At 37.7% G+C, this 143,271-nt stretch overlaps 2 protein-coding genes across 4 annotated transcripts; one reads left to right on the forward strand and one right to left on the reverse strand.

The window, feature by feature from the left end:
• The first annotated feature begins 13,057 nt into the window (after window positions 1-13,057).
• On the forward strand, window positions 13,058-66,538 carry NBN (nibrin). 2 transcript variants are annotated; one of them, XM_082719418.1, is made up of 16 exons: window positions 13,058-13,268; window positions 16,244-16,374; window positions 17,497-17,645; window positions 18,084-18,243; window positions 20,785-20,888; window positions 33,062-33,179; window positions 34,167-34,360; window positions 38,370-38,467; window positions 41,775-41,898; window positions 43,470-43,745; window positions 45,528-45,969; window positions 52,000-52,071; window positions 53,226-53,381; window positions 56,407-56,520; window positions 65,032-65,081; window positions 66,351-66,538. In XM_082719418.1, exons 1-16 carry the CDS (start codon window positions 13,232-13,234, stop codon window positions 66,379-66,381), a joined length of 2,256 nt encoding a protein of 751 aa, XP_082575544.1. In that variant the 5' UTR covers window positions 13,058-13,231; the 3' UTR covers window positions 66,382-66,538. The 2 variants fall into 2 exon arrangements, with proteins under 2 accessions (XP_082575544.1, XP_082575545.1); XM_082719419.1 differs by lacking the exon at window positions 16,244-16,374 and having other exon boundaries at window positions 13,130-13,268.
• Window positions 66,539-82,795: 16,257 nt separating this feature from the next.
• OSGIN2 (oxidative stress induced growth inhibitor family member 2) lies at window positions 82,796-108,547 on the reverse strand. Of its 2 annotated transcripts, none has more exons than XM_082719422.1 (6): window positions 108,421-108,547; window positions 101,126-101,280; window positions 94,954-95,090; window positions 94,231-94,422; window positions 87,651-87,742; window positions 82,796-85,094 (listed from the first exon to the last, which is right to left on the reverse strand). In XM_082719422.1, exons 2-6 carry the CDS (start codon window positions 101,190-101,192, stop codon window positions 84,062-84,064), a joined length of 1,521 nt encoding a protein of 506 aa, XP_082575548.1. In that variant the 5' UTR covers window positions 101,193-101,280; window positions 108,421-108,547; the 3' UTR covers window positions 82,796-84,061. The 2 variants fall into 2 exon arrangements, with proteins under 2 accessions (XP_082575548.1, XP_082575547.1); XM_082719421.1 differs by lacking the exon at window positions 108,421-108,547 and adding an exon at window positions 107,628-108,223.
• Window positions 108,548-143,271: the final 34,724 nt, after the last annotated feature.

Here is a 143,271-nt window from a genome sequence, read left to right on the forward strand (position 1 = left end):
CTGCGTCTTAGTGTCATGTATGTTCACACGCTGCATAAACTCAGATCACATTTTCTTCCTCACTTCTAAAATGTGACTTTCATACCTGACTCAGCATTATTGTGACAACTGAAAGATGGATGTAAAGCTCCAAGCTCAGCCTGATGGTAGGTGACGGAGTTAACAAAGTGATGAGAAAGAAGAACAGCAGACATTCAGAACCATTCACAGGTAGTCCATGCTAATCTCCTTTCAAATATAAACCATCTCACAGAACACCAACCTCTCACAACTTGACTCTGAGATCAGAAGGTGAGACAAAACAAGCCAACTTTATAATTTTGTCTAAGCACAAGAGAAGACCACCGTTGTTATACCTAACAACCTGTCTGGCTAAAACGAGTTACTATTTCTTTACCAGTTACAGCTTTTACCTCATTCTGGTATCCCTTCCCTCTAGATAAGATTTACTGAGAGCTTCCACAGATTTGCCCCTGCTTTCTGACAGCATCTAACCTAGAGTGAACCGCCTACTTCCTTAGACCATCTCTCTAATCATCCAACCAAAGTCCAAATCCTATAACAGGTTCTTTCTAACACCCTTTCTTTTGTTTAGACACCCCATGGTTTACCATGGTGTGTGTCCTTCCTTGCTACATAAAAGCCCCAATTGGTTCAATCGGTAGATGTGTCACTGGCCGACTCTGGTTGTAGGGCATTGACAGTGCCCTTACAGTGTCAACTCACTTTCTCAACTTAGGCCAAGGCAGATCAGGGAGCAAGGATCCAGTGCAAGTGACTCTTTTGGGAACTTTGGGAATCACCAGTAAGGAAGAGAGGCAGGCAATACAGGGTAAGTTATTCAGCTAGCTGACATTGTAGACAAGTAGAGGTAATGCCAGAGAAGACACTCTGGAGAAAATGGAGAAAACATGCTGCTAAGGACTGAATACTCATTAAGGTGATGGTATTAAGAGGTGGGGCCTTTGGGAAGAGATTAGATGAGCATCCTCATAAAAGCAGCCCCAGAGAGCTAGCTCCGTCACTTCTGACATGGGAGGATGCAAGGAGAAGTCAGCAGTCTGCAACCTGGAAGAGAGCTCTCATCAGAAGTTGACCATGCAAGCATCAGACTTCCCGCTTCTGCAACTAAGAGCAATAAATTTCTGCTATGAGTCGCCCAGTCTATGGTGTTTTGTTATAGCAGTCTGAATGGACTAACAGACTTGCCTCAGAGAACTCTCACCTGAGAAATGAGGGAGCTGGAGTATTTCACACATTACTTCTTTTTCAATGGCTGAGCACTGCTAGGCACAGATACTGATTCTCCAGCCCTTCTTTTCTATGGGCTTGGCATCAGGGCTTCAGTGAAAGACCTCAAGAAAAGAAATGCTGGCACTGTAGTTGGTGTATGCGCTGCCTTTAAGTGGTAAGGCCCACGGGATCTAAGAGTGGGATGCACCATTACCAACCAATCAACCAATCTCATTTAATTCTTACAACCCTATAAGGCTTTTATTATTCTTTTCCCTTATTCCTAGAAACATATACCAAAGTAGGTGAGGAATTTGCCACAAGATCCACAGGCTTTAAGTGGTAGGGCTGGGATGTGATTCTAGCAGTCTAGTCCTAGAGCCTGTGCTCTTTACCACTGTATTTTTTTTTTCCTGTTAGAGTGTAACAAATTACCACCAAGTAACAAAATACTGTCTTCATTTGTTGATGTTTAACTGCTGGTAGCTTTTAAGCCTCATCCCTTCCTTTCTCCTGTGTCTTGGGTCAGCTAGGCAAGTAGACAGGAAAGCCCAGATACTCTCTCCTTTGGCACTGCAGCCAAACCCCTTCTCACACATGGATACCCTCACTCTAACCCCTAAACAACACCCAACAGCAATAAAAAATCCCAAGCCACTCTTTTTTCCTTACTGTATTAATTTTCAAGGCCTGCCTTAGTAAAGCAGCATAGACTAAGTGACTTAAACAACAGAAATTTATTTTTTTCACAACCTGGAAGCTAGAAATCTGGTATCAAGATGTTGGTGGGATTGGTTTCTTCTGAGGCCTCTCTCCTTGACTCATAGATGGTGTCTTCTTCCACTGTCTCCACGTGGTCTTCTTTCTTTACATTTCTGTGTTTAAAGCTCCCCTTCTTATAAGGACACCAGTCCTATCAGATTTGAGGACACCATAATGAGCTCATTTTAACTTTATTATCTCTTTAAAGCCTTATCTCTAAAACAGATGATTTGATCTATTACTCAGATTCTAAGGTATTGGGGGTTAGGACTTCAACATAAGAATTTGAAGGGGACACAATTTAGCCCATAATACATTCTCCCTCAAATCATTTAAATCATCTCAGGAGGCCTGCTCTGTCCTTCCAAACAGTCTCGCTGCATAAATAATAAACATTTTTATATTCATGTGTGCGTGTGTGTGTGTGTGTGTGTGTGGCATCATCAGTCTTGACATCCAAACTGAACGTGGGGTGGGAATCCAACTGGTTTTCATAGAGATGTTATAATACTAGTGTCTTAAAATGATGCATATTCATTATGTCACATTTTTCTACGGGTCAGAAATCTAGATATGGTCCTAGACAGTCCTAGGCGGAGTCTAGGACTATCCAAGTAAGCTAGGCTCTCAAAATACTGCAATCAAGTTGTCCACTAGGCCATGTTTTCCTCTGGAGACTCAACTGGAGAAGAATCTGCTTCCAAGCTCATTCAGGTTGTTGGCAGAATTCATTTCCTTGTACCCATATGACTGAGGTCCCCAGCGCTTGCTGACTGTTGGCTGGAGGCCACCCTCAGCTTCTAGACATCAATTATAATTCTTTTCTATATGAACTGCCTCAGTATAACTGCTTATTTCATCAAGCTTGCGAGGAGAATTTTTCATCTCAGAGAGGATCCAGTCCCTCTTTTCAGGATAACCACCTGATTAAGTGAGGCTCACCCAGGATAATCGTAATCTCCTTTGATTAACTAAAAATCAGCTGATTTAGGACCTTATTTATATCTGCAAAATCCCTTCACCTTTGCCATATTCTGTAGGCTAGAATCAAGTCACAGGTCCCATCCATATTCAAGGGGAGGGGATTGTATCTGGTATGAATACCAGGTGGCGGGGGCTATGGGAACCTCTTAAAATTCTTCCCACCACAACCACTACACTAGACATGGGAAGAAAAGGTAATTGGTCCCATTTTAGGTAGACCCACACTTTACAACCAGTCAGAGGAGACGAGCCATAAAACACACTCAGGCAGGCTAGACACTGAGCACTCAGCTTAACTGTTTATGCACTAAGCTTGGTACCTTGGCAGAGGGTTGAACTTCAAGAGAACAAGCCAACAAGGGAAAGGAATAACCCGAGAGGTCTTCCCAAAGGCCTGGTAAAACCTGGGGCCCTTCTCATGATTCTGAGAGGGAAGGAGAGTGCAGGGCACAAAGATGAATGAGAGTGGGTAGGAATGAAAATAGTATTTTTACCCCTAATGGTAGGATATCTTGCTTTTGCAAATTTTACTGAAAAATAAATTGCTGTTGCCATTTTCTAGAGATGGTACCATAAATATAATTTAGAGAACTTGTAGCATTCTTAGGCACAACTAAAGAACAGACTGGGGGCATGAAAAAAAAGAGATCACTCCAAATGTGAGGAGTTATTTCAACTAGGCAGGAGCCATGGGGCTCGAATTCAATGCCTGAGGATATATTACTCCTGAAAGCTAATATTTTTCACCTTCTTCTGTGTGTCAGGCAGTGCTCCTCACCCTACATGTGTCCTAGTCCTCACAGGCATTTGTGGTTTGTACTATGATTATCCCCATTTAGAAACTGAGGCACAGAACAATTAGGCAAACTGCAAAGCTAATAGCTAACAGTGCTGGAGTTGGAGGCAGCCCAGGCTGGGTCTGGGGCTGGAGCTCTCAGCCATTGCATTGTTCTCTGTGTCAGGGGGACATAGACAGGGGAGTCAGACTGCCGGGCCTCAGGCTATAAGGCTCACAGATGTGTCACAGATAATCAATTAAGAACTTTTTCTTTCATTTCCTTATCTGTGAAGTGAAGGTATGAAGAGTGCTAACATCAAAAGGTTTTTCTCAGGTTTAAACGAAATAATATATTTAAAACACTTGCGGGGTGCCTGGGTGGCTCAGTGAGTTAAAGCCTCTGCCTTCAGCTCAGGTCATGATCTCAGGGTCCTGGGATCAAGCCTTCATCAGGCTCTCTGCTCAGCCAGAGGCCTGCTTCCCTTCCAATCTCTCTGCCTACTTGTGATCTCTGTCAAATAAATAAATAAATAAAATCTTAAAAAAAAAAATAATAAAGCACTTGCAACAGGGTCTGGCACATACAAACTAGCAGAAAATGCTTGCTATGGTCCTGCACTTACAGACCGAGCAGTAGGTAACCCAGAGTTAAGGGGAATCCCTGATATCACTATATAATGTATAATGTTTGTTTGTTTGTTTGTTTTCCAATGGAACCACAGGCCGAAACTATTAAGCAAATTCAACAGGAATTTTTTTTTTTTTAAGATTTTATTTATTTATTTGAGAGAGAGAGAGAGCATGAGCAGGGGAAGAAGCAGAGGGAGAGGGAGAAGCAGACTCCCTGCTGAGCAGGGAGGGAGATGGGGGGCTTAATCCCAGGACCCTGGGATCCCAGGACCCTGAGCTGAAATCAGACGCTTAACCAACTGAGCCACCCAGAGTGCCCCAAGTTCAACAAGGTTATTACCCAGAAGATAAACGACCCATGGAAGAAAAAAAAAAAAGGAAAGACAAAGTGCCTTGCTCAAGCATTGTCTAGAAATTACACTCAGTGCTATTTCATATTTTTCTTAGAGAGTTCTACAGACTCCTAATAGGAAGTGTCTAAAATAAGTTCATAAAGTTGTGTTTCAATGAAATTAAGCCCCATCACTTCTGCCCGCAGGGGAGGAGGCTGAGGAGGGGGGTGGTGAGTTGCAGCCAGCCTGGTAATCTAAGCGGTGTAGCTGCCCAACTTCAGTGGTGGATCAGAAACCAGCCCCCTGTCACAGAGGCAGGGTGAGACTGAAGAGGGCACTCCACGTTGGTAGGTAGCCAATTTTAACAATAGCAAGGGAAACTTACATAAGGGGTTTGTCTTAGACGAATGGACAGCAACACAGATGGATCCCTGCACCAGTCCTCCGAATCTTAAAAGTTTATAAAGAGACCCTAATTTGGCTCAGTCGTGTATACCTTGTAGACCTTTTCAACATCACCTCGCATCTCAAGGCTATGTCCTCAGAGCAACCTCTGAGAGCAGGAAAGGCAAGTCAAACCCACATTCCAAGGGCAGGGGAGGGGGTAAAAATTCTTCAAAGTGCCCTGGTCCAGCTCATGCGTCAATTGGTAGTCACATTGTTTTTGGTCACCTTCCCTAACGAGTGGGAATACTAAAGTAAGATACAATTCTCGCTATTGAAAATAAGGGAAAAGACCCCCTTTTTTTAGAACATTACTTTTGAAAACTTGTCATTATAAAGTCTTTCTTGAAATGTGTGTAAATCCTTTTTAAAAGCTCTGCCACCTTTACAACCCAGCAATGTCTTTCTCAAGGACCTAGGGGCATCTCCTTGAAATGTAACCATCAAGGAAGATCATTTCCTAGTTCAAACTGCAAAACTACCTCCTGTCATAAAGATTTGAGAAGTTTATTTGTCCTTTGGTTAAAGGCAGTTGGCTAACACAACGGTCATTCCAATTGCCAAGTGAATTTAGCATGAACTACTCAAGGACTAGCTGTTGCTTACCTTGAGAACATGTAGGGAATGAGTTTTTTCTCCTTGCCAGTTTAAAAGGGCGATATTTCTCTTACCAATCTCTTTAGCAGATTGCGTGGGATTCTGCTTTATTCTTATTCAATAATAAAACAGTTTCCTTTCTCTTCTATATTGGGATAGCAGAAGATTTTGTTTTAATTAAGTTTTCCCAATAGCAATGACCTTCAATCTGCAGCAAACTCCTTAATGCCCAGGTCTAAAGTCACCTAATATACATCAGCTCAGGCCTAACTGCCAGGGAAATAAATAACCACCTCTTCCAGGAAAGGCCAACGGGTTGTTTAGCATTGTCTTGGAGAGGGCATGAGAAGTCCTTTGACTGGTTTCTGTTTCACTCCTGAAGAACAGGAAGAAGGCTCACCTGAAAGGAGACCTCATGACCTCATTAGGAGGACCGTACCCGCTATGGGACCAGTAACATTCTTAAAGTTACAAGTCTGAGTCTGAGAAAAGGGAACAACAGTTGATAATGTTCCCACCTCTAGTCTTCGATCCAGCATTCATTCCTGGCTGCATAACTTGAGGGGGATTGTTAAACGGTGGTATCAGCTGGGAAGAAAAGCCAACCTCAAAGTAGGTTAGTAAATGCTCTGTTCATCCTCTTACTGGGGGTATAACCCAGCAGAAAGAACTACTCCAAAGCTTGTCAGTTTATAGAGGATTATATATTTAAAAAAGTATGGGGTAGATATGCTTGCAAGCAGTTCTCCAAGGTCTGCAGATCATAAGGTATAATTTGTTCAGTTGTAAAAATTAAGGTTTATTGATTTCCATATCAACACATGGGAGACCCATAGATCATCTTAATACATTTATTATGTTTCTATAATATCTGATAAAAATATAGCCCACGTGCCTCCACTTGACTGAGTTTCTGATTCTTCTTGTTTTTGATTTCTCCGGGAGCTCACTTGAAATGGTCACAGGAGGTTGACATCATTCACCTAGTGTAGTTTGAGTGCACAGTTAGTGCTCAGAGGACTTGGTCCAGGCTGCTGTTGAAGGAATCCACAGAGATTCAGTGCTGACAAGCAGAAGACGTGCTTGTCATGACTCCACGACAGACTGGCTTTCTGCTACTGGGCAAGTATACTTCTATCACCTTTATTTTCCTCATCATAAAATGAGGTGTTGGTGTAAATTATCTCTAAAATCACTTGTTCTAAAAGTCTGTGATTACAAATACATTAGATTTGGCAGAGTAATTATAGGCCACCTGGTGTGGTCCTAAGAAGGTCATTGTAAAATGCTCTTAAGATTAAAAAAAAAAAAAAAACAACTGATGGATAATATTCTTTATTTAGAATATTAGCTCTTGAGTATTTCTGGTGTTTGAGTACCTCATCTAATTTTACACATTTTAGGTGAATATTAGGCTTCATATTTTCAAAGTGCTTTACAATCATTAATAAGCTTCTTGAATGACCTCTGGAAGGGAGGCTTACCCATGATCCCAAAAAAAGACTTTTCTTTTCTCGTTCTGTAAAGGCAAGTCTCAAACTTGGCAATTTGGGATCTTACATACATTTATTTTTTCAATTAAAAAAATAAATTATACTTAAGCAGCCAATTTGATTCCAGTAACCCACTGATGTTTCGGGTAACTCTACTAATAATTTACAGATTAACTTGATATATATGGTTTTACTTCTATATCAAGATAAAATAAGACACATAGAAGTTAATTTTTTTATTCTAGTAAAATATAAAATAGAATTACTACAGTAAAAATAATTCTAGTAAAATAGACTTAGGGTTGAGCTACAAAAATAGAACTCATTTGTTCTATACTACCTGATAATCTTTAGACTAAAAAAGATGCACACTGAGTCATCACTGGTTCTCCACATGCTTCTCATTTCTCCAAACCACACCAACCTTTCACAGTTCAGCATAAGTACTAACACAGGTGCAAAACTGTTTCAATAAGTAGTTAAATTAATAAACGGTTGCATCAGGTATTCATCATTATGGTTAATATTAGAGCTATAAACGTGATTTAGACAGTGGGCACCCAAAAATGATTTAGACACAGCCCGTATCCCTAAGGACCTAGAAGGAAAGGAAAGGAAACCAATATTTGTTTAAATCCATGATGTATGGTGTATTGTCTCAATTAATGGTAACAATAATACTGCAAAGCAGATATAATTTAAGCCCACTTATAAAAGGAGACTGAGCTTCCTTTGTTGTTACCTGTGTGTGACCCTGAAACAACAAATCCTAACTCTTTTAAGACTATATTTTAGCATAACATTAGTTAGAAATTAATGGTCAAATTAATGAAATTGGAGGGAAAACAAGATAATCTTTTATTTATCTTTTTTTCCAAGTTTTTACTTAAATTCCACTTAGTTAATACACAGTGTAATATTAGTTCAGGTGTAGAATTTAGTGATTCAACACTTACATAAAATCTCCAGTGCTCATCACAAGTGTACTCCTTAATCCCCATCATCCGTTTAACCCATTCCCATGCTCACCCCTTCTCTGGTAACCATTAATTTGTGCTCTAAAGTTAAGAGTCTGTTTCTTGGTTTTCCTTTTTACCACCCCCACCACACCCCCACTGCCCAATACTCATTTGTTTTGTCTCTTAAATTCTACATATGAATGAAACAACCATTTGTCTTTCTTTGATTTTGCTTAGCATAATAGTCTCTAGCTCTTTCCCTGTTGTTGCAAATAGCAAGATTTCATTCTTTTTATGACTGAGTAATATTCCTTGATATTCCATACACACACACAGACACACACACACACACACGTATGTGCAGGTATATATATATATACCACATATAATATTCCATTACAGTCTATGATATTCCATACATATATATCATTTCCTTATTTAGTCATCTATTGATGGACACTTGTGTTGCTTCCATAATTTGGCTGTTGTAAATAAGGCTGTTTTAAATAAACATAGGGCTGGGTATCTCCTGCTGAATTAGTGTTCTTATATTTTCTGGGTAAACATCACAGGTTATTCCTATTTTTGACTTCTTGAGGAAACTCCATACTATTTTCCAGAGTGGTTGTGCCAGTTTGCATTCCCACCAACAGTGTAGGAGAGTCCTCCTTACTCCAAACCCTTGCCAACACCTATTATTTCCTATGTTCATTTTAGCCATTCTGATAGGTGTGAAATGATATCTCATTGTAGTTCCAATTTGTATGTCCCTGATGACAAGTGATGTTGAACAGTTTTTCATGTATCTATTGCCATCTGGATGTCTTCTTTGGGAATATGTCTATTCATGTCTTCTATCCATTTTTTTAACTGGATTATTTGTTTTTTGGGTGTTGAGTTTGATAAGTTCTTTATGTATTTTTGGATACTAACCCTATATCAGATATGCCATTAGCAAATATCTTCTCCCATCCTATAGGTTGCCTTTTAGTTTAATTGATTTCTTCTTCACTGTGCAGAAGCTTTTTATTCTGATGAAATTCCAATAGTTTATTTTTGCTTTTGTTTGCCTTCCTTTAGCAGACCTATATAATAAGAAGTTGCTATGGCCAATGTCAAAGAGGTTACTGCCTGTGTTCTCTGGTAGGATTTTAATGGTTTCCTGTCTTACATTTAGATCTTTCATCCATTTTGAACTTATTTTTGTGTATGGTATAAGAAAGTGGTTCAGTTTTGGGGTGCCTGGGTGGCTCGGTCAGGTCATGACGTCAGGGTCCTGGGATTGAGCCCCGCATCGGGCTCTCTGCTCAGCGGGGAGCCTGCTTCCCCCTCTCTCTCTGCCTGCCTCTCTGCCTACTTGTGATCTCTGTCAAATAAATAAATAAAATCTTAAAAAAGAAAGTGGTCCAGTTTCATTCTTTTGCATGTTGCTGTTCGGTTCTTCAAACACCATTTTTTGGAGAGACTGTCTGTTGTATGTTTTTTCCTACTTTGTCAAAGATTAGTTGACTGCATCATTGTGTGTTCATTTCCGGGTTTTCTATCTATTCTGTTCCATTGTTTTATCTGCAACTTGACCTTTCAGTGGTTTTAAGATAAGGTGAAGGAATCAAAGAGAAAAATGGAAATTATGTAAGAGAAGGAGGTAACTGATAAAACAAGGCCTTGGGACAGATGAGGAGAAGGAATGGATTTAAACTGAGCACAAGTGGAGGAGTTGGTCCCAAATTGAAGGGTCAAATTATACCCTGAAACCAGAGAGAAAAAGGTAAGGATGAGGTGTAGGTGTAGATTTTAAAAGAAAAGAAGTTCCTTTTATGACGGGGGAAGGACAAAGTAGGATAGAAATTATGAAGAAGTCCTTACCGAATTTCCTCAGTAACATACAACACCATATTCTTTGAAGGAGGCCAGGAGATGACCAGATTTGAGTAGATATTAGCAAAGGTATGGGATAGCTCTTCAGGACTTCAGAGAATGAGTTTTGTTTTGGTAAGATTTTATCTATTTACTTGACAGAGAGAGAGAGAGAGAGCGCGTGCTGCACGAGCAACGGGAGCAGCAGGCAGAGGCAGAGGAAGAGGGAGAAGCAGATTCTACACTGGGCCAGGAACCCAATGCAGGGCTGGATTCCAGGATCCTGGGATCATGACCTGAGCCGAAGGCAGCTGCATAACCAACTGAGCCATCCAGGTGCCCCAGAAAAAAAACAAAAAAAAAAAAAACTTTTTTTTTTTTAAAGCAGGAAGTGGGGCTGATGAGTCATGTTCTATAGTTCAACTAATATTAGAGGTTATGAATTTTCATTGATTCCACATTTTCAAAGATAGACAGTTTAATGCAGAAGCTTTAGTACAGAAGGTGGTTGTATAATTAATTGGCTCATAGTTGGGGTTTCTTAGGGCTCATAGACAAGTTAGCTATAGAGGTGAGAGCTCTGAGACTAAAAGTAGTTCTGAGAGCTGCTCCACATACTGAAAGCAGAGCTGTAATCGTAGTTCAAGCTCCAATCCTGGTATGCAGCCTGAATATCTTGAAGGAGAGGAGACTGATCACCTGTGTAAAGTAAAGGGATCAAGTGGTAAGAGACCTGGATGAAGCTAAAAAGCAGGTATTATGGAATAAGTATATAAGAAACGTAGAGGGCTAGGCAGCTCCAGTCAGAAAGTAGGACATTAAAGATGGGGAAGTTTCTGGAGATGGAAAGTTCTAAAGGGTGGCCATCAAAGAGGATGTGTGTGTGTAGTAGAGGTGAAAATCACAGGATTTGAGAAAATTAAAAAAAAAAGTGAGCCTAATGGGTAAAACGAGTTTTCCATTTCTGTCTTACAGTTGCTTGAGAATAATGGCAGGAGTTGGGATGGAGAAGAAAGCTCTCACACAGGTGGCAATGTTCTCAATGAATATGGACAAGTAACATAGATTTATCTGCAATAGGCAGCAGGAACAGGATTCATAAAGGGTAGCTACTCACACATAATGGTTCTATCTAGGAGAGATTTTGCAAGTCTGGGAAGAGTAAGACACTGAAATGGAAAGTGAAGGTATAGATTTAGGGAGAAAGAGTAATCCTCCTGGCCAAAAAATATGGTGGATATCCTATTGGTCAGTAACTGTGGCAGAGGCATTGGGGCAACTATCCTAGAACCAGTAGACAAAAACTGTTCTAGAGTGAGAGCTATGTTTAATTTAAAGCAAAACATAGAGGGAAGTTTTCATGAAGACTTAAACAATCTATCAGGGTTTGTTTACAACAAAACAGCAGGTGAGAGAAGAAGCCAGTAAGTTACAGAAAGCAGGGGGCATGGAATAGTAAGCAACTTGCAACCGATCTAAAACTCTATCTGCATTGTGCTCTCTCTTTCAAAAATGTTCTAACCTCTAATTATCAGAGGTAATGCTCTGATTAGCTGATTATCAGAGGTATGCTATTAGTAAGCAACAAATAAATATTCCTTTGTTACTCTGACGTTGCCCCATCTCTTCTTCTTGCAACCAAAAAATAAAGGGCTAAGATAGGGTAACCCAGCTGGGGAAGGACTGATGAGGGAAGATGTGACTTTATAGTAAAGGAGCTGCAGGCTCATCAACATGTGTCAGCACGAGCAAGGAGAATACTTTTGGGATTGTATTCTGAGGATGCTGAACAAGAGGACATGGAAAATGAATTTGGATAAGGGAGAGTTTATTGATTTGGGAGCACTCATCTGGAAGAGAAGAATGAATGCCCTAGTAAGGATCCCAGAAAATATGACTATCATACTTCCATGATGGCTCATAGAAACTTGAAGAAAGTGGTGGCCCACATTGAGAGAAGTAGAAATAGAATTGTCATGGCAGATAGTGGAAGCAGAGGAGCAAAAGGCTCAGGGAAGGAGACATGCTAGAGTGGCTATCCTATGGAAAGCTGGGGATTCCACTAAATGACAATGTTCTGATTCAGATGCTCCATTTATCAAAGTGACTAGGAATTTTCTGGTGAGAGGGGGGGTACAACTGTCCTACTGAGAGGCAAGATTGTAGTGGCCATCAACGGTCTTGACCTAGAGAGAGCTGTAGAGCTGTGGAGATGATTAATAGAAAATGGCACACCTAGGGGAAAAGATAAAAGCTAGCCAAAAAGAGCATGCTCTATTGAAAAAAAAAAAAGAAGGATGGATGAACACAAGGCTGAGAGCAGCACCCTCAGTAAAAAGTTTCAGTCTCTTCCCCAGTTTCCTGACGTGCCAGTTCATTAGTCCATAACCCAGTGGCTAAAGGAGAGGCGGGAATGCCGGGAGGGAGGACCCTGAAACACAGTAATGAGAATATATGGTAATGACTTCTCCTACACCAACCCCACCTCCAAATCTTTTCCAAAGGGATTTATGGCAATCCCCTTGGAAAACCATACACTTTAGAAAAGAGAATGCCTAAACATTTTTAATATTGTTGGACACAGTCATTACTGATACCTAGGAACTCTGAGTATTATTTTGGTCCCCAAGTAGGGTAGAGGTATAAGGGAACCAAATGATGAATGAAGATTGACTTGGGGTAAAATCTTTATCTTCATCCTAACTGTCACCACCAGTGGGGTGCATACAAAGGAGTAACTGCAATTTTTTTAGAAATCACAAATGCATGGAATTACAAACTTGGCTCGTACGTTAATGTCTTTAATTAGAAAATCTCCTTACGTTGCTTTGTAGCTGATTTTTTAAAAATTATTTCTAGTCACGATCAGAACACGTAATTCAAAGTATGTATATTCATTGAACACCTTTCAATGGGATCCACACTTCATAACCCAATACAATACATTTCAATACAGATCGCACTGTTCCTCTCCTTAACCACCAGGAGGCGACGAGGAGCCCACGTCTCACTCCTGCTTATCCCTCCTCTTCCTAGGCGGCCCAGCTCCCGGGAGCGCGCACGTTCCGCAGCCCACGCCGCTTGAAGGAGCTGCGGCCGCGCACGTCGGTCAGCCGCGGTTAGGCCTCCGCGAGTTGGCCGAGACTCGGGCGACCCAGGCCCATGTGGAAGCTGCTCCCCGTCGCGGGCCCGGCCCGAGGTAAGGGCGGAGGGGAGAGGCCCCGGCCCCGTGTTCCCGGGAGCCGCTGCGTTGGGCAGAGGGTCCGAGGAGGGATGCTTCCGGTCCGTTCCCGTCCCTCGCTCCGCCTTCCGGCGCCGCCTTCGTCCCCGCCCCGGGGGGCTGCGGGAAGGGGATGCGCGCATCGTTCGACTGCGGCGGGGACCCCGGCCGGGCCTTGGCGGCTGCATCCCTCACCCAGCCTACCGCCGGGTTCTCGGTGGTTGGGACCCGCTCCTCCGACCGCATTGACCCGGCTTCTCCGGCGAGACCCGCACTGACCCGGCTTACGGGCCGCGCGGAATTGCGTCTTGGCCGGCCACCTGCTCTCTCCTTCAGCGTTTTAAGCTTTTGGCCAAACACCTAGAATAAGTTATCCCAGGCGAGGCGCACGATGGCAGCAGACGACTTTGTTTTGAGCACACGGTTTAATTTTGTGAAAAGCCACAGAGATGAGTTGGGTAAATGGCAGCCCCAGGAGAGGCATGATTTCAGTTTTGTTTTAGAGCCTTTTTTGGTCATCCGAACACCCGAAAAAGTAGGGTTTTGTTGTTGTTTCTGTTCTGCCCTTTTCAGCAGTGGCAGATGGTTATCTCCCGTTAATTGCTCGCCTGGTCAAAGTCCTTTTTAATTGATAAGCAGATGGTAGCCTACGAGGAGGTCCTGCCCCCCAGGAAGTTTATTCTGATAGGCCAAAGAGCTAAATTTACAAACGGCGTTCGAAGTTAGGAATAAGTAGTAAAAAGACTAAAGATCAAGGCCTCCCTGTGGACTTGGAGCAGTGCCGAGGTAGAACAGAAGCTGTTGCTGGGAAGCAGGACTTAATTCCTTTCCAGGAACAGTTGTCTGTGGCTGGCTCTGGGTTCCTACACAGAGAGAGGTAGGTAACAGTAGAAAAATGCATCCATCATCAGTGGCCAGCATTCTCTTTTTCTTTTTTTTTTTTTAATTTATTTGTTTGACAGACAGAGATCACAAGTAGGCAGAGAGGCAGGCAGAGAGAGAGAGGGGGAAGCAGGCTCCCTGCGGAGCAGAGAGCCCCATGTGGGGCTGGATCCCAAGACTCTGGGATCATGACCTGAGCCTAAGGCAGAGGCTTTAACCCACTGAGCCACCCAGGCACCCCCCCAGCATTCTTAACTTCTAGGAGATTGTGACCACTTTTCAGAATCTAACAGATATTATGGGCCCACTCCTGTAGGAAAAAATGTAAGTAAACCAAGGCACAATGTTTTTTCCTCGAAACAACCCACTCTAGGGTAAGAGTTTCTGAATAACAAAATATCCAAACGTGGCTTGCCTTTCTACTTCGTGAGTTTATCTGCCCTAATTACCTTACCACTCCGAAGATGGAATCCCAGGCTCCCATACTAAACTGCTAGTCTCTGAGAAATAGGCTATTACCTAACAATTTGTGATTGTCAACATTTTTTTTTAGAAACTAAACATGTACTTGAAATGGTTCCTTTAACAATAACAACAACAAAACAAAATTCCCCAAAATGCACACTTAAATCAGGTCTGAACATTTCTTGCATTGACCTATGTTGTTTATCTGGATTCAGTACCATATATTTTAGTTACTGTAGCATCAGGGCATAGTTTACCATCTGGTAGGGAAAGTTCTTGTAAATTTTAAATTTTTCTTTACAGTTTTTTAAAAATTATATTTTTCCCAGTGGATTCTTGAATCAGATTCCAAACATAATATTGTGATTTGTTTGGTAATGTATATTTATGTATGTTGATCTGGGCAAGACTTTTTTTTTAAAGTTTTATTTATTTGAAAGAGGGTGACAGTGATGAGGGAGTAGGAGGCTGGCTGAGAACGGAGCAGGGGCTGGCGCCTTGCACCCCCTCTCCACCCACTCCCCTTGGTAATATCTGTGACATTTCACAGGCACCCCTGACTGCCCTAAAGAAGAGCAAATGGTTATCTTGCAGAGATCACAGTCCTGCAAGGCAGGAGTCTCTCTTGGTTTACAAATGTCTTTGAGATTTACAACAAAGAAGTTACCTTATCAATAGCCCAATTTCCAAAGACACATAACTCAGTTCCTCAAGCCCTAATGTCACCCTCCCCTCCATAAAAAACCGAAGGAGGCGGAGGTAGAAAGAAAAGTAAATAAAGTTAAATTTCTTCTAAACCTAAATCTCACTAACAAGGACGTTTGAGAGCAGGAATGTAACATTCCACCAGGAGACTCCCAATTGTCTTTATGTTAGTGCCTCATTAGAGGGAAAGTGGCCTTGGCTTGATAGTAACCAGGCCTTCAATATCCTGACAGTCTTCTTTGCCCCACTAGCCCTTCTGAACACCCCTTTGTCCTCACCTACCCAACTCCTGTGTGTATAACCAGCCACTCCTCACATGCCCATGCCCGGCGCAGCAGCATCTCCATCTGCCCACGGGTCCTGTCCCTGTGCTCTAATAAACCACCTTTTTGCACCAAAGCCGTCTAAAGAATTCTTTCTTAGCCGTCGGCTCCGAACCTCACCCTATTGAACCTCACCTAGGTTCAAGAACTTCATCAACAGCGTGTGTGAGAGCCAGCGGACACATGCGAAGGAGGTGGAGGCAGATGGGGGGAGAGAATTCTAACGACCCTGCACTGAGCACGGAGCCCAGTATGGGGTTCAGTCTCTTGACCCTGAGATCCTGATCTGAGCTGAAACCAAAGGTCAGACGCTTAACGAACGGATTGAGCCAGTCAGTCACTGCTGACACTTTTCAGTATTGTTTTCTCTTTAGAAAATGCTAGAGCTTTCCATCTAATCTTTTGCATCTTTCAGTGAGGCTTTATGGAAATTACAAGTTTTGATTTATTTGAAGTTGATTATTTAGTTTAAAAGCAAAATAAAAATATTTTACATAAATATTTGCTGTATCTATGTACGTAAGTACAGCAAATATGTGTCTATACATTTACTTTTTTTTTTTTTTTTTTAATTCTTAGAACCATTCAGACTTTTGACTGGTGTTGAATACGTTGTTGGAAGGAAAAACTGTGGCATTCTTATTGAAGGTGATCAGTCAATCAGTCGAAATCATGCTGTGTTAACTGCTAACTTTTCTGTAACCAACTTGGTATGTCACTAATTTATTTCACTAGTTTAAAGTGAGGGGGTTGAAATTACAAGATTACTTTGGTGTGTATGAGGGAGTTTGTAGAATTTTTAATTCCATAAAGGTGTTAGTTTTTTTATGTTAAAACTAAATACTATTTTGGTGGTTGTATCAGTGGTGTTTGTTTTGATAATTTAAGTTTCTGTTCCAGTGTCTTATTCTTTTGTAGTGATTTAGAAACTCAAAGGAATACTTACTGAATGAACATTAAGTGCTTACTCTGTATCCATCATTGTGCCAACCCTGGCAATAGAGCAGTGAACAGACCCAAGTCACATTCCTGCTTTAAAGAGTTCTTATAGCCATGTGAACACAGGCATTTCCCATGTAATGTAGGTTTTCACAGTGGGAATTGGTTCGTTTTAGTAGGAAAAACACCTGTTGCTATGTCTCATAGTTCTTTGAATGGCTTTGTTTTGGTTGGTTAGTTGTTTTAATAACAACAGTGGGTGGTAAAAATACTAGTGTATATAAATGGCTGTCCTCTTGATAATACTGGTGATAATAAAACCCATTATTTTGAGCAAAGACTGCGTACCAACAAATGCCGGATCTGTGCAGTAATATTTAGCTTTGGTGTCTGTATTCTTTTAGGTATAAGAGAAGATTATTATTGAAATTCCCAAAGGAAAAATAAAATTATTACTTTAAGTCAGACATTCTAGCCTTTTCTTATTGGACTTTTTTTTTTTTTTTAACTGTGTTATTTTGGTAATATAAAAAAAAAAACTTCGGGATGAAGCTGTCATGCATAAAACAGACCACACAAAAGCAAAGAAATTCTCAAATGTGTGAAATTAAGGGGTTAGAAAACTCTGCACTGACTTAACAAAAATAAAGAAGATGCATGTTCTGAGAAGAGTGATGCTGGAATTCAGGCATTTGCCATTAATTTCAAGGCCTTCTGTGCCTGCAACTGAAACAGTAACTGTTGCCTTCTATGTTAGGAGGTTGGCCATCTATTCAGTTACCTATTCAAAAATTTACTTCCTTTTTGTTTTGAAACCTTTTCCCCCTGGGAATTGCATTTACTGAGTGGTAAAAGACTTTAATTGTATTGATTTTTTTGTTCATTTGCTTCAGAGTCAAATTGGTGAGACTCCTATATTGACAATAAAAGATAATTCTAAGTATGGTACCTTTGTTAATGAGGAAAAAATGCAGAATGGCCTTTCCCAAGCTTTGAAGACAGGGGATAGAGTTACTTTTGGAGTGTTTGAAAGTAAATTCAGGTAAGATTTTTTTTAATTGGTATTAAAAATGGATGGCTTTGTTTTGCACTGATCAAATTTTAAAGGACATGATATTTATGGATAATGAATTTAAAACCATTTAATTTAGTTCCTGCTTATTACATTCGTGCACTTTGCATCACATGTGGTTAGTGCATTTTGTCAGTGCCAGGAGTAGTTAAGAGTTGGAATGGTCACAGAGATCCTTGATGGGAGCTCCATTTGTTTGATTCCACATAAGTTAAAGTATAATGTTAACTTAGATCATTGTTTTTTCTTAAGTGCAACACAAGACTTCGGAAGTGGTAATTTCATAAATTAGAAAGTGTAAAAATACATAAAAATTAAAATAGCATGTGATGTGAGCTTAAAGTACTATAAATTGCCATCTCTGGAGCTATGATAATATAACTTTATGTAACTTATTCTCATTTGCAGAGTAGAATATGAGCCTTTGGTTGCATGCTCTTCTTGTTTAGATGCTTCTGGGAAAACTGCTTTAAATCACGCTATATTGCAACTTGGAGGACATACTGTAAACAATTGGACAGAAGAATGTACTCATCTTGTCATGATATCAGTCAAAGTTACCATTAAAGTAGGTTGAATGCCATGATATTATATTAAAATAAGTTCTGTGAATTTAAGCTTACTCACCAACTATACACAAGATATTTTTAAAGCCATTTATTTTAAAACTATCAGAACTGTTAGTTGTGGGTTTATATAGTGTCAGTCTGTGCCTTCATGTACCATTTAGGCTATAATGTTTAAGATAACCTGTTTATTATTTGAGACAAGCAAAAGCCTATAAAATTATATTTAGCATTTAAAAAATTTAGCATTTTAAAAATGATTTATGTTATATTTTCACCAATAAGTTTATTATAATGTGTAGTTGGTATCTCCAGTCTAAACGTTAGCTTTTAGAGACTGGAAGTCCACTGCCAGTCTCCAAAGCTAGTATCTCTAGTCCTTTCTGTCAAGTTGTCTTCCTCCAGCTCAACTCATGTCTCATCCTCTCTTTACTAAGTTTTTATTTGGTATAATGCTCTTAAAAGACTTTTAAGTTTATAGTTTATTATTACTGTACTGTATCTTCACCATCTAGAGATCTGTAGATATGTACCATTAGAGGATGCCAACTCTCATTAAAACAGTGATATATTTTGGTATGTTTTCAGATTTTACGTCTTCATCAGATTTGGTTATATCCAAAGCTAATTGAAGAATGACATTGGGAGGTGATTCGTCTCCTTTTAAACAGGTTGACTATAGATATGTGAGATTGTTTTAGGTTAATATCTATAGTAAAAAGGAACAGATATTTAGATTCCCTTATTAGATGGTACAGAAATCTTTTAATACATAATTAGAATATGTATATTACAGTTAAACAAGTATCAGAGAGAAAGACTTACTGCTCAATTGAACCTCAAGTTAAACTTGTATGTTGGTGGGGTTATCGCTGATCAAGGGTCGTTTGCAAGCTTATGAAGGTTATAAATTCAGCAGAGTGATTGGCCTCCTGAGTACTAATTTATGCTAATAAATCAAAATTTTCATTTATTAGTTTATAGTAGGGATGCAGCCTCATAGTGACTGTATATTTATGTATAGACTTCAACACAATCCCCTTAAAGGTACTAAGGTACCTGAGAAGTGAAATTTAGATAATCATACACTTGCTTGGTGATTATGAAATAAGAGCAAAGGCAGTTAAACAGTCTTGAGAGATACTTTACTGAGTCCATGACAGATTTGGAACTAGCGTCCATTCACCAAAGTGTACACTATTCCAGCGACTGAGATACTAACAGCACTGGATATTTGAATGTCACTGTATATACACCAGCAACGACGTGCAGAGCAATCCTTTTTCAGTATTTTTGATCAGCCATGTACCAAAAAAAGAAAACCAACTTACTATATTATTTGTTTTGGTAAATTTTCCAAAAGTACAGATTACCTTATATTTTTAAAATCATTAAATGTTTGAACCAAAAGGAAGCTTACGGAACATTCAGTTAAATTTTTATTTTCTGAAGAGGAAACTGAGGCATGGAGGACTTAAATCCTTTGCCCAGGATCACATGTATTGGAGCCTGCCCTTTGCCAGAGGCCAGTTATTTCACTCTACATTCGCGGTTGTTGTATTGAGATTCCAGTTTTGAGAGACGCCCTACATTGCTTGCTCATATTTAAGTAATACCCTATGTTATTGGAAGCACACTTAGAAATTCTTCAGTTGGATTATTTCCTAAAATTATGCTGAATCCTTATTTTCATCTCCAGTGGTGGTGGTTTCTAATCTTTTTCAGATTTTGTGGTATCTTTTTATTTGATGTTTATAGCTTAGTTCACTTGCTAGTTGAAGTTTCTCCACCCTTATCTAACCCCAATCTCCATGTATTTATTTTGAGCTTTTATACGACCCCAAACAGTTATTCCTTTATTTACTTTCTTGAAAATACTTTATTCCATAGTTAAAATCTGTTCAAAGGGCATTTAGGCAGAAAAGATCTTATAGCTCATGTGTATCTCTTGATACTGTCTTCTCTAGGGTAGTTGTTACATTTTCTTAATTCTCAGGTCTACTTTTTTTTTTTTTTAAGATTTTATTTATTTATTTGACAGACAGAGATCACTAGTAGGCAGAGAGGCCGGCAGAGAGAGAGAGGGAAGCAGGCTCCCTGCCAAGCAGAGAGCCCGATGCGGGGCTTGATCCCAGGACCCTGGGATCATGACCTGAGCTGAAGGCAGTGGCTTTAACCCACTGAGCCACCCAGGCACCCCTCAGGTCTACTTTTTAACATTGTAAGAACTTTTAAATTGGAATACGTTTTAAAATTGACTTATTTTGTTACATTGTTCTGCCCTCCCCAAAGCAATTTTTAAATTAATATTGTAATATATGGCTCCTTAAAATTAAGTGATATTACAGAGATTTGTATACCAAAATTAAACAGTGGCCAAATACTTTAGTTTTGTAGATTGTGGCTCCTTTATAAATTTAGAGAAATGAAAAGAAAAACCTATTAAACAGAGCGGCCCCTTTGTAGTCTCTAACCTAAAACTTTCCTTTAAAGAAAAGCTAGCATGTGATTATTTGTCCTCACTTATGTTTTCTTCTTTCCAGACAATATGTGCACTCATTTGTGGTCGTCCGATTGTAAAGCCAGAATATTTTGCTGAATTTCTTAAAGCGGTTAAGTCCAATAAACAGCCTCCACAAATTGAAAGGTATATCCTGTATTTTTTTTAACCTATACCAGTTTATTAAAGGATACAATATAGGATGCTAACCAACAGCCTGATGGAGAGATACATAAGGCAGGGTGTGGGGAAGGGGCACGGAGCTTCATGCTCACCCCAGGCACGCTCCTCTCCTGGCACCTCCACGTGCTCACCAACCCGGAAGTTCTGCATCATGTATTTTAAATAAAATACGACATGCAGAACGCAATAGCACTGATTTTATTTAGGTTGATTTCCTCTTTAATGACTGTTTCAGGATGTAGTATTCAGTTTAACAAAGTTTTTTTGTTGTTGTTAGTATGTAACAGGGTTTGTTGGTGTTCCTTATCTCAGTGAAATGTTACATATGTGCCAATTTTTTTTTTTTAAGATTTTATTTATTTATTAGAGAGCACAAAGGGGGGGGGTAGAAGAAGAGGGAGAAGCAGATTCCCTACTGAGCAGGAAGTCTGACAAGGGGCTTGATCCCAGGACCACGAGATCATTACCTGAGCTGAAGGTGGATGCTTAACCAACTGAGCCACCCAGTGCCCCCATATGTGCCAATATTTAAACAAAAAAAAAAAAAGGATAGCAAATGGCCACAGAGGTATAGTCAAAAGGCCACATGTTCCAGTGCCACGCATCATGCAGGCAGGACCCCTGAAATTGTTGGTCCTGCAATTGGTGCAGCAACACTGTTCTGCAATCATGTAGTCCTGAGTCAGAATGCTAACAGCACTGTGGCTTTGGGAATGGAGCTTATTTCTTTTGAGCATCAGTTACCTCCTTTGAAAAATCAGAATCCTGTATTTAAGTATTTAATAGTATTAGTTATTTTAAGTAATAGAGTATACAAAGTCTGAGCATTTTGCTTGGCACTGAAGTAGGTGCTTATTAAAAGAAGTGCTGCTGATTGCAGTAAGTATGGAGTAAGATTCACAATAGCTTTATGATGATGGTGAGGATGATTTTAGATGCTCTGCTAAATTGGTGAACCACCAGGGGCACCTGGGTCGCTCAGCGGGTGAAAGCTTCTGCCTTCAGCTCAGGTCATGATCACAGGGTTCTGGGACCGAGCCCCGCATTGGGCTCTCTGCTCAGCGGGGAGCCTGCTTCCTCCTCTCTCTGCCTGCTTCTCTGCCTACTTGCGATCTCTGTCAAATGAATAAATAAAATCTTTAAAAAAATAAAAAAAATAAATTGGTAAACCACCAGACTAAGGGATCTATCTACTATATAGTATTTGTGATGTTTTGAAGTAATATGAGCTATGGTTGAAGAGGAAGATGTTTGGATTTTTATTTTTGGATTGTATGGTTAAATTGCTGGTGACTGTAAAATGGTGGGTGTTTTTAGTCAATTTTGCACAAGAACATGCTTGCCTAAAATATGTTAATAGATTATAGTCTATATGGCCTAATAGGTAGATTGTGTATTTATAAGCTCATCTTAATGTCTGTAGGACAACTTTGAATATTTAAGGCTTTAAAAATCTAGAATGTCATGCAAGTTAAGAATTCTATTAGTAGTTCAAAATATCATTAGCTGTTATAAAGTATCTTGCCCATTGCTGGGTTTTTTTTGGGGGGGGGGAGAGGGTACTATTTATGCCTAATATGTGTCTGTTTTTCAAAGTAACTGAAAGTCAGATTTTTCTTCTTTTTAGTTTTTTCATTTGGGAGGTTTCTTATATTGATAATGTAATATTTTCGGACTCTGGAAAGAGGTCCTCAGATTTTAAAATGGATGATTGTAAACTATTTTGAGTCCTAGACTACTGTGAGAACATGAAAACACTAGTCTTTCCTCCAGAAACTTAAATTTCATGCTACCAACTTGCATAGTATTTCAGGAGAATCACATCTTTCTCTGAAGCCTATTCATGATCCTATGGAAGCCAGTAAATACCATAAATAATGATCCTTGCTACAGATAATAAATGATTATTAATCCTATATTGGAAGTGGAGGGTCTGATAGGTTTCTACTAATGATGATAATGTGTTTTATGGTCTTGAAAGTTTTGGAATTAGTCATTGATTTCCACTCACTGTTTAAGAGTCCCCGGTATGTTTAATCTGGATCTATTTTTGACTTTAGGCTCAACATAATTTTTTCTAGCTTCAGTTTATGACTGTATTAACTTAGATGACTATATTAAAAATCTTTGCTATAAGAGTAATAACTTCTCATTCAGTCTTAACCATGAAAAGCATTTACATTAGCCTGTGTTTGATAATGGCAACTGATGATCGATCACATTTTATATTACATTGAAAAATTAGTTTTTGCCTTCATCTTACTGGGACCCACTTTAATATCCATGTTGAAGTCTTTTTTGACTATGTACTCAACTATAAAATAGAAGAAGGATTCGATTTAAATATTAAATAGTAGGATAGGTTACAAAAGGTTTATGAAATAAATGTGATGGCTCTATAATAAAATGTAACAGTCTCTTCTTCTAGTTCTGAAAAGCGTTATCACTGTATTTAAAATAAAAGGGATATTTTTAACCTAACAAAAGTCTAGTTCTATTTAGTATAGTTGTGTCATCATCTCTTGCACTATTAGCAAGAGACAGGGTAAGACAGAGTTTAAGCTTTATGTACCTGACATGATTTGTGATACCTCATTTGTCTAAACTGTCATCAAAATACCAATGTAGATGAAGTCATTTTTAGAAGATGTCATTCAAAATACTTATTTTGATAATCAGTACTTTATTAAAGGAAGCTCATTAAAATATTGTATATTTTCTGAATGTAAAGAAATGATTCCTTAAAAAAGAGAAGGAGTTACTTTTGTTTGAGTTTTTACAGTTTCATATTGTGGAGTGCTCTCTCAATTACTATATTTCAAATAACAAGCATTGTTTTTGGGAAAACACTGTTGGGAGAAGGTTAATGTTTGCATTCATGTAATACAACTTGTCAAATGTGCAAAAAGTACAAGGCCCTGATTGCCCTATATACCCAGGCCATTTCTTACCGTTTGTAGTGAGAAGCCTTAAGGGAAGAGGTAGTGTCCCTTTTGGGACAGAGAACAGGCCTGCTTATAATTGGCTGTGAAACTCATGGATTCTGAAATTCATTGTTCCTCTCTCCTGTAATACAACCTACTGTATGTGCCTTTTATATCATCCCCACAGGACTTGGTCAGGGAGGAGATCTTCCACAGATATGCTGAGGCTTGCTGCTCATATTATCTCTGATCCAGGAGTCTTGTGTCTTCTGCCCACATCCACAAAACAAGAACAGGCTAACTAACTGGCTTATAGTCAAATATCAGACCCAAGAGACACATTAGTCTTAAACAGTCTTAGTTTATGGAGTTGACTGTATATAATCAATCAAAATTCAAGGCAAAGAAATCTAACATATGGCAGAAATTTTTTCCTGACAATATAACCTTATATTTTTACAAGTTTGAATGTCACTGAAATTTGGGCCTTTCAGAGATCACCAGAAGAAAGCGGTATAGTAAGTTATTGTACAAATTATGAACATGGGGCTATAGGACTGACTAATGAAATAAACAGCTGTCCAGATGTTGGGCAAATGAATGTTGTGGCTTGAAATACAGTTTCCATGACCAAAATTATACATAAATTGAGAAAAATTCTGTATTTGAAAAATTTGGGGACAGAAATTAAGATGATGTACTTTGAATTAGATGAAATTTATGGGACAGATATTAAGATGATGTTCTTTTAATTAAATGAAATTTACTTAAGATGATTTAAGGAATTTAAAAGCCATAAAAATGTACATAGGAAAAAGTCAGTATTTCTAGATTAATATTTTCTAGAATGTGTGAATTATATGTACTAGTTACTAGATAATAAGACATTATTTGTAGCTCTCAAAGTGTCTATATAAATTACAGAAATTATTTAGGCAATGTGCCTCTAACATTGGTCTCTGCCAAGTTAATTTACTCTTTTCCAAATTTTTTTACTGTCAAATCACTGGAGTCTCAGAAATGCTTTAAAACTTCTAGAACATACTGCTTTAGAAATACTGAATTTTTTTTTTAATTTTTTTTTTATAAACATGTATTTTTATCCCCAGGGGTACAGGTCTGTGAATCGCCAGGTTTACACACTTCACAGCACTCACCAAAGCACATACCCTCCCCAATGTCCATAACCCTACCTCCCCTTCTCCCAACCCTCCTCCCCCCAGCAACCCTCAGTTTGTTTTGTGAGATTAAGAGTCACTTATGGTTTGTCTCCCTCCCAATCCCATCTTGTTTCATTGATTCTTCTCCTACCCACTTAAGCCCCCATGTTGATCACCACTTCCTCATATCAGGGAGATCATATGCTAGTTGTCTTTCTCTGCTTGACTTATTTCGCTAAGCATGATACACTCTAGATCCATCCACGTTGTTGCAAATAGCAAAATTTCATTTCTTTTGATGGCTGCATAGTATTCCATTGTGTATATATACCACATCTTCTTGATCCATTCATCTGTTGATGGACATCTAGGTTCTTTCCATAGTTTGGCTATTGTGGACATTGCTGCTATAAACATTCGGGTGCACGAAGGCACATATCACATTTTTATTAACTATTATTAATTTGTATTCATTGCAGTGGGAGCACCTTTGAATTCCTCTTCATATCTCATGTCCTAGTACAGAATAATATTCAATAAATATTGCTAAAATGTTTGAGAGTTAAAAAAAATCTTTGAGATGTGTGCTTATATCTGCTTGACTTATTTCATTCAGCATAATCTCCTCCAGTCCCATCCATGTTGATGCAAAAGTTGGGTATTCATCCTTTCTGATGACTGAATAATACTCCATTGTTTATATGGACTATATCTTCTTTTTTTTCACCATTTTTAAAAAATTTCTTTCCAGCATAACAGTATTCACTGTTTTTGCACCACACCCAATGCTCCATGCACATCTTCTTTTTTTTAATTTTTTAAAATTTTTATTTATTTTTTTAATTTCTTTTCAATGTTCCAGAATTCATTATTTATTTATAATTTTTTATTTTTTATAAACATATATTTTTATCCCCAGGGGTACAGGTCTGTGAATCACCAGGTTTACACACTTCACAGCTCTCACCAAAGCACATACCCTCCCCAATGTCCATAATCCCACCCCCTTCTCCCAAACCCCCTCCCCCCAGCAACCCTAAGTTTGTTTTGTGAGATTAAGAGTCACTTATGGTTTGTCCCCTCCCAATCCCATTTTCTTTCATTTATTCTTCTCGTACCCACTTAAGCCCCCATGTTGCATCACCACTTCCTCATATCAGGGAGATCATATGATAGTTGTCTTTCTCCGCTTGACTTACTTCGCTAAGCATGATACGCTCTAGTTCCATCCACGTTGTCGCAAATGGCAAGATTTCATTTCTTTTGATGGCTGCATAGTATTCCATTGGTATATATACCACATCTTCTTGATCCATTCATCTGTTGATGGACATCTAGGTTCTTTCCATAGTTTGGCTATTGTGGACATCGCTGCTATAAACATTCGGGTACATGTGCCCCTTTGGATCACTACATTTGTATCTTTAGGGTAAATACCCAATAGTGCAATTGCTGGGTCATAGGGCAGTTCTATTTACAACATTTTGAGGAACCTCCATGCTGTTTTCCAGAGAGGTTGCACCAGCTTGCATTCCCACCAACAGTGTAGGAGGGTTCCCCTTTCTCCGCATCCTCGCCAGCATCTGTCATTTCCTGACTTGTTGATTTTAGCCATTCTGACTGGTGTGAGGTGATATCGCATTGTGGTTTTGATTTGTATTTCCCTGATGCCGAGTGATATGGAGCACTTTTTCATGTGTCTGTTGGCCATCTGGATATCTTCTTTGCAGAAATGTCTGTTCATGTCCTCTGCCCATTTCTTGATTGGATTATTTGTTCTTTGGGTGTTGAGTTTGCAAAGTTCTTTATAGATTCTGGACACTAGTCCTTTATCTGATATGTCGTTTGCAAATATCTTCTCCCATTCTGTCAGTTGTCTTTTGATTTTGTTAACTGTTTCCTTTGCTGTGCAAAAGCTTTTGATCTTGATGAAATCCCAATAGTTCATTTTTGCCCTTGCTTCCCTTGCCTTTGGCGTGATTTTTAATGGTGTTTTCCTCACATTTATTATTAGTTTCTTTTCTTGTTCTCATCCTTATACTAGTAAAGAGAAGAAGGCTTGTCTAGGTATATAAAGTTCAGAGCTTAGTGTATTCATTGTATTATCAATAATTTTATATATTATATACATATATGTATATACGTACATACATGTATGTATGTACGTATGTACATATACACATGTGTACTTGACTCCCAACATTTGGTTAGATTCTTCACAATACAGTGATGTATTTTTTTTTTTGCAAGATCAGTCTTATTAGGGCACCTGGGTGGCTCAGTGGGTTAAAGCCTCTTTTTGGCTCAGGTCATGATCCCAGGGTCCTGGGATCGAGTCCCCCATCGGGCTCTCTGCTCAGCGGGGAGCCTGCTTCCTTCTCTCTCTGCCTGCCTCTCTGCCTACTTGTGATCTGTTTCTGTCAAATAAATAAATAAAATCTTTAAAAAAAAAAAACAACCAGTCTTACTGAGTGGCTCAAATTTACCCCTGTTTTTAAAAGAAAATCAAGGGGCGCCTGGGTGGCTCAGTGGGCTAAGCCTCTGCTTTTGGCTCAGGTTATGATCTCAGGGTCCTGGGATCAAGTCCCGCATCAGGCTCTCTGCTCAGCAGGGAGCCTGCTTCCCTACCTCTCTCTGCCTTCTTCTCTGCCTACTTGTGATCTCTGTCAAATAAATAAAATCTTTAGAAAAAAAGAAAGAAAAGAAAAACATAGTTTTTCAGTCCCAGAATTTTAATGCTCAAATCTATATATAGGGGCAGTTAAGGGATGTTTACATTTTTTTGGTCTACTTTTAATTTATATTTTGTACTGTCAGTTTACTACCAAATATTTCTTAATGCCTACCATGAATTAGGCAATATAGAGCTGAGGATATAGTGATGAGTCAAAAAGCATTGCAGTTTCTGCCCTCATGGCACTTGGTAGAAGAGCCAAATACTAAAAATGACACATATTGAAGTTAGAACTCTGATAGTGCCATCAAGAAAAACTAAAGGTTTATGATGCTCCTATCTTTAGGAACGTGATTCAAGGTTTAACAAATGTTCAGTCTTCATTGAGCTAAACTACAATGAACTATTTTCTGGGTATAGTAAACTATTAGTTGGGATAAAATTAAGAATGACAGTGTGATTAACAGTGGTGTAGGTAATTTAAAAATCATATTGCATTGTCATTGGAAGGCAGACTCACATCTACTCAGCTATATGTATGTGCTAAATAGTTACACACCATTTTTACCTAGGACTGGTTCCATCATCTGGTGTTACAGTACTACATACACTAATTCGTGAAGTAGCCATTTGTGTGTAAGTGAAGTAATAGTTGCCTTTCACACTGAAAGAAGTGTGAAATAAGGGAGAATTCTTACTGAAAGGGAGAGGATAAAAGGCATTCAAAGAGATAGTAAAATTTACCTTATTTATTAGTTAGAATATTTACTAATTTTCTAGCACTAACTTTTCTTGTAGATATAACATAAATGGTTAAAATAGTTTTCACTATTCTCTGTGTCTTTAAAAGTAAATAAATAGAATTGTAAAATTAGGTGTTTAGAAATCAGAATAATGCAGTGGGTTGCATTTCCCTCTGTTGGCTAGGTCAGTTGTTCCCTGCAGATAACTCATTTATTTGAGATTGCATGTTCTAAGAATCACTGTCTTAGAATAGATGTACAGTAGCCATTGTAAAGGTTAAAACACATATATTTTGTGGTTTGATCAGTTATAAGAATTAAAAATTAATGTAGTTGTTTAATCATGACTTAGCTAACTTCGTGAAATACGTATGTTGCCAAGGAGAAATCTGAGGGGAAAAAATGTAAGGAAATTAGTTCTAAAATGTGGGAGAGTGATCCTTATGACCTAAATATTTTTACCTCTCTCTGCCTGTATTAGCTGTTGCTCTCTGCAGATAGCTGAGTCTTGATTGTTTAGTGACTAATTGTCCAGGTTGTGTATTTCCTCTATCCTACATTGCTCCCTTATCATCACCATGATATGTTAGTAACTTTTTAAATTTAAGATTTTTTTTTAGAGCCGTTTTAGGTTCATTTCAAAATTGAGAGGAAGGTACAGAGGCTCCCCAAGTACTTCCTGTTTCCATACATGTATTGCCTCCCTCAAACTCCATCAAAGTAGCATGAGCCTGCATTGATGTCATAATCACCCAAATTCCATAGTTTACATTAGGATTTACTCTTGGTATTGTACATTCTGTGGGTTTGGATAAATATATTATGACATATAGCAATCATTATAGTATTATACTGAGTATTTTCACTGCCCTGAAAACCCTCTGTACCCTACCTATTCATCGTTGCCACTCTACCAACTCCCAGCCGCTAGTGAACTTCTACTGTTTCTATAGTTTTGCCTTTTCCAGAATGTCATATAGTTGGAATAATATGGTAGGTAGCCTTTTCAGAATGGCTTTTTCACTTAGTAACATGCATTTAAAGTTTCTTCATGTCTTCATGGCTTGGTAGCTCATTTCTTTTTAGTGCTGAGTAATAATTGCAGTGTTTGAATATACTGTGGTTTATCTGTTCACCTACTGAAGGGTATCTTGGTTACTTCCAAGTTATGGCAGTTAAGAATAAAGCTGCTATTCACATCTGTGCAGGTTTTAGTATGGACTTAATTTTTTCAGCTCTTTTGGATAGATACCAGGGAGTGCAGTTGCTGTATCATACAGTAAGAATGTGTTTAGTTTTGTGAGAAAGTACCAAATTGTTTTCCAAAGTGGCTTTACGATTTTGCATTCTCAACCAGCAGTAAATGAAAGTTCCTGGCACACCACATTCTCACAAGCGTTTGGTGCTATTTATGTTCTGGATTTTGGCCATTCTGTTTGTAAGAGTGACTCATTCTAATTTCCATTTTCCTGATAACATGATGTGTTGAGCATCTTGTGCTTATTTGTTATCAGTGTATTTCTTTGGTTACATAGCTGTTAAGATTATGGTCCTTTCAAAAGAAAAATTCTTAAATTCATTTTAGTTAACATACAGTGTCTTATTAGTTTTAGGGTTAGAATATAGTGATTGATCAGTTGCATATAATACCCAGTGCTCATTACATCAAGTGCCCTCCTTAATGTCCATCACCCAATTTCCTTATCCCCTTAGGTACCCTCCTTTCTTCCAGCAACCCTTATTTTGTTTCCTATAGCTAAGAGTCTCTTATGGTTTGCCTTCCCCTCTGTTTTTCCTTCCCTTCCCCTGTGTTCATCTATTTTATTTCTTAAATTCCATATATGAGTGAGATCCTATGGTATTTGTCTTTTTCTGACTGACTTAGGTCACTTAGCATAATACTCTCTAGTTCCATCCATGTTATGGCAAGATTTCATTCTTTTGGATGACTTGAGTAATACTCCACCGTGTGTTTGTGTGTGTGTGTGTGTGTGTGTGTGTGTGTGTGTGTGTATCTATGTCACATCTTTATCCATTTATCTGTCATTTATCCATTTATCTGACATCTGGGCTCTTTTCATATTTTGGCTATTACGGACATTGCTGATATAAACATTGGGGTGCCTGTGTCCCTTTGAATCATTTTGTTTGTGTCCTTTGGATGAGTACCCAGTAGTGCAGTTGTGGGTTGTGGGGTAGTTCTATTTTTAACTTTTTGGGAAACCTCCATACTGTTTTCCAGAGTGACTGCGTCCATTTGTATTTCCACCAAGAGTATGGGATGGTTCCCCTTCTTCTGCATTTTTGCCAATGTCTGGTGTTTCCTGGGTTGCTAATTTTAGCCATTCTGACTAGTATGAGATGATATTGTTTTTGTTTTGATTTGTGTTTTCCTGATGAGGAGTGATGTTGAGCATTTTTTCATGTGTCTGTTAGCCATTTGTATGTCTTCTTTGGAGAAATGTTTGTTCATGTCTTCTGCCCATTTCTTGATTGGATTTTTTTGTTTTTTGGGCTGTTGAGTTTGATACATCCTTTATAGATTTTGGATGCTAGCCCTTTACCTGATAAAACATTTGCAAATATCTTCTTCCATTCCCTAAGTTGCCTTTTGATTTTGTTGTTTTTTTTTTTTTTTTTAAGATTTTATTTATTTATTTGACAGAGAGAAATCACAAGTAGATGGAGAGGCAGGCAGAGAGAGAGAGGGAAGCAGGCTCTCTGCTCAGCAGAGAGCCCGATGCGGGACTCGATCCCAGGACTCTGAGATCATGACCTGAGCCGAAGGCAGCGGCTTAACCCACTGAGACACCCAGGCGCCCCTTGTTGTTTTCTTTAAACAAAAAAGCAAAAGCTTTTTATCCTGATGAAGCCCCAGTAGTTCATTTTTGCTTTTGTTTCCCTTGCCTCTGGAGACATGTCTAGCAAGAAGTTGCTATAAGATTTGTCCCATTTTTTAATCAGATTGTTTTCTTACTGTTGAATTTTGAGAGTTCTTTGTATATTTTGGGTAACAGACCTTTATCAGATGTGAGTTTTGCACGTATTTTCTCCCACTTTTTTGTACATCTCATTTTCTTGATGTCTCTCATGGAGCAGAAGTTCAAAAAAATTTTTTTAGAAGTTTTAAATTTTAGTGAGTCTAGCTCATAATTCATTCATAGATCAGGCCTGATGTATCTAAAAAGTCACTGCCATAACAAAGGTCATCTGGATTTTCTTCTATTATTTATGTTATCTTCTAGGAGTTTTATAGTTTAGCATTTTGCTTTAGGTCTGTGATCCATTTTGAGTTAATTTTTGTGAACATTGTAAGGTCTGCATCTAGATTCTTTTTTTTTTAATGTGAAACGTCCCAGTATCATCATCATTTGTTGAAAACACTATCTGAGCTCCATTGAACGGCCTTTGTTCCTTTGTTAAAGATCAGTTGACTAATTTATGTCAGTCTATTTCTGGGCTCTCTATTCTCTTTTATTTTTTTCATAATACCAGACTCTCTTGATTACTGTAGCTTTATAGTAAATCTTGAATTTGGGTCATATTAGTACTCCAACTTTGTTCTTCCTTAATATTATGTTGGCTCTTCTAGGTCTTTTGCCTCTATGTAAACTTCAGAATCCGTTTGTGAGTACCCACAAAATAACTTGCTGGGGGTTTACTGGGGTTACATTTAATCTATAGATCAAGTTGGGAAGAACTGACTTCTTGACAATACTGAATTTTCTTATCCATGAGCATTAGTAACTAGTAATTTTTACCTGAAGGTAGAGAGTTAAGCTGAAGGACTTGAACGATTAAAAATTGCTGTAGCAGAAGGTTTGATTATACAGAAAGTTGAAACTGAACTGATGTGAGGCTTAAGAATTACCTGTTGATTTTATGTATTTTTTTCTTTTCCCTTATTGTCATGGATGATTAAGATGTTCTTATCTTATAGCATTATGTTAAAGAGCTAAAAGTGTGTTTTTGGTGGGGGGTGTAGGAGGGAGAGAGAATCCCAAGCAGGCTGCATACCCCGTGCATAGCCTGCTGCTCCCACAACCTCAAGATGATGACCTGAGCTCAAATCAAGAGTCAGACGTTTAATGAACTGAGCCATCCAGGTGCCCCCAAAGATTGTGTTTTCTAATTTCACTTTGGAAATTTTATTTAAGTTGACAAATATTTTAAGTTTTATAATTTCCTGAGCTTCTCTAAAGGGATCTCTAATAAAACACTTAAAATAGTAGTTCATAGAATTGGATGTGAACATTGTTAACACACTTTGGTTCCTGGGAAACACAAGATGCAAATAGAATTTGATCTTTGTAGACAGTGTCTCTTTCAACCTTTTGTAATTCACAAAACTTGTTCAACTCTTGTAAATTAAACTGTACTTTAGGATTGTCTTCCCTTGGATTATACTTTTTTCAAAAATAAGGAACAGTTACGCTGTTCTGTTTGGCATCTGTCACCTGTCACCATTTTGTCCCAGATAAAACCCTTACTTTAAAAAAATAATAGTTTAATGATGAATTAATGATATTATGAAAATCAAACCTTCCTAGTGTCTAGATTACCACTCTGTTCAGTATAACAGTATACATAGAGAATAATATATATTTAAAATATACTGTAACTTTTTTTTTTACAGCTTTTACCCACCTATTGATGAACCAGCTATTGGAAATAAAAACATTGATCTCTCAGGACGACAAGAAAGAAAGCAAATCTTCAAAGGGAAAACGTTTGTATTTTTGAATGCCAAACAGGTAATCTTATGAGCTAAATTTTGCTGAAGAAAACATTATCAACTGGATAAATTATTATTGTTATCAATAGTTTTTTTTTTGAAATTTTATATGGAAGTGTGAAGTGAAACTGTCTAGGCAACAGAACTTGCCTGGAATTCATGTATACGAGATATTTTTTTGACATATGTTAATTGGCCAATTAATTAAGTTTATATAAATATATAAGTGAGGGGGTGGGGATAGAAAACTAATTTAAGTCCTTACTTGGTCAGTTAGTAAATGGGTGTTGAATGTCTTCAATGTGCTGAAATGGGGATTCAAAGAGTTTATGTTGTAGGTGGAAAATGTAAGCAAGCCTACAGAGTACTGTGAATTAAGTATGATAAGGAAATGCAAAGAATGTAACAATTCCAAGGCTGCAGAGCTATCTGGTGAACTGGGGATTTTCTGAGTGGAAGCTGGGATTGTCTTCTCAAAAAGTAGAACCAATTCTATTTCAGTTCTACTTTTACTTTACTTCTCTAATATAAATGAATGGATAAAGATGTATATATACAATGGAATATTACTCAGCCATAAAAAATAATGAAACTTGCCATTTGCAATGATGGGGATGGGGCTAGAGTATAATGCTAAGCTAAATAAGTCATTCAGAGAAAGACAAATACCATATGATTTCATTCATGTGTGGAATTTAAGAAACAAAACAAAGGAGCAAGTAGAAGAAAAAGAGAGGCAAACCAAGGAACAGATTCTTAACTGTAGACAACAAACTGATGGTTATCAGAGGGGAGGAGGTGGGGGGATGGGCGAAATAGGTGATGGGGACTGTGATATGTACTTGTGATGAGCATTGGGTGATACGGAAATGTAGAATTACTATATTGTGTACCTGAAACTAATATAACACTGTTAACTGCACTGGAATTAAAATAAATTTAAAAGAATGTATTCAAGGAATTGAATGTGGCTATTTCATTGTATTTTTTCTATTTCTATTTTTAGCATAAAAAGTTAAGTTCAGCAGTTGTTTTTGGAGGAGGAAATGCCAGGTTGATAACAGAAGAAAATGAAGAAAAAGATAGTTTCTTTTCAGCTCCTGGAATTTGTGTCGTTGACGTAGGAATAACAAGCTCACAGATTCTAATTCCTGACTCTCAGAAAAAATGGATTCACTCAATTATGGATCAGCTCCAGAGGTACAGAATCATCTTTATTAATAAAAAAAATAAAGACCCTTTTATCTGTAACTTTTTTTATTGTACTGAATTAACAGTGTAGAAGGATATACAAGAATTAGATTTTATTGTGTAAAAACTGCTACTGAGATCATTTTTGTACATTTCATGGTCATGCGTCTGCAAGATATTCTTTGGAGAATATTCTTAGGGTTAGAACCTCTGGGTCACAGGTTATGTGAATACTCAACCTCTGGAGTTTCAAACTTGTTTTCTGCTTTATACTTCCACCCACAGTATGTAAGAGATCAAGTAGATGCACATTGTTTTCCACACTTGGTATTGTTAGACTTTACAGTGTTTGCTAATTAAATGGATATATAATCATATCCTGTGATTTTTTGTTTCTGTTTTTCTCATTACCAGTGATGCTTAACATTTTTCCTGATATTTAATGGACGTCCGTTTTTACTGTTCTCAAATATCTGCTCATGTTTTTGTTTTTGTTTGTTTGTTTTTTAGATTTTTGTTTATTTGACAGAGGTCACAAGTAGGCAGAGAGGCAGTCAGAGAGAGAGGGAAGCAGGCTCCCCACTGAGCAGAGAGCCCAGTATGGTACTTGATCCCAGGACCCTGAGATCATGACCCAAGCCCAAGGCAGAGGCTTAACCTGCTTAGTCACCCAGGCGCCCCTCTTGTCATTTTTTTTTTTTTATTTGACAGGCAGAGATCATAAGTAGGCAGAGAAGTAGGAAGAGAGAAGCCTGAGCTGAAGGCAGAGGCTTTAACCCACCGAGCCACCCAGGTGCCCCCTCTTGTCATGTTTTCACCCAGTTTTCTAATTGTAGTTTTTTTTTTTAACAAAATTTTTTTTTAAAGATTTTATTTATTTATTTGCCAGAGACAGAGGGAGAGAGAGAGCGAGCGAGCACAGGCAGTCAAAGAGGCAGGCAGAGGCAGAGGGAGAAGCAGGCTCCCTGCCGAGCAAGGAGCCGGATGTGGGACTCGATCCCACGACCCTGGGATCATGACCTGAGCCGAAGGCAGCTGCTTAACCAACTGAGCCACCCAGGCGTCCCTCTAATTGTAGTTTTTTATACGGATTTCCCTGTGTGTGTGTGTGTGTGTTTTAGTTCTGTCCAGTTTTATCACTTGTTGGTGCATATATCACTACCTTAGTCAAGATAAAGAACAATTCCATCCCCATAGGATCTGTCCTGTTCTTTTATAACCATACCCACTTCCTTCCCTCCCTCCCCATTTCTCACTCCGTGTCCCCAAATCCTAGAAAACCACTAATTCATTCTCTTTCTAAAATTTTGTCTTTTTAAAAAAATGTTATATAAATGAAATATTATATACACTTTAGGACTGGTTTTTCTCATTCAGCAAAGTTTTTTGGAGATTCATCTAGGTTGTTTCTATCATTCATCCTTTTTAATTGCTGAGTAGTATTGAGAATATATAGATGTGTATATACTAGTTTTTGAGTCATTCTTACATTTTTTTCCAATTTTTATTACAAATAAAACCTCTGTAAACATACATGTACAAGTTTCTTTGTGAATGTAAGTTTTCATTTCTTTGGAATAAATGCCCTAGAGTGCAGTTTCTGGATCATATGTTAATTATATATTTGTGTATTTTTTTTTTATTTGTAGAAGTTCTTTCCATATTAATCTTTTTTTCACTCATATATGTTGCAGAATTTTTACCACTTCATAATGTTTTACTGTGTGATACATGAAAGTTCTTAATTTAATATACTGAAAATTAACAACCTTTTCTTTCTTAGCGCTTTTTGTATTTTAAAAAAATCTCTTTCTATTCATAGATCAAAAGGATATTCACCTAATTTTTTACTAATTTGTTGCTAGTGTTTTGATACATTCTTTTTGAAATTTGCTTTTAAACTATTTGGAATTGATTCTACTTTATACCAATGTCCCATACATCATAGGAATGTTGTTGGCTTTTCTCTGTTCCATTGGTCAATACGTCCTTATGCCAATACCACATTTACCACATTGTCTTAATTACTGTGACTTCAAGTGAGTCCTCATATCTGGTATGGCCAAATGTTGCTGGTCTTCTTTAGAAGCCTCCTGTTCATTTTTGGCTCTTTATTTTTCCATATACATTTTAGAATCATCTTTTCAAAGATCCTGTTGAGATTTTTATTAGGAATTCCATTGAATTCACAAATCAATTTGGTGAGAATTAAACAATTTTTACAATTTCCCTGTAAAGATCTTGAGTATCTTTTATTAGATTTATTCCAAGGTACTACATATTCTGTGGTAGATATTATGTATCCAATAGGTAGAATATAAATAGATAATATTAACCCTTTAATCACATTTTCTAGTTGTTTATTGATAGTGTATATAAATTCAATAGACATTTAGATATTAATCATATCCTGCCACCTTGGTAGACTCCCCTTTTTATTTGTAATGTATTTGTAGTCCTTTTTTTTGTAAAAATCATATTATCTGTGTTTCTATCCTTTTTTAAGCCGTATACTTCTGATGCTTCTCCTTTTTCTCTGCTTTGTACCTACCAGCATGTCTAGAGCAGAGGTAGTCTTAGGAGCCACATTTATCTTGCTATTGATTTTATTTTATTATTTTTTAAAAAATATTTATTTATTTGACAGAGAAAGAGAGGTCACAAGTAGGCAGAGGCAGACAGAGAGAGAGGGGGAAGCCGGCTCCCTGCCGAGCAGAGAGTTTGATGCGGGTCTCGATCCCAGGACTCTGGGATCATGACCTGAGCTGAAGGCAGAGGCTTTAACCCACTGAGCCACCCAGGCGCCCCTTGCTATTGATTTTAAAAGGTTGTGTTTCCCCATTTAGGATGTTTCCCCATTTAGAATAATGTAATTATCTGTATAACATTATTATTAATTATATATTTAAAATGTTTTTACTTTATGGAGCCAATCTTTCTAATTTACATAATATATTTATTGTTTAAAAAAGTAAGATAATAAAATACCAATTTTGAATTGCCTGAACTGTCAGTATATATATGTGATCACTTGATTATAATACTTTAAAAATATATTTTCATATTATAATTGCACATATAGTTGAGTTCTGTTACATTAACCCAGGACATACAAAAAGCAAACAGTAGGCATTTGAAAAATACCTTTGAAACTACTACAACCACTTAAAGCATCTTTGCAATAAATATTTAAAGTAGTTTTGGGGCACCTGGTTGGCTGAGTCGGTTGAACATCTGCCTTCAGCTCAGGTCATCATCCTGGGGTACTGGGATGGAGCCCAGCATCGGGTACTCTGCTAAGCAGGGAGCCTGTTCCTCCCTCTTCCCCTGTGCCTTCCCCAGCTTGTCCTCTCTGTCACTCACTTCTTCTCTCAAATAAATAAATAAAATCTTAAAAAAAAAAAAAGTTTTGTAGTTCTTAAACTCTGAGGTATAGTTTTATATAGCAGTGTTACTAAATTGTCTTTGTCTCGTTCACATAATAGAAAACAGAAGGTAGGTTCACTATAAGATTCCTTTAAGAAGATTCCTTAATACATGTAAGTTTGGTAAAATGATTTTATTTACTAAACTTAAAATTACAGAACGTGTAGAGATACAGCTTATGATATTTCTTTGAACTTTTCTATCTCTGTCCCTTTCTGCCCTCTTCTGTCTTTTAAATTTTATCTTTGGATCCTAGTAATAGATGTGCTTATAAAAACTTATTTTATTACTTCATCTGGTATTACTGTTTCCTTTTTCTGAAAGTGAAAGAATTTTAGAAATGGAAGGTTCTATCTCCTTTACTCTAGGCCTTTATTTTACAAGTGAGATGACTGACTTGCTAAAGGTAGTGCCCAGTATAATATTTCCCCAGTTGAGTAGGCCAGTACTCTGTGTATTTGAAATTCTCTCCATTACCATTAAATCGTGTTATCTCTTTTGGGAAGGAATAAAAAGATTTCACTTGACATCATGTTAATAGAGGTTGTTAGTTTTAATATATTATCATGCTTAAACTATTTTATTTTCATAGGCAGGGGCTTAGACCTATTCCTGAAGCAGAAATTGGATTGGCAGTCATTTTCATGACTACAGAGAATTACTGTGATCCTCAAGGCCAGCCCAATACAGGTAATGAAAACAATATTTTATTGATTTTTTTTTTTTTTTAACAGCTGTTAATTGTAACTTGGTGATAAGCTCTGTGCACATTACTGTGTACTTGTTAAGGATAACGATTTTCACCACCTTTTGAAACTCATCTATTTACCATTTTATTTACTTGATAAATATTTGTGGCTGCCATGTACTACTGGGCACTGTTTCTAAAGAAGTGCTGAAGATACAGTGGTGAATAAAACAAGATACCTGTTACTGTGAACTTTATATTCTAAAAGTCAGGCTTCAAGCAATTAAAGGCAGATACAACTGATAGGTTCAGTTAAAACCAGCCACCAAGGAAAAGCTAAAACAAGACCTGAAATTCTCCTTGTACAGCTTCTGCTCAAGAGGTCTGCCACTATCCGTTCTCACAGCCACTGCCGCACTTGAACTTCCCATTGTCTTCCTTTCCTGAGGGCTGTTAGAGTTGCCGGCAGTAATGGCCCTGCCTCCATACTCATTTCTACAGTTAATGTTTCACTTTGCCAGTAGAATCCACTTTTTCTTAAAACCTTTTACTAGCTCATTATTTATAAAATAAAACCCTAAGCCCTTCATCTAGAGTTCTGAGTCCTCAACAGTTTAGCCTTTTTCCTCCTGTCTTTATTTTTTATTTATTTTTTTAAAAAGATTTTTATTTATTTATTTGACAGACAGATCACCAAGTAGGCAGAGAGGTAGGCAGAGAGAGAGAGAGAGGAGGAAGCAGGCTCCCCACTGAGCAGAGAGCCCGATGCAGGGCTCGATCCCAGGCCCCTGGGATCATGACCTGAACTGAAGGCAGAGGCTTTAACCCACTGAGCCACCCAGGTGCGCCCTGTCTTTATTTTTTAAAAAATACACCTCCCTACAGTTTATACGTGCCATATTATTTATAATTTCCACACTCCTCAATCTTGTTCATCCTGGTCCCTGTTCTAGGATGCTAACACTGCTCTTCAAAATTTGACTCATTTAGCAGATGCTCACCTCTTTCATGAAGTTTTTCTAAGTTATTTTCTCTCCCATAATTCTTCTCCAAGTCAGAATTACTTTCTATACCCCAATAACGTTTTTGCATTCTAGCTAGACTTTCTTCCTACTTTGAAATATAAGCGGTTGGTTCCATGCCTTTTTAGCCACTAAATGAGTTATAAGCTCTAATTAATTTTGGATCCCCTGACAGCACCACCAAGCACAGTACTTTTTTGTACACAGTGTGAATATTTGCTTAATTGAACTAAATTATTGGCACACAGGATTATCTTTGCCAGTGTGGAGCAACAAAGTTTTATCATCCACTGTTGGAAATGTGTTCATGGCCAAAAGGGCTCTAGAGATCATCTAATCTGTCTTTCTATTAAAAGGTAAGCAAGCTCGTAAGGCTGAGAGCAGTTAAGATTCCATAAATGATTCATGGCCAACCCAATCCTAAAATGTGAGTTTTCTGAACATTTAGACCAGTACCTTTTCTGTTGTATCATTTCAGATAGAAACAGAGTCATAAGTAGTGAAAATCAACATTTTAATTAGTAGTGTTACTTCCTGCACATACTTATAGATGGATCTGTGTAGGCTCCAAGTCCTAGACATGTGACTTATAAGCAGTTTTAGAATACAACCCATTGGGCGGGAATAGGATAAATGCATGTGTCTCTCCCTCCCTTTCTCCCCTCCTTATTTTCTTCCGTCTATGTTTGTTTATGAATTCAGCAAGCATTTATTGAACATCTGTTACATACCTGTAATTATTTTAAATACTTGGGATAAAGAGGTAAGCAAATCAAAGCCCTGCCCCTATAGTATTTTTAGCAAGGAAAACATTGTAAATCTTTTGTTGACAAAGATTCCTTATTCTGGGATCATTAGATCCAACTTACAGTTTCTTTTAGTGACAATATAAGCATTTGTAATTACTATTTTTTACAGACTTCTGTGTAAGCTGAAATGAATTCTAGGAATATTTGTATTTAAGGAAATAACAATGAGCTTCTAATGAGATCACATAAGGAAAGTGGCAGAATTTGGAATCAGTAATAAACATTTACTAAGCACAACCTATGTCATGAGACCTAACCAGTGATGATTTAACTTAGATACTTAGTAGATGTCAACTTTTTAAATTTTTCATTTAATTATTTAATTCCATTAACTTATTTATATCTCTCATGTCCCAAACTTTGCTCAGGGACTGCAGATTTAGAAATGAACAAGAACCAGGTCCTATCCTCAAGGAGATTCCAAGTCTAATAATGGAAAGTAACAAGTAAATAAGTGTAGTATAAGGTGATGATGATGATAACAGCTAATAAATGCATTGTACTTACTGTGTTCCAAGCATTTTTCTAAGTGCTGTCAATGTATCAGTTCATTTTGTCCTCAAAACAAGATGGTTCTGATGAGGAAGCTAAGGTATGGAGAGGTTAAATAGCTTAATGCATGCAGTTGATGAAAGTTAAGCATGCAGTGTGTTAAAAGTTAGCAGAGTGATGTAAAGGGTAGTATGGAAGCTGAAATGAAGGATACCTGATTCAGTGTGGAAGGTTCAAGGAGAGTATGCCAGAAGAGTATCACTTGACTTGCTATTCTAGTAAATTAAAAGATGAAGTAATCATTAATGGTTTTCTGGAGTGGCCATGGAATTTATACCTAAAATATTTATATTTTCTTTTCAAATAGTATTCCTTCAGAAAGTGAAACTCACATTAATTTTTATTTGTGTCAAAGTAGAGTTGATACTCTTTCTGTAGGGAAGAAGCACAGTTTTTGTCTTCTAACTCGAATCATAATTTGAATTATAATATAAGTTGATTTTATGGGGCGCCTGGGTGGCTCAGTGGGTTAAGCCGCTGCCTTCGGCTCAGGTCATGATCTCAGGGTCCTGGGATCGAGTCCCGCATCGGGCTCTCTGCTCAGCAGGGAGCCTGCTTCCTTCTCTCTCTCTCTCTCTGCCTGCCTCTCAGTGTACTTGTAATTTCTCTCTGACAAATAAATAAATAAAAATCTTAAAAAAAAAATAATATAAGTTGATTTTATTTTTAAGTTGGTAATACTTCACAAAGGATTTGATGTAGCTTTAAAATGATTTGATTTAAATGATTCCATTACAGATGCCAACAGGCTGCTTTTTTAGGGCCATTTCATTAAATATTTGTTGGTTCCACTGAGTGAAGATAGCTGTGTTCTGTGTTGGCCACTTGTTTCCCTCAGCATGACACAGTCTAGACATTTTAAGTGACAGAATGTCCATTTTGTGTCTAGCAGTTTTGATTCTTCCTTTCACTTGTGTCATTTACAGCACTGAAGAGGACTCCAGGGCCAGGCCATTCCCAAGGCTTGTCAGTCAATGAAAACCTGGTACCAAGTGCCCCACTGAATACCACAACATACGTAGCAGACACGGAATCACAAGCGGATACATGGTAAAGCTTTATTGTTAACAAACTATTGCTATTCATAATATTAGTAAATTAATAGTGTACTCAAGAAGTCAAGTCATTGTCTTTATCAGATCAGCTCTTAGGAGATAAAGCATGGGAGAATGGGGTGCCAGGGAAGATAGTACAGTAGGTCAAGGATTAGTAAACTTTATGTAAAAGTCCAGACAGTAAATCTTTTTGGCTTTGTGAGTGAGTGATCTGTGTTACAGCTAGTCAGCTTTGCCTTTGTAGCATTAAATCTGCCTTAGACAACATGTAAATGAATGTGTGTGGCTGTGTTCCAATAAAACTTAATTTATGAAAACAAGTGGCAAGCCAGATTTGGCATGTAAGCCATAGTTTGCTAACCCCTGTCTGATGATAAAGCTTTTTTGTTTTTGTTCCTTACAGATGTACATAGAAGGCTGTAAAGAATTACAGTACTTTATTTGTGATTGTTGAAGCAAGTTTGAAATAAATTTATACTATAATATTGCCTTTATCTGAGTATAACTTTGGAGATACTTTCTATGTGTCTACCTGGCTATCTAAATAACTAATATTTGTTCATAAAGATAGTTTTCTAGTGGTTCACTGTTCGAAGAGGTTTTTGTTGTTGTTCTTTGAGGGTTTCATGGAGCAGGGGTAGGTCATTTGTATTCTGTGGTATTTTTCATTTAAGAGAACGTATTGTGTTTTTAAGTAATACATTAATGAGCTACTCATATTGAAAAATACTTGTGATATCACTTTTAGGTCATATTTAAATTTTTAATACATTGTTTTTTTTATATTGAGGCCAGATGTAAGTTTTTTTTTTCAGATGTAAGTTTTTAAAGAGAAACTATTAATGTTTTGAGAGTCATGTATATGACCAGTTTACTTCTTTTTCGTGAAATGAAGAATATTAAGGGCAGTTTATGTAACCATACATTGTGGAACTGTGTGTGTGTGTGTGTCTGTGTGTTTATTTTAAATATTTTTCTGGTAGTAGAGAATTATATTCTATTCTGGGGACTGCCATCTGGCTGAAATGTAACCATATCAGTTCATCTATATTCCTGCCATCTGGCTGGAATATAACCATATCAATTCATCTGAATCTAAAATCATCTCATTTAGATCTAAATGGGATCTAAATATCTCATTATGTATGATGCTGGAATTATAGGAGATTGTTCTTTTTTGATTTTCCTTTTTTATTAATTTTTTGCATGAAAATAATTGTAAAATTTTAAACAAAGCAAAAATTATCTAAGATTATCACTCAGTTTAATTTATTATAGAATACTAGGTTGATACACCATATATGTATGATAGTTTCTTATAGCAGAGTATGCCAGACATTGTATGCTATAGGGAATGAAGAAGAAAAAGTTGTCATTTGTCTTTAGGGAGCTTTGATGAAAAAGGAGGGACTTTTTTGGTATAGTGAAATACATTCCCTTTAATTATAGTCTAAAGATAATTATGTTCTAAAGCTGTATCACATTAGTACTATTTAGAAGACTTTTTTTCTTGATAAAAATTGCTATTAATCTGATTTTTTACATTGCATTCTTCTTTTGTTACAGTATGGATTTTAGTGAAAGACCTAAAGAAATCAAAATCTCCAGAGTGGAACAGAAATTCAGAATGCCTTCACAAGAAACGCCCACTATGAAGGAACCCCCCAAAATAAGCTCTGATGATAATGATGCAGTATCAGATACCATGGAAAGGCTGAAAATCCCTACCTGTCAGCTTTCACCAACTAAATTCTCAGGTGTAAATAAAAGTAGAGATCAGCCTTTTCAGCGGCTGCAGACCAACTCCATCAAAAACTACTTTCAGCCTTCTACCAAAAAAAGGTATATTTTTAAATAAAACCTCTCTGTGTCTCTGAAAAATATTAATTATTAATATTAAGGTATTAATATTAATTATTAACTAAATAGTAATTAATATTTAGTCTGTGTTCTGCTTGGATATGCTTTGTGTAGAAAACGGACCCTTTGACTTCATTCCCTCTCAGAAACGTCCGTATCTCCTCCTTCACCAAGGTCATTATGGATAGAATCTCCCTCATCCCTTTTTTCCTGTGTACCTTAAGCTTCTCTGTTGTTTCACTTTGCTGCACTCCTTTTGAAGAGCTTTCCCACACCTCAGTTCTTTGAACTTCTCTCACTTCCTCAAAAACCATGCTCCCTCAATTTTTCTCTCTTTTTCTAGCACTTTTAATTATTCTAGGTCCTTCTCTATTCAGAAGCTCTCTCTCACTTTTATTTTTTAAAACATTCCCTTGACTTGGTTCTTTCCTCTAGCTACTGCCTCTTGTTCTTCACAATCATTGTTAAATTTCTCAGAAAAGGAGATTATTGTTACTGCTCCCATTTTCTGTATGAAGTATTTCTTAACCAGCAGTATTTCATCTTGACATGATGTCCTTGAAAGTAGCCATTGACATAGTTGACAATTCTGGTGGCCTTTTGGTGCTATTCAGTTCTTTCAAACCTTTCTTCTCTGTATGTGTTTTCTCAGTTTTTGTAGTGTGGGCCTCTTCTGGTGGTTTTGCCTCTCTCACTTTCCCCGTTGCCCCCTCTGGGGACTTTCCCTTTTTCTACCACTACTTTTTATATGCCGTATACTATACCTTCAGAGTTTCATGACTTTATTACAGATGATCAATATATTTGGTCCTAACTTACCTCTTAAGTGTCACTTCTACTTTTCTATAGGAATTTTCTGCTGTTTTCCCAAATCATAGTCCTAAACCTTTTCCCCTCTGTCATTGCATATGTATTATTTTTGTTAGGAGTTCATTTTGTCAAAATCTTGGACTCTTTCTCTTTTACCTCCCCAAAACAGCACTGTGATTCTTATTTTCATTGTTTTATAAATTCTTCCCTTTTCATCTGTTTGTTTTTCCAGACCTCTGACTCATTCTGACCACCTAAATTATTACAGAATCTTCTTAATCAGTCTGTCTAGCACACTGATAGTAGATTAGTATTCTTAAAATACCACCTTGACTATTCCAATTTAACATGAATTTGGTTAACTTCTTGGAAGCAGAGATGTTTTCTTTGGACCTTAGTACAATTTAAATGAGTAAAGTACTTATTCAGAACTTAATGAATGAAACAATATTGTACAGAAAATTCTTTGTCATGTATTCATATATTACTTGCAATACATAGTCTGTGCTGTATTCTGGATTTAGCCACTCTGACTTACTATCTTGAATCTGGCTCTCATTAATCCATCAGGTTTTATTCCTAAGGTAGTTTTTACCTGCCTACAAGTTCCTACATTGTAAAGTAAGCTATTGTTTCCTGGCAACAAGTCCTTTGTATTTTTATATCTTTCTACCTTTTCCTCTGCTTTGATTTACCAGCTGCTGCTGCCTTGGCAGAGAAGATAGGCCTCTCCTTATTGTTTTAGCCATTAGTTTGACAGTCCTACAAAAACATTAGTGTCCATACAAATTATGCTTTTTTTTCAGATGTCCCATTTTTAAATTTCCAGTGATACTAATTAATTAAATTAAGAATGTTGTGAATTCAGTGGGGAATGAATATTGTCAAACAAAAAAATTACTTAGCTGTGTTTATTTTCTGTTTTTGCTTTCTTCTCTCCTTTTTAAATCTAAGGGAAAGAGATGAAGAAAATCAAGATATTTCTTCACCCAAATCAGCAAGAATAGAAATGTCTTGTTCTCTTTTAGAACAGACACAACCTTCTGCACCCTCAGTATGGAAAAATAAGGAGCAGCATCTATCTCAGAATAAGCCTGTGGAAAAGAAACCAGATAATTTACTTACAGATAGAGATTTAAAATCCACTGTGAAAAATTTTGCCAATCAGTCTCTTTCTTCAGAAAAACTAAGATCAGAAAAAAGAAAAGAAATTGATGATTTAGCCATAGAAGATGAAGTATTAGATCAGTTATTCAAGAACACAAAATCAGAGTTAGAAATTGGAGTGAAAGTTGAAAAACAAGAGGAAGTTGTCAATATTAGAAAAAAGCCAAGATTGGATATAGAAACAAATGGCACTTTTAATGAAGCAGTATCAGAAAATAACAGAATATCTGTAAGTAACATTTTTTAATGAGAAGTACTACAAATAGAAACTTAGAATGTTAAAAAGAAATTTGTGACAATATAAGCATTTATTCTATTTCCTTGAGGAAAATATTAATATCTTCAATATCCAGTATTAAGTATAAGAATTTGTTGGTTGATAAGGTAAATGTTAAAAATACAGTATTTCTTCTATAGTAATAAGCAACAAAAAATAAATTCATGCTTATTATTATTCATGATTGTTTTAATAGATTTCCAGGCTGTACTGTTATTTTACTACTATATCAGACCTTTGGCCTTGATGGTAAGTATAGGAGATGCCTTAATAGAGGAAAACAAACACAGAAAAATGAAGAAAATTAGGAAAACAAACTACTAAATAAATTTTTAGCATGAAATAGGTATAACATCACAGGAATTTTTATTTTTATTTTGATATGTAATATCCTGTCCTGTTTTCCTGTATGTTGATAATTTGTCTTACCATTTCAGATTATTTTCTATTTTATGTGTAGGTAAGTTGCCTACTCTCTGTAGAATAGTTAGGTCATCAGGTCTCAGAGAGCACTGACCGCATGAAGTTAAAAGGTAATATTCTGATCTTTCATATAGGTCCGTTAGCTTCCCTCTCATTCATGGTTGTAGTCATCCCCTCCTATAAATGGCTACTGCATAAAGATAGGACTAAGTAGAAGGATAAGGATTAAGCAATTGAAAGTACAGTGATTCAGTAAGTATTTGTTGAGAATTAAGTATGGATCAAGCACTATAAATCTGTAACTACTGTTGAAAAAAACAAAGTATATGTCCTGTTTAGCCAAAATATTGGCATCTTGTATGAAGGAGAGAATCCTCATTATTTCTTTTGAGTGAATCCTCAGTGCCCTTTTGTGGACCAGCTATGTCAGAATCAGCTGGTGAGCTTATCTAAAAATAGAGATGCCAGACCGAAACCCCAAAAGATCCTAATGTAATACATCCAGTTTTTTTTTCCCCAGAAAACGTTTCCTCATTTTATGGGTTAATAATTCGTTTTGCTGTCTTTAAAAATTCTAAAATCAGTGGCTTAAGGAAGATAGGATTGTTTTGTTTCTATAAAAGAAGTCCAGAAGTAGGTAACCAAAGCTGCTTGGAAGTTCTGTGGTATAAGTTTCTTAGGCATCTGTTTTTCTCTCTACAAGGTTACATCGCTAGCCATCATGTCAGCTTCACAGGGAGGAAAACGGTGGAGAGGGGACAGGGTAAAGACCTTTCCACTGAGTTCCTCCTCACTTTGTAAGGAGCTCTGTCAGAAACTCAACTTTATAACTTTGTTCGTAGGCCAGAATTTAGTCCTGGCCCACACCACTCCCCAGCCCTCACCCTCAGTCTACAAGAGTAGGGGACATGTTTCAGGCTTGGCACATTGCTGTCCATAGCAAGCTAAGCATTAGATAAGAAAGATCGGATACTGAGATATCTGTAAGTCAATTGAGAACTTCAGAGAAAGAGGTATTCTTTATTATCAAAGATTAGCTGGCACTTTACAGAAGAGGTAAACTGAGTTAAGTGGATTTATATATCTTACAAGTTACTATCCTATAAGTTTAGTGGTTTCTACTGTAGTGGAAGTTAATGTGAGATTTAGTGAAATCCAAGTGTTGATTTCCTATGTTTAGTAAATTTATTTATTTATTTAATGAATTTACTAAATTTATTTATCTCTTTTTAAAGTTATGTTTACTCTGCTTGTATTACAACTTGACGGTGTTATTTTAGGTCCGGACTATTCCAGAATCTGTGTTGAGACCACTTAATGTTACAAGCATTTAATGTTTAGAAAGTTAGACTCTATTTATATTATTTCGCTTACACCTTTGGAAATGCGTTTCCCTGCCATGTTCTTCTCCCTGTACTTAATTTAAACTTAAAAAACTTAATAGTTTTTTCTGACATGTTCTTTTCTTTCTCTAGTTTTCTTGTCCTACTACCTGCTTTAACTTTTAATAGCCTTTTTTTCTTTTTATAAGTTCTATCCCACATTGGTCCCCTGCTCACAGTGGCTACAGCTCTGTCTGGAAATGATTGTGACTTTAATAACAGAACTCTTCGATTCCTCCTGTATGACTGCTGATTAATTTTCCTGAATACTCTACATTGGCTATACATTTTCCCAGGGCTCCTGGTCACCCAAGCAACTGGGCATTAGATCCCAGAGTGGAAGAGCCAGGAAGTGAGCGTTACACACCAGTAATACAGAAACCATTAAACAGTCTTTTGTCATCTAAAAAGACCTTTCATTTAATAGCCAAGGTTTACATGCTTTGTAATGATATCAGGGAATACAGCCATTTTATTTTTATGGTTCTGAAGCATAAATTTCCTTTGTCCTTATTTTACTATTTTAGAATTAATAACATTCTGAATAAAAATAGTTTTGCAGAAAACTGGAGAGTGAATAGTGATTTGATTGTGATACACTTTGGGTATGCTAAAAGTTAAATCACTATTCTAGCACTGTACATTTTTTTTTTTTAAGATTTTATTTATTTATTTGTCAGAGAGCGCGAGCGAGCACAGGCAGACAGAGTAGAAGGCAGAGTCAGAGGGAGAAGCAGGCTCCCTGCGGAGCAAGGAGCCCGATGTGGGACTCGATCCCAGGACGCTGGGATCATGACCTGAGCCGAAGGTAGCTGCTTAACCAACTGAGCCACCCAGGCATCCCTAGCACTGTACATTTTTAGTAAGAACCTGTTACAAGAGTATTTTTGCTTTCAGTGTAAGATGATTTTTGAAAATTTTGTATTTTGAGATAATTGTTGATTCACAAGCAGTTGTGAGAAATTATATAGAGAGATCCAATTATACCTTTATATATATATCCAATTATACCTTTATATATATATATCCAATATATATATATATCCAATTATACCTTTATATATATATATATATATATATATCCAATTATATGGATAGATATAGAGAGATCCAATATACCTTTCATTTTGTTTGCCCTAATTGTAACATCTTATGTAAGCACAGTGTAGTATCACAGCCAGGAAATTGATCTTGTTGCAGTTCATCAATCTTACTCAAACAATGGGAGATTATTATTATTACTATTTTTAAAGATTTTATTTATTTATTTATTTGTCAGAAAGAGAGAGAGAGAGAGCAAGCACACAAGCAGGCAGAGAGGCAGGCAGAAGTAGAGAGAGAGGCATGCTCCCTACCGAGCAAGGAGCCCAATGTGGGACCCTGGACCCTGGGATCATGACCTGAGCCAAAGGCAGCAGCTTAACCTACTGAGCCACCCAGGCGTCCCTGGGAGATTATTTTTAATTCATTTTTATCATTTTGTTGGAAAATCCTAGATGTTAATGGATTAAAGGAATTGCACTTAGTTTTTCTAGCTTTGTAAGTGATCGGGAAAAAATTCTCAGTCCTTTCATTTAAAAAACTTTTTGCAATTTTAAGGCAAAAATGTGATACTTCCCTTTAACATTGGATTCCTTACATATATTTCAGAAAACTAATTTCTAAAATATGTTGATGGTAGAACTACTCTTTTTCTATTTTGGGATTTAATATAGATTCTAGCACATCTGTAAATTTTTTCTTTTTTTTTTTTAAGATTTTATTTATTTATTTGACAGACAGAGATCACAAGTAGGCAGAGAGGCAGTTAGAGAGAGAGGAAGGGAAGCAGGCTCCCTGCTGAGCAGAGAGCCCAATGTGGGGCTCTATCCCAGGACCCTGGGATCATGACCTGGGCTGAAGGCAGAGGCTTAACCAACTGAGCCACGCAGGTGCCTCTGTAAATTTTTTCTTAAAGATTTATTTATTTTAGAGAGAGTGGGGGCTAGAGGGCAGAGGAAGAGGGAGAGAATCACAAGCAGACTCCCTGCTCTGAGCATGGAGTTCATCATGAGGCTTGATCTCAGAACCCTGACATCATGACCTGAGCTGAAACCAAGAATCAGACACTTAACATACTGTGCCACCCAGGCACCCCATAAGCTGAAATTGAAAGGTGTTGGCTAGATATTCCTGCTAGGTATATTCATATGTGTGTGTGTGTGTGTGTGTGTGTATGACATTAAATATATTAAAAATTATATATATTATATCCGTATTATCTGTATATAATATAATTATGTATATAAATTAAATATGTTATAAATAATATATAGAGAGATTTTTTTAAAATATGACCGCTGTGCCTGAATCTTGGCCTTAAAATTTCCTAGTCTCCATAAAATGTAAGCATGATTCATCATCTTTGTTTATATTCCTCTTCTTAAACGCACCCACTGTGCACAGAGCATCTTTTCTTCACCTCATTCTACACCCTCTTATTCTAAAGGTTTCCTCCTCTTTCTTAACTATAGCATCTTCCAAAGCCTAGTAGTAATACCTACCATTTACTGGATACCATCATTCTCTTTACAGCAGCCCTGCAGTGAAGCAGCAGTACTGTATGTATTGAACCGGTTAAGAAACTGACAGTAAAGAAAATAATAAAGAAAAGGGGGAAAAAAAAAAAGAAACTGACAGTAGGAGGTCTTCAGTAACTTGGCAATGTCACTTAGCTGGGTTTTGAACTGGGATGAAAACAAAGGACTGCTCTGCTCTTTTGGCTGTTCTTTTGTCAGCTTTCTCAGAGTGTCATATATTCAGTTACTCTACGCAGTGGGCATGCTGACATAAAAGGCATAAAAGGCAGTCTGAGAGGGTAAGTTTGATAGGCCTTTAAAAGGTAGAATCTCCAGGACTTGGTGATTGCTCAGCATGAGAAATAAAGAGAGAGGCAAGAGTAGAGGATAATTCTCAGGCTTAGAGTCTGAGGGCCTGGTAGGTTATGATATGATTCTCTGAGATAGAAAATAACTTGCTCAAGAGGATAAGCAAGTTCGAGGGAGTAGGGCAGGTTGGGGACAAGGTGTGGGGAGTAAACTGTTCTGATTGTAGGATGATGTATATGAAAGTAGTGAAAGAGCACATGATAGGCTTGGACTATAAATTTTTAATCTTACTGTTGAAAAAGGAAAACATTAGTTCTCCTTAGTCCCTAGGCAGACACAAAGTATTTACATTTATATTTCTGCCCTTTTCTTTCTAATTTTCTTACTACAGTTTTTCTTATTACAACTTTTATTACTGAATCATTGAAAATTTGATGTAAAACTATAAGCTCACCTACTATATCCCTAGGGATTATAGTATCAGAAAGCTATCTATGTACTATGCTTTCACCTGGAACCTGGTCTGGATATATGAATGTGAGGGATAGTATGACTGTTTACAAAGCAGTTTTCATTTTATTGCAGAAAATATCTTGAGCAATTAAAATAACCCTGTTTCCTTTTTCCTGGATTAAGGATGATTCAAAATTAAATATGAAACATAAGTTTAGGTAGAATCTTTTAACAATTTTTTATTTTAGACTATAGAAGTAATACATAGGGGTGCCTGGGTGGTTCAGTGGATTGAGCCTCTGCCTTTGGCTCAGGTCATGAGCTAAGGGTCCTGGGATCAAGCCCTGCATCAGGCTCTCTGCTCAGCAGGGCTCCTGCTTCCCCATCTCTCTCTGCTTCTCTGCCTACTTGTGATCTCTCTCTCTCTCTCTGTCAAATAAATAAAATCTTGAAAAATAAAGTAATACATAATTGTGTAGAAATACAGAAGACAAAAACTTAACAATTTGTTGATAATCCTACAGTCTAAGGATAACCATAATTAATATTTTGGTATTTTCTCTTTTAAATCTTATTTTGCAAACTTAGAATCAACTGTTAATGCTATTCTGTACTATTTTATATTCACTTATTATCATTTCTCGTATTGTAAAACGACTTATGTGAACTTTGATTGTTTCCAAGTCTTTATTTTTGTATCTCATACTACAATGTCTTTTTCTCTGTATATTTCTATTCTCATCTTATAGCTTCTCTAGGAAAGATACATGAAAACCAAATAACGGGGTCAAGAACATAAATATCTTTAAAGGTACCATTTTGTAATTTCTATGAACAAAGTCTTTTTATTTCTTTAGCAAGAAAATGAAATTGGGAAGAAATGTGAGCTCAAGAAAGATTCACTATGGTCAACTAAAGAAGAACTATCTGTGAGGAAATTTTAATTTTTATAATCAATTTCTGTCAGCTTACATTCTTAGGATTAATTTTTTCCCTGTCTGTAATCTTTATCTGTTTCATAATTATGCCTCCTCTGGAAATGGGTAGATCAAACCCATGATATACACAAAAAAACATGATACAACAAATAGAGTATGGAGAAAAGCCTAAGTGTAATTTCCTGCCTTCCACTGCATAGATGTGTGATCCTGAACAAGTCACTGTCACATTTCTGAACCTCAAGTCTTTATGAAATCAAGTTGACACTGTTCCAGCAGAGTGGCTGTTTATATCAAATAGAGTAATGAATGTAAAATATTTGGAACTGATAAAACACAATACAAAAGCATTAGGTCATTGTTAACTAATTAAGAGTTCCTAATTGCATTCTGTCACTAGTAGATGAACCTTGTCTTTTGACTTTTCACTTTTTTCCTTTGTTTCCCTCTTCATTTTAGTCCTGTTGCCACTTGCCATTTAATATATAGTAAAAGAGTTTAAAAAACTAAGATGGTCAGCTTTGAGCAGCTGTAGCAATGTTGATATGTAACTAACCAGTTAGTAGTGAATGACATAAAGAAATTCACCCAGCAACAAGAAGGAATCTTGAGGCTGATTTAATAACTATTAATCTGTGATTAAAAAGTGGCTTTCAGTTAATGAAGTAGTGTATCCAGAATTAATAATTTTTTGGAGATATCAAAAATAATAAGACAAATTACTGAAAATTCAAGAAAGCTTAAATATATTAGACGAGAACTTATAAAACAGATCATTGTAATAATGTTAGTTTATGGTTTTAATGAAAAATAAACAATACTGAGATTTTTTGCTAAGAAAATATATGCAAGAAGATAAATTATATATTGAGATGATATGTATTAGAATAAACTACTAAATTAAAATGCTATATATGCTTTTAGTCGTCTAGCACAGAAGTTATAAATGTTTTTAAAGTTAGTATTTGAGTAGTTTTCTTACTTGGTATAGATATGATTTGATTGCAAATACAAAATTCAAGTGCCAGAAATAAACCCTTTTTATTATTTTTTCATGTATTTGAACTTTTGTTTGTAGCCTTACAAATGACAAGTAATTTTCCTAATTTTTTTCTGCTTATGTATCCATCTTAACCCTATTTAAGATCAAAGATGAACTTCAGGATGACAGTGATATGCTTCCAAGGAAGGTGTTATTAACTGAATTTAGATCACTGGTGGTTAGTAACTCTCCCTCCAGAAATGCATCCAGTGTAAATAATGATTATGGTCAACTGAAGAATTTCAAAAAATTCAAAAAGGTATGGTATTCCTTTAACCAAAATATCACAAGAGGGCAGTGTTTGAAATGTTTTTAGAAAATACCACTGATGCTAAATATAAATAGTAAAAGCAGTTCATACTGAAAACTGTTATTTCTTCTGCTTAAAACAGTTAAAATTACTCTAGGAAGGGCATGAACTGATAAGTAGTGAATATGTGAGTAAATGTATGATGAATATATAATGAATACTTGGAAACAAACTTCATTAAGACTGAATTCCTGGGATGCCTGTGTGGCTCAGTGGGTTAAGTCTCTGCCTTCAGCTCAGGTCATAATCCCAGGGTCCTGGGATCCAGCCTGGCATCTCTCTGCTGAGCAGGGGGCTTGCTTCTCCCTTCCTCTCTGCCTACTTTTCTGCCTATTTGTGATTTCTCTCTCTCTGGCAAATAAATAAATAAAATCTTTAAAAAAGAAAAAAAAAAAAAAGACTGAATTCCTTAAAGGGTGCTGTTTACCTGGCCTTCACCACCTTAAACAGCAGGCTTTGGGTTATACTGATAGGGTCTTCTATTTCTAATAATCATCTATGTCTACCTGAAGGAGTTCTTTAACTCAGGGCTTTATGAAGATAAGAGATTTGTTGAAAATAGCTGAGCACATTAAATAATGAAAAGTAGGCATTTTACTATTACATTTATATATAAAAAATATAAATATGTACCCTGAGTATTATCATCAGACCTGAGTTGTTTCTTCTCTAGAAACTGGGAAGAGGTTTAATTTATCAGTATGGTTAAAAGAGTATTTCTGATCTACTCTGTATTCTTTTGTTGTCTTTTCTGGAATATTTGCTTCTTATCCCATTTTTATTACTGACTGTTACCTTTTGCTTAAGCATTTAATCAAAATACAGTAATTTTGTCCAAGGTGATTTCTGTGGTAGACTGCTTTTCACTAGAGTATAATCTGTATGATTCTTGCTATACTGTGAGGTGTTATAGTTTTTCTCTCTAATGTGAGCTACTATTAACATTTGTCAGTTAATTTTTTGCATACTATGACAATGTGTAAAAGGTTCTAAACACCATCTCTTGTACTTGGAGTGAAAGATGGAGATATCTCCCAGTTAGATGGCACCCACTTTCTCTTTTCCATCTGAAAGGTGTGGCTCATAAATACCACAGGGTCATTCTTTAACCATATGGTTACTTCATGTTGAGGATTATGTTACTGAGTCTCATTGTTAAATCAAAATTCAAAAGACATAGTATATTTTGTTATTAATGAAGTTACCAAAGATAAAGTGGTAATACTGTTGACCCAGGCATGGTGAAGGAGTATAGAGTTATACAAATTTCTGGAAAGTAGCCTGAAAATTTTTTAATTCTTAAAAATATTAATATCTTTGATTAAGGAATTTTATTTGAGACTGTAAAAGAAATTCAAGCCAAAATTTATGTAGCAGAATGATTTAATTAAATTGGCTCTAATTAAAGAATTTGTGTTTTTCTTTATATGCCCAGATCTAATGACGTGGCTCTATTTGTGCTTTTAAAATAGTATTCAATGATGAAAACTATTTTAAAATTCCCTTTCCAGGGCACCTGGGTGGTTCATTGTGTTAAGTGTCTGCTTTCAGCTAATGTCATGATTTTGAGGTCATGATTACGAGGGTAATTTGGCTCACATCCCTGAGCAGGGAGCCTGCTTCTCTTCTCCTCTGCCCCTCCCCCTGCTTCTTTGCGCACGTGTTCTCTCTCTCTCTCTCCACTCTCTCTCATAGATAAATTTAATTTAAAAGTCTTAAAATTCCCTTTCCACTTTATATATTGACATTTTAAATGTATGTCCCATAGATGTTAAGGGATTATTATTTCCTAAATACAATATTAACAGTGGCTTGATTTTCTTTTTCACAATTATAAACCATTAAAATTGTATTATTTATTTATTTTTTAAAAATATTTATTTGTTTATTTATTTGACAGAGGGAAACACAGCGAGAGAGGGAACATAAGCAGGGGGGAGTGGAAGAAGGAGAAGCAGGCTTCCTGTTGAGCAGGGAGGCCGATGCGGGGCTCAATCCCAGGGCCTTGGGACCATGACTTGAGCCAAAGGCAGACGCCCAATGACTGAGCCACCCAGGCGCCCCTATAACCCACTAAAATTTTAATTAAAAACATAAACTATTGCTATCTCCAACATCTTTTGCTAGGGATCTATATATTAGAAAGTTTTGAGACATAAATTTTCATCAGTACTAGACAAGACTTAAACTTTGACATCTTTAGAACAAAATATGATACTTTTCAGTCTCTATATTTACCTTAAGTTGCTTTAACTGCTAACTGACAAGGTAAGGCTATTTTTTAATAAAAACTCCCAATTAAAAATCTCAACTAAATTCTTGGTACAGTGACATCTAAATCTGGGTATAGCAACAGCCAAAAATAAATAGGTCAGAAACATGGGCCTAGCATGGGCCTAGTTACTGATCTCTCTCACTTCCATTTGTAGGAATAAACATTTTTGGCACTTATGTTACACGTGATTTATATTGTGCTTTCTTATTAAGCTTTTTTATTTTTTTATTATTTTTTAAAGATTTTATTTATTTATTTGACAGGCAGAGATTATAAGTAGGCTGAGAGGCAGGCAGAGAGAGAGGAGGAAGCAGGCTCCCCGCTGAGCAGAGAGCCTGATGTGGGGCTCGATCCCAGGACCCTGGGATCATGACTCGAGCTGAAGGCAGAGGCCTTAACCCACTGAGCCACCCAGGCGCCCCATTAAGCTTTTTAAAAAAATGATGGTTTTGAGGGTACCTGGGTGGCTCAGTTGGTTAGGCATCTGACTCTTGATTTCAGCTCAGTCCATAATCTCAGGGTCATGAGATTGAACCTCATGTCAGATTCTGCCTTTGTGGCAAGTCTGCTTAAGATTCTCTCTCTTCCTCTCCTCTATGCCCCAACCCCCATGTTCACACATTCGCTCTTTTTAAAAAAAAAATGAGATGGTCTTAATTTGTTAATGCATTTAACCTTACTATTTTTATTATATAATAGGTCACATTTCTTGGAGCAGGAAAACTTCCACACATCATTGGAGGATCAGATCTAATAGCTCATCATGCTCGGAAGAACGCTGAATTAGAAGAATGGTTAAGGCAGGAGATGGAGGTTAGTAGGAACTGAGGGCTGGTAATTTGCTTGGTTTACATTTTGTCCCTCATGGTTTCCTTAGAGCAAATCCTTAAAATCAAATTTTACGATAATTGACCAAAGGTCATTGATTCAGGAAAAATCCTAAATTATAGAGAATTAAGATTAATTTGTACCTATCCATAATACTTAAGAGCCTTTTAAGCTTATTCAAGTTATTAAAGAGGCTTTTAAGTTTGTTAAAAAAAACAAATTAATTAAGTTTGTATCCTAATATAAAGGGGAGAAAAGAGACTTAACCTACAAAAATGTAAAAGAAAGCTAAAGGCTAACAATCAAAAGATGGTTGTTAGTCATATGGGGGTTATTGCAAATAATATCAGTTACATAGTATATGAATGTACTGGGCTTTCCAGATCTGGAAATTATCTTTCAGTGGTCCTGAGAATTTCTCAGTCATTATTTTATTGAGTTATTACCTTTTTCCTGTTCTCTTGTATCTTTTTTTCCCGATGTTTAATTTTTTAAACAACTGCCATACTGTTTTCCAAAGTAACCGCACGGTTTTACATCCCCACTAATAGTGCGCAAGGGTTCCAGTTTCTCCATATGCTCTCCAGCACTTGTTATTCTGTTGTTTGTAATGGGGCATCTAACTGGTGTGAACTTTATTGTGGTTTTGATTTGCACTTTCCTAATGATTAGTAAGGTTATGCATCTTCTCATACACGTGTTGGCCATTTGTGTATCTTTTTTGGAGATAAACCTATTCAAAAATTTCTTCCCATTATTATTCAGATTGTTTATTTTTTGTTGTTGAATTAGAGGTGTTATTTATGTAGTCTGGATAATAGTCCCTTACAGATGTATAATTTGCAGATGTTTTCTCGCTTTCTCTGGGTTGCCTATCACTCCATTGTTTGTGTATTTTACAGATACACAGAAACTTTACATTTTGGTGTAGTTCAGTTTATCAGTTTTGTTGTTGATACCTGTGCTTTTGGCATCATACCCAAAATATCATTGCCAGATCCAATGTCAGAAAGTTTTTCCTTTTTTTCTTCAAAGAGTTTTATAGTTTTAGCTCTTATATTTAGATCTTAAATTGATTTTGAGTTCATTTCCATAGGTGTTATAAGGTTAGTTTATTTCATTCTCTGTGGTATACTTTTACACTTTGGTTTAATGATTCATAAGCACACCATCTCGAAGGAGGGGGTGGAGTCTTAAGTCAGTTACACTATTGACAACTGCTTGCTATGGGAAACTTGCCATAATGCCTCCTCCCATGGGCAGTTACTGATCTATCTCACTTTTCCCCAGAGTGTTTTTAAGTTTTAAGAAAGTAAGATAAATTATTAAATAGTGTTACTAAATTATTAAGTAGTAACTATTTCTATTTAATTCAAATTCTTAAGCTTTTTATTATGAAAACTTTCCAAACATACACAACATAGAGTAGTGGAACAAACCCAAAACACATCTTCAACAAATATTAGCATTTGCACATCTTGCTTTCTGTTCTCTTTCCCAACTTTTTTTCTTTCTGGAGTATCTTAAAGCAAATTCCAGTCATTTTATCATTTCATTTATATTTATATGTTCAAACATATACAGATTTCTGATCAAGTATATATTATGTCAGAGTGTGCTTTTCTGTGTACTTTTATAGTAGGATACTTACATAATCAGTTCATGTTGATTTAAATCCTAGACTAAGACCAGCAACATAATTTTGACACTTGAGATTGCTTTAGAGTTTTATAATTTTGCTTACTTGCTTTATGGCATGTCTTTAATCATATCTATAAGTAATATGTTGCCTAAGTCTCAGGAAACCAGATCTCAGTTACAACATTGTTCTGGGAAGATATGAACTGCTTTATAGCTCTCCATGTTAGAATGTGATTTTTAAGAATACATTATTTACATGTATCAGCTAAATATATTCATATACTCTGTAATGAAAATTCCCAGGGAAGTTTATACAAATATGCTTCTCTTTTTTTACTTTCTTCTTGGGTGTTTTGAGTCCTAGTTATTATTATGCAAAACAGCCATCTACCTGATTCATAATTTTTTCTACCCCTTATTTTTAACTGGAGAATTTAATAAAATTCAGTAAAGTGTCAACTTTTTGCTGTAGAGGAAATTACTGCATGAAAGTTAAGATTTCACATGACTGTTGAATTGAGAGATAACCAAGGTCTTGTTCAAGATTAGAAAGTTTTCTTCTTAGCCTTTGTGTTGTGTGATTATCTAGTGCTCCTAGAACCCAGAGGTGGGCTTCAGACAGGTCCTCTCAGCAGGCTATTTGAAGTAGAACTGTTCAGTAATGGGCAGTTAGGGGTCTTACCTCTTTCTTGAACTCTGGTTTGACAGAAGTCAAATTTCACTTTCTTCTCTATCTTATTTTTTATACATTTTATCCCTTTTTTTCTCAGGATTGTATTCTTTGGTAATTTTTCCAGATTATCTTCTAGTTTGGTACTTTTCCTTTCTGTTCTTTCTGGTTGGTATTCCCACCCATCCACTGAGTTTTCATTCAGCCTATTGTATGTTTTCAGTTCTGGTTGTCTGTTTCATTCATCTCTAGGTCTTACTGTTCCCTGATGATATTTTTAAGCTCCTCCTGTATTCTTTGCTTAAAGTGTTGTTAAGTTTCTGCTACTCTTCTCTTACGGAGTCTTGTTTCCACATATATGTTCTGTGATAGTTGAATGTGAACTGCTTATTTCCCTTGGAATTTGATCTGTGGGAATTCATTGAGTCCTAAGTTTAAGTTTCTTTCCTCTAGAAAAAATACTTTGTTTCTGCCTGTCTTGTTCTACCAATAGGAGACCACTTTAGCCTCCACTTGTGATTTTTTTTTTGGATCACCTAGGTAGTTAATATGTGTTTGGACCAGAAGCCTGAGTGAAGGCCAGCTGGTCAGTATAAACTTGAGTTTTTTTATTTTTCCTTCACCCTGTGTTGGGGTTGAGGCAGGCAAGTGTCTTTCTTACCTTCTTTTTGTGTTGTACAGTTTATTCCTCTTTCTCTCTTTAATGCTGGGGTCTTTTCTTAGATTTCCCCATCTTCGATTTTCTTTTATATTTCTCATCCCCCATACAGACATCAAAGCAGAGGCCAGTTTTTTTATGCTTTGCAGAAACCCAGAGGGCAAGGCAAAAGCTGGCCATGGTACTTGTTCACTTTTCAGGGCTTTTACTTTGCCTCATTGTGGGTTAATGTAGTCTTCAGCAATTTATGTTTAAATATGCTTTTTAATCAAAAAATTGTTAGGAGGGTCACCAAAATAAGTAGGGTTGTTAAGGTCACTCACGATACTTAGTGTGAAAAAATGAAAGAATGGAAGTCACATCCTTTTCTCTTTTTTATTTTTTTTTTGGAAGACTGAATGGCCCTATTTAAAATGTGCATTTCAAAGAATTACGGTACTACATGAAAGAATGATGAAGTTAAAATCCTGAAGTCCAGAAATGACCCATTTAAACATGAAGTGAATTATTCCAGATTTCTCTTTATTGAAGAGGAGTAATAGCCAGGGACAGAGAAGGAAGAGAGGGAGAGAGATTGAGAGAAGGAAGTAAAGCTGAAAGCATTGCTGAATTTTTGGACACGTTTCTTCTTTTCACGGTATTTTATTTCCTGAGATCCCTCTAAGACCAAGGGGTGATAAATAAAACCTAAACAAAAACCACTGTCAGGTTAGAATCAGTATTTGTTTCAAACTGCCTACTTTGATTTTAGATAAATTTTTTGGCTCCCTGCTGTAAATAGTGAGAATATTTGTACTTCCTCCCTTTCCTGTTCCCCCTCCTTCCACATGCCACCATCTTCTGGCAGTCCTTTCTTTTCTCCCTTTTTAGAAGGTGACTTGCATGCCTACCCAGTTCCTTCTTAGGCTTGCAAGTCAGTAACGATGAGAGTATGTCTCAGTGTTGATCAGCTTTCCATTCATTTTTCCTGGAAAGCAGTATGTTATTTTGATTTGCAGATGCAGGTCTTTTTATTTCAAGGAACTCTTCGGTACATCTTTGAAAACATTTTTATATTTGTTAAGTTCTCTACATTTAAGATGTAACTGTCCTTTTACTAGATCACCTTTGCCTTCCACATCCATTTCTTCTGCATTCACTGTGGTTTTCCTGAGCTCTTTCACTATGTCAGAAATTCAGGTTTCATTTGTGTCTGTTCTGTTACCTCATCAGCTGTGTGATCTTGGACAAATTACTTTCTTATGCTTGTATTTCTTCCTTGTAGAATGCCTATAGAATGGGAACAATAATAATAATAATAATAATAATACCTCTGTTTCACAGAAGTATTGTGAGGATTAAATAAGATGCTACTTGTAAACTGCATTTATAACAGTGGAAACAGTCACTATTAGGTATTTCTAATTTGATTCTGAAGTGGTGTTATAAGTCTCAGTTTGTTTACTTAGCATTTGCTCCCTTTTCATTGTCATTGTGGTTTTTGTCATCTGACTTTTTGGTTTTTATTTTATTGCTTTCATATTCTCAGTAACTTCATTTTTTTGTCCTTCGGTTATTATTTCTTACGGACTAGGTTTTTCATCTGTCTTGCATGTTCTATTCCAGTTGCTGCCTTTTCTTTCCCCCCTCTGGTATGTGAAATAGTTTGCAGTTTTCTTTCATCTTGAAGCTGTTTAGAGTAAAATACCATGTCCAGATACTGTTTGCTTGTGAAGCATCGTATGCTATCTTGTGTAGGGATTACAATCTAAAGACGACTTGTACAACTGATGAATTAGTGAACTCTGCATCTGAAACTAATGATGTACTATATTTTGGCTAATTGAATTTAAAATTTTTAAAAAACCAGACAAATGGATAAAGATGTGGTATATATACACAATAAAATATTACTCAGCCATTAAAGAATGAAATCTTGCCATTTGCAATGACATGGATGGACCTAGAGTGTGTTACGCTAAGCAACATAAGTCAGTCAGAAAGACATACCATATGATTTCACTCATGTGTAGAATTTAAGAAACAAAACTGATGAAGTAGGTGAAGGGAAGGAAAAATAAAATAAGATGAATCAGAGAGGGAGGGAAACCAGAGGAGACTCTTAATTATAGACACAAACTAAGACTTGCTAGAGGGGAGGGCGGGGGACTGGGGTAATTGGGTGATGGGCATTAAGGAGGGCACTTGATGTAATGAGCACTGGGTGTTATATGCAACTGATGAATCACTGAATTCTACCTCTGAAACTAGTAATATAATATGTTACCTAAGTTGAATTTAAATAAAAAATTAAAAAAAAAATACAGTTTGTGAGGCAAAAGTGACTATAGTCAAAATTACTACTACCCAAGCTCTCAGTATTCTGGTAGAGAACAGAATTGTCTTGGTGGCTCCAATCATTAGTATGGCAGTGTGCTCAGCCAGAGGTAATATACACGTCCCATCTAATTTCTGTTGTGCCTAGACCTTGAATGCAGGAAAGGAAGGGCTCTGCTGGAGCTGCGTGCTGCTCCTTCCTGGAACTGGTATGAAATGTGTACCGGGAGTGTATCTTATCCCAGAAGACAACAACCTGCCATTTTAAGTTGTTTACCTCATTTGTCAAGGCTGCACGCAGCCTGTGCCTTTGCTCAGTGTCAGTCCCACTCACTTTCTGTGTATTTGTCCTTTTCCAGGAGTCCACCAGCATGTCTTCTCTTTTCTGCTCAGGATACTTTCCCCCAAATTTGTAGTATTACTGAGCATTCTCACGTTTGGTTTTAGTTCATTTAATGGGCTGTGGCAGTGTTAGGAACGTGTTGCAGCAATCTTTTGGTTCTCTGCAGGCTACTTTTCTCAAGTAGGTGGCTTCTTGATCATGGCTGTAAGATTTTGTTTGTTTTTGCCCAGAGAGGAGTTGAGAGAATGACAGTGTCGCTAATTAATGACTTTTTTCTGTCTTTTGTTTATTTGATTAGAATTAGTTGAGAGCCTGTGTTCTAGATTTATTCCACCAAATCTCTCTTTTTGCTAGAACAGTTTTAGGTGCACTAGGTAGGTTTTACTTGTTAAGATAATAGAGTTGACTTGAGGCATCTGGGTGGCTCAGTGGTTTAAGCCTCTGCCTTTAGCTCAGGTCATGATCTCTGGGTCCTGGGATCGAGCCCCAAGTGAGGCTCTGCTCAGCAGGGAGCCTGTTTCCTTCTTTCTCTCTGCCTGCCTCTCTGCCTACTTATGATCTCTGTCTCAAATAAATACATAAAAATCTTTAAAAAAATAAAAATAGAGTTGACTTTCTCATGCACACAGTGTCTGTATGTAAATTTGCTATTACCTTGATGTCCTGTTTTCCTAGGCTTATGCCAGCTATTCTTAAGGTTTTTTTGCCTTTCGTTCTTTTTCAGTTTTTCTTTCTTTACGTTTGTTGCAGACCAGTCTTCATTTTGATAATCACCGAATCCATTCCTGAAGTTTTCTTCAATTTAGGGTATTTTCATTTTGTGCATTAAACATAATAATTCTTTGAAGACAGTATCCAGCCTGATTTGAATTTTGAAAGACTGGATATGTAATTCTCCCCAACCCTTAAAAAATCCCAGTAATATGAGGATTTCTGTTTCTTAAAACTATTTTACTTAACATTTTTTACTAAGACACATAAAATAAAGCTGACTTTTCCTTACTAGTTTTTCTTTACTGTATTATAACTTTAAAATTAGCATCCCCTGCTGGGAAGCATTTCAAAGTAATTACGATAATAATACCAGCTGCTTTTTTGACAGCTGCTTTTTGAAAATCATTGTTTTCCCATTTATGTTCTGCTATACCTATTAGACAGTGTAGAAAGATAAAATGTCATTTTGATACTTCACCATATGAGTAGAAAATCATTCTGTACTAATCCCTGCAAGTCATTCTTCTCAGCCCTTTCCGAAGACTCAAAATCAGTGTAATAGCCTGGTTAAGACCAGGTGTTAAGACCTGGTGGGGGTCTTCTTACTCAGGAAGACCAGGCCAAATCCCAGTTCTTCTGTATGACAACCTTTTGATCTTCTGCAAGTTACTTAACATAAGTTTTTGCTTCCTTGGTGGTTAAAACTGGAATAATAGTCTAATAGTGATAATGAAGTTACATGAAGATTAAATGAGATATATCTTGAAGGAGTTTTAAGATAATATCTGGAGGGGCACCTGGGTGGCTCAGTGGGTTAAAGCCTCTGCCATGGTCTCTGGTCATGATCTCAGAGTCCTGGGATTGAGCCCCACGTCGGGCTCTCTGCTCCGCAGGGAGCCTGCTTCCTCATCTCTCTCTCCCGGCCTGCCTCTCTGCCTACTTGTGATCTCTCTCTCTCTGTCAAATAAATAAAATCTTAAGGAAAAAAAAAAAGATAATATCTGGAAATACACAAATATAAGCTATTAACAGTAAAAATAAATAGTATGTACCTTCAAGGAACTTACGGTCTTTTAGCAAAGATACAGAATTATAACAGAGGGAAATCGATATGTATCTATGAGTTGTATGCTGAAGTTTTATGGGAGTTCTTCATAGCAGATGCCTGGGTGGCTCAGTTTTTATATTTTTTAATGAGGAGGATTGAAAAACCATTGGTAAAGAGGTGAAGAACATGTTGTTGGACACATAGTAGGCACAAATTATTATTATCAGAAATGGGAAAAGGAGAAAAAGGAGGTAATTTTCTGGGCAGAGGAAAATGGTATTTGTTAAGAGGTTTGTGTGTGGTTGGTGGGTTGGTGATTCAGTTTTAACTGGCATCCAGTATTCATGGAGAGGGGCATGAGAAGTGATTGAGAAGGTGGTGGAATGGAGCCAGGTTATGAAGAGCCTTTCCCATGTTAGGGGTCAAACTGAAGACTTTGTTTTCTTTGGTAGGTTAAAAAAAAATCATTGAAGGGTTTTAAATCATTGAAGGGTTTTAAATCGTTGAAGTGTTTTAAATCATTGAAGGGTTTTAAATGGCATGATAGTATCTAGACTTTAGAAGGATGCACCCAGCATAGAGTTTTTCTCATCCTAACACTCAGACATGCATTAAGAGTTTGGTTTGTGTTTAAAATTACTTTGTCAGGGCAGTAGTTAAGCAGCACCTTCAGAGCCCTGATTTGGGACCTTGGAGAAGAGAACCACTTCACCTGTAGAGCTGTTGTAGTTGAAAGTGGGGTAGAATTTGCCCTCTCAGCCCTTTTCCTCAAAACAATGATACTTTATTTAGTAAAAGGGTTCTTCTGGAAAATATATTTAAAAACTCAACAAGCTAGCAGTTTATACATATATTGGTTGCCTTTGATGGAGAGGGGATTGACTGAAGAAAGTTGTTTAATTAGAGGACTTTTGCAGTAATCTTGGCATGAAGTGAAAATGGAGAGGATTTGGAGAATGATGGAAATACCGTAGAGGCAAGAACTCATAGACCTGGTGAATTCCTGGAAGTGAAAATCTCCAAGATGACTGACCACCCAGTATAGCAGTTGATTAACCATACATTCATCATTGAACACATGTTTGAAATTATATAAATTTTGACAGGTGCAAAATCAGCATGCGAAAGAAGAGTCTCTTGCTGATGATCTTTTCAGGTAAAGTTTAATTTCATCCTTCTTTTATTCTTAGAGATTAAATATTCATGTCTTTTTTCTTTAGAAATAGACACAGCAGGATGCCTGGTTGGCTCAGTTGGTTAAGCAGCTGACTCTTGATTTCATCTCAGGACATGATCTCAGGGTCCTGGGATCAAGTCCTGCATCAGGCTCTGCACTGAGTGCGGAGTCTGCTGCATGTCCTTCTCCCTCTGGTCCTCCTGTGACACATATGAGCTCTCTCTTTCCCTCAAATAAATAAAATAAAATCTTAAAAAAAATAGACACTTAGTCCCTTCACCTAAAGAATATTTCATTTTTAATGCTGTTGTTTTGTTGTTGTTTTGTTTTTTTACTACTTGAGTACCTCTCAGTGGGGTTTGCTGCATGTATCTTTGAGATTTGGGACTGGTGAATTTAGCTGATACATTTGTGAGATTTCCAGCTCTGAGTTAAATTATGAATGAATGGGTTTTGAGTTAAGACAAATAAAATACTGAAGCATTTGCTCAGTTTTAGTTGGTGCAAGAGTAAAAACAAGAGGCTGGATTAGAATTTCAAGTCAGGTTTTTGTGGGATGTTTAGAGGAGTTATAGTGGGTGGTTACAGTTTAATTCTGATTCAACACATATCCAACATTCCTGCAGGCCCCAAACTTTACAATATTTAGCTCTCAAATACAAATAGTATAAAATAAAATTAATTGATCTACTTATAGGTGGGTACTGACTAGGAGAGAATAACATTTTCCCAAGTTTATATAAAGGCAGAACCAAGAAGTACTGTATTTTTTAATCTGTTTTGCTGCCAGTTTGATTCTTTAATTTCATTATTGACAGTATATCATTGGTGAAAATGTTGACAAATGGTGCTCATTTTTCATAAGTATTTAAGAATATCTGGTTTCTAGTTAAATTTGTTAATTATTCTATAAGAAAATTTTATAAAGTATGTCTATTTTAGGATCATCTTATGCAAATGTTATACTGTAGTTGGGAGTGGAAGGAGTTTGAATCCATACTGAAATAGGTGTAAACATGTATTTTTAAACCATTTTTATTAATAATTTTGATGCTTTTACTGGACTTTTTCTATTGTTGATATTTTATTTTTACCAAATATTCACCAAACCAACATCAAAAAGGTAAATGAAAGTAAAAATGTCAGTGCTTAATACTGGATCGTAAGGATAAAATTGGCATTCTCATTGTGTTTGCCAAGGTGTGACTATGTTTTAAAAGCCCTTTAACTTTATTTCTTTCTTTGCAGATACAATCCTAATGTAAAAAGGAGACGATAATTGAGGATTTCATAAAGGAGCCGATCTCAGAGAAATATTTCCTATCAAATAGTTACATCAAGTTTCCTCTGGGATACATTCATTAAGTATATAGAGGGGATTTAAATTACAAAGGTTTTATGACCTAAATTTGTTTAATAAAATGCACAAAATTCCATTTCTTTTGTATGTGACAGTATTATTGAGTTTCCAGTCTCTGTCATCTCATCTCTTATGGTAATTTTTTCATTTCTAAATGTGGCTTTTTATTTACTGAATATTTAATACACTCACAGTTCAAAATTCTAAAAGTTTAGAAGGATAAGAAATGAAAAAATCTCCCTTCTACCACTGCTCTAGCTGTGTGGTTCCCCTCCTCTGATAAAATTCATGATAATCATTTCTTATGAGTCCTTATAGAGATTTTTGCTGCCTCTTAAAATTTGTATGCATATTATTTTCCAGTAATCTACAAAAATGATAGTGTAACATCACAGTAATCTCCCATCCAAGTACTAACCAGGCCCGACCCTGCTTAGCTTCCGAGATCAGATGAGATCGGGCGCGTTCAGGGTGGTATGGCCGTAGACACATCGCAGTAATCTGCACCTTGCTCCTTTTTGCTGAATAGATTGGAAGATCATACACATATCAGAGCATACATTTTTTTTCCCCATTATACCATAGTCTTCCTTAAGCTGAAGTAACCCAAGTGAAATGGATTTCAGGGGTGTAGATGTCACCCACCTATTCTAGTACTAGAAAAGATAATATGGAATACTTCATCAAGTGGTTAGATTTTACTAGAATGGGAAGACTTATTTGGTGATCTTACTGAGCTGGGTGTGTATCTCTTGAGCTAGTACTGGTTTTCCTATCTGAAAAACAGAAATTAAGATTGTTGTTTTTGTTAAAGGAAGATGGTAAGAAAAAAATGTCTTTTCAAATTTTGTAATGTAGACAACTTGGCTGTACATGAGAATTATAGTAGACTTTTTATCAACTCTTAAGGACTGATGCATTAAGTTCTGGGAAGTAGAACAAGATTTTTGTACTCAAATCTATACATGAAATATTCATGGTCTCATGTAGGTTCTGCCACCCTAATGAGCTAAGCATTTTAGGTTGTTAGAGGTAGGCTAGCATGAAGACTTATATTATAATTTAATATGTATTATTGCTAGATCCCCCCAGAAGATTATTGATGCTGAACACCTTTTCACGTGCTTGTTGGCCATTTGTGTCTTTGGGAAAAAGGTCTCTTGAGCTCCTCTGCCCTTTCTTTAAATTAGATTTTTTTTTTTTTTTTTTGCTGTTGAATTATAGGAATTCTTTATATATTTTGAATATTAACCCCTTATCAAATATATTTAATATGCATATATTTTCTCCCATTCCATAGGTTGTCTTTTTGTTTGGTTGATTGCTGCCTTTGATGTATGGAAGCTTTTTAGTTTGATGTAGTTCCACTTGTTTATTTTTTATTTCATTGATTTTGCTTTTGGTACCAAATTAAAAAAAAATCATTGTCATGACTGATGTCAAGAAGCTTATCTCCTATGTTTTCTTCTAAGAATTTCATAGTTTTCTTACATTTAAGTCTTTAATCCATTGTTAGTTGTTTTTTTGTATGTGTGTGGGACAAGATAGTGGTCTGGTTTTGTTCTTCTGCACGTGGCTGTTCAGTTTTCCTGCAACCATTTACGAAGAATCTATCTTTTCCCTGTTGTGTACTCACGTATCCTTTGTCAAAAATTAATTGACCATAAACGTGACTTTATTTCTGGGCTCTTCTTCTGTTCAGTTCCTCTATGTGTCTTTTTATGCCAGTACCAAATAGTTTTGATTAATATAGCTGTGTGAAATCAAGAAGTATGATGCCTCCAGCTTTGTTCTTTCTCAACACTGCTTTGGTCATTCAGAGTTTTCTTAATGGGTCCAGCTTTATTTTTTCACATGTGAATATCCAATTAATCCAGCACATTTTAATGAAGAGACTGCTCCATTGAGTGTCTTTGGTAATTACTAGTTGGCGATATACACTTGGTTTTATTTTGGGGCTCTCAATTCTGTATTTGTCTTGGTGTACTTGTTTTTATGCCACTACCAGTTCTGCGGACTATAGCTTTTTTTCTTTTCTTTTCTTTTTTTTTAAATTTTTTCAGTGTTCCAAGTTCATTGTTTATGCACCACACCCAGTGTTCCATGCAATACATGCCCTCCTTGATACCCATCATCAAGCTCACCCAACCCCCCCCACCCCTTTCCTTCCAAAACCTTCAATTTGTTTCTCAGAATCTACAGTCTCTCATGGTTCCTCTCCCCCTCCCATTTCCCTCAATTCACTTTTCCTTTCCTTCTTCTAATGTCCTCCATGTTACTCCTTATGCTTCACAAGTAAGTGAAACCATATGATAATTGACTTTCTCTGCTTATTTCACTCAGCATAATCTCCTCCAGTCCCATCCATGTTGATGGAAAAGTTGGTTATTCATCCTTCTTTCTGATGGCTCAGTAATACTCCATTGTATATATGGACCATATCTCCTTTATCCATTCGTCTGTTGAAGGGCATTGGCTTTTTCCACAGTTTGGCGATTTGGGCCATTGCTGCTGTGAACATTGGGGTACATATGGCCCTTCTGTTCACTACATCTGTATCTTTGGGGTAAATACTCGGTAGTACAATTGTAGGGTCATAGGGTAGCTCTATTTTTAATTTCGTAAGGAATCTCCACACTGTTTTACAAAGTGGCTGTACCAACTTGCATTCCCACTAACAGTGTAAGAGGGTTCCCCTTTCTCCACATCCTCTCCAACTCTTGTTGTTTCTTGTTAATTTTGGCCATTCTAACTGGTGTAAGGTAGTATCTCAATGTGGTTTTGATTTGAATCTCCCTGATGGCTAATGATGATGAACATTTTTTCATGTGTTTGTTAGTCATTTGCATGTCGTCTTTGGAGAATTGTCTGGCATTTTTGACATGATTTTGTTTTTTGAGTGTTGAGTTTGAGGAGATCTTGGATATCAGCCCTTTGTAGCATGATTTGCCAATATCTTCTCCCATTCCGTGGGTTGCCTCTTTGGTTTTTTTACTATTTGTTTGCTGTTGCAGAAGCTTTTGATCTTGATGAAGTCCCAAAAGTTCACTTTCACTTTTGTACTTTGCCTTTGGAGACATGTCTTGAAAGAAGTTGCTTTGGCTATTGATGAAGAGGTTACTGTCTATATTCTCCTCTAGGATTTTTTTATGGGATTCCTGTCTCATGTTGAGGTCTTTCATCCATTTAGAGTTTATCTTTGTGTATGGTGTAAGAGAATGGTTGAGCTTCATTCTTCTATACATAGCTGTCCAATTTTCCTAGCACCATTTATTGAAGAGACTATCTTTTTTCCACTGGATATTTTTTCCTGATTTGTTGAAGATTATTGAACCATAGAGTTGAGGGTCCCTATCTAGGCTCTCTACTATATTCCACTGATCTATGTGTCTGTTTTGTGCCAGTACCATGCTGTCTTGGTGACCACAGCTTTGTAATAAAGCTTGAAATCAGGCAATGTGATGCCCCAGTTTTTTTTTTTTCTTTTTCAACATTTCCTTAGCAATTTGGGGTCTTTTCTGGTTTCATACAAATTTTAGGATTGTTGGTTCCAGCACTTTGAAAAATGCCACTGGTGTTTTGATCAGGATGACATTAAAAGTGTAGATTGCTCTGGGCAGTGTAGACACTTTCACAATATTTGTTCTTCCAATCCATGAGTATGAATGTTTTTCCATCATTTTGTGTCTTCTTTAATTTCTTTCATGAGTGTTCTGTAGTTTCTAGAGTATGGATCCTTTAACTCTTCGATTAGGTTTATCCCAAGGTATCTTATGGCTTTTGGTGCTATTGTAAATGGAACTGATTCTCTAATTTCTGTTTCTACAGTTTCATTGTTAGAGTACAAGATAACTGATTTCTGTGCATGGATTTTTGTATCCTGCCACATTACTGAATTGCTGTATGAGTTCTGGTAATTTGAGGGTGGAATCTTTTGGGTTTTCCACATAAAGTATCATGTCATCTGTGGAGAGAGTGAGTTTGACTTCTTATTTGCCAATTTGAATATCTTTTGTTGTTGTTGTTGTTGTTGTTGTTTGTCTGATTGCTGTTGCTAGGACTTCTAGTACTATGTTGAACAACAGTGGCAAGAGTGGTTATCCTTGTGTTCCTGATCTCAATGGGAAGGCTTCAGCTTTTCCCCATTGAGAATGCTATTCACTGTGGTTTTTTTTCTTTTTAAAGATTTTATTTAGTTATTTGACAGAGAGAGATCACAAGTAAGCAGAGAGGCAGGCAGAGAGAGAGGAAGGGAAGCAGGCTCCCTGCTAAGCAGAGAGCCTGATGCGGGACTCAGTCCCAGACCCTGAGATCCTGACCTGAGCTGAAGGCAGCAGTTTAACCCACTGAGCCACCCAGGCGCCCCACTGTGGGTTTTTCATAGATGGATCTTAAACAAAGTTGAAAAATGTTCCCTCTATTCATACACTTCGAAGAATTTTAATCAGGAAAAGATGCCGTATTTTGTCAGATGCTTTTTCTCGATCAATTGAGAGGACCATGCGGTTCTTCTCTCTTACTGATTCGTTCTATCACATTGATTGATTTGTGAATGTGGAACCACCCTTGCATCCCAGGGATAAATCCCACCTGGTCATGGTGGATAACCTTTTTAATGTACTGTTGGATCCTATTAGCTAGGATCTTGTTGAGAATCTTGGCATCCATTTTAATCAGAGATCTTAGTCTGAAATTATCCTTTTTGATGGGGTCTTTGCCTGGATGATCAGGGTACTGCTGGCTTCATAGAAAGAGTTTGGAAGTTTTCCTTCTGTTTTTGTTTTTTGAAAAACAGCTTCAGGAGAAATAGGTATTATTTCTTTGAATGTTTGATGGAATTCCCAAGGGAATCCATCAGGTCCTGGGCTCTTGTTTTTTGGGAGGTTTTTGTTTACTTCTTCAATCTCGTTACTAGATATTGGTCTATTCAAGTTGTCAGTTTCTCCTGTTTCAGTCTTGGAAGTTTATAGGTTTCCAGGAATGCATCCATTTCTTCTAAGTTGCTTAACATAATGGCATATAACTGTTGATAATAATTTCTGATGATTATTTCTATTTCCTTGGTGTTAGTAGTGATCTCTCCCCTTTCATTCATAATTTTATTAATTTGGGTCCTCTCTCTTTTCTTCTGGATTAGTTTGGTTCTTACTGATTCTTTCAAAGAACCAGCTTCTAGTTTTGTTGATGTGTTCTACTGTATCTCTAGTTTCTAACTCATTGATCTCTGCTCTAATCTTGATTATTTCCCTTCTTGTGCATGGGGTTGTCTTAATTTGTTGTTGATTTTCCAGTTATTTAAGGTGTAAACAGAGTTGGTGTATTCAGGATTTTTCAGTTTTTTTTTGAGTGAGGTTTGAATGGCTGTGTATTTCCCCCTTAGGACCGCCTTTGTCATATCCCATAGGTTTTGGACTGGTGTGTTTTCATTCTCATTGGTTTCCATGAATTATTTAAGTTCTTCTTTGATTTCCTGGTTGATCCAGACGTTCTTGAGCAGGATGGTCTTTAGCTTCCAACTGTTTGAATTCCTTCCAAACTTTTCTCGTGTTTGAGTTCCAGTTTCAAAGCATTGTGGTCTGAGAATATACAGGGAATTATCTCAGTCTTTTGGTATCGGTTGAGCCCTGATTTGTGACTCAGTATGTGTTCTATACTGGAGAAAGTTCCATGTGCACTCAAGAAGAATGAGTATTCTGTCATTTTAGGGTGAAATGTTCAGTATGTATCTGTGAGGTCCATCTGGTCCAGTGTGTCATTCAAAGCTCTTGTTTCTTTCTTGATTTTCTGCTTGGATGAGCTATTACTGAGAGTGGCATGTTAAGCTCCCTTACTATTAAAGTATTCATATCAGCATGACTATTTTGATTAACAGTTGGCTTATGTAGTTGGCTTCTCCCATATTTGGGGCATAAATACTTAAAATTGTTAGATCTTCGTGCTCGCTTCGGCAGCACATATACTAAAATTGGAACGATACAGAGAAGATTAGCATGGCCCCTGCGCAAGGATGACACGCAAATTCGTGAAGCGTTCCATATTTAAAAAAAATAATAATAATAAAATAAAATAAAATAAAATAAAATAAAATTGTTAGATCTTCTTGTTGGATAGACCCTTTAAGAATGATGTAGTGTCCTTCTATTTCCCTGACTACAGTCTTTAGCTTAAAATCTAATTTATCTGATATGAGAATCACTACCTCAACTTTCTTCTGAGGCCCATTGGCATGAAAGATGCTTCTCCATCCCTTCACTTTCAGTCTGGATGTATCTTTAGGTTCCAGATGTGTCTCTTGTAGACAGCATATGGATGGGTCCTGACGTTTTATCCAGTCTGCAACCCTTTGCCGTTTTATGGGAGCATTTAGGCCATACACGTTGAGAGTGATTATTGAAAGGTAAGTTTTTATTGACATCATGTTGCTTATGAAGTCCTTGTTTCTATAGATTGTCTCTGCATATTTCTTTTCTGTGTCACTCTTGGGTTCTTTCTTCCTTTATAGACCCCCCCCCCTTAATATTTCTTGTAGTGCTGGTTTGGTGGTCACATACCCTTTTAAACCTTGCCAGTCTTGGAAGCTCTCCATCTATTTTGAATGTCAGCCTTGCTGGATAAAGTATTCTTGGCTGCATGTTCTTCTCATTTAGTGCTCTGAATATGTCTTGCCAACCTTTTCTGGCTTGCCAGGTGTCTATGGACAGGTCTGACGTTATTCTGATGGTCCTTCCTCTCTATGTAAGGAATCTCTTCCCCCTAGCTGCCCTTAGGACCTCCTGTCTGAAATTATGATTCGTGAATTTCACAATTAAGTGTTTGGATGTCTTTCTAGATTCGATCTTGGGGGGTGTCCTTTCTGCCTCTCGGACACGAACACTTGTTCCATTTCCCAGAGTAGGGAAATTTTCACCCAGATTTTGTTCAACTATATCTTCTTTATCCACTCCCTCAGGGATCCCAATAATTCTGACGTTGGAACGTTTCATTTCCTAATTGTTTTCATGGCTTCTAAGCTGTTTGTTCCAGGCCTCTTCCTGATCCTTCTTTTCTATCAGTTTCTCTTCTAGATCACTAATTCTGTCTTCTGCCTTAGTTACTCTAGCTGTGAGAGTTTTTAGATTAGATTGGATCTCACTGATAGCATATTTAACTTCTGCCAGATCTGCTCTCACTTCTGCCCTTAGAGATTCTATGTTGTCACTAATGGTATTCTCCAGCCTGGCCATTGCCTGGATAATTGTAACCCTGAATTCCCTTTCCAACATACTCTTTATGTCCATGTCTAGTAGTTCTGTGGCAGAGGGTACAGTCTCTGAATTTTTCCTCTGGTGTTCTCCTAGTCATTTTGGTAAGAGGTAGTTGAGGGGATGTATAGCTGAAATATCAACCACAATCCAGGCAAGGTGCACCCTCTCCACTGATGTCTTCTGCCCTCTTAGAGATCCAAAAGTGTATAACCTTACATCTCAGGCTGATTTCATAGGTGTTCAGAGTGTTCTGGTAGATAATTAGCTCACTTTAGGGGACAGGTTAAAATAGGGTCTCCTACTTCCCCACCATCTTGCCCCTCCTAGATCCAGACTATAGCTTTATTTTTTTTTAAGATTTTATTTATTTATTCGACAGACAGAGATCACACGTAGGCAGAGAGGCAAGCAGAGAGAGAGAGAGAGAGGGAAACAGGCTCCCCGCTAAGCAGAGAGCCTAATGTGGGGCTCAATCCCAGGACCCTGAGATCATGACCTGAGCAGAAGGCAAAGGCTTAACCCACTGAGCCACCAGGCACCCCCCAGACTATAGCTTTATAGTAAAGCTTGAAATAAGGAAATGGGGTTCCTACTGCTTTGTTCCTTCTCAGGATTTTGGGGGCTATTTTAGGTCTTTTGTGGTTCCATACAAATTTTAGAAATTCTTTTTCTGTTTCTCTAAAAGATGCCATTGGAATCTTGATAGGGATTACATTGAATCTGTAGATGCCTTTTAATAGTATTGACATTTTAACAATATTAATTCTTCTAGTCCATAAACAAAGGATACTTTTCTATTTGTATCTTCTATTTCTGTCATTGATGTTTTATAGTTTTCAGAGTAGAGATCTCTTACCTCCTTAAATTTGTTCCTAGGTATTTTGATTTTGGTGCCATTTCAAATGGGATCTACTTCTTTATTTTTTAGAAAATTTGGTGCTACTGTATAGAAATGCTACTGATTTTTGTAAGTTAATTTTGTTTTGTATCCTGTAGTTTTACCAAATTCATTGATCAGTTGTAACCATTTTTTGGTTGAGTCTTTAGTGTTTTTTTATAAAATTATTTGTCTACATATAGAGACGATTTTACTTCTTCCTTTCCAATTCTGATGTTTTTTTTTTTTTAAAGATTTTATTTATTTGAGAGAGAAACTTTGAACAAGGGAAGGGGCAGAGGGAGCAGCAGACTTGCCACTGATTAGGGGGCCTAGTGTACAGCTTTATCCCTGAACCCTGGGATCATGACCTGAGCCACTCATGTACCTGCTGATACCTTTTATTCCTTTTTCTTGCCTGGCTGCTTTAGCTAGGACTTTTAATATGTTGTATAGGAGTGGTAAGAATGGACACCCTTAATTTGTTCCTGATCTTAGATGGAAAGCTTTCAGCCTGTTACCACTGAGTGGGGTATTAGCTGTGGGCTTGTCATGAGTGGCCTTTATTATGTGGAAGTACGTTCCCTATGCCCCTACTTTGTTGATAGTTTTTATCATGAATGGATGTCAGATTTTGTCAGATGGCTTTTCTGCATCTATTCAGATGATGGTATAATTTTTAACCTTCATTTTCTTAGAGTTGGGTGTCACATTGATTTATTTGCAAATGTTGAATCATCCTTGGGTCCCTGGTTATGGTATATGATCTTTTTAATGTATTGTTGAGTTTGGTTTGCTAATATTTTGTTGAAGATTTTTTTGTGTCTGTGTTTTTCAAGAATTTGGACCTCTAATTTTATTTTTTTGTAGTGCTGTTTTTTGCTTTTGCATAAGAATAATGCAGGCCTCATAAAATGAGTGTTTCTTCCACTTCTGTTTTTTGGAAGAGTTTGAGGAGGATTGGTTTTAATTCCTTATTAAATGTTTTGTAGAATTCACCAGCGAAGCCGCCTAGTCCTGGGCTTTTCTTTGTTGGGAGATGTTTGATTACTGATTCAATCTGCTTAGTAACACTTGGTCTATTCAGATATTCTGTTTCTTTTACATTTACCCACATTTACCCACTCTTGCAAAGTTCTACAGTTTTTTTGACCTGTAATTGTTTATTATAGTCTGTTAAGATCCTTTCTATTTTGTGGTATCAGTTGTAATGTCTCTTTGATTTCTAATGTTACTTTTTAGAGTCCCTTCTCCCTCTCTCTCTCTCATGTGTAGCCAAAGTTTGTTAATCTTTTGAGGAAAAAAAAAGGCTTACTTTCATTGATCTTTTCTGTTGTCTTTTTAGTCTCATTTATTTCTGCTCTGATATTTATTTGCTCCCTTCTACTAACTTTAGGCTTAGTTCTTTTTTTAGCTCCTTGAGGTGTAAATTTAGGTGTTTTTTTGTTTTGTTTTTGTTTTTGATATCTTTCGTGTTTCTTGATATATAGGCAGCTTATTGATATGAACTTCTTTTTCAGAACTGCTTTTGCTGCAACCCATAAATTTTGGTGTACTTTCTTTACATTTTAATTTGTCTCAAGGTACTTTTATTTCTCTTTTAATCTCTTCTTTGTTCCATTTATTGTTCAGTAGTGTGCTGTTTGATCTCTACATATTGTGAACTTTCCAGTTTTCTTCTGTAATTGAATTTTGGTTTCACATTGTGATTGGAAAAGATGCTTAGAAGGGTTTCAGTCTTAAATCTTTTGTGCCTTGTTTTGTGGTCTAACATATGATCTGTCTTATAGAATATTTGTGTATGCTTGAGAAGAATGTGTATTCTGCTACTGTTGGATGGAAGGTTCTATAAATATCTGTTAAGTTCATCTGGTGTAATGCATCACTTCAGCCCCATAGTTCCTGATTTTCTCTGATCTATCCATTGCATAAAATGGGGATTTAAGTCTCCTATTACTATATTGCTGTTCATTTCTTCCTTCAAACCTATTGATATTTATATATATTTAGGTAATTCTGTGTTGGGTAGATAAATATTTACATTTGTTATATCCTACTGTTGGATTACCCTTAATATTATATAATGACCTTCTTTGTTTCTCATAATACTCTTTGGATAGAAGTCTTTTTTGTTTAAGTATAGCTACTCTGCTTTCTTTTTGTTTGCATCTGCATGGAATATTTTTTTCCCATCCCTTCACATTCAGTCTATGTATGTCCCTAAAGCTGACATGAGACTCTCATAAGTAGCATATACTTAGGTCTTCTTTATTTGTTTTGTTTTGTTTTTGTTTTAATCTGTTGAGCCACTCTGTGTCTTTTCATTGGAGGATTTAGACCATTTACATTTAAAGTAATTATGGATAGGTGTGAACTTATTATTCTCATTTGGCTAATAGTTATCTGGCTAATTAATTTCTGTAAATTGTTTTGTAATTCCTTTAGTCCTTCCTTCTTGCTCTCTTCCTTTGTGATTTGGCAGTTTTCTGTAGTGGTATATTCCTTTCTTTTTATCTTTTGTATATTTGATGTAGATACTTGCTTTGTATTTACCATGAGGCTTAAATAAAACACCTTACAGTTACACAATCTGTTTTAAACTGATAAGAACTTAATTTTGAATGCATACTCCACTTTGAATGCAAGGTCCACATTTTTACTCTTCCCCTGTGCCTTATGTTTTTGATGTCACAATTTACATCTTTTTACTTTGTATAACTATTAACAAATTATTGTACTTACTTTTCTGCTTTTGTCTTTTAACCTTCATTCTAGATTTATAAGTGATTTTACTTGTCACCTTTACTACATTAGAGTGTTTTCAACTTACATATTTACCTTTACCAGTGAGATTTATAATTTCATGTATTTTCCTGTTACTAGTTACCATTCTTTTCAGCTTGAACGTGTCCCTTTAACATTTCTTGTAAACCTGGTTGAGTGATGATAAACTTGTTTTTCTATCTGGGAAATCCAATCTCCATCAATTCTGAAAGACAGCTTTGCTGGGTAGGCTATTCTTGAATGGCAGTTTTTTTTCTATTAGCAATTAAAATATATCATTCCACTATCTTCTGGCCTGCCATATTCCTGCTGAAAAAAATCTCATAATCTAGTAGTAGTTCCCTTGTAAGTAACAAATTGCTTTTGTTATTCTCTCTTTATCTTTAACTTTTGACAATTCATTTAATGTGTTGGTGTGGGCATTTTGGGATTAACTGAAACTTTTTGGTTTTCTTGGATCTGGATGTCAGTTTCATTCCCCAGATTAGGGATATTTTCAGACATTTTTTCTTTGAATATGCTTTCTGCCCCCTTATCTCTTTCTTCATTTAAGATCCCTATAATGCAAATATTGGCCCCATGAGTCTCCATAAACTATTTCCATTCTTTTCATTCTTTTTTTCTTTTTTCTTCTCTGATTAGATTAATTCCATGCTCTACCTTTAAGTTCACTTTCTTCCTTCCTGTTTCATCTATCAAGTCTGTTCTGAACCCTTTGTTGAATTTTTTAGTCAGTTTTATATTCTCCGGCCTTCTGGTATGTTTGGTTCTTGTTTTCTCTTTCTCAAAATATTCATTTTGTGCATGTTTTATTCTGACCTTGGTTAGAATATTATGACCATAATTTTTAACTTTTTGATAAATCACTAATCTTCAAGGTCTACTTCTAGATTTTTATCTTGTTACACTATGTGGAAAAGGTTTCTATATTTCTTCATTTTCCTTGACTCCCTGTGTTGATGTCTGTGTATTAGATAACATAGTCATAAATAACATAGTTGAAGATGTGCTAGGTTCTTTAAATGTATTAAAGGAAAGGATCTTAGCATCTAGATTCAGGCTGACTGGAAGCTGGACCCTCAGGAGAAAGAATCTTTCAAAGTATGTAAGTAGCCATCTTGCATGGAGCCGTGAGCTGGGTGTTTCTGCTTCTTCTGTACTGAACCCTGGGGGAGTAGCTAGTTAAGAATTATTTCTGTTTAGCTACAGTCCTGTATGACCCATGAACACAGGCTCCTTCTAGTGATGTAATTAGGATTGGGCTGCAGGGAGAATGCAGCAATGGTGTCAGCTGGCTTCCCTGGTCTCTGAGGAGGATGGCAGTCTCTCCCTAGATGTGAGATAAATTAGAAGCCTGACCTTTACACTACAACTTCAAAGATGTGCAAATAGCTCTCTGTAATGGAAAGACTGGGATAAAGGCATTTTTGCTTACTGATTCTTTATTGAACCCTGGGCAGATAGCTTGTTAAAAGTTGTTTCTTTGCTAGCCATAGTCTTGTTCAACCCACAAACAAAAGCCCTGCTGGCCACCAGTGGTAGGCTATCAAGGAATGTGTCCTCTGGGTGACAGCTACAGGAGCTACTGCACTAGATGTGTGTCCAGCCCTTAAGGAAGATATGAGTGACTTAGAGCAGAGCAAAAGACAATGCAGAGATGACACCTGCTGGGCTTGGAGAAGATAGCAGTCTTTTCTAAAATTAGCAACCAGGCTTTCAGGCTGTGGCTTAGAAGATATGCAAATAAGCCTCTTTTTAGGCAAAGACTGGAAGGAAATTGGGCATTTTTCTCTACTCCCTCTGGTGGGTTATCCTCAGTAAGTCCAAGCCAGTTAAGAATCATTCTTTGTTTGCTGTAGTCTTGTGGTCTTGTGAGCACCAGGCTTGTTGGCTTTCAAACCTAGGTGTTTCAGGGCTCATCCCTCAGAAGGAAGTCTTAAAAATTGGGACATTAGATGTTGCATCCATACCCTTCCATCCTTTGGCAGTATATTTAAGTTCCTTCCTGATTGTGTGCTGCTGTGCCAGAAGTGGAGTTTATGGCAAGAGTGTATCTGAGCCTCACCAAACCCTTTGGATGTGTGTGTGTGTGTGGGGGGGGGGGGGGGGGTTGACCATGTCAGAATTTCTGAGCTAGTTCTCAATTTCTTTCAGAAGGAATTGTTCCATGTGTAGCTGTAGATTAGGTGTATCCATGGGAGGAGATAAATTCATGAGCCTCCTGTGTCACGGTCTTCACCAGAACTTCATTCATCTTAAAACTCAGTAATTAGGTGCATATACATTTAAGGTTGGTCATCTTCTGGACTTACTATATCTTTTGTTATGAAATATCCATCTCTAATACTTATCTTGAAGTCGTCTCTCTTTAATGTTTGCATCCTATGTCTTTGTCTTTCTTAATCCTTCTTTAGCCTATGGGTGTCTTTATATTTTCTTAAGTCTCTGTAAACCAATATTCTTGAAGCTTCCTTTTTTTTTTATAAAGATTTTTATTTATTTATTTGATAGACAAAGATCACAAGTAGACAGAGAGGCAGGCAGAGAGAGAGGGGGAAGCAGGCTCCCCGCTGAGCAGAGAGCCCGATGTGGGGCTCGATCCCAGGACCCTGAGATCATGACCCGAGCCGAAGGCAGAGGCTTAAACCACTGAGCCACCCAGGCGCCCCTTGAAGCTTCCTTTTTATCCAGTATGATGATACTTGCATTTAAACTGGTGATGGTTAATCTACTTAAATAATTTGTGGTTAAGGTCTGTTACCATGTTTTTCTTCTTTGTCCCATTTGTTTCTTTTTTTCTCCGTTGGATTAAGTATTTTTTAATATTCCATCTTATTGCTTCTATTGTCTTTATAACTACACCATTTACATTTTAATACTTGCTGGAAGGATATAATTCTTTACTTAATACAGCCTGCCTTAAATAACATACTTATACCTATATAATATGTATGTCATAAATGTATACTCCACTTATCCCTTTATTTATGGTGTAATATTTTACTTCTAAATGTCCTAAATCATAGTTTTTAAAATTTTGATTTAAATTATTTCAAATACAGTACTATTTTTCTTTCAAAGGTTAATTGGAAATAGAGCTACCCTGTAACCCAGCAATGGCACTACCAGGTATTTATCCCAAAGATACAAATGTAGTGATCCAAAGGGGCATCTGCACCCAAATATTTATAGCAGCAATGTCCACAGTAGCCAAACTATGGAAAGAGCCCAGATGTCCACCAACAGATGAATGGATGAAGAGATGAGGTGTGTGTGTGAGAGAATAGTATGTATCTAATGGAATATTACACAGCCATCAAAAACATCCTGCAGCCATCGTTGCCATTTTCAACGACTTGGGATGGAACTAGAGGGCACTGTGCTAAATGAAATAACTCAGAGAAAGACAATTATCTTACAATCTCACTGATACATGGAATTCAAGAAATGGGCAGAGAATCATAATGGGAAGAGAGGAAAAAATGAAACCAGAGAGGGAGAAAACCCGTAAGAGACTCTTAATCATAGGAAACAAACAGGAATACTGGAGAGGAGGAGAGTGGAGGGATGGAGTAACTAGGTGAGGGCCACTGGGGAGGATATGTATTATAATGAACACTAGGTATCATAAGATTGATGGGGTGCCTGCGTGGCTCAGTGGGTTAAGCCTCTACCTTCAGCTCAGGTCATGATCTGAGGGTCCTGGGATAGAGCCCTGCATCAGGCTCTCTGCTCAGCAGGGAGCCTGCTTCCCCTTCTCTCTCTGCCTGCCTCTCTGCCTACTTGTGGTCTGTCAAATAAATAAAATCTTTAAAAAAAAACTAATCACAGACCTTTACCCCTGAAACAATGTTAATTGAATGTAAAGTTAATTGGATTTTAAATGAAACAATGTGGGATCAGGAGGGAAACAAACCGTAAGACACTCTTAATCTCACAAAAACAGAGGAGTGGAGGGGGAGGGAGGTGAGGAGAGGGTAGTGGGTTATGGACATTGGGGAAGCTATGTGCTATGGAGAGTGCTGTGAAGTGTAAACCTGGCGATTCACAGACCTGTACCCCTGGGGCTAATAACACATTATATGTTAATTTTTTTAAAAAGTTAATTAGATTTTAAGTTAGGCACTAGAAAACTAGTTTTTTCATTTCTGGCACTTTGTTCCTTCATGAAGATACAGGGTCCATCAGTAATGTACCTTCAATGTGAAGAATTTCCTTTTTAGTGAAGGTCTTCTGAAATCCAGTTTTCTCATGTAAGTATCAGCATTTTAGAGTTTTAGTTTGACAGTATTAAGCACTCTGAAAACATTTGTCCATTTCTTCTGGTCATTTGTTTGTCCTTACCATTTATCCTTGTGTCTTTTTTCCTTTTAGAATTTCTTTTTGTTTTCCGGCAGTTTGATAATAATATGCATAGGTGTTATTTCCTTTGTATTTATTTATCATTTGCAATTTGAGTTTCTTGGATCTGTGCATTGCTTATTTTTTAAATCAAATTAGGAAAATTTTCAATTTTTATTTCTCCACATAGTTTTCTGCCCTAATCTTCCTCTCCTCTCCCTGTCCTTCTGAATTCCAGCTGTACATACTAGATCACTTGATTTTTATCCCGTATGTTACATGTTTGTTTTTTAATCCTTTTAACCTCTCTAGACTGCCTAAAATACTAAGAGCTGTGCCTCAATCTTTTTTTCAAACCCCAAAGAAATTCTGCTAACATATTTTTGAGAGCTAGACTTTTAAGGAATGAGGGATACCTCCTTGATATGAATAACTCAATTATTTCATGCTTCCCCCACCTCCTGAATAGCTAGTTGATACTGAATAAAAGATTTAGAATTAAGGGACAGAAACTGGCTAAGAGTACAAGAGTATATCAGAGAAAAGGCTATGCTATCTGTAGCCCAGAAGAGCTAGGTTAGAGGGAGAAGGGGGGGTTACTACAGGTGAAATTATTCACTAGGTTTATTTAGGTCCCTACTGAAGTTTCACTGTCCCTATTTTTTTAATGAATACTTTCATTACAGAAATGCTATCATTTGGGTAAAAGCAAACTTTTGAGACACAAGGGGATTGTAACAGTTCTCAATCTTACAAAAATGTCAGTTTTTTCACTTCAGAAGTAACAGTAAGAAAAAGATCCAACCCAACTCATTCAGAGCTCAAAAGGACAAGCAAGAGTATATGCTCAATCGATGTAGTCAGAGGATGTTACAACCATTTCAATAGGTGTGAAATTTGAACATTACATTATAGTTAACTAAAACTGGATTACATCATTTCTAGTCCAAACTAAATCAGACATGACACATATCAAGAGTGTAAGAATTCAGCAACTTATCTGAAACACACCTACTTGTCAAAGTGTTCTTATAAACCTTGATGTTTTAAGGTGAATTATGGTCCTGTAAGCATGTAACACTGCAAATATGGACATTATAGTTTTTTTTATATTAAGGAAAAAACATTCAATAAACACATTCCAGATTAAATAAATTTTACCAAAAAAAAAAAAAAAAAAGGCCGAGAAATTCAATTTGCCATGAAGAACTTCAGAAATCAATTTTTTACCTAACACTACAAATTCTGAAGACCTCTGTGAAAATACAGACATTAAAAACATCTAAATAAATGAAGACAAGGCATGTAATTCAATAAATAACCATAGGATAAGCTACTATGTCATCTCCAATGAACAGATTTCAAAGTAATCAGCATGGGAATAGAAAAAAGATTTAACCTTAAATAATTCTAGCAATAACCAAACAGTATTATAATATTAGAAGTATTTATGCCCAAATGTTAGTTTTAATGACAGAAAGTAACTCAATATTCACACAGGGATAAGCAGTTTCATTCACAATTTATTGAATTGCAAATTAGATTGTTAGGCTAGTTAGAGAATAAATCTCCAAAAGTATCTTGGCAGGTTCCTGAATGTTTAAGTGTATGCCAACATTACTGGATTGTTTAAATTATTAGAAGCTAAGAATATGAAGTACTTATCAAGGTTTCAACAATAAAAATATTTTCTTAAAATACCATATTTGGTAATAAATTAGATTTATAGAAATTGATAATACAATATAAATTAAACCTGAGTTATAAATGCCTCCTACCCTGTCCACTCCCAGCATACATAACTTACATCACAATTTCTTTTGGACCAGTGTGCCTCAAACTTAAGCATACATAATCCTTGAGGATCTCATTAGATGCAGTTTCTGATTTAATAATTATATTGTGGGGCCTGAGGGTCCACATTTCTAACAAGCTACAAATGAAGCTAATGCTGGTCTTTAGACCACCCTTGAGCAGCAAGGTGACGTAGAGTATAGTAGAGATGCTCTCTGGCCTAATATACTGTATGGTTTTATAGATTATTCAAGGCTATAAGATGTTGGAATCAAACATAACCACAAATGATCACAAAAAGTAAGTCTTGGAAGAAAAGAATGTTTTAGTTAAGTGAAAGCTTAAACTGTACCAAATTGGCAGTGTTTCTATTTGTCTGACAGTGACACCTTTGATACAATATAAGTCAGGACACCAAGTTCTTGTAACTTTAGTTACTATAGCTTGAGGCTCTCTTCCAGTTCATTCAAGTCCAGAAAATTCAAGCTAGTACACTGCAAAACCACTATGAAAAATCTTTAATGGTTAACTCTCCATATAAATTACTTATAAACTCACTTTAAGCTATGCCATCTCCTCCTCCTCTTTCAACAAATAAATGCTTTTTTTTCTGTCTTGTAGCTAAACAGCGTGTCACCCCCAATGCCCCTCCCTTTAAAAATCGAACAAAATTGTCTCCAACCAAAGGACCCAATGCAAAAAGGTTGGCTTCTTTAACACATTCGTAGGTGTATGCATCTATTTCCACAGGATTATTCTTACATGTGATTGGCTGGCTTGAGTTATGGCCCAGGTAACACCCTTGCTCCTTCAGAAAAGACAGATTGGGATGAGAACCTATCAGTACTACTGCCGCAGAGAGCTTAAATATTTTTTTCAATCCAGAGAGGCTTTGAAGAATGCATTTCATGTCCGACTTAAAGGAAAGCACATGGTGCTCAGGAAAGCTGGTATAATCAGATAAAAGACTGGAGTCTACAGAATATGACTGAGTACACATCATATGATAGACTTTATGGTATTCTGGATAAAGCTTTTTGGGAAGCTGCTTGAAAATTAAGCCTGGATCAGTTACTCGTCTGCGAAATACATGAATCACAGGAATATTATTATTGTAAGCACACAGTACTGCATCAGCTGCAGTAAGCCCAGAACCTACAATTAACACTGGATCCACTTTGCCACGCAACTTTCCTTTGCTGATAGCAGCTCCAAATTCAGGCATTGAATGAAACACAAAAGGAAAATCTTCCCCTTCAATTTCCAGATGGGCAGGAGAATCCAGTGTTCCAGTTGCCAGAGCTACATTCTCCGCAAAGAGACAGAAGGGAACATGGGAACCATCCGCTATTCGCTGATAACCCCTAATTTCCCAATTTCTCTTGACAAATTTAGATTTCTCTATCTGTAAATGCTGTGTTGAAATACTTCCGTCTTGTCCATCATCATCATCTTGATGATCTCTGTAGAGTCTTGATACAGAGGTGATATAAGTATTCTCTCTGAAATTCTTCTGAAGACCCATGACTTTTACATAATGTTTATAGTAGCGAGCTATTTCCTCTGGCATAACTCGATCTCCTTTTAGGTTCCTAAAAAAAGGAAAAGGAAAAATATTCTATGAGGAGAGTACTGTATTAGTTTTCATGATTATTCCTGCTCCATCTAGTAAGCTATTATAGAGATCTTTTTAATTTGTCTGGACTGTCTTAGCTATAAATTATCCTTTTACAAAGAAAGCAAGCTTTTTTCTTTGGTTAAAAATGTTAAAGAACTGGGGCGCCTGGGTGGCTCAGTGTGTTAAAGCCTCTGCCTTTGGCCCAGGTCATGATCCCAGGGTCCTGGGATCGAGCCCCGCATCGGGCTCTCTGCTCTGCAGGGAGCCTGCTTCCTCCTCTTTCTGACTGCCTCTCTGCCTACTTGTAATCTCTGTCTGTCAAATAAATAAATAAAATCTTTAAAAAAAAATGTTAAAGAATTAGTTTTATCAATAGACGTCCCATGAGGGTAGAGACTGTATTTTTTTTTTTTAAGATTTTATTTATTTATTTGACAGAAATCACAAGTAGATGGAGAGGCAGGCAGAGAGAGAGAGAGAGGGAAGCAGGCTCCCCGCTCAGAGAGCCCGATGCGGGACTCGGATCTTAGGACCCCGAGATCATGACCTGAGCCAAAGGCAGCAGCTTAACCCACTGAGCCACCCAGGCGCCCCTAGAGACTGTATTTTAATGCACCTATTTCCCAGTGCCTTGCGCAGATAGACACAGGATGGTTTTTTTCAGAAGACTGATCTGAATTTTCAGACTTTGGGAAAATAGCAAGTCACGAAAAATCATGTCAAGATCATGTATATTATCTTTAAGAATTATATATACTAGACATGTAGAATCTGTTACAATCTAATTCAATCTGTTACAGGATGTAGACTGAATAGTATGTAGACTGAATTCTTTACAGTTGTGAGATAGACTGTAAAAGTCTGTATTTCCACATTTTGATTCATTTATTTATTTATAAAGGTAGCTAATCTGACCAGATCCTAAGTACATAAAACATTCTATTTTCCTGTTCATAAAGAAATCTATAAATATAGGAATGTACTCTTTTCATAAAGAGCAGATTCTTTCATTTTCCACTTTAACTTTAAAGCAATAGGCATTAGTATCACTAAACCCTGGGCCCTAATTATAAATAAGTAGCAGCAAAGACATATCAAATAATTTCACATAATTCATTACAAATTATAAATAGAAGAAGTTCATAAAGGTTTTTCTTAAAATTTAAGATTTAAAATGTTAACTCTCACTTTACACAGAAATCCTATGTAGTAGTTACTACTACTGTAATCTCCATTTATAAATGAAGAAATTAACAGCTAGTTTAAGTTACTTGACCATGTTCACAACACTAGAAATTAGAGAGTCAGGATTCAAGAATCAGTCTCTTAAGATCTAGAAGTCAACACTACACAAAGGCAGGAAGTGAAGCCAATCTTTAATCACAAGATTCTTTTTCACAAATTACTTCAATACAATGTGCCCAATGTAAAAGGATGAACACTTCTAGCAGCACCAAACCAAACAAACAAAATCATAAAGCTTCCCCTTTTTCACCCATATCACAAAAGGAAGAATGTTGAGCAATTTTCACCTGCTTGCTTATGAAAAATCAAGAACTTGTACAACTTGCCTGACTTTACTACTTTTCATTTTAAACCCATAAAAGGTTCAGTTTTAAGAAATCCAAAATGGGGGTGGCCTGGCTGGCTCAGTCAGAAAAGCATGTGATTCTTGATCTCAGAGTTATGAGTTCAAGCCCTATGTTGGGTGTTGTGATTACTTAAATAAAACTTAAAAAAAAAAAAAAAAAAAAAAAGGAGTATCTGAAAGGTTTAATCTCAATGATAACGCTGGCCTGAATTTGCTCTCCTTAAATCTTCTCAAATTAAGGATAACAGGAAGTCAAGCACTCCCAATCTAACTAAGGTTAACTAACTGCTTTGCTTTATTGTTTCTGAGCAAATCAGATTCTCTGTATTAGTAATTCCTATCTAATTTAATACTACTATCCTTTGAAAATAAGGCTTTTCTTATTATTTCTCTTTTTTAAATTTTAGGTATTTTTCCCCAAGTAAACTTGTATTCTTCCAAGTAGAGCTTTCATCTTACTTACTTCTATTTTCACATTTCTTAATAAGTATTTACCTCTATAAGTACCCAGTAGGGTAACCAATCACATCACAGATTCTGGCTGAGTCCATCGTTCTAAATTATTAATCATATATACTCTTCTACTCTGAAAGGCAAATATTATAGGTATATATACATGAGATATCCATATACAAACTTGTATATCAACTGGTAAGAATAAGTAAATAAGTGTAGAAAGAATTTGTGGGTAAATGAGAAACTAAGCAGAGTGGTTTAATAGGAAAGTGGGATAAATCCATAATTAACAAAAGCAAAGGAACCAATCTATTTTGTAACATCTCTAAATGGAAACTAGCTCATGATCACTGCTACAAAGAGATTTTATCTGAAAGACACATAAATCTGTATTATTCCTTTAAGACAGAATCACAAATATTTTGAAATTACTGATAGACTTTCCCACTGTACATCAAAGAACTCTAATAGTTTGATCTTTACCTTCGTTTGCTAGATACCCAATCTTTAAACTTAAGTCCAGGTAGCTCCATCCAATTTCCAAAGCTGATTGTCAACATAGAACCTTCCATATTCTGTTTGAATAAAAAATGCACAAACACATGTAAGCAGTAACATGGATTTTTAAAAAACCAAATCCATCTTCATTCATTATAAGAGTCTGGATAAGGATAGCAGAAGAAGTTCTAAATGGTTGTGTAAATTACAAATACTTTTATTCTGTAGGATCTATATTCCTTTCATAAAGTTACATACTTACAAAACAAGTTTACAATATTTCCAGATGCCTACACAATATTAATAGCTTCAGCCTATAATAATATAATCCAGACACAGAATATGTTACAGGAACAAGTTAGTATTTTCACTTTTTAAACAAAAGGAGGGCGCCTGGGTGGCTCAGTGGGTTAAGCCTTTGGCTCAGGGTCCTGGGACTGAGACCCGCATGGGACTCTCTGCTCAGTGGGGAGCCTGCTTCCTCCTCTCTCTCTGCCTGCCTCTCTGCCTACTTGTGATTTCTGTCTGTCAAATAAATTTTTAAAAAATAAATAAACAAAAGGAAAAAGTTCCTTAATTTCTAAAACTTTAGATACATATCTATTTTAATATTAACAGTTTTTTTTTTTTTTTTTTTAAGAAATGCACAGCAAAACAGCTTTCCCCCCTCCATCAATTATAATTACAAAGTCTAAGCTGGTTTGGATAACAGCAACATCTTTTTCTAAAACTAGGGAAAGAAGCAGTGGTTACCTGATTAAGAACAGACTCACTGCTCAAGCTAATGTTGGCTTAAGAAAGTGACCCTTTCAAGCTCCCCTGTCCTACTTCTTTCTGCTTTGCTTCCTACACAGCAACAAAAAGCCCAAGGGCCAATAGCACCTGTCCCAATGACCTCAATGACCTCTTCCAACCAACTCTCTTAGGCTATGGCTTTTTATTAACTCTTCCTGCCCTGCTTCAATACAACCCAGTACTGGGAATGGTACTTATTATTACAGTTATTATTAATGACTAACATTTCCAAGCACTATGTGCTGGGCCTTTCAGAGCCTATTATTTGTGACAGTGTGTAGACCCCTGGGAGAGAAGGTGACAAGCTGCTACTTGCTTTGAGGCAAACTGGGCCTGATACTAGGATGTGAACCAAGAAGATGGAAAACATCACAAGGGAAACTGTTAAGAATATATTATATACAGAACTTATCTGGAGCCATAACTGTCTCATCTGAAACTCAAAAAAACCCTTAAGGCACTAATATTCCACTTCAATAATCTAAACATTATTCCCACAGCACCACCTCTCCCAGTTAGTTGTGAGCCCTGGTCCCTGGATCTCTTCATTTTCTCCTAGTCTTATCTTGTCCTCCTTATGCCATGAGTGCCTGCTTTCAGGGAGGCTATAGTATATTAAGGGACACAAACCTGACAGAAGTACTAAGGGCATACAGAAAGAGAAGAATATTTCTTAAAGGACATAAGTGGGCTGTATGGAGTGTACCATTAGGGAAAATATTCCAGGCAGAATAAAGATGTTATGCGAGTTTTACAAAGAAAAAGAACAGCAGTGTCCTTCAAGAAATTAAAAAGTTCAGCCTTATGCAGAAAAGTATTAACAGGCTTGGGTTGCTTAAACTGTGCATATTACTAAGAAAGGCCTGTCTTTAGGACTGGCTTTTGGCTGCTTCCTAGGAAACAACCCTTGAGCTCTTGAAATATTCTACCCAATGAGTGACTTTTGATTTTTTGTATGCCAGAAGCCTTGAGCCCTGCTGTACCTGCAACTGTACAGTGACTGTAAATTTATCTTAACAATGAGATTTATGTTAAATACCAGTGTTTGCTCTGGGAGGCAGAGGAGTCACACACATGGGTGCTGCTTTTCTACATGACAGCCACCCAGAAAATCCTGGACACCAAGGTGTCGGTAAGCATCCCTGATTGGCAACTCTTTGCACATGCTGTCACAAATCACTGCTGGGAGATTAAATGTAGCCTCCTGCAACTCCACTAAAAATGGCCACTTAGAAACTGAAGCTTGTTTCTCCTGGACTGCATTCCCTAAACTTTTTCCCTTTAATGATTCTAATCTGTATTCTTTCACTGTATAAACTACAACCATAAGTACAAAAGAAATCCTGTGAATCTACAGCCTGCGCATGAACCTAGAACCCCAGAAAGAATATTCTGGAGCATGGAATGTGAGAAAGCAGTAAAGCAAGAAAGCCAAGTAGGGGCTAGATGACCCAGGCTATGGTAAAATACATTAATAATGAGTGTGCCTATTATTCATTAGATGAACTGGAAGCAACTACAGGGTTTTATGCATGGCTGTAACATTCAAAGGTGTTATTATAGAAAGGTAACTCTGGCTTTGGTATAGAGATTGTACTCAAGAAGACAAGACTGGAGTAGGAAACCTTTGCAGTAATTGGGTCAAAGATGATGATGGCCAATTACAATTATGATGGGGCAAAGTAGGGTGAAAGGACTCACAGTATGTTTATGAGAAAGAACGGAGAAGATAAAATAATTGGTTTGAAATAGGAGTTGAGGCAAGAACAATCAAAGAAGGTTTCTGGCTTAAGTAACTACATTCCAGTGCCATTACTCCACGGTAAGGAAAGGAAGAAATCTGATGATAAAGATGACTGGTTAGGTAGGCATGCTGAGGCTGAGAACACCTATAGGATTATAAAGGTAAGGTATTTAGGTGACTATATAAGAGAAAGCAATGTGGGCCAGGGATCTTGATTTGGGAGTCACTCAACATTCATATGCAAGTCACTGAAGTATAAGAGACAAGCCAGGGAGAATGAAGAGTATAAAAAGCCAAGACCATGGCTTGGCACAGAGTTTACAGAAGTCTCCACAAGGTAACGAAAAGGAGTGACTAACGGGAAGAAAAGCAGGAGATGAACGGTTCAGAGAATCTAAGAGAGGTAGTATCACTGTCAAATGTTGCAGAGGTCAGGAAAGATAAAGTTTAAGACCATCAAACTGAGCAAAAAAGAAAGTTATCAACCTATAAAAAGCTAAAAAGGCAGGCAGTGACAGAAGCTAGAGTGAAGTCAGCTAAGGAACAGCAGGCAAAGGCATAAAAATAACGGACAGGTAGGGCACCTGGGTAGCTCAGTTGGTTAAACGTCTGCCTTCAGCTCAGGTCATGATCCGAGGGTTCAGGGATTGAGCCCCGCATCAGGCTCCCTGCTGGGTGGGGAGCCTGCTTCTCCCTCCCCTCCCCGGCTTGTGCTATCGCTATCTCTGTCTCAAATAAATAAATAAATAAATAAAATCTTTAAAAATTAATAATAATAATGGATAGGTAACTATTTCAAGAAGGTGGCTCTAAAGCAAAGAATACAAATAAGCTAACACATAAAAACTTTTTAGTAGAAAATAATTTTAGTATATTTATATACGGGTAAACAGGAGCTGCCAGAGAAACTTAAGATACAAGAAGGGGAAAATCAAATAAGCGAAATCCTTAGAGAAGACAGGTCCCGAACACAGCTGGAAGGTTAGTCTTAGATAGAAGTGATACCACTTCTACAGCAACAGGGGATAAGAAACAAAGAGGTAGCACGAATGCAGATACATTTGCAGGTTTTAGCATAAAATTATGGAAGTTCAATCCTGATGGATACTATTTTCTAAGAATCAAGAGTATTTAAGTAGGAAAGTAAAAAAGAGGACAGAGATTTGAGAAGAATATTTAACAAGGAAACAGCAAAGGATTACCAAGTAGAGTTCAAGACCCAAATGAGGCTGAAGAATACTTTTCACAGCTGTACAAAATATTTTTTTTTTCTGACAATGTTTAATAGCTTAAGTCTGGGAAAAGATAGACAGTTATATAAATTGCTTTTTTTGGCCAAGCCCATGTGATAGCAGGACAATGGGTCAAGAGACTACAGAACCTAAGCTGGGTAGGTAAGGAGGTTAAGATCAGAGCCTCAAACTCTCTGTGCTTGAAGACTAGGTATAGTGTAGCCGGATGAAGCAGCTGGAAGAATAAAAAGTTGTGATCATCAAGTAAGGTGTTTAAAAATTTCGGTTTCACTGAGCAGTCACAGTGGAGCCACTGGAGTTAGTACCTAAGGAGGAATGGAAGAGGAGATTACTAAGAATGAACACATTAAGAGATGAAAAGTTAAGGTGTTGTTTCTATGTCATACATGTAAAGGTACTCAAGTTGACAAGAAAACTTGGATACAATGGAAAACCATGACTTAGGTACTTCAGTTTCAAAAACAGGGGGACAATCTGGAACGGTCGAGGAGCAAGAAGATGACATAACCTGTTCAAAGGAACAGAAACTCTGACAGAAGAGCGATGGAGAATAAAGAGAGCCCCAACCTCACTACTCAACCTGAGACATGGGGCCATGGGGAAGTGAAGAGACTCCGCTTCAGGAGGCTGCAGCAAGAAAATCTTCAGGAAAGCAAGATTTCAAGGAAGGGAGTAAAAGCAGCATATAATTGAAATGGTTAAGAGTAAACAAAAGCTTTGTTTATTAGCAAATGGAGTTTTAGGGGAACACTGTTATAAAAAGTCTGGAAGAGGGGAAAGCGGTGAGAAATTTGACCACAAGAGAAGTAGAAAACTATACAGAAAGGACTATGAAGAGGACAAATGACTTAGGGAACTTATATCCTGAGTTATAACTGAGGTTAACTAGCATGTATGTGAAGCATGGCAGGGGAGAGGGCTGTCTAAACATAGAACCACAGTCAAGAGCTTCAAGATTAAGGCATGGAATGCAGAGGTGAGAGGGAATAAATAATTATGCCTGGAAGAGTCAGGGAACTGCATAGAAGTGATGCCTGAAAATGGATAATAGTTAAAATATCATTTATTTATATCCCTATTCTAATGGATATCCTATATGATACATGAGAAAAATTCAGCGAGTTTCAAGTATATTTCAGCTTTACCACTGATTCAAATGTGTTTTTAGTAATCAGGGCTTATCTATCCTTCAACTTTCCTATACATAAGTGGAAAAAATGAAATAACACAGATTACTGTCTGTACATTTTTCTAAGCAAGAAATATAAGTACAAAAAATCGTAAGGAATTTAGAGAAGTATTATACATTATGGCTTTTTCAAGAAATACCATTTAACAATGCTACTCACTAATAGCACAAATATAAACACCAAAAGGCATAGATACTATTAGTTGCTATCCCTTACCATTAAGGAAATTAAGAGTAAGAAAGGAGTTGGAAAGTCCCATAAATACACTGAAACAATCACTTATTAAATGTAAATAACTATTTAGACATACAGCATTGAACTAATATAGGAATATTCAACTGAAGTCTTTACCACAGAGCTGATATTTAATGTTAAAATTCAGATGAAAGGGGCGCCTGGGTGGCTCAGTGGGTTAAAGCCTCTGCCTTCGATTCAGGTCATGATCCCAGGGTCCTGGGATTGAGCCCCACATCGTGCTCTCTGCTCAGCAGGGAGCCTGCTTCCTCCTCTCTCTGACTGCCTCTCTGCCTACTTGTGATCTCTGTCTGTTAAATAAATAAATAAATAAATCTTAAAAAAAATTTTTTTTTTAATTCAGATGAAATCCTTCTTCATAAAACAGCAAAAAGTATTTAACACTTATTTATATAACAAATGAGCACTCACTACACACCAGATGCCATACTAAGGACTAAGGACAGGAGAAAAGAAAAATTATTAAGTTCCTGACCCCTAACAAAATGCATTGAATTTTTATGTTAATCAATTCTGATTTAACCCTTGCCATGAACTGAATTTGTGTCACCCCCAAAATCCATACACTGAAGCCCTAACCCCCAGTGTCATGGTATTTGGAGATGAGGCCTCTCAGAGGTAATTAGGTCTACATGAAGTTGAGGGTGGTGCCCTTGTGACAGGATTAGTGGCTTTATTAGAAGAGGGGCAGAAGGGAGGAAGGAGCACGCCCAAGAAAGTGCTATCTGCAAACCAGGAGAAGAGCCCTCACATAAGCTGAACAGGCTGGCACGTTGATCTTGAACTTCTCAGCCTCTACACCATGCAATAAATATCTGTTGTTAAGGCACTCAGTCTAGGTTATTTCATTATAGCAGCCCAAGCATATTAATACTTCTTTCTTTTACAATCTATTTTTCACTTAAGATATAAATAATGGGTACTGGTATGAAACACTGTATGAGATTTTATAAAGTCTGATATGAATTTAAAACTTTTACTATGTAAAACATTGTTGAAATATTTTTATATAGTTCGTGTAAAATAGTATAGAGAAGCTAAGCTTATTCTAAGACTATACTAGTAATCAAATTCGGTTTAACTTCTGGTAACCCATATTTTATTGTACACCATTAAAATTCTCAGATAAAAATTTGGTAAACTTCTATAGTGTCTGATAATATAAAATATATTTTATTGAATGACATTAAAATTCTCAGATAAAAGTGTGGTAAACATATATAATGTATGATAGCATTATATATCATAATGTTTCAACATTCAAATGGTCTTATCAAGATGACATATAACTCACATGCACTATAAAATGTGAAGAAAAACATACTCACATGCCAAGCGCCACCAGGTGGACCTTTACCAAGAACTAAGTGAGGAATGTAATGATGTTGTTCTAATTTCCAGTGCAAAACGGATGGATAATCATAACCAAAATCAGCATCTGGATGAAGAAGTGTGTCAAAAAGGACTGCAACTGGATTGGAGGATCGGCCCTCAAGGCCCTCAGACAAGTATTCTAAGTCCTGAATAAATTTTTCAAAAAGGGGAAACAAAAAAGGCAGAGTTTGAAGGAAAAAAAGCAAAAAAAAACCAAAAAAAACCCTCAGCTGTTACAAAAGTGAAAACCATTACTCTCATCCAGCATTTCCCAGATAATGTTCTATAAAACACTGATGTTCCTTGAGAGCTTAATAGATTCTTGGTCAAATGAATATAGGAAAAGACTGGATTTCAACAAAACTAATCAGATCGCTTTTACTGCAACTCCTGAAGGTGCATTTAATACATTAATATGCCTTAATATGTCTACTGTAACGTTCCAGTAACAAAAAGCGTCACTTCCAAAACTTATCTGAACATAGAGCGCCTATTAAAACTCCCACCAGGAAATAATTTGGGAAATTCTGCTCTCATCAATTCAGTTAAATAAACAGAAGTAATTTGACAGAACATATTTCCAACTGATATACAATGCTTATGTAAGTAGAAAACTAATCTTGTTTGAGTATTCAAAACAAAACAAACAAAACAAAAGATTGACATGTAAGAAATACCTGATCAACAATGGAAAGATGTCTTGCTTCTTCTAATTTACTATGTAAGATTGTATTTGGATGTATTGCTTCTGATGATAAATATGGTCTGTAGCCTGATAACATGTAAGAAAGGCAAATTCCTGAGGGTCCATTTCCTATTGGGGAAAAAAAAAAAAAAAAAAGGTGCATCATGTGTCTTAATATTCTTATTCCTTGACTTTTCTCAAAGATGCATTTTCTCCCTTACCTATTTGTCTTCCTTCTCTAAAGTCTTAAAACCAAGTATTCATAAGATACTGACTTTTGTCTTCTCGGTTTTCTTTTGGGAATCTCATCTACTTGAAGCTTTAAGTCTATATGCTACTGACCCTGAATTACACCTGTACACTGACCCCTTGCCCAAAAATACATCCCACATTTCCATAAGCCACTTCTTTACTCCACCTAGTTGAACTACTACTAATTTAATCACAATGTGTTCAACACATATTTGTGGGTTCCTTCATTTAGGTGCCCTCTCCTTTAAATCCCATCCCTTCTCAAAAGTTTGGTGCTAACAAAATCCTAAATTAATTAAATTCTGATCCTAAATCTATTTAGTCACTATATCCATTCAGTTGTCTTTGTTAGTGTCAATCCTCTACTCTCAAAAGACAAAAAGTCCCTTGTTTGTCCTAAGATACACCTATTCCAAAATCATTTCACATTTACATTCAGACAAATTTTGATAAAACAAGAACCTCATCATACTACTCCCTCCACTTGGAAAACTTTAACTGCTTGCTTCTGACTACCCGGTGCTCACCGTGTTCTGTTCTAAATCATCTTTCCAGACCCATTTCCTAATAGCGTCTTCCTCTACTTTTATATGCTTAAACTAAAGCCAAACTGGATTTTTTTTCTTGAACCCCAGTGAACTAGCTCCATTTCTGTGGTTCCTTTAGTCTAGGTTTTCACTTCTCTATTATCTCCATCTACCGAAAATCTAATCCAACTGGGGTAACTGTTAGCCTCAGGAAGAAAATTCTGTTCCATTCTCTAATATTTTGTGCCCCAAATAAAAGCAGCTCAAAGATGTAAATATGAAACGTAAAATCCAAGAACATCAGAAAATGGATTACTACTTCTACTTACAATACTGAAGTGGGAGGCCTTTAAAAAGACTGAAAGGAAAGTAAACCAATTCTTCATAAAAATTAAAAACAAGTGAGAAATACTGGAAGTTAAGATCTGAGGCAAAGAGTTTCCCTGAATCAAAACAGAGACAAAAATTAAAGAATAAAAATACTATATGATAGTAACGATACAGATAAAAGATAAAGAAAAAGGGGCGCCTGTGTGGCTCAGTGGGTTAAAGCCTCTGCCTTCGGCACAAGTCATGGTCTCAGGATCCTGGGATCGAGCCACTTCGGGCTCTCTGCGCAGCGGAGCCTGCTTCCTCCTCTCTCTCTGCCTACTTGTGATCTCTGTCTGTCAAATAAATAAAATCTTAAAAAAAAAAAAAGATAAAGAAAAAGCATTTAACAAAACCCAACACCTATTCGTAATTTTTTTTAAAGATTTTATTTATTTATTTGACAGACAGAGATCACAAGTAGGCAGAAAGGCAGGCAGAGAAAGTGAGGAGGAAGAAGGCTCTCTGCGGAGCAGAGCGCCCGATGTGGGGCTCGATCCCAGGAGCCTGGGATCATGACCTGAGCCAAAGGCAGAGGCTTTAACCCACTGAGCCACCCAGGCGCCCCAACCTATTCGTAATTTAAAAAAATAAAAAAACCTCAGCAAAGTCAAATAGAAGAATACTTCCTCAACTTGGTAAAGAGTATCTACAGTAAACCTACAACAATCATTCTTAAATGGTAAAAAACTAGATGCTTTGTCAAGAACAAGACAAGGTTGTCTCTTCCCATCATTTCTACTCAACACACACCATGACAGAAGCCATAGTTAATGCAATAAAAGAAAATACAGACTTTGGAAAGAACTTCTTTGTTCATAAAAGCCATGATTTCTATGTAGAAAATCCCAAAGAATGGACCAAAAAACTCCTAGAACAAGATTGCATGATACAGGTTAATATACAAAAGCCAGTATCTTTTCTATATACCAGCAATGACCAGGCAGCATCTGAAATTAAATATACAATACTGCTTAATCTGTGCATGTGCCCACACACAAAACCACACACAGTTGGATATGAATCCAACTGTTTATACTTAAGATGATAAATACACATATAAGATATACACAAGGAAAACCAGAAAACTCTGATCAAAGAACCCAATGATCTAAATAGATGCTCTTGAATAAAAAGATTTGATACTGTTACGATGTCAGCTCTTCTCAATTTGATCTACAGATTCAATGCAATCCAGTAAAAATTCCAGCAAGTTATTCTGTGAACACAAACTAATTCTGAAGTTTGAATGCAAAAGCGAAAGACCCATAATAGATTACAAACATAATATTGAAGCAGCAAGTCACAACCAACATCACCCAAACTCAAGTCCTACCATAAAACTACAGTCAATGAGACAGTATGGAAATTATTAAAGAGTAGACAAATTAATGGAACAGAAGGGAGCACAGAGATAGACTCTCACAAATACAGTCAACTTATTTTTGACAAAGGAGCAAAGGCAATCCAATGGAGAAAGGACAGTCTTTTCAACAAATGGTACTGGAACAACTGGACAACCACATGCCAATATATGAAGTCTAGATAGTAACATTTTATCTTTTACAAAAAAAAAAAAAAAATTCAAAACACATCACAGACCTAAATACAAAACACAAAATTCTAAATTTCTAGAAGATGAAATAGGGGAAAATCTAGGTGACCTGCATCTGATACTAAGTTTTTAAATAAAACACTAAAAGCAGGATCATCTGTGCAAGAAACAAATAGATAAACAGGACTCATTAAAATTTAAAATTTCTGCTCTGTAAAGATAATACTTAAGAGAGCGAAAAGTCACACTGGGAGAAAATATTTGCAAATATTTGTATATGTTATACAAAGAACTCTTGAAACTCAGCCATAAGAAAATAACCTAATTAAAAAATGCACACAGGATCTGATCAGAAATTTCAAAGATACAAATAACAAATAAACATTTGAAATATAATCATGTATGTAATATATGTAAGCATGTCATATATGTAATCATGTAATGTAATCATGTATGATTATAGCACTGCAAATAAGACAATAAGGTACGAAAACACACCCTTCAAAATGGCTAAAATCCAAAACAGAGGCAATACCAAATACTGACATAGATTTAGAGGAACAGGAACTCTCAGTCATAGTTACTGGGAATGCGAAATGATACAGCTCAGGAAGACAGTTTAACAGTTTCTTAAAAAGCTAAACATAATCTTATGATATGACCCAACAATCACACTTCTAGGTATTTACCCGAATAAGCTGAAAACTCAATGGCTATGCAAAATCCTACACATGCATGTTCATAGCAGCTTTACTTCTAATTGTCAAACACTGTCAGCAACCAAAATATCCTTCAATAAGTGCAGAGACAGACTCAAACATCCAAAAAATGAAACAGTGTTCAGTGATAAAAAAGAGTTGAGCTACCAAGCCATGAAATGACCTAGACGAATCTTCAAGGCATACTGTTAAGTGAAAGAAGCCAGTATGAAAAAGTTCCATACTGTGTAATTCCACAAATATGATATTCTAAATAAATCAAAACTACACAGAGAGTAAAAGATCAGTGGTTGCCAGGGGTTGGGGGTTGAGGGACAGGATAAATACATGGACCACAGAAGATTTTTAGGAGGCAGTGAAGCTACTGTTCTATAGGATACTGTTAATTGTGGATATGTAACACTTCAGCAAAACGCACAGAACTGTACAACACAAAAAGTGAACCCTAATGTAAACTACAGATTTTACCTAATAAAATGTATAATCAGAGGTTCATCAATTATAACAAATGCACCACACCAATGTGGGACATTGGAGGTGGCAGGAGAAGGAGAGTATATGAGAACTCTCTGTACTTTCTACTCAATTTTCATGTAGAAGACTGCTCTAAAAAATAAAATCTATTAATTAAACTAAATATTAAATAAATATAAAATAGTAGGATTTAGAATCCAAAACTAAGAGAAGTTCCTTAAATCAAAGAGAAATAATACTCAACAGACTAAGGCAAAAAATAAAAATGGGCAGTTCAAAGGCAAATAAACACACAGATGGAATGCTCCCTCACTCCCAAAGACTGTCCCCATCCTAACCCCAAGCAGCTGAAAGTGTTACCTTATATAACAAAAGATAACTCTGTAGATGTGAGTAAATTAAGGACTGTGAGATAGGAAGAGTACCTGGACTATAAAGGTGGAAACCATCTAATTATACAAGTCCTTAAAAAAAGAGACCCACCATATTAGAAATTAAAAAAAAAAAAAAAAAAAGAGAGAGAGAGAGAGACTCTTTCTCAGCTTTGATGAGGGGGAAAAGGAAAAATGAAAGAAAGTTAAGAGAGAACCAACACTGTGGACTCTGAAAATGGAGAAAGAGCCCAGCAGTCAAGTGAGTGTAACCTCTAGAAACTGGAAAAGGCAAGCAAACAAATGTTCTACCCTGGAGACCCCGGAAAGGAATGCAGTCTTGCTGACATCCTGACTTTAGCCCACTGACACTAGGGTTGAACTTCTGACCAACAGAACAGTGAGATAATAAGTGTACATTGTTTAAAGCCACTACATTTGTGGAAATTTGTTATGATAGCAACATAAAACATATATCAAGGAAATTAGTTCTCTGCTCTGATGGAGTGCTCTTGCCAGCAGTCACAGCCCCACATGCACTGGGTTAAGCTACTCACTGGCTAGTTGAAGCAAAACACAGATTGTTTTGGGGGGAGTGACGTGGGCAGGTAGAGATAATGGTACTTCTTCCTTTTCTGACCCTCCCATAGCCAGCTAGAACAGAAGAGGGTTCCCTGACTCATGACAACTCATTCAGGATAAAAAACCAGTGTCGAGCAAAAATGAGAAAATGGAACACGAGGTCTAGTCCCAAGTTACCCTGAATGTGAACTACTACACATACCATCATCTCTATCATCACCCCTAAAAACAAAACTAGAAACCACACTTGCCTCTTTTCCTCCCTCCCTCCCTTTACTGGATCCCTCATATGTCAAAAGACGAACTTTTCTCTCCTTCCTGTTAACTTTGAAAGCGGGCATCAGGAGCGCCTGGGTGGCTCAGTCAGTTAAACGTTCAACTCTTGATTTTGGCTCAGGTCCTGAGATCAAGCCCCACTCTGATCTCCATGCTCAGCGGGTCATTGTTCCCAGACTAAAAGAACGAGTTACTGGATATTCTCTCTCCTTCTGCCCCTCCCCACCTCACACATGCACAGTAATCTCTCAAATAAATAAATCTTAAAAAAAAAAAAAAAGGCTTTCAAAGAAAGTAAAGATGCTATACGCATATTATGCCCCATAATTCTTTCCTGCAGCTTGCTTCACATCATAGTAATTGTCTGACTTAGAAAGTTTGAATATTAGATGCAAGATTTAAGTAACGGGAAGTTAAAAACATGCAATAAAACAAAATCATAAAAAACATCTGTAATTCTGAAGTAGTTAGGTTGCATTAATAGCTTAATTTTTAGTATTTTCTATGCCTATATGTTGAGGTGGTACAAAGGATATATAATGATAGTATTATGGTTAAGGTCACTGTACACACCACAGCAGAGCACAGTAACATTCATTAAACTGAGAACCGGTTACTAGCTTGCAGAAGTTACTCAACTTCTAAGTTGCCCTAATCGTATTTACTCCACAACAGAGGGCTCTAGGGTTGAAAGGCATAATCCCATAATATACACAGAATGCTCTGTATGGGCTCTACTAATCCTGGTTATAATCACTGCCATGACACTATCATAATAATTAATGCAACTAACAGTATTTTAACACAACAGGGCAGTATCAATTCTTCAATGAATAAAATGTTACATTCAAACACAGAATGTACTAACAGATAAACCAATTACTCTCTCCAAAGATCCAGTTATTGGTTACTTAATCATATCAAAAAACCCAGGACTACTTCTCAATACAATCCTAAGAATTTGTGCCATGTAACTATGCATATATAGTAGTAGTAAGCACCGGAATTATAATTTTAAGAGTTAAAATGCAGTACTTACCTATAATTACCACAGGCAAAGTCACTGATGAATCTTCTAGTAAAGAAGTTTCTTCAACTAATGGCATAGCTTTAACTTTCTGCCCCAAATTATCACCAAAATATTGCACTAGGGAATTAAAAATCTCTCCTTCGGTTTCAGTGTCACTATAGTTTCTTTAAAAAAAAAAAAAAAAAAGAAGAAGAAAAAATGAAACATGAAACAAAAAGAAGAGATTTAGTCAACATAACCTTTATAAAAACCTGTCTTTATTCAGATTTTATTTAGGCCAGAAAATATGGAATAGTTCCATAAAAATGAGAAAAAGAAATTCTTCTGTTTAATGCTTTCAAATTAGTAGCTTAGCTTACCTGTCAACCTGTACCACTTTTAATATCAAAAATCCTAAAGAGCTAGCTGATGTCTCTGTAGTACCACGTAGACAAGTCTACACAAGTTCTAAGTAAGAAGCTATCTTTAAAAACCAAAGAGACAGCACTGTATTGGGGATTTTTATAATTCCCTGAGATTTCCTAGGAATGGCTAGTTTCTCTTTTATTTTTTTTTCTCACTAATAAAAAAAGTACATGCACTGGAGGTGGTATATTTGGAACAAAAGAGTCATAATATTTTAAGAAATGGTTAATAGTACTTATGTATTACAAACTGTGTATTTTGGTAAAAAGAAATAAGGTTTATACATCTTGTTAGTTCTCAGATATTGAAACTTGGAAATATCTTTATGTTATTTCCAATCTACCTTCTTTCCTAGTTGTCTCTCTAGAAACTAGTTTCAGCATTCTGACATGCTCACGAAACAAATGGAGTAGCCTCTGAGCACAGCTAATGTTCGGCATTACACCAGAGATTACTTCAGAACAGAATCCCCAAATTATTTTTCATCTTTATATAGTCAGCAGCAGGCCAATATCTGGAAATATTAAACTGTGTACCAACTATAGGTGAATATGCTTACTGCTACTCACAAAATGATAAAAATGAGACGGATCAGTTATTTCATAGGACTCACAGATCCTGGAGGAGAATGATAAATGTAAAGAACTGGGCAGAGACCAAAATTTCTGCTTCTCTCTAACCTCCCAAGGTTCCAGTCTACCCTACGATAGAGTTCTCCAGGATATGCTGACAGCTTTCCTAAAGAAGGTATAAACTCCACCCCAAATATCTAGATTCCTCTAACAATATGTGGCCTTTGGGGCCAGAACTTTCCTGAAGAGTAACTCTACCCCAAATATTTGGACTCCTCTAACAATACATGGCCTTTTGGGGTCAGATCAGATACCCTTTGGATAGGTCTACTAGAGAAAGCCCCTCCTCACAATGAAGCCTGCTCCTCAAAGAAGCATCTTTCGCTCAACACATTCCTTTCAGATCATTCCAACTACTTCTCTGAGCAGATCCAGTATTCTAGTTACCCAGCCTGCTTTGCTTCTTGGCAACTGAACACAAACAAGTGTATTATACTCGGGCCTATTTCTTACATTTCTCCTGAATGTGTGGTGAGGACAGGTCCCCTGGTTTCCTCTGGATGCTTCTAATCAAAGTCCTTTTGGATACCCAGACCTGACTGATATTGTGGTGGCTGTAGAGGCCACAATTCTTTTTCAGAAGATGCACACCTCATCTTAAGTCTCTTCCAGATATCCCCACCTCAAAGGCTGCTGTTCCCATAAACCCGGGAAATTAAAAAAAAAAAAAAATTACAAATCATCACTTTAACTTTTTGTTCATCAAAGAGATGTTTCCCTCAAACCTTAACAAACATTTCCTCCTTTTCAAGTGTGCAATTCAGGGTTGTTAGTATAATCACCTCCTGCTCCCCCTGGTTGTATTCCCTCTCTCAAATAAATAAGTAAAATCTTTTAAAAAAATAAAAAATAAAGTAGCTGGTTCATTTTCCATTCCCAACAGCAATATAAGAGGGTTCCAACTCTTCCACATCCTTACCAACACTCAACTTCTTTTTTAGCTACCCTCACTGGTGTGACATGACATCTAACTGCAGTTTTGACCTGCATTTCCCAATGACTAAGAATGCTAAGCATCTTTTCATATGATGTTTAGCTATTTGTATTTTCTTCTTTGTAGAAATAGTCTTCACCCACTTTCAAACTGGGCTTTTTATTAAGCTTTAAAAATTCCTTATATATGTAGAACGCAAGCTCCTTTTCAGATATATGATTTGCAAATATTTTCTCCCATTCTGTGGGTGGTCTGTCCCTTTCTTTGTCTTTTGAATCACAGAAGTTTAAATGTTTCGATTTTTGCTGCTGTGCTTTTGGTGTCTAAGAAACCACTCCCTGGGACGCCTGGGTGGCTCAGTCAGTTAAGCCGCTGCCTTCAGCTCAGGTCATGATCCCAAGGTCCTTAGATGAAGTCCTACACTGGGCTCCGTGCTCAGTGGGGAGCCTGCTTCTCCCTCTGCCTCTGCCTGACACTCTGCCTGCTTGTGCTCTCTCTCTCTCTCAGACAAATATATAAAATCTTAAAAAAAAAAAAAAAAAAGAAAAGAAACCACTCCCTAATCCACGATCACCAAGATTTACTCCTATTTTCTGTAAGTTTTATTGTTCTAGTTTTTAGATTTAAGACTTTCATCCATTTTGAGTTAATTTTTACACATGTGATGTCTGAGGTAAGAGTCCAACTCCACTCTTTTGTTTGTGGATATCCATCTGTCCTGGAATCATCTGTTGTAGAGACTGTTATTTCCCCTTTGTCTCGTGATCCCATGGAAAACCAACTGACCATAAACATAAGGATTTATTTCTAACTCTCAGTTTTATTCCACGGATCTATGTTAATATCTTCAGGTAAGTGCCACACTGTCTTGCTTACTGTTTCTTTGTAGTAAACTCTGAAATTAGGAGTGGGAATTCTCCAAATTTGTTCTTTTCAAATTGTCTTGGCTATTCTGGGTCTCTTGCAATTCCATATGAATTTTAGGATCTTACCATTTCTGAAAAAGAAAGTCTGCTAGGATTTTGGTAAGACTGCACTAAATTTATAGATCAATTTGAAAAATATTGCCATCTTAATTAAGACATGGTTTTTTCAATCCATGAACATGGGATTCCTTTTATTTAGGCCTTTAGTTATTCTCAAGGATGTTTTATCGTTTTCTGTGTACAAGTCTTTTTTTTTTTTTTTTTAAAGATTTTATCTATTTGACAGAGAGAGATCACAAGGAGGCAGAGAGGGAGAGGGAGAGAAAGAGAGGGAGGAAGAAGCAGGCTCCCTGCCCAGAGAGAGCCTGATGCGGGACTTGATCCCAGGATCCTGAGATCATGACCTGAGCTGAAGGCAGAGGCTTAACCCACTGAGCCACCCAGGCAGCCCTCTGTGTACAAGTCTTAAGACTTAGGAATAAATATTTCATTTTTCATGAGGCTAGTGTAAATGGAATTTTGTTAACTTCACTGTCAGATGGTTCATTACTTTTTTATGTTGATCTTGTATTCTCCAATGTTGCTTAATCCATTTAGTCTAGTAGGTTTTGTGTGTGGGCCTCCAGCAATTTACCTCTAGTCTCAAGACTCTAGTACATTCATAGAGCCAAAGTTTTAGCTTATTTAAATTCTCTATACAAGTAATTAGATCTGATTTTCTACTGGTCATTAGTATAATCTGTACATATACAGTATGTATATAATCTATAATAAAACTGGTATGTATATAATGGTATATGACCTAAATATTGGTATAAACTATTTATAATAAACTTGCACGGTATTTGGTCTAAGTTTCATAAAGATTAACACTGATGAAAAACAGAATTGAGAAACAAACAAAAAACAAAACTATGGTTCACTGGTTTTGCATAAAGCAACAATGAAACAAACGTCTCTTGGTGAGTATTCTTTCTAAATAATTCAGAGCCTAAGTTATAATTCACATATCACTGCACATGTTTTATAATACATTCATACTATATCACAGGTCTATGAATAGTTTCAACTTCTACTTGACATATCCAACTTGATCCAATGTTATATTTAAAACAAGTATTTTGAGTAATAAAAAATCTACTTTTCCTTTATTTGGGATACTAAATTAGAAAGCATTTTATTACATTTCAGGAAATAGTAAACAGCACTTTATACACATGCAAAAATAGTTGCCCTATTAGGCATAAAGACTATTTGATATTTAAAAAGATTTTAAAGAACTTCCACCTTTTGTTCTTGAAATATTAGAACCCAGTCTTGAAACAAATTTAAGAGAATGGTACAGATATAAACTTTGGGTAACAAAGACTTTCTCCCATCTAGCAAGACTTCTTTTAATGATGACTTAAACTCAAATGAGATGGTTTAGTATCTGAATTTTTATAGTCTTTGGAAGCATGATCCTAAATTGTCACCAAATTCATACTACTCTATGAAAAAAAGGTTCTAACATCACAAATGAAGTCAGTCACACTGTTCATCTTCCGAAACAGTAGGTATAAAACAGTGAGTGGACAGTTGGAAAGTCAGTGGACAGATATCACAATACCTATTCCTTTCAGGTATTGTACAAGAGTCAAAATATACAGGTTTATTCCTAATAAAATTGCTCAAAAAAAAAAATAGCACAAGTAAATTATAAACACCTTCCTAAGAAGAGGTCTTAAATATTTTATTTTTTAAATCTGAGCTACAGTATAGCTATTTTTACAACAGAAATAAGGTTTATTAATCAAAATTTTTATCTTTTGGCTAGCAAGGCTTGTTTTTCTTTATCCCTCAAGATCAAAACATACCAACTACTTTGTATTTATCTCCTCCAAATTTCTGTACAAAGTGGTAAGCATGTGGTATCCGTAACCTAGGGTTTGCTGAATGGATATGAATCCCAATCTGTGTCCTTAAGAGTTCAACTATACCAAAAGCAACTGTGTCAAAAGGCATTTAGACAGCAGTTTCTTAAAGGCGTGTTAATTTCTCAAGGGGCTTCAGTTTAACAAGTTTTCATTGGAGGAATCTGTTTTCTAAAACTCTTCAAAGTGGATCTGATACTCTCAAAACCGGTATCTGTCAAGTAGTCAACAAAGTTGCCTAAAACTTAAAATCCAGCAGTTTATTACATAAAACATGTTTTTTTTTAATATCCAGAATTTAAAATACCCTACAAAACTCACTGAGAATTTGGGTAAGTCTGGACTTTTGCTATTAAAACAGGAGTTTTGAACCTTCTCTTTGTCTTAAACTCCTTAGTAATTTGGTGAAACCTGAACCTCTTCCTTGAATAGTATTATTACACACATAAAAGATACATGGGATTTACAAGGAAACCAATCACATTAAAATAGTTATAAAAAGTAAACTTATGACATGTTTATTTACATTTCTCTACTGTATTAAATAGCAAGTTTGGTGATGTGTAATTACTGTAATTTTGAAGAAATAAACATACAGTATTTCCAGATATGTGCAACTGTGATATGAAAGTATTTGTGAATTTTACTGTTGACAAGGTCACAAATACTATTTGACTTGACGCTTACATTCATAATTGAAGGGTATACTCGATTTTCATTAAAAGTTTAGCAAAAATAGCAGTTGTACCTTTCTTTACATGCAAGTTCATGGCCACTTAAATTCTATGAACTCCCAATTTTAAAACTCTTGATCTGAGTTTCATATTTTGAGAAAAATTTTACACATCATTATTCTAGCACATTCATACAAACGAAGTAAAGTAATTTGTTAAAGTCTTCGCTAAGTTTAACATTTTTCCACCACAAGGTTAAAACCACTTCCAAGTGCCTTTAGCCTTTCTCCCAATAACTGACTTAAGTGTCTGCCAACTGTACAAGAGAACATATTCTCACTTTTATTTTAAAATGCACTAACCTCATCACCCTTAAGAACTTTCCCATAATGCGAATCCTGAATCGCCACCTATTTCAAATTTCTATAATATACACTTAAAAGGACAAGCATCTTAGAACAAAGTTAGCACCTACTTGTAACCAAACCATCACATTTAAAACAGTTTCCTACCTCCTTTCAAACGCAGTAACTTAGATTATTACGTTTATTTTAAAAAATATATAAAGATTTAAAGGTGGGGTAGGGAGGAACCTTCGCAACCCTTCACTCAAACTTTGCACTACTTCGAAGTCTCAGGTCGCAGTAACCGACTCGCTCCCGGTCTAGCCGGTTTCGAAGTCCCCGCGACTGGCCCGGTCCAGGGGAGGAAAAGGGGGACATCAGAGGAGAATGTTGTCCATCCCCCCCCCCCCCAATCACAACCCCGGAGCGAGGTGCCCCCAAGCAGAGGCTGCCGAGGCGGGAACCCGGATCAGGCAGGAACCAGGAGGAAGCGGCTGCCGAGGCGGGAGGCAGCTCAGTCCAGGCGCCCGCCCCCCACCCCGGACCGGTCCCGACGCTGGACCTGTCCCGACCCCAACCCCGCCCGGCGTCTACCCATCTCGGCCCCGGCACGGCTGCGGAGCCGGAAAGCGCTCCACCCTCCTCCTGTTCCCATCCCCTCCGCTCCCCGCCAGAAAAGTCACCTGAAATGACCGGCCAGGGAGCAGCGGCAGCACCACACCGGCATGGAGCGCGGCGCACGGGGCGCCAGAGCGCGACCGCCACGGCCGCCGCCACTGCCTGCCCCGGCTGGGCTGCCCGTTCCGGGCGCCCGCCCACTCGCCCGGGATCGCGGGGTCCGCGGGACGCCAGGGCCCCGCGCGTCGCCGTTGCCGCGGCTGCCCGGAAACTGCGGCTAAGCAGCCGGCGGGTCTCCGGCGCCCCGAACTCCGCCTCAGGATAGCGGCTTCCGCTCCTCGCCTGCGGGGAGCCAGACGCCGGCGGCGGAAGATCTGGGGGCGCCGCGATGGGGGCGGAACGGGGCGGAGACGCTGCGACGGCTGCGGCGGAGGCGCGCGGGCTCCTCCTCGCAGGTGCGGCGGCGGCGGGCGAGGCCGGCGATTGGTGGAGACGCGGCCGGGGTGAGGGGCCGGGCCTGACGGAGCCGCGGCTGCGCGGGCCGGGGGCCGAGGTCCGCGCGCCAACCGGACCGCGGCGGCGGCCACCGGGGGCCCGGGCCTCGGCCTGCGCCCCTTCCGCGTGCACCGCACTCGCGGCCTGGGGGTGAGCAGGGCGGGGCGGATGCGCGTCGAGAGGGCCGGATGATGAGAGGAAGAGAAAGCTGCTAACCGGGGTAGCGGAACGGCTCGGGGGAAACCCTGCGTACAGCGCGGCCTCCGCGATCGGGGAGCCACGCGGCGTAACCCGAGTCCGTCCGCGCGGGACTCCCACCGAGGAGGCCGAGGAAAGGCCGAGAGTCCCACCCGGGAAACCCACCTTAGCGCCTTTTCTCGCGCTGGCCTGGGCGCAGACGCTGGGAGCTGGTGCGCGCTTCACCCGGCATCACAATCGCCCGGGGCGTGGTGGGGCGGAGGGTGGGGCGGCGGGGGGGGACACACCAAACCACAGGTGCCTGGTCTCCACCCCCAACGGTCTTGACTCTGGAAGTCCGGCTTCTTGAATAGGGGGTACTTCCCTCCCCAAAGTAAGTGGCTTTCACTAGCGTGAGAATCACCTGAGTTGCTGGCTAAACATACAGGTGCTTCGCCCCGCCCAAGACTTACGGAGTCGGTTTCCCTGGCGGGGGAAAGTTCGGGAACTTGCGTTGTAAGAGCCCCTCCAGGTGAACGTGATACAAGAAGTTTAGAAGGGAACCGCGTAATGAGTGTCCCTATGCGGTATTGTCAAAAATGGAGGCAGGAAAAACTACTAGAAGTGATTAACTGCATATACAGTTAGACATAGATGTCTTCCTATCCCCACTTTCAGAAAAGCCCAAGTATTTTTGCGGTTAAAATGTAAGCTACAAAGTTGTTTTTAAATAGTTCTTAAGTTCTCAAGTTTTCCTGAATATTGCCATTGAGTGAACTTCCACGTAGCAGGGATTTTAGATTCTGTAGAGCTTAACAGAAAATTGAAGGACTCAGCTTCCCTCCAAGATTATTAAAAGAAAATCTGTTTTTTCCATCTTATTGACAATCTGACACGTTCGTCCCATTTAATGTCTCAAACAGTGAAGCATGAAGTTTCTTTTCTGTTAATAGTTATAACATCCTTTTAAAGGACCTAAATTGGGCGCCTGGGTGGCTCAGTGGGTTAAGCCGCTGCCTTCGGCTCAGGTCATGATCTCAGGGTCCTGGGATCGAGTCCTACATCGGGCTCTCTGCTCAGCAGGGAGCCTGCTTCCTCCTCTCTCTCTCTCTCTGCCTGCCTCTCTACCTACTTGTGATCTCTCTCTGTCAAATAAATAAAATCTTTAAAAAAAAAAAAAATAAAGGACCTAAATTCCTAAAATGTATGCCAATCCCAGAGAATTGAAATATTTAAGCTGTAAGAATGTTTATAAGTGCTTTCTGTAATTTTTCCTTTATGGCTTTGTTTTTACTTTGAGTTTTCTTGAAGTATTTCAGATCAAATAGTAAAGTGAGCATATCAAATTTTAGGCTTAATCTGGTTTGTATTTAAGCCTTGTGACCTTACTATCATGATTTACACTATATAATGGTTTATGATTAAATCTGACCACAGTAACTACATAGAGGATTTTTCTTACAAGTAATGGACCACGTCACAGTTTTTGGTTTTGTTTTTGTTTTTCTAAGATTTTATTTATATATTTATTTATTTGTCAGAGAAAGCACGAGTGCAGGGGGGTTAGAGGAAGAAACAGGCTCTGTGCTGAGCAGGGAACCTGACTCAGGACTCTATCCCAGGACCCTGGGATCATGACCTGAGCCAAAGGCCGATGTTTAACCAACTGAGCCACCCAGGAGTCAACCAGTTTTTGTACTTTTATTTTGAATTGTAGGTGAGGTCTTATTTGAATATAAAAATCCACGTTTTATAATAAAAAACAAATATAAATTGTAGGTGAGCTTGTGGGGCAGCAGACTCAGATACAGGTGGTGAGAATGTAAATTAGTATGTAATCCAATACTCCCTCACCTGCATAGTAGAACCTCAGCTGACGTTTCAGTGCCCACCCTAGCACATACAGGGTGCCACTTAACTCACAACAGCAGCCTTGCAACTCCACAATACCTTCTGGGCTCCCAGCGTTACCTGATTATAGAATCCTTACTGAGCAACTCTTCTTACTGGTGTATCATGTGTTCATATATCCGGTATGTCATACATTTAATTGTAACAAAGTGGCTAAAGGGACTGTCTGTTGGACTCTTTACTGTGCCAGCTATGTTGATCTTGGACAAGTTACTTTGCATCGCTGGGCTTTGATTCCTCACCTATTAAGAACTTACTTCGTTGGTTGTAAGGATTAAATAAGAAAATGCTTCCAAAGCACTTATCATAGTGTCTGGTTCATGTTAATCCCTGAAGAAATGTAAATTTTCATTATTATCTATAATAATATTGTAAAATAATTTACATTTTCTAAAGCAGAAATCTAGAAGGTATGGGTTGAACTGTGTCCTTTGCCAAATTCGTTTGTTGAAGCCCTAACCCCCAGTGTGGCTATATGTTGAAATAGGGTCTGTAAAAAAGTAATTAAGGTTATATGAAGTTTTAAGTATGGGATTCTAATCCAGAAGGGCTTTACCTTATAAGAAGAGGAGCTTAATGTTTTCTGCCAGGAGAGGGTGAAAAGCCAGGAAGAGCTCCTACCAGGAACCACACTGGCATCCACCTCGATTTCAGTCTTCCCAGTCTCCAGAATTGTGAAAAATGTCTGATGTTTAAGCTGCTCGGTTTATGGCATCTTACTCTGGCAGCCCAACCTTACTAAGACAGTATGTCTTTGCATTTCCTAGACACAAAGAAAAAATTTTAATGTAAACTATTCAAAATAAACCACTGCATTTCATAAACTAGGTTATCTACCAATAGATCATCCCATGCAAGAGTTTGGTAGTATAATATTCAGTTTTAGAGTATTCTAGAAAACGTTCTAAAAAAATCAGTTTCTCCTCTATGGAAGCCCTGGGAAGCTCAGATATCTTTCAGATTTCTTATCCTCAAACCTATCAATACTTTTCGGTGCAGTGGATACCTCTGTTGCGCTTTCAGTTTGGAATTTTTATCAATTCAATTATCTATTTTGATGGCATAATATGAATGCTTTCTTGACTACATAGGAAACTGGGGACAGAAGCTGGTGCTAGAGATTTAAGAGTAAGTTTGTTCCTGCAGTTTGAACGTAGGACCAAGAGAAAAATACCAAAGGAGGCTGCTTGCTAAAAATATAATTTATTTTTGTGAATTTTGTACCAGTCTGTTGCAAAGAATGGAACTCATGAATTCACTCTAGCTAAATTAAGAATAAAAGGAATTTCTTAAAGGGTATTAACATATTGCAGAATTATAGGTAGACTGAAGACCATAGAGGTAGAACCTGAGAAAAAAATACTCATAGTCACAATGAAAGGGCAAACCTCCAAGGGAGCTGCTGCCTATCTGTGGCAAAGATGCCTGCCAAACTGGCTGCTTTGGCTAGCTACTGGTTCCAGAACTGTACCTGACATTGCAATACTTTATTTATTGTCTGCCTCCCTCTATATACAAAGGAACTTAGTTTTTCTTTCTTTCTTTAAGATTTTATTTATTTATTTATTAGAGAGCGAAAAAGCACAAGAGAAGAGAGGTCAGCAGGAGAAGCAGACTTGCTGCTGAGCAGAGAGCTGGATAAGGGACTCAATCCTGGGACTCCAGGATCATGACCTGAGCCAAAGGCAGTCGCTTAACCAACTGAGCCACCGAAGAGCCCTGAAACTTAGTTTTTCTTGTCATGGTTATATACCACAGCTCTGAGAACAGATCTTAGTTTGTAGTGGGGATAAGCACATAGCATCGTAGGTAGCACTCATCCAGTAAACCAGCAGGGCTGATGTTGGATAAGCCTTTAATTAAATGGAAGGGTCAAACATGAATTACAATTCATTTGTCTGTCTCACTGCCTGTAAGATCAACTTATGGACTCTTTTTGCACTACAAGATAAGAAAAAAGAAAAGTAGAAAATAGAGAGCAGTAGGCAGTGTGACCAAAAAGAGAAGTCATACAGAACTAATCAAGGTTTCCATATTAAAATAGAATATCCAGAAAGTGAGGGCAGAAAAGATGGTTGGAGGAAATTTGCAAGAAAAAAAAATGTTCTGAACTAAAGGGAGACATGCATGAGTCTGCAAATGGATAAGACCTACTGAATCCTATGAAGGAAAAAGAAAAAGTCTGCATGGAGGCATATCCTAAAATGTAAGGATAAGAAGAATTAAAAAGATTCTAAAAGCTTCCAGAGAGCAAATATAGGCCCTCCATAAAGAAATGAGAATCTGGATGGCAAATGGCTAGCTTCCTATCAACAGGACTGGATATCAGGAGATAAGCAAGCCTGAAAATTCTATGGAAAAAGGATTTGGGGGGCATCTGGGTGGCTCAGCTGTTATGTGTCTGCCTTCAGCTCAGGTCATGAGGTTATGTGTCTGCCTTCAGCTCAGCCCCGCATCAGGCTCCCTGCTCAGCGGGAAACCTACTTTCCCTCTCCTAATTCCCCTGCTTGTTTTCCCTCTCTTACTGTGTCTCTCTCTGTCAAATAAGTAAATAAAATCTTAAAAAAAAAAAAAAAGAAAAGAAAAGAAAAAGGATTTTGAACTTGGAATCTAAACCAAGCCAAACTATCAATATAATGTGGGGGCAGAATGAAAAAGAAAAACATGAACTGAGAAAGCTTCCTCTGCCAAATACTCTTTTTTAGGATGTTACTTGAGAATGTGGGCTGGCAAAACAAGGGAATTATCCAAGAAATTGGAGCAGGTTGGTTGTAGGAACAATAGGACCAACTCAGAAAAGCAATGAAGGCAAGTCCCAGGAGGACAGTGGAGCAGCAGGCCTGACAGCTCCCCCGACCCCAATCCAGATTGAAAGGAGACCTCAGGGCTGCAAGAGAACTGCCCATGGAAAGAAGAGAGTCCTTGTATGTGACAGTATCCTGCAAGTGTCAGAAGAGCCTATTCTAATGATGCCATGAAGGCAGACCATTTAAGTAAAAGTAAAAAGGCAATTAGAAGTCAAGCTGGGCTGGGCGCGTGTGACTGAAAGTATACAAAAAACGAGTATGGCATAGTCACAGAATGTAAGTCATGTGGGCAGGAGTTGTTTACTGATTTTGTTTTATTTACTGGGGTAACAAAAAACAGAGTAAACAAAAAGGAGTTGTTTACTGATTTTCGAATTTACGCCTCATCGGTAGATGAAGCAAGAATCTCTTACCTATGGTTAACAAAACATATTTTAAATGCTAAGCCTGATAATGGAAAGAGAAAAAGAGGAAGGTATGGAACACAATATTCTTATCTGACAAGGTGATTGAGACTTATAATACCGCTTATAATTTGAAAAGAAATACCATTTTAAGATTATTATTTAGCATCACAAAGGTGATTAATGGAAAAGCTAACACTAGTGGTACAGCTTATTAGGTATTACAGGGGGGGAAAATTTGAGGTGGTTTAAGAAATCCTTACTTGTATTGGCAGGAAGTGAGTATGCAAGACCTAACACTGATTATGTCCAGAATTAGAGGCATAGAAATAGGAGGATACCAATGAGCTAAATGTGACTGCCTCTGGGGAGCAAGATTGGGAGGCTTGGGCAAGGATGGGTTGGGGGCTCACTGCTTTGTGTTCAGCCCACTTAAACTGTCATTCAGCCCACTTAAACTTGTCATTTACATGACAAGTATTTGTTGTGTACCAAAAAATGCGCCAGGCACAGGAATGAAACAGAAGATCTGGGGACACAGAATATTTTCTACCAAGACAATGCCGAAATTTGAAATGCCAGAATTTTCAGTCATCTGACACCCATACCCGGTGCTGTTTGTTGGTGTTGTGGGAGCCAGGGGATTAGGCAGCCAAGGAGGAAGGTGCCTGTCCTACCTCTCTCCACCAGTGGGGTGGCTGGGCGAAGTCCCGGGATTTCTGTGGAAGTGACTTGTGGTTTTGGAGTTGCGAACTGATGTGAGCTGGAGCAGCAGTCATGGTGAGCGTACTGGGACAACTCGCTGAGAGCAGGAGTGAGAAAAGCCTTCTCATCTCATACAGCAGATTAGCACTTTTCAAGCATGACTGCATCTTAGAATCACTGAGAACCATTTAGGGAACAATGCCCAGGTAGAGCCCCTTCTCTACCACTGATTAAGTGAAAAGTCTTTGGTGACAGGGCTTCAGGCACCTGATTCAGATCATGAACACTGAATTCACGAGCAATGTGTGCAAAATTGATCAAACTGGCAAAGCCTGAGAGCTTCAACCCACTTTTCATTCTGATATTCACAGGAGTCTGAGAAAGAGCTGCACTCACTTCTTTGACTTTATGATACATAGTTACAGTGTAAACAGAAAACGTGTAGCTTATATTTCATGAATAAAGTTAATTTATTGGTCAAAAGCCCCCTACATACACATACGAGTTTACAGTTCTCATCTCACCTTTTAGTCCTAGTGCCCCATATGCTGTTCTTTTCAAACATAGCAGAGCAATCTCTCCTTAGGATTTTGCATTGGCTGTTCCCTTTGTCTGGAACACTCTTCCACCATATCCCCATGGCTAACTCCCTCCCCTCCTCAGAGTCACTGACTCAAGTATCACTTTCTCAATGAGCCTGACTCTGATCACCCTGTTTAAAATCGTAATCTGCCCTCCTTGTCCCGGGTTGGTACTCCCAGTCTCACCTTATTCTACTTTCCTTTTTTATCATAGCACTTATTACCTTCTAACATATTATGTAATTTGCCTGCTTAGCATATCCACTGTGCAATGTTTATTTGCTCCCATTAGAATGGAAACCAATAAGATAGGGTTTTTTCCATTTTGTTCATAAATGAAATTTAAGTGTCTGGAACAGTGCCTAATGCAGAGTTAAAACTCAGATATTTGCTAAACTTCAGTGGCCTCTTAAATATCAGCTCATTATCTCCATAAAAAGATATGTGTTTAGTCATGTTACAATAATTTGTGTTTGGAACATGTTACATAATGTCTTTATGGAGTTGTAAATCTACCCAAGCTTAAGTTCTGTCTTTCAGTGAAGCATGCTGGAAATCTAAGCTGGGAGTCAGAAAACCTGGGCTTTAGTCTTGTCTGTTAAGTAGGTATATAATATTGAGCAAGTAAGCTTCACCCCTCTGAGACTCACTTATATAATCTGTAAAAGGCATTTGTTATAAATGAATTCCAAGTTCTCTTCCTCTTCTGTCATACAATGTTTTATTACTAGAGGTGAGATCAAAACACAACATTAAGTTTGTGTTGCTTTCTATTTTATTATGAAAGCAGTTAAAATATGCACCAACCTCCACATTTCAAAAGTTGAATTTAGTATAGTGGTTAAATGTTATCCTCCATGGAATCAGACTGTCCTTATTTTAATCCTTGCTTAGTTGCTTATTACCTATGTGTTAAACAAGTTATTAAACATCTTTCAGCTTCAGCTCCTCCTTCTGTAAAATGAATATCATTAACAGTACCAACTTCAGAAGTCATTGTTATATTTACCATGAAATTAGATAATCTGTGTAAAACATTTAATACAGTGCAGGGCTCATGATAAGAGCTCAGTAATTGTTAGTTACTAACTTTTTATGAAATAGTCAACTTAGCAATATTTTCTATTTGTGGAAATAAATGAAGACTCATCAGATGAGAAAAGCACAGGCTATTTCTGTTCTGAGCTTGCTGTAGAATGGAGTCAGCCACCATCACTGGCATTTTGGCAGACACTCAAAGGCAAGCAGATGAGTGGGAAAGCTTTTAGTGGGAGGGGAAGTTCTCAGGAAGGCCCTGATTGGAGGCTACTGGCAAGGGGTAGTTGTAGGCTGGCCAACTAGAAGTAGGCATCCCATGTGATTGGTTTGGGGTGCATATCTGTTGGGTACTAAGTCAGGAAAACGGAGAAAAAATTGGGGACCTACCAGTTATTTAGCAAATCTTGGACAGTTGGACCCAATTATTACAGAAGTTGGAACCAATTATTACAGAAGTTGTAGTTTAGCTTTCTGGCTTGTCACCAGAGGTAGCCATCCAGCTTCCTGTAAGACTGACTGAGCAAGCTGGCTTCCTGGGCTGTTGATTGTAGATAAAGAGGTTGGATTCCTGAGCAGGTTGCTGCAGGTTGTGGGTCAAAGTTTTATTTTTATATATGGTCTGATCATCATCTGTTTGCATATTCAGCCTCTCAGATTCATAAGAAAACAGTCAGAATTTAATTTCCTGCACTGAATGTGGCTTTTTAATATTTCAGAATAATATTAAATCTGGGGACAATTTAATTAACTCAATTCATTAATTTACTTTGATATACTAGTTTTAGCTGTTATTTCAAGTAAGAGTCAATTTAGAGGGCATCTGATGGCTCAGTTGGTTAAAACATCTGACTCTTGATTTCAGCTCAGGTCATGATCTCAGAGTCATGAGATCAAGCCCAAAGTCAGTCTCCACACTCAGTGTACAGTTGACTTGAAATTCTCCCTCTCCCCTTATCCCACCCCCACCCCTACCTCTCATGCTTGCTCTCTCTTTCTCTTTCTCTCTCTCTCTCAAATAAATAAATCTTTGGGTGGGGGGGAGAGCCAACTTAGTTCGATTGGGAGATTCTATTTGGATGATGACAGTAGCTAAACTTTATTAGCAAGGTTATGAAGAATATTGACTGGATAAAAAGGGATTGTTTTAGTTTTTTAATAGATCACTTATTTATTTGATTTAAATATTGATATTTTATTGATACAAACTGATCTAATCAGCATCTTACAAAGTACATTACCTTCCCTTAATCAGTTGTTTTTCTTTAAGATTTTATTTATTTATTTATTTGACAGAAAGAGGTCACAAGTAGGCAGAGAGACAGGCAGAGAGAGAGGCAGGGGGAAGCAGGCTTCCTGCTAAACAGAGGGCCCAATGCAGGGCTCGATCCCAGGACTTTGGGATCATGACCTGAGCTGAAGGCAGAGGCTTTAACCCACTGAGCCACCCAGGTGCCACCCCCTTAATCAGTTTTATACATAAAAAAGGCTTAGAACAAATATAATTTGTTTCTAATCTAATCTACAAATATAAGTTGTTCCTACCTAATCATCCTCTTCAATAACTCTTTGCTCATTAAATCAGAGAAAAATCTAAAATGCCTGGCAAAGTTATTTCTGGAAAGGGACCCATTTCTGACATTTCCCTCCAGAGGCTTTAGAATTTCAATGTATGCCACCAAATAGGATAATTTCACAAGGACATTGACATTATTTTTTACTTTAAAATAGATTTTTGTTATTTTGCTCCCAACTTTGTTCTTTTCTATTTTTTGAGACTCTTTGGCTTCCTGGGTTAATAAAAAGTGTTTCAAGATATAGCAGTTCTTTTGTCTGTGTGGATCTCAGAATCTTTCGAGTTGCTGAACACTTAACAGTGACTTATTTGAAGACTCTCACTTCTATTGAACATCCACTACTATTTTGCATTTATTTCCTATAGATTTGAAAGAAAGAACTATAATGTCAAATACATCACAGATTAGATCACTTGGAAAGAACAGTTGAGTTTCCACCATTATATAATTTCTTCTTGATATGTTTTAACAATAAGAGGAATTGCAAACCTGGCATCCTAAGGCATTTAATAATTATAAACTTATTTTAAAATAAGACAATCTCTATTTATATAATAATGATGTCATCAGATATGTAATATTACTCAAATAACTATATATTTGTCCTTGTTCTCAATCTTAAAACAGATTACTATAAATCCCAGAAATAATAGCTTTAACCATAAATGTGAACACATAGTTATTTCTAAATTTTATGGTAGAATATGTAGCAGTCATAACATAGTTAAATTAATCCTTTTTTCGGCTGTCTAACTGCCCATTACATTTCTATGACTAGAATCTTTGATAGGGTTGTTCTTTTGGAAGGTGGCCAAGGAATGTGCTTATTTGCGTTTTGTCGTTAAGAACCATAATAGAAGGCCATAAAAACTCATGCTAAGTATGCTAGAAATTTAGTGTGGCATCCAGAGCTCAGAACTAGAGTTTGGAATCAATTTCTGTAAAAGTATGTGAAACACATCTAGCTTCTATGAGCAATTCCAGTGAGGGCAGGAGGATCAATTTCCTTCCCTGTTTAAAATCACTACACATGCAAGATTTAATCTCCAGAGTTAACTCACAAAAGACACGGAAAAATTACATAAACTAATTAAATAAAGACCTTTGAGATCTCTCCACTCTTTTCTTGATGAAGAATATATATTTTATTGCAGAAAGATTCTGTTTGGCTTATTTACAAATTTGTCTGCTCTTATTTAATGTACTGTCTCCTTTCGTTGTGATTTATATTTTCTCCTTCTTTATAAATATGTCAGAGTATCTATCGTGCAGACTTGATTGTATCCTTTTTTTTAGTCCTTGTTGTGCAAATTATTTGTTGTGTCCCCTGATACGCTTTCCGGTGATTGATTTCCTCAAGAAGATACGATGTCAAGTTTTAAACACATCTCCAGCGGGGGTCAATTTGGTGGGGGCTTGTGCTGCATACTCGGGTTGTAGATACCACAGCCCAGTTTCACATTTGCTTCTGCTTAGAAGACTGGATGGAGGTCTACCATATCTAGATGAGTTTTAGTGCAAATATCTTGGGTGGGGATCATTTGACCCAAACAGAATGAAGTTTGACTCGACTGCTCCCCACAGGCTGAGGTGCTAGATTCCTTGGGTGACTCCTTTACCACCCAGCTTCCCTGCAGTCTCCGAAGGAGGATCAGTAGCTATAGTTTTTCCGTTTCGTGGAAAGGTGTGCTCCTTATGACTCCTGGTTATATGCAGGAAGTTTACAGGTAGGTCTTTTGGCTATGACATGCTTCATTCATGTTTCTCAGAATCCCAGTACCCTCGTCTCAAGCATAATGTCTAGTTTCAACATATCCATTAGCTGGGAGGACCTTATAACTTAGCATCCAAATCGGGGCACTTTGAAAATAAGAAGGGGACGTTGTTTGAATTATTGAAGCAGCAGGTACAAAGCAAACGAGTCCTTAGCAAACTAGTTCGTGTGTGGTAAACCCATAGTTACTCTGAGGTATTGGCTTCTGCTCCCGCTCACTACTCATTGCCTCACATTTTCCCTTTCTTTACTTCTACAGTGTGGAGATTTTCCTGTCAATTTCTAACCTGATAGTGCATCCCAAGCTTCCATTGTTAGAGTTGATCCGTGTGTCTGTATTAGGGGCAAGGGGTTCTTCCAATATCAACTTATTCTGAAAATTTATTAATTTCTTTAATATATACAAGTCTCCCTGGCCCTTGTGGGATCCAGCTGAGTCTTTTAGCTATTTCCCTATTATCATAATCACATTTACGGGAATCCTGGATACAAAGATGGTAAATAATTTTACCCTTCATCTCCCTTGAAATAATTGACTGAATTTTGTCAAATATTATATGGTTTCTGAATGTTCATCATTCCTAGGATAAATTAATATAGTTCTTTTATTTCTTTCAAAAGAATCGAACTAGTACTTTGAACTTGAATTTACCAAAATGTACAATGCTGAATAATACTTTATTGTTATTTGACATCTAATTACAGCAAATAGAACTACTTTGGCAGTAGAATTTCACACCTAATTGCTCAATACTCTGAGTCAGGATTCCATTCTACAGCAGAGGGACGAGCAAAAGCCAAGAAAGTCCTGAATAGACTGAAATACAGGAAAACTAACAGAAAATGACACCCACACATGCAAACAAAGCAGACCAGTTTTTCAATCTAAACGAAGTCAAAATGGGCAGGAGGGTTTTGGCCGGCAATAGGAATCTAGCGACCAGAACTGGGTCCTGAGGTGGATAAGCTGCACACGTCAGGCAGAGTCCACACGTGAGCTGAGCTTAGACATTCATGGCACAGACACAAATGAAGTGAGGCCAAGTGGGTCATAAGCTCTCAGGAAGAGGCTACTGGAGTGCGTTCATTGTGTTCCACTGCCTCTTCATTCCCCTATTTATTGTTCATTCCTTCCTTCCAACCAGACCATCTGTTATCCTCTGAAGACTCTCCAGGCCCAGACAGAGTACTCAGGACTGGCAAGAACAAACCTGTTGCAAAGGCAGCAGTTGGCAATGAGCCTCCATTAATACAGCTTGACTTTATTACAACTCTGGTAACTGCCTTCTCTACCTCTCCCACTTCTTCTCTTCCAGCTTTTCTCTACTGACCATACTCCAGCTTTTCTTCCAGATTTATGTATCTGTCTGGGAGCTCCTACCATCAACCCATCCTGACGGGTTTTGTTCAACAAAGCTCTTTACTTCCTTACATTGTGGAATGGCCCAAACCCCATGGATTTCATTCATGGATGTGTTACTCTTCTCGGCTTCATCTTGTGAAGGTACCATTTAGAGCCAAGACTTGAAATAAAACAGCTAAAGCTTTATTTACTCTATTGACAGAAGGCAATATTATCTTCTTTTTCCATCTATAGTCTTTTGATTACTTAAAAAAGTATCATATTTCTGGGGCACCTGAGTGGCTCAGTCAGTTAAGTGTCAGCTACTTGAATTTGGCCCAGGTCCTGTTCTCATAGCTCCTGGGATTGAGCCCCGAGTTGGTCTCCCCACTGGGCAGAAATCTGCTTGGATACTCTCTCCTGCTGCTCCTTCCCCCACTCATGCTCTTTCTCTCTGTCTTTCAAATAAAGGAAAATAATCATATTTGCGATTGTGGCAATACAGTTACTGCTTCTCTGAGTTTCATAATATATTAACCGGAACATTGAAAGAGGAACTGTACATCTAAAGCAAACACACAGAAATGACATGGAAACACACTTGTGGATCTCACCTCTCATACGTATTTCAATAATACACTCTGGAAAACTACAATGGGTGCCATTGTTCTCTTTCCTGTCTTTGATTCCCTAGCCTACCTGCACAGGTTAGGATTCCTTGACAATAAATCAATTCATGCTCCATTGAACAAATATTTTCTCTCAATACCTGCTTTCCTTCTTCTGTCCAAATCGTATTGTAAAAGTCATCCCTTCACCAAAAATATGAATCTTAAATTAAGCCTTTGTAGAGCATTTAAGGTACATGGTCTATTTTAACTGCTGTTTAACATCTTACCCTTAACTTTCTGGTGATCTCCAAATCCTAGTAGTTATAGAAATACACCAAGATATTTCTTGCCTTGAGTCTTTGTACCAGCTTTCTTTTTTCACTGGAATGATCTTTTCTTTAAAGAAATTACTGAGTAGTATTCCATTATATGGTATGTGGTTATGGAAACGACTATAACAATTTGCCAGTTGAGGGACATTGTAGTTATTTCCAGTATGCAGTTATGATGGATCAAAAATTTAAAAATAAAGCTGTTGGAAACACTTGCAAGCATGTCTATGTGTATTTTCATTTCATTTGGGAAAGACCTAGGAGAGGGATTGCTGAGTCGTAGGGTAGCGTATCCTTACCTTTAGAAACAAATTCAGACCTATTTGCCAACAGTGCATGACAGTTTCAGTTGCTCAATATCCTCGACAATACTTGGCGTTGTCAGTCTTTTTAGTTTTAGATATTCTGGTAGTATATAAAGTAGGACCTCATTTGGGTTGTAATTTGCTTTTCATGAATGATTAATACTGTTGAGCATCTTTTCATATGCTCACTTAGATTCTGAATACAAGTTCTTTCCATAGAGGTTCTCTTTATAAGGTTCCACTCAACTAATTCCTGTCAGTATTCCCTGGGTCAATAAAGATGGGCGATTGCTTGGGAAGTCATGCTATCAAGCCTAGATGGCTTATCTCCACGTCTCATGAGAGAGAATAAGTTAAGCCACAGTTACTTTGGATTTCTCTGTCTAGTAGCTGAACTAGATACCAATCCAAATGGACTACATCATAGTATCTGGCCTATTTCTTCTTAACCTCCTAAAGAATTCGGTTAATTCATTTCCTTCTAATAGTTGATATCAAAATCAAAGGAGTTCGACTTGAAACATTAGTGGAGCTCTAGGTGATGGGGAACGTGATTTACATTAATGTAGGGGAAGAATTACAAGGAAGAAAATTTTGGTTCAGAACAGGGAAACTTTCTAAGAGTAAAATAGTTCATGTAGAAGGAAGGAGCTGGGGGATTTTAGTTCGGTTGTGGGCTGGCATTTGCTAACTATGCAATCCTAGACGAGTCACCTCAACTCTCACATTCTGTTTCTTAATGTATAAAACAGGGATAATTGCTGGTATCTCTCTTCAAAGGACTTTTGTAAAGGTGATAATATGTGGAAGGTCTGTACAACTGCAACAGTATTGGTAATAAGACCCACTGCAGAAGAAGTAATGATAGAAATTAAAAATAGGTGTAGACAGTAGCACTGGTCAGTATTCAGCGTGCTGCCTCAGGAAGAAGGGTGCTTCCTGCCTCCTGAGGTAATATTCCAGCAGAGGCTGGACAACCAGCCCTTAGCATGTTGTAGAAAGGAATCTGTTGGACAGAACTTCGACCATCTGGTCTTTAATGTTCTTTCTAAGTCTAAGCCTCTGTATCTACGTTATTGTCAATCACTGTATGCTTTTTCTGGTCCTTTGGCAAAATGCTACAGTCAGTACCAGAGGAAGCAGGGACATGGTATAAAATAAGAGGTAGTGAGATATTTTAAGTACTCTAATTGTGAAAGCTGTTCATTGAATTTCTACCACCTCCTTCGAAACACTATTAGTGAATAGCAAGTGGGATTCAACTTCAGTCGCTTTTAGGAACACTGAGCTGAAGTTGATCCTTGTTAAAGATAAGGCATGGATATAATTTGGGGACACAGAGCTCACATTATGCAATACTTGGGAGCAACAATTTCCAGGGTCACTGGTATTTTTCATAAAGTTCCTAGGCTGATAGGAGCTATATCTGAGTAAATCAGTCAACAAGCAACAAATAAATGCATAAGCTAAATGACTGACATAAGTTATAACAAGAATGAATTTGTTAAAGTATAAATTTATATTGTGCCCAAAGACATGGACAAATATTAAGGGGGGAAAATAGAATATTTCAGATACATGAAGTTTAGTAAATTTATCAAAGTTAACATTGTGGGGTGCTTGGGTGGCTCAGTCATTAAGGACCTGCCTTTGGCTCACGTCATGATCCCAGAATCCTGGGATCAACTCCCACACGGAGCTCCTTGCTCAGAGGGAAGCCTGCTTCTCCTCCCTGCTTCCCCTGCTTGTGCTACCCCTCTTGCTGTCTCTCTCTCAGCCAAATACATAAATAAAATCTTTTTAAAAAATTAAATAAAAAAATTAAATTAACATTTTGGGAATAGATGTTTGGGGGCTTATCAAATTATCTGGAATGTTTTAAAAGCATTTATATTTAAACAATTTTTCAAATATGTTAAAGCTAATAAACTTCTTCCTTTAAAAATATATATTTAAATTTCTACTTTTTTAAAAAAAAGTTTTATTTATTTCACAGAGGTCACAAGTAAGCAGAGAGGCAGACAGAGAGGGAGAGAGAGAGAGGAGGAAGCAGGCTCCCTGCAGAGCAGAGAGCCCGATGTGGGGCTCAATCCCAGGACCCTGGGATCATGACCTGAGCTGAAGGCAGCGGCTTTAACCCACTGAGCCAGCCAGGTGCCCCTTAAATTTCTACTTTAGACGTAATACCTGGTCATTACATAAAGTTAAGAAAAGAATAAACATTTCTATAAAAAGAAGAAAATAAGAATTATAAGAATCATACCACTAAATGTAAACACTTAATATTTTTGGACATTCCCTTCTGCAAGATACATACAATATACAGACATATAAATACATATACCCATATAAATACATAATGTATACATACATATATACACTTTTAAAATGGGGATCTTGCTGGGGCGCCTGAGTGGCTCAGTGGGTTAAAATGGGGATCTTGCTTTCATTAGATATTTTTTTTTTTAAAGATTTATTTATTTGACAGAGAGAAATCACAAGTAGTCAGAGAGGCAGCCAGAGAGAGAGAGAGAGGGAAGCAAGCTCCCCGCTGAGCAGAGAGCCTGATGCGGGACCCGATCCCAGGACCCTGAGACCATGACCTGAGCCGAAGGCAGGGGCCCAATCCACTGAGCCACCCAGGCGCCCCTCATTAGATATTTTTTTGAAAATCATACGGTAATACTTTCGGAATGGTACACTCTATATTTTATATCTAACATGTTTAATAGTATTCCCTCTCGCTGAATAATTGGTCATAAAAAAATGGGACTGACTTAATTATCTAAACCAGGGAAGTACCATTCTGAGTTCTTTTGTGTGTTTTTTAATTCCCCAGTGCAATGTAAGTTTGGGTTGGCTGAGAGCCTTGAGGTCTTTTCGTATCAAATCCAATTGTTTGCAGACAGCTAGGGCACTCTGGCCCTATCTATCAAGGTCTTCTTCCTCCTCACCATATATGGCCAGGGTAGGACAGGGAATTCTTCCAACGCAAGAGGAGAAAGCAAACCATGCTGTGTTCTAAAGGATGTCACACACTCCCAGACTGTATTAGGTATAAGAAGGAGGTTCTTTTAAGTAAGGACGTAAGATAAGTTCTGGTAAAGGTAATTCTTTACCAGAGTTCTTTATCTGGACTCAAACAATCTTGAAATGAATGAAAGAAGCTAAAGGGGCAAAGTTGTACTTTCTACAGAAGATATTTTAAGAAAAACGGATTTGATCTGAAAATATAGGCTCAGAAACATCAGCTGGATACAATTGTAAAGGAAAAAACTCAAGGGTCATATGTACCTTATGTTTCAGGAAAAACCAACCTCATAACTGTAAATATAATTTATATTTATATAAATATATATATTTACATATATATAAAACAATTTTTTTAAAGATTTTATTTATTTGATGGACAGAGATCACAAGCGGGCAGAAAGGCAGGCAGAGAGACAGGAGGAAGCAGGCTCCCCGCTGAGCAGAGAGCTGGATAGGGGACCCGAGCAGAAGGCAGTGGCATTAACCCACTGAGCCACCCAGGTGCCCCACAATATAACAATCTTAATGAAAAATTAGAAATGCAGGGCACCTGCAGCGCACCTGGGAGGCTCAGTCATTAAGTGGCTGCCTTTGGTTTGGGTCACGATCCCAGGGTGATGGGATAGAGCCCCTTGTCGGGCTCCCTGCTGGGTAGGAAGCTTGCTTCTCCCTCTCATGCTCCCCCTGCTTGTGTTCCCTCTCTCACTGTGTCTCCCTCTGTCAAATAAATAAATAAAATCCTAAAAGAAAGGAAGAAAGAAAGGGAGGGAAGGAAGAAGGCAGGAAGAAAAGTTAGCAATGAGTTGGTTTAACAGGAACACAGGGGGCTGGGTGGGCTGGGAACCAGGACTGAGGGAAGGCTCATGCCTCCCCTTGCCCACAGCCCATAGCTGTCTTCTTCATTCCTCAGAGAAACTGGATGAGGCCTCTACCGTTAAGATAAAGACTGGGTTCACACCATGAACCTACAGCCACTTCCAATTATTTCAAATGTCCCTTACCCATGCCCAGAGAGTGCAGAGCTGTGATTCTTTCTCAGACTTTTTCTTCAAATGAGCCTTTAATGTGAAAATGAGCCACATCTTAGGATGCTGTTACCCCTTAGATATTTTTTGGACTTGTTTTTTATTATATTTTATTTAAATTCAAGTTAGGTAACATGCAGTACATTATTAGTTTAGTGATTCATCGTTGCATATAACACCCTGTGCTTATGACTTCAGGTACCCTCCTTAATGCCCATCGCCCAGTGATCCCATCTCCCCACCCCCCTCCCCTCCAGCAAGCCTCACTTTGTTCCCTATAATTAAGAGTCTGTCATGCATTGTCTCCTCCTCTGATACTATCTTATTTTATTTTTTTCCCCTTCCCCTATGATCCTCTATTTTGTTTCTTAAATTCCACATATGAGTGAAAATCATATGTCTTTTGACTTATTACACTTAGCATAATACATTCTAGTTCCAACCACATCATTGCAAAAAGATTTCATTCTTTTTGATGGCTGAGTAATATGTCATTGTAGATATATACCACATCTTCTTTATCAGCTCAGCCATCGGTGGACTTCTGGTGCCACCCCTTAGATATTACGTTAATTTGGTGAAAACAGTTATAAGCCAGGATGCAGAATGTATGACGGGCATGATTCTAAGGGGTCAGCGGGTGAGAATAGGGAAGGGGAGCACAAGATAATTAACACAGAATGCTTGTCAGGCACTTCTAAGAGCATTATACATACTAATGCATTTAAACTACATAACAATATGCAGGAAATTATTCAATTACAAAATAGATTTCATTTTTTATTACATTATACTAAGTCATTTTTGCTTATCAGTCAGTTGACATGAGTGAAGCAGAGGAAGATCTAATTCTTGAGTTGCATCCAGTTGCATCTTGAATTGGGAAGCGTGTAAAAGTAGTTTAAGAAGGGTGGATAGGTAACTGCTTAGAGGGGAAGGAGGCCTGAATAGCTAGCTCTAAGTTACTAGGCTGCTCACTGACATTCTGAGTGTGCATGGGTTTTGGTTTGTGACAAGTGAGTTATTACTTTTTTTTTTTAAAGATTTTATTTACTTGACAGAGAGAGATCACAAGAAAGAGAGGCAGGCAGAGAGAGAGAGAGAGGAGGAAGCAGGCTCTCCACTGAGCAGAGAACCCTATGTGGGGCTCAATCCCAGGACCCTGAGATCACGATCTGAGCTGAAGGCAGAGGCTTAACTGAGCCACCCAGGTGCCCCGAGTGATTACTTTTTTACCCTCTACATGTAGTGCCTTCCTAACACAGCCGCTTCTCCCAGGTTGTTTCCCTCCTCTAGAATGTCACTGGCTACTGGCTGAAAGTTTACATTAAGTGCTATCAACTAGAAGCAAAAATGCTGAGTTTTACTTACAAACATATCAAGAGATTAGAGAATGCTATTGCAATGGGAAGTGAATAAAAGCAAATACCAACAGAGCCTTCCAGAATGCTTTACATAGATCAACACACGGATTCCATAGCACAGGCTGTGAAAATCCTCACACACAGCACAGAGAGGTTAACTACTTTGTCCAAGACCACACAGCTCAGACGTGTTGAAGTCATGATTCCAACCTTCCAAGTCTGGCTTTCCAACCCACTCCTTGAATCACTGTTTGCTGAGAACATCAGTTCTCTGCTCACCCAGATGTGAACATGCCACTGCGGTTCTCAATTTCTCTGTTTTCTTTTCCTTAATTTACCCACCTTAGTAAGTTGAGAGAGAAAACTGATGTAACATGTGTGACTGTGTATATGACACTAAGAGATGTTTCTCATCGTTTTAAGCGTGAAGCTCTAGCAGTAGTGCGGTTTCTCTTTAAAGCTAACATTATATCGGGACTGCCTTCTATTGGTGGTGGAACCTCGGAGCGGACTCTGCAGGCGGCTTCGGTGTCTGCGTCCTGATGAGCCGGGGCGGGGGGGGGGGGGGGGGCCTGAGCCCTGGGCTGGAGATCCCTCCCAGCACTGATCTACTGAAGGTGCAGCACCAAGTGAGGTGAACCTCGGTGGGGTCAATGGCCCCCAGAGTGCGGTTAGGCCTTTGCTGGTCGGCTTAGTACTGTTCTACGCTCTCCGTCTCCCGATTCTTTTGATTTTAATTCATTTATTTTTAATTCTTGTTTTAATTGAAGTATAGTTGACACACAATATGAGTTTAAGGTGTACAACATGCTTTGACAAGCATATACAGTACAAAACGCTCACCACCTTACCTGCAGCTACCGTCTGTCAACAAAGAACGTTATTATAAGATTTTATTTATTTATTTGACAGACAGACAGAGATCACAAGTAGGCAGAGAGGCAGGCAGAGAGAGAGGAGGAAGCAGACTCCCTGCTGAGCAGAGAGTCCGATGCGGGACTCGATCCCAGGACCCTGAGATCATGACCTGAGCCACCCAGGCGCCCCAAGAACGTTATTATAATATTACTGACCATATTCCCTAGGCTGTACTCTTCATCTCCTGGTTCTTTTTATTTTTTAAAGATTTTATTTATTTATTTATTTATTTATTTATTGAGCGTGGGGAAGGAGACAGAAGGAGAGAGAGCGTGGGCAACAGTGCACAAGGTGGAGGGTGGGGGAATGGAGGAGAGGCCGTTGGCATAGACAGAGAGAGGGAGAGGGAGACAGAATCTCAAGCCGACTTGGCACTGAGCGGAAGCCCTGGGTGGAGCTGGATCTCACCACCTGGAGATCATGACCTGAGCCAAATCAAGAGTCGGCCACACAACCCACTGGGTCACCCAGGCGCCCCAGCATCTCATAGGTGGCTGCTACTGCATCTGTCCTGACCCCTCGGACTGCCATGGACTCTGTCTTTGCTCCACTCTGCTGTGCCACATGTGATGAAAAGTTAGAAATGTGGGAAGAGATGGTTCAGTTGTGCGGATGGTGGGGGAGGGGAAGTACGCTGGGAAGGAATAATCTAGAAGCAGCATAGATATAACTTCCGCTCTTGGCTGTGGTTTACTCACTTAGTCAAAAGCAAAATCACAGCAGAAAGCATGTGAATCACAGAAAACTCACTTAAAAATTGTTTAACAATTGGTATAACACAGAAGATAAAAATTAAAGAATGCATGTTTAAACCAGAATATTAGCCTAGATGGAAAAAGAGGGGAAGCTAATCCTACCCTCTTCCTGGTCACATGCCTTGTCAGTTACTGTAACAGTTCTGAGAGAGGAAGTAAATTATCTTAAAATAATGCCCAGACCTCCTACCAGCCAAAGGAAAAGATAAAACCTTAGATTTGCAGTTTTTGTTGTTCTTAGAATTTAAAACTTTTGATTAACAGTCAGATGATGAGATTATCTATTTTCTAGGTAGTTTCATAAATAAAACTATAACATATAAATTCTTAAGTTGCTTTTTGAACATTGGGAAAAAGCATAAACCAAATATTCTGACATAGTTATTCTTTAATTTTTGTTATTTTTAGCGTTATACTTTATTAAACAATTTTTTTAAAAGATTTTAATTATTTATTTGACAAAGATCACAGGTAGGCAGAGAGGCAGGCAGAGAGAAAGGAAGGGAAGCAGGCTCCCCATTGAGCAGAGAGCCCCGTGTGGGGCTCAATCCCAGGACGCTGGTATCAGGACCTGAGCCGAAGGCAGAGGCTTTAACCCACTGAGCCACCCGGGAGCCCCTTATTAAACAAATTTTAAATGATTTGATTCTTCTATGATTCACATGCTTACTGCTGTGATTATTATTATTTTTTTAAGATTTTATTTATTTGACAAAGATCACAAGTAGGCAGAGAGGCAGGCAGAGAGAGAGAGGAGGAAGCAGGCTCCCTGCTGAGCAGAGGACCTAATGTGGCGCTCGATCCCAGGACCCTGAGATCATGACCTGAGCAGAAGGCTCAAGCCACTGAGCCACCCAGGCGCCCCTGCTGTGATTATTTTTGATGTTCACTATGGTTTTGGTTCCTGTGCACTGAGATTACATTGGACAATTGAGTCTTTTTTCAGAATGTAAAAATAAAACATTTGCATCAGTCAAATGTGAGGAAGACATACTGTTTCTATTTTGTAGAATTCCTGTAGAATTGGTAAACTTCATTGTTTACTTATCCATAATCATCCCAATTATACTATTTGGGGCAGGGACTGTGGGCCTCTTGGAGTGTGAGGGATATGAAATCAGGGCAAGTTTGGGAGGTAACATAAATGGCTCTAATAATATATGCAAGCTTTTAGCATTTGATTCTATTTTGGAAAAAAAAACAAGTTTAATTCTAAAGGAAAAAACTCGTCATGTGTTAGCTGAGTTCTATTTAAAGATCCTGGTATTTTTAATTATAAACATCGTTCTCTCTGCCTCTGGTCCTCAGCCATAGGAATATGTTGTGCAGAGAGAAGACCACTAGATGCGAGGTCAATAATGTAATAAATGGGTTAAAAAGACAGAAGGTAAGTGGTCTGCAGCTAAATCAAATAAAGTATATAATACAGGTTCACCATCTCTTATATGAAACTCTTGGGTTCATATGTGTTTCAAACTCTTTTTTTAAATACATGCCTTTTGGGTGCCAGAGTGGCTCAGTTGGTTAAGCATCTGCCTTTAGCTCAGGTCATGATCCTGGAGTCCTGGGATTGAATCTCAGATCAGGGTTCCTGCTCAACAGGGAGTCTTTTTCTTCCTCCACCTCTGCCTGCCTCTTTCTCTCTCTCTCTGTGAAATGAATAAAAAAACTTAAAAAAATTAAACATCTGCCTTTCATCATGTACATTATAACCTTATCAGGGGTCTGAGAAAGCACCCTATAATCAAACTCATTAATATGTTCACAACAAAATACATAATATTCACACTATGTGACATAAATAAAGACTATGAATAACCTCACATCATTTCAGGCGGGTTTTGCTGTCTGATGAGTTTATACCAAAATTAAAGAAAAGCATTTAGTCTTCAGAATTTTTGTGTTTTGTAATTGAGGGGACAATAGACCTATAAGGATGCCACAAGGCAAAATATTATATTTTTCTCTAGTTATAAGCGATGTTCTGTCCAAAATAAAACACATATTTTTAAAGTTACTGGGGCTTTTTTTAGTGCAAATTCATTCCAAGAGGAAAGAAATAAATGTCAAATTTATTTTTTCATGCAACTTCAGATATGTCAAAATATCTTAGAATAAAGAAATGCAAGGATATCTTGTATCTTGTAAATACTGACATTTGAAATAGAGCTGTAAATATTGATATTTGATATAGAGCTGTGATACTGCTTTTTAACAATGTTAATGCACTCCAAGTAAAATACTGGACTAATACCTACTGTTACCCACCTTACAAATACACAATTTATTACGAAATAATATATCTGAGATTTGGCATAAAAATGTTAACAAAAAAAAGAAGTGGGTGTCTAAATGAAATAAGATTGGCAAAATATTAGTAATTGTTCAAGCTGGATAATGAAGGTTCAGTAAATCATTCTATTTGGGGATATGTTTGAACATTTACATAATGAAAAGTTTTGCTCTTATTCTTTTAGTACAGAAGAAAAAGTTCTCCTTTAGCACTCTTAAATATTTTTTTTAAATTTTATTTATTTGTCAGAGAAAGAGAGAGAGCACAAGCAGTGGGAGCAGCAGGCAGAAGGAGAAGCAGGCTCCCCACTAAGCAAGGAGCCTGATGTAGAATTTGAACTCAGGACCCAGGGATCATGACCTGAACCTAAGGCAGACACTTAACAGACTGAGCCACCCAGGCTTCCCAGCACTTCTAGATACTGTGTAATTCTCTTTTCTCTGAATTTGCATTGCGATTCCATAGTTCCTACATACTTTTATCTTAATGTGATTTTTAAGCTTGAAAATCTTTTTTTTTTTTTTTAAGATTTATTTATTTATTTGACAGAGAGCGATCACAAGTAGACAGAGAGGCAGGCAGAGAGAGAGAGGAAGGGAAGCAGGCTCCCTGCCGAGCAGAGAGCCCGATGTGGGACTCGATCCCAGGACCCTGAGATCATGACCTGAGCCAAAGGCAGCGGCTTAACCCACTGAGCAACCCAGGCGCCCCTTAAGCTTGAAAATCTTGATCACACTTTCATACTTCTCTGCAACAATAGTCATAGAAAATGAAATTTGAGAAGTTATTTTCTAAGATCCTAAAGCTCTCAGTACTACAAATGTCTCCCCAATTGAGCTTTTAATACAATCATAATTTGTACGTAAAATAAATATATTACATAAGATGTATGCTGTTTTGATAAATAAAAGCTACAATTTTTTGGACTTACACCTTTTCAGGAGAGATGGATCTGCATCTTAATTTTTTTTTAAATTAGTGTATCTCTATGAGAACGATATTATTAATTACTAGAATGAGATAAGGTTCTAGTCTCATCAGTTCTATTCCCATTTTTAGGAATATCGAGTATTTTGAAATATCCCTCCTTTTAATATTTATATATTTAGTGCTGAGAAACTATTTATATTAGTGAAAAGATAGAAATGTGAAAAATTTGTAGTAGCAATGTCATTTTGAAGTCTTTCATATCATATATACATAAAAACTCCATAATAATCTATTATTAAAATAGACCTATTATTAGAAGTTATTTTAAGTTCTATTAGCTGACAAGTTAGATTAGGCTTTCCTTCTCTTCTGATGAAAGCAAATTATTAGAAAACATCTCAAAAATTAGCACTACCCAGTCATTAGAATAATTCACTTTCTCAGCACTAACTTTAATACAAAGGTTTGCTTTGCCACCTTAGAATTGTTCATACCTGAAGCATGATAGACTTTTGTAAAAAAAAGGAGATGAGCCATTATCAAGACCTCTTGGGAAAGAATGAAGATAAAGATTTGATGAATAATTCCCTTAAAATAGCCACATCGTCTTACCTCACTTTTTGACTTCAAATTATTTTTAAATTTAAGAAGTTATAAAAAGTAATATAGGTTGGTTGAGGGAAAAAATGGTCAAATGAATTAGATGTTTATAATGTTAATGTTTATAATGTTATTTCTCACCCTTGTATGTGAGTTCAAGTTTAAATGCTTGACTGGAAACTGGGGAAAAGGCCTACTCAAAATTAAGAGGCAAACCTTCTATGAAATCTGAGATGAGAGGAAGAACAGAGGACCAAAGCTAACCATGGGTAAAAGAAAAGAGTTCTTCACAGTAAATATTTTTCTTCTTTTAAATTTCTGTTGAATTCTAAGTTTCCATGGTGGGGAGTGAGACAGTTTATTCCAAAAGGCTAGGTTGGAGTAGAAGATGCAAATGTTCATGAATTGAGTTTAGCTAAGTACTGTAGATCTGTGCCAAGATAAAAACAACAAATGGGTGAAGAGTTAGAGATTAACCAAAATCAAAGAGTCGAAAGTGCATTATCAAACCGAGGCTACTGAATCAGTCATCTGGGGCATAGAGAAGGAACAGACATAATCCATTTGGGAACAAATAGGGAAGATATGAATTGGAATTCCAGTGAGTGGTCTGTTTTCTAGAATCTGAGTACTTTCTAAACTCTAGATATCTCACAAATGTTTATTTATATCTTGCTTTCATGAATGGCTTGGGGCACAGCCAAGGGTAATTTGTCCTGGTTTAATGAATTTTTTTTTGGCTTAAAATAACAGGATTTATTATGTCTTTTGATGGTTTCTGTTGATAGTTTAATGAATTTTGACAGAAGCAGAATTCTAATAAGAATTTTAGCACCTTAGATTAAAGCATCTTGAAGAGTTTTCTGTTAAAGTGTAAATGTGCCTGGAAGGATGAATCATCAGTCCTTAGCGAGAGTGAAATGAGGAACTTTAAAAAAATTGTATTTATTTATTTGTCAGAAAGCGAGAATGAGCACAAGCAGGGGGAGTGGCAGCAGAAGGAGAAGCAGGCTTCTTACTGAGCAAGGCACCCACGTGGGACTCAATCACAGGACCCTGGAATCATGATCGGAGCAGAAGCAGACAGTTAACCGATTGAGCCACCCAGACACCCCTGAAATAAGGAGCCTTAAAACAAAATGTATGGTGCCTCTTCTACTTGTCAAAATTTATTGTGTCCTTAAAACTGGTTCAACTTTATGGTATATAAATTGTACCTTAATAATTCAAATGAAAAAAAATCAAGCAAACAGAATGTTGCACCTTTAGGTTTTTAGGGTGGGAAGAAAAGTTTTCAATTGAGAAACAATTGGACTGAGTGGTTTCCAGCTCTGCTTGAGTTTGATCTGCTCGTTGAGATTTTCTCCTCAGTTTCTGCCCATGGAAAACTTCTTGAAGAATGTTCTGCTCTCAGTTCTTAAAATATTTACCCCTTTGACTTATGACATATTTTCATTTAAAAAGTTGGAAATGATTAAATATGATCAAATCTGACAGAATTTAATGTTTCTTCCATAGCTACTTTTCCCTACAACTTTCTCCTCTTAGATGTAACCATTTTTAACAATTTCAGTTTTTATCCTATTACACCTTTCTTTATGCAAATTCAGATATACATATCTTTTTTTAAACCAAATTGTATCATGACTAACATATTATTCTGAAACTTGCTTTTTTATTCAGTGACACATCACGTGTATCTTTCTACTGCTTATACATCTACTCATTATTTTAAGCCTAAATTTTATTCTAGTGAAAGAATGTGCCACAACTTTTAAAACCAGTCCTCAGCTGATTTACTTTAAATTTGTTCTAATTCTTAACAATTTAAAAAATGCTAGTCTTGAGCAACTATCCTTGCCTATTTTATATGAATATTTCTGCTTGAGAGATACTAAGAAATGGATTTACTGAGGCAATGGATAGGTGTATTTTTACTTTTTTTGAGAGGTACTATTATTTTACACTCCTAAAAATAGTATATGAGTATCCTTTTCTCCACTGTAATGTTTTGAATTTTTGCCTGATAAATAAATGTAATATCTTACATTTTCATGCCCCCATTCATTAGTAAGGTTAAGTATTTTAAACTATGTTCATTGACCATTTGTATTTATGCTCCTACACTTCCCTGGTAAAGGAAACCAGAATCTCTCACCCCAGAATATGTCACTTTGGCATATTGAGTATTTTAAAGTTATAGACACTTAAGGAATAGCAGGTACAAGAAAGACACCCCAACCTTCCTTATTCTCCCTGAAAGCAGGAGATAAAATTCCCATGTGATAAGTACCCTCCTTATAACAGAAAGAAAGAAAACATTATCAGAGATGGGGAATTGGGAGCCAATAATCTGTATAAACAAACCTTGTTAAACTAACCCTTACCTTAAGCCTTTTAGGCTTAACAGACTGAACCAGCCATGCACCCCTCAAATAAAAAAAATTTACAAATGTTATCATTATTTCTATTTTTAGATGGTTTGGGATTTGTCTCTGCTTCTCAGTATATTGAATTTTTAAATTTTCTTTTTAAAATTTCTTTTTGAATTTTCTAAAAGTATAAACTACGTTTATTGTTGATTTAATATTATATACTGTTTTATTATTTATTTCTTCAAAGATTTTATTTATTTATTTATTTACAGAGAGAGAGAGAGAGAAAGGGAGCACAAGAGGGGGAGCAGCAGGCAGAGAGAGAGAGAGGCAGAAGCAGGCTCCCAGCTGAGCAGGGAGCCCCGATGTGGGACTCCATCCCAGGACCCTGGGATCATGACCTGAGCCACTTCACAGACTGAGCCACCCAGGCGCCCCATTTTATTATTATTTAATGAAAATCACAAACCCATATTGTATAAAACAATTTGCACTGTTTAGATTTTCCTTGTTATCACACGCTGCAGGCATTTTAGTGATTTAAAAACCCCATAAATAGGAAAGTATTTGTCAGAATGTTTAATATGTCTATTTCCTTCCAAAATCTTCAGCTGACCACAAAGTATCATTCTTTCAGAAACTTAGACTATAACATTGCAGTCTGAAAGCACCACTGCAAATTAATTAGTTCAGCTGCCTTTTTCATTCCAAGCATTTTTCTGTCTCCTCGGTGATCTCGAAATAGCAAGGCACGTTGCTGCTAACTTATCACCTGCCTGGTCCTGTGACTGCATGAACATTGCAGACTTCTACCAAATACATTTGTCTTTAACTTTCCTAGGACATTTTCATCTGCTCAGTTTAAACAGTTCCCCTGTTAACATGATCACCTTTCCTGCTCGTAATTCTAAGTAATATGTTATAAAAAAACAACCAGGTATTTCAGATAATCCTGATTTTGAGTCTGTTCTTTTATCCCCATGACTATACTCCTCTCACTTTATGCGATGCCAATCCAAAAGTTATTGAAAGGGAAGGGGATATGAGGTTTGCTTCAAAATCAAGATAGCAAATGACTTCTCCTGGCTTTGGGGAACAAGACAGTTTTACCCCTTTCCAGAATATTAGCGACACCCATATCCAAACACAGGTATAGAAATGCATTCCAAAGTTTTAAAAAAATTTGTCTTTTATTCTCTGTATTATTCACACTAATGCTGCTGGCCATAGTATCTGAATAAGCTAAACAATAGTATTTTTCACATATGTTCAGTTAAAGAAAGTGTGTTGGAGTTAGTGTGGTATTAGGATCTGGGATCATACAGCAGAATCTGTTTCCTCGCTGCTGGCTGGGAGATATGGGGGAGGTTATTTGAATTCTCCAAAGCTTTGTTTCCCTGGGTATAAACTAGATAAAATGGTGAGATTTATCAAAGGACGCAGCAGACTTTTGGTTGGATCACTACAACTTGACTCAACAACAGCTCCATAAAACATCTTTATAGTCTTATCAGTTGATAGTCCTTTGTTGTTCTACCTCTGACCTAGAAATTCCATATAGGGTACAATTCTTCCTGGCCTTTGTGAATCATCACAGGGTTCTGAATTACAAAAGAGAAACATGCCTTACCAGTAAGATAAAAGTTTCCAAACTTGTTTGGCCAAGAAGGTGCTTGAGAACTCTCTGTGCTATTTGTAGTGGCAGATGCTGTAAAATCAGAAACACTGGGCCGGGCATTGTCTTGACTCCAGGAGCAGAGCTCTAGCTGCTCTCAGTCCATGGTTCAGTATGTATTGTTACCTTTAAATGTGTGAGAAGAGATTGTACCCCTTGATAACTAACATTTTACACATTAAACTTCAGGTATTAAATTTGTGAAATATTGCCGGGCTCCACCACTGAAAATAGAATTATATCGAGCAGTTTTCTTCGCAATAAGTACTATCATTATACAACCTCCCTGACCAAATTTCCTTCCATTTTAAACTATGTTTACCTTTGATGGGAATACAAGCTCTCTGCAAATGTTCCACGGCCTTGAACCATAGCCTTGAACGAGCTGCTGCTGGACAAACTCTATTTGGGGTCATAATGCACAACAACAATCACTCTGTTGTCTCTCCGTTTACTAGATAAGCCACTTAAAGCTGTACCCTTCACCATGACAGATTATTTCCTGTAGAAAATATTTGATGAGGGTAATCCTAGAATATTCGGTTTTGCAAAATAGTTTTACAATCTCATTTGAGGTGTTCATTGACATACGCGGCAGGACTCATAGGAATCCCCTTTTATTTCAAGAGCTTTCGTGTCTTCCCTTCCCCCGCAAAAAAACATTAAGAAACTGGTCCCATCTGAATAGGAGCCTTGTGTGACTCTGGGAGTTAACTCTCTGAGTCAGCAGAACTGAGGTCGGTTATCTGGAAGAGAGGCTGCTGGCATTGGCAGCCTGAACCTAGAGGCCTGGACCGACCTCAAAGTCTGATTATACCAAAGACAAAGGATTGTTGGCATCATCAGTTCCGTGAACAAGCAACAAGTGGGCATTCCATTCCAGGGTGGAATTGGGTGACCTCATGATCCTTCCCCAACTGTGAGAAAGTGACTTTCAGCTCAGCTATTAAGGAACAAAGAAAGGTTTATATTTTCTGAAAACTGTAGCTTGAAGGTTTTGGTTTTTGTTTTACAGAACTTTTGTTAATTGAGAAAAACTGCAAATGCTTCAAAGGATGCTTTGTTTGAATTATTATTCAGAAATCAGCTCTTTCATTAAATATTTACTGTGCTTTGTTAAGTACTGGAAATATGAAAGTGAGTAAGACTCGCCGTCCTCAAGGAATACATAGTTTGGTGAGTAAGCACATATATATTTTAGGTCTAAGATAAGCTCAGTCTCTCTGGTCATTACAGGGCCATCCTGGAGGAGAGATCTGGGCTGCTCCTGCATCTTCTGGAGACCCAGGCTCTTTGTCTATAAAATGAAGACACTCTCGGTCCTCCTTACTTTAAAATGTAACTGAGGAGATGAAATGATATGTCTGCAAATATTTTTTAAAACATCCCTTAATGATATTTCTCAACTTGTGATCTACCTAACTTATGGTCACCTTGGGCACGTGGTACTTGTGAAAAGGACAGCTCCTTGCACTGTACCTCAGTGTACCTCCTTGCACTGTATTAGAATGTCCAAGAGTGGAGTCCTGGGAGCTGCATTTTCATAATGGCCCTCGAATGATTCTTATGCACATGGAGTTTGAGAAATTGATTTTGGGAATGCTGACAGTTGTGCGGGCAGCCTTATGAGAAGGTTCAGATGTCCCAGACTTGGAATGAGCTTGACACCTGATGAGGCCATGAAGAAAGGAACAGAGGACTGATGACCAACCATTTCCTCTCTCAATGCCGTTGCCCTGTGTGGGATCCAGTAACCATGGTTCAGGAGACGGGGGAGGTAGGCAAGATATAGAAACCCTTCAATGTGCTGCAGTGAGTTTTCTGACAGCCCTGTAGAGTAAGGACTCAGAATATAGAATCTTAAATCATATTTTTCGTCTACCTGAGAGGTGAACTGTTAGCCCACCGCCACTTAAAATCTATGAATCTTTCCATTTATTCAAGAAGGGTTTTGAGTACATGTTTTTTGCTCGGCACTGTGTTAGTCACTGTAGACACTATGCTGAATTCGCAAACACAGTTTCTATCCTTGTGATTTTAGTGGACCAACAGAGTTAAATCAATCGTCACACAGTGAAGCTTGTAATTACAATCATGAAAATTACCATGAAGCACTAATAAAAAGTATCATGAGACATTATGACAGAGACCTAACCTAGACTAAGAACTCAGGAAACTGAAAAGATTGGCATTGGTTGGAAGGGTATACGGCTTTTCAGAAAAAGCATTCAGACAGAAATAAACTCCTCAATTTTTTTTTTTTTAAGATTTTATTTATTTATTTGACAGAGATCACAAGTAGGCAGAGAGGCAGGCAGAGAGAGAGGAGGAAGCAGGCTCCCTGCTGAGCAGAGAGCCCGATGTGGGACTCGATCCCAGGACCCTGAGATCATGACCTGAGCCGAAGGCAGCGGCTTAACCCACTGAGCCACCCAGGCGCCCAAACTCCTCAATTTTAAGATTGGTGAAGATGATGACAGATTTGGACAATGCTTCATAAGAAGTTATTGAGGAAGTAAACATATTTTACTTTTGAAACAATCATTTTCGAAAAGAGAAAGATCTTAATTTCTAAAAAATAAGAAACTAAAACATAAGAAAATTACACAAGTGTTCTGCAAAAAATGTGTCAGTGAGAATTTTTTAGTGACTATGCTAATAGCCAAAATGCAAGGCTGCTAAAGATCCAACAGTGGTGAATTATTTAAAGATGCTACAGGGGCGCCTGGGTGGCTCAGTGGGTTAAAGCCCCTGCCTTCAGCTCAGGTCATGATCCCAGGGTCCTGGGATCCGGCCCCACATCGGGCTCTCTGCTCCTCAGGGAGCCCGCTTCCCCACCCCTCTCTCTGCCTGCCTCTCTGCCTACTTGTGATCTCTGTCTGTCAAATAAATAAATAAAATCTTTAAAAAAAAATAAAAGATGCTACGAGCACACAATGAAGTACTATTCAACTTTAAAAATGTTGTGGATGATTTATCCATTGGTTACATGAAAAAAAAAGATTGTGTACCAAAATGGTTGATAGCCTGTCTTTGTGAACATATTTAATAAAGAGGTATATATTGACATAGAAAAGCAGATTCTGAGCAGTAAGGTTATTTTTCTTTGTTTGGCATGTCTGAATTTTCCAACTCTTCTACAGAGTTTCATCCCAAGGGAAGAATGATAAAAATGTATTTTAATAACAAATGTTGCAAACAAGCTTGTACTATTTTGGCTGGATATAAGAAGTAGTGGTGGGAGAGTGTGGCCATGGGAAAGAAGAAAGGACGTAACGTCCACGTTCAGATTCAATGCCTTTCCTGAGAGCAAGAAAAAAGGCTTTTTACCTTCAGCCAAAGGGCAGAAGCAGAATAAAAGTATAATGTTATACAGCAGAAAAATGAAGTTCTGAAGATAGAAGAGTTTATTTTGCAGACTTAGGGCCATCCAGTAAGAGATTAAGTCGGCCTTCGTGGGCTGGGAGGATCTCCTCCTTGCACCTGAGCCCCAAAAGGCCTAGAGGCAGCAGAAGGACGTCTGTTGTGTGTGAGGGGTAGATAGAGGCTCCTGGGTTCCTTCCAATTTGAAGAGTCTGGGATTGTATGAACTTCAGCCTTTCTCCTAGGACGTGCAAGTAACCGTGTCCTGAGCGACTTGGGGGCTCCTGCCAGCAACGTAGAAAAGAATACCTAGAACTCCTACTCCCATTATGTTTTATTTCTTCACTACAAATTCGGCTTGTGAAAACATACATTTGATGTTAATATTCTTTTCATTCTCATTTACAAGCCTCATCCAGCTATTTCTGTGAGGTCTGGAAATGTCTTTTATTTTTTGTTCAAAGTCCCTCAGCTGCAGGAGTTGGTGAATGCTTACTGTCTTCTAAGAGTCTCCTCTAATCTTTTTTTTTTTTTTTAATAGTTTGAGTACAATGTTTAGTGGCTTTTGGCCATAAATAATGGTGATGAAATTGAGGTATCCCTCTTTTTAAATTTTTTTATTATTATTTTTAAGATTTTATTTATTTTTCAGAGAGAGAGAGAGAGAGAGGGCACAAGCAGGCAGAGGCAGAGAGAGAAGCAGGCTCCCTGCCGAGCAAGGAGCCCGATGCGGCACTCGATCCCAAGACCCCGGTTCATAACCTGAGCTGAACACAGCGGCTCAACTGACTGAGCCACCCAGGCGTCCCTTTTCAAAATTTTTTAAAATGCATCTCTCGGGGCGCCTGGGTGGCTCAGTGGGTTAAGCGACTGCCTTCGGCTCAGGTCATGATCTAAGGGTCCTGGGATCGAGTCCCACACCGGGCTCTCTGCTCAGCAGGGAGCCTGCCTCCCTCTCTCTCTCTGCCTGCCTCTCTGCCTACTTGTGATTTCTCTCTGTCAAATAAATAAATAGAATCTTTTAAAAAAAATGCATCTCTCATAAGAGGAATATTTATGAGCAGTTCACACATTATGATAATATATATAATAAGATTTAAAGGTGGAGCGTCATCCGAGGGCGAGACCTTGTTCCCGTGGGCATTGCACTGACCGCCCCGCAGAGACCTTCCTCCGGAGACAGGAGGATGAGGCACTTTTCACGCACGATGTGCCACTCTTTCCTCAGCCATTGCATTTTGGACTGTGGCAAAGAGCAGGAGGTGTTTCAGAGGGGCATTCCAAGAAGTGGATGTGTTGTTCTCAGAGTGGCGCCACACAGACCCAGGCATTTCTACTTGCCCAGGATACCATGAAAACCATGAAAGCTAATGCTTTCAATCACTTTCATTTTCTAAGAAACAGAATGGCATTGGTTTGTTTAGACGTGCCTTCACACACAACCCAACAGAACGGCAGTCTGCCCAGGCGGTGTGATTGCCAGTGAGGGTAGGGGTTATGGGGGGGGTTGGAGAGAGGGGAAGACTCTTTCAGAATACAAATTAAGTGCTGAGCTCCCTCTAGTGACATAAGAGAGATGCATTTAAGAACCTCAGTAGTGTACATAGTTTACAATTTGATTCAATTATCTTTAATTCCATTAAATTCTGTTACTTTCCACTCCACTTAATTTTTACACAACAGCTATTTCTTGAGCCAGAAATGTTATTGAGAAACAGTTAGTAAAACTATAATTTGAACAGATCACTAAAAATGGAAATTATAATAAGGGAAAATGTTTCATGTGATTCTAGCGTAAAAAAGACAATACTCCAGTTCACCTTGTTTGTATAAACAATGTGTATAAACAATGTCCCTACAACACACACATACACACACACACACCAGCTCTATTCCAGTACACTCACCTTGATGTCCAACACCTTCCCTATTTGTGGGACAGGGGTCTCCTTCATTTGCACGCTGAGAATAAGTTGAGGACTGCTCCATGGATATGGTGGGAATAACTGTTACCACTACAGGAAAAATAAAACAGAGATCACGTAAGCATGTCTCATTGATACACCAGTAGGGCTATGTTCAGGCCTTTTTTTTCTTCCACTTTAAAAATTATTATTATTTAAAGGAGATAGAAGTTTATTGAATACACAGCAAGGGAGCAGTGGGCAGGACAATAAAGGAGAGACTATCAGGAGGGGGGGGTTGTAGTTAAGGGGGAGACTAGGGAGGCATGGGAACCTATTGAATTTCCTTTTTGCTACCTGTGCTTAGTTATAAGTAGCCCACTGGTCAGCTAGAGTCTAATGGTTATTTTGAGGTGGGTCACCTAATGAATCTGTTTGCATTCAGCCTGATGGTCACTATGGGCCCCTTTTCCCTTACTCAGATTTCCGTTGCTCAAACCCATTGCCTAAAATTGGCATCTGTATTAACCCCCACCCCCAATCAACAGTGACAGATACTTGGCATTTGGGGGTCTCATCTTCAGTAGCTGCTTCTTGGTGGAGGGTGGGGGCATTGGGGAGGGAGTAGGGCATGCTATCCCTACCTAAACTTGTCAGTCCATCAGGGATTCTGTCCAGTTTTAGAGCAGGAACGTGTTTGTTTGCAGATCAAGATGGCGGCTGGATTCGCAGGACAGAACGAAAAGAGAGGCCTGAGAGAAGCAAGATGGCTGAGTGTCAGCCAGCATTAGAAAAAGATCCCAAGCCGCTCCCTAAGGTGTACAGGTTTGCCTTGGACAAACTGCAGATGGAGAGGGGGAGGAGAGAGAAAGGCACCCTCACAGGTGCCTCACAGCTGCAGGCAGTCCAGCCTGTTAGCCCTCAGACCTTGAGACCACATGGGGGGAGTCGTCGTCGTGGCTAGAAACCTCCATTGTTTGAGGAGTACTAGAGTTAGAGGGCTGAAGGGCCAAAAAGAAAAAGGAGAGGGAGGGAAGGATCTCTCTGAAGGGCAAGAGGGGAAATCCCTCACTCTTTTAGGAAAGGATGGCCCAGCTGATTTCCTCTGGGGTCCAGGTCCTCACCAAGGAGTAACCTCAACCAGAGGTTATCTGTTCCTCAAGGAGTGCAGGAGTCTGTCCATTGAGGGAAAGTCCCAAGAAATTCCTGGAGCATCCGGGGTAAGCCCCAGGCCAGCAGAAATTCCCTGTGAAGGCCGCCCAGTGTGGGGCAACCTGCTTGGGTGGAGGCCAGCACACAGTGGTGAAAGAATTCACCCAAGGCAGAGTAAAGGAGATAGAGATGTTTATTGAACATATTGCAAGGGAGCAGCAGGCAGGATAGCAAAGGCGAGACTATCTGCCTGTTCATACGTTTTT

The sequence above is a fragment of the Mustela nivalis genome (assembly GCF_964662115.1).
Source record: "Mustela nivalis genome assembly, chromosome: 2".
Lineage (NCBI taxonomy): Eukaryota > Metazoa > Chordata > Mammalia > Carnivora > Mustelidae > Mustela > Mustela nivalis.

Bases quoted from the DNA above. Each gene is read 5' to 3' on its own strand.
- NBN (XM_082719418.1), top strand. From the start codon at position 13,232: ATGTGGAAGCTGCTCCCCGTCGCGGGCCCGGCCCGAG. The intron at 38,468-41,774 runs GTAATGAAAACA...TGTCATTTACAG, and splicing joins TCAAGGCCAGCCCAATACAG to CACTGAAGAGGACTCCAGGG. The intron at 43,746-45,527 runs GTATATTTTTAA...TTTAAATCTAAG, and splicing joins CAGCCTTCTACCAAAAAAAG to GGAAAGAGATGAAGAAAATC.
- OSGIN2 (XM_082719421.1), bottom strand. From the start codon at position 107,671: ATGCCGGTGTGGTGCTGCCGCTGCTCCCTGGCCGGTCATTTCAG. The intron at 101,281-107,627 runs GTGACTTTTCTG...TTTTTTTTAAAG, and splicing joins TCCCTGGCCGGTCATTTCAG to AAACTATAGTGACACTGAAA. The intron at 95,091-101,125 runs GTAAGTACTGCA...TTTCCCCAATAG, and splicing joins TTTGCCTGTGGTAATTATAG to GAAATGGACCCTCAGGAATT.